Source organism: Sciurus vulgaris, assembly GCF_902686455.1.
Source record: "Sciurus vulgaris genome assembly, chromosome: 10".
Classification (NCBI taxonomy): Eukaryota; Metazoa; Chordata; class Mammalia; order Rodentia; family Sciuridae; genus Sciurus; species Sciurus vulgaris.
The window spans coordinates 139,327,918-139,472,096 of record NC_136470.1 but is presented as its reverse complement, the minus strand read 5'-3'; the positions used below and the strand labels follow the sequence as shown (position 1 = coordinate 139,472,096).

General features: G+C 45.4%; 1 protein-coding gene and 1 pseudogene across 7 annotated transcripts; both read left to right on the top strand.

The window, feature by feature from the left end:
- The first annotated feature begins 24,650 nt into the window (after nucleotides 1-24,650).
- On the top strand, nucleotides 24,651-25,447 carry LOC306671020 (small ribosomal subunit protein uS3-like; annotated as a pseudogene). Its single transcript has one exon. The product of its transcript is annotated as a small ribosomal subunit protein uS3-like (transcript).
- A 61,473-nt stretch (nucleotides 25,448-86,920) lies between these two features.
- LOC306637738 (neprilysin-like) lies at nucleotides 86,921-131,997 on the top strand. 6 transcript variants are annotated; one of them, XM_079100518.1, is made up of 2 exons: nucleotides 86,921-87,122; nucleotides 126,825-131,997. In XM_079100518.1, the coding sequence occupies exon 2, from the start codon at nucleotides 126,835-126,837 to the stop codon at nucleotides 127,051-127,053; it is 219 nt and encodes a 72-aa protein (XP_078956644.1). In that variant the 5' UTR covers nucleotides 86,921-87,122; nucleotides 126,825-126,834; the 3' UTR covers nucleotides 127,054-131,997. The 6 variants fall into 6 exon arrangements, with proteins under 6 accessions (XP_078956644.1, XP_078956646.1, XP_078956642.1 ...); XM_079100520.1 differs by lacking the exon at nucleotides 86,921-87,122 and adding an exon at nucleotides 121,808-121,893; XM_079100516.1 differs by lacking the exon at nucleotides 86,921-87,122 and adding an exon at nucleotides 122,276-122,557.
- The last annotated feature ends 12,182 nt before the right edge of the window (nucleotides 131,998-144,179 follow it).

Here is a 144,179-nt window from a genome sequence, read left to right as displayed (position 1 = left end):
GGTAGAGAACATGCCTCGTATGTGCAAGGTCCTGGGGTGAACCCCAAGCTCTGCAAAGAAATACATTTTTAAAATGAGCATGGATTATACAGAAGCAAAAAGAATCCACAGTATACTAAATATTTGAAATATTCTATTTCCTTAGCAATCTTTCACTGTAGGCATTGAGTTGTTTAATCTTCTTTAACCGATATTTCAGAGGTCGCTACTTAGTTGTGTTATGACTCTTTCATGTGTTTAGACTTTTATAACCATCGCTCTGTTTAAAGTTCAGCTTGGTGTATTAGATTTGTATTATAGATTTAAAGGACATAAGAGTCTAAAAAGAAAAAAAAATCGAGCCATTAAAAATGAGAAAAGTAATCAATTTTTTTTTGGAATGTATATCTTCCATGGATAAATGAACTCAAAAAACTCATGTCACACCTTATTTCCTAACGCTGATGAAAAGCTTGGGAATCATAATTTGGGTCTGATTTGTTAGGCTATCAAAGGATTCTGGCACTGTTTTTTTGTTTTGTTTTGTTTTGTTTTACAATAGAGAGTTGCAAGATGTTCTTTTCAATTAACAGGCTGTACTCTTAAGTTTCTAAATTTCCCTTTATTCCATATATACACCCCTTCTTGATAGTCTTCATTAAGATGTAAATCGTTGCTTTTATTTTGTCCCAGGTCTATGACTTGTTATACAGTTAACTTTGTCTTTCCCTATAATAATTAAATTAATTTTTTTTTTTTTATTTTTACAGACTGCATTTTTTTTCACTGGTCACAAATGGGGTACAACTTTTCATTTCTATGGTTGTACAGATGTAGATTCACACCATTCATGTAATCATACATGTAAATACAGGGTATTTAATTCTTTTTCATTTAGCCTTCCCCATTTTTCTCCTTTCCTTTTCAAGGAGATTAGACCCCCCCTCTTCATCTGCACAACCTTAGTGAATCATTTTTCGTTTCTGCCCTCAAAGAAAATACCTCAGGAATGTCTTTATGACTTCTTTCCTGATGAGCTAGTACTTCCCTGGCATTAGAGGCACACCTGTCCGAGCCCAGTTCCAGCACCCAGAGGCCTGGTGGCTGGTCTAGGCGAATCTCGTTCGGGGCCTGCTCTCTTCCCCCTGAGCTTCTGTGGACAGCAGCACCTGCCTCATAGCAGAATTGTAGGGATTAAAACAATAACGTAGTTAACGTGCCTAGAACTCACTGCCAGCAATTCAGAGGTTCTACTTAATAGTAAGGCCTTTGCAGATACCAGCTTTTCCTTTCCCTGGCAAAAGGCAGGCTGGCCAGCTGGACTTGCAGGGCAAGTGGCCTGAGGCGCAATGCCCCGTACCTCATACAGACTCCATAGAGAACCAGTGGCCAGCTGAGCACCAGACAGTAACCTTTACAGCCATCTGAGATGCTTTATTCTTCTGCCTTTGTTACAGGCATTTGCTAGCTCGGGCAGAAATTTAATCAAAATCTGGCTCTGCCCTCTCTTTACAGACCTTTGGTAGAAGGATATGAAATTATTCTCTTTCCATTTCTTTGGTCATTTTCCAGTTATTAAGATCAGATTTGCTGAAGTGTGAATTAACTTTTTTTCTTTTTTCTTTTTCCCTATAGGAAAGCCCAAGATGGAATCTTCATTTCTTAAACATTGAGTGTTTTGTTAAATTAATTCCTACCACAAGTTTTTATGACCCGTGATACGACATTTCAGAAAAGACCACAGAGACACTGCAGCTAAAAGGCAGTTGAATAAAACTTAAATCACTGGTTTCAAAATACCCTTGGCTTCTTTCTCAAAAAAACAAAGACTGCTGAAAAAGTTGTATTTTTTATTCCAACTTCTAGACAGATGCTTTTGCTTCATTTAACAAAAGCTAACTTCCTTTTCCTTCACTCATTCCCAGGGGAGCAAGTCCCTGATCTCCAACTACAACCTTTCAGCTCCGCGCCTGGGGCAACGTTCTGTTGGATGCTAATGGGAGCTCAAGTTTGGCCCGAGACAGGAAGCCAGACCCAGCAGGAGAATACAAACCAGACCTGAAATTCAACATTTACCCCCGTAGAATGACTTTCCATGATGCTCAGTAGAGGAGTAAAACTATATCAGCATTTCAGCAACACGCTCGTTATTCTAAGCCTTATTATTAATTCATTTAGAAAGAAGGTTGGCAGGCAAAGGGGGAAACGGCTGAAGGAACTTGAACTAGGATAAGGTCCACTCCTGTTTTTCCCTGAAGGACTCAGTCCAACGCACCCATGTGTTTCGTTTTCATGGGTTTTTCAGTCCTTCCTCATCAGGTTTCACCACTGTGTGTACTTTATTTTTATCAACCCAAGATGTTATGTGATACTCTCAAAACTGGCTTTTTGAATCACAGCAAACTGGCACAAGAATGACTGTGAGTTACATTAATTCTCATAAATAGCCTTTAATCACAAGTAACATTTTAGTTAAACCCCTGCTCTTCATACTTAAAACCCACAAATGGTAATTATTACTTTTTAAATTATAAAAATCTGTGCCACGTTGGCTATATTTTATTTAAACTTTAACTGAGAAAGCTCTGGGGGCAGTTATTATGATCCTTTCCGGCATCTGAAAATGAAAATTTCTCTGTGACTTTCTAGAGGTGATTTCTACCTACCCAAAATGTTGGCGATGCTCTCTCTGGATTAGCATGGAGGATTTTCCTCTTCTTTATTTATACATCTTTCTTCTCTGTATTTTTCCAACTTTCTTTTCTTTTTTGTAATTAAAAGTAGGTACTGTTGGAGTGATGTTAAAGCATCTTGATCAAACGTAGGAACAAGTGTAAAGGTCCTCCAAACAGAGGTCCTGGTGGTTTTGTGGAAGAAGCATGTGGTGAGCAAGATTCTGATGGAGGTAGTGTTGTCAGTTGGTGGAGGTGAGGGGAGAGAAGCAGCGATCAGAGAACAGAGGCAGGCATGGCATTTTCGCGAGCAGGCATAATCTGGTGGCCAACTCTGAAGCACATTGGAAAGTGCTTAGAATTTATGGAAATTGATATTCATTGCAATTTTTCTGAGAAGGACAGGGTAAGAGCGAATTTGTATTTTATAATGGTGATGCTTACAGCGATCTTTGCACAAGGTAGATACCTTGTGTTAAGGTTTAGATACGAGGTGTCCCCCAAAAGCCCAGGTGTGAGACCATGCAGGAAGAGTTAGAGGTGAAGTGCTGGGGTGAGGAGAACCTTAACATAATCAGTGCATTAATCCCCTGATAGGGATTCACTGAGTGGTAGCTGGAGGCTGGTAGGGTGTGGCTGGATGACGTGGGTCACTGGGGGCATGCTTTTGGTGTATGCATTTGGTGAGTTGAGCTTCCTCTCTTTTTCTGCTTCTTGGTGACCACATCCTGACCTGCTTTATTCTACCACACCCTTCCGCCATGATGTTCTGCCTCACCTCCGGCCCTGAGCAATGGAGCTGGCAATCTGGGGACTGTGACCTCTGAAACCATGAGCCCTCAAAGAAACTTTTCCTCCCCTAATTGTTCTTTTCAGATCTTTTGATCACAGCAGTGAAAACACTGGCTGCAACATATTGATAACACATTCTCTTTGATTGATGGTTGATTACCACTCTGTCCTGCTCCTTGGCTCTCAAGCTTATCTTGTCCATAACCCACAAGAAGAAATGCATTTTATATGCCAGAGATACCCTCACATTCAAACATACAATCAAGGATTATAAATATTGTAAAATTCTAGTCTGGGAAAAAAATCTTTCTCTCTCGAGATTCCCAGAGCTCATTCAGAAAAATCTTTTACTCTAGATGTGAGGCTCTTGATATTGCATGCAGAAGTCATTGTCTGCTCAAGTGGCAGACAGTGTGATAAACAGGACTTGGATGGTTGTTCTAAGAACAAAGGAGCCTTGTACCTTAAGACAGAAAGACAAAGTAGAAAATGTCTGGGAACAACCAAATCCATTTAGGAATTTTAAAAATTGCTAGTATTCAAATTTCTAAGAATAAAAATTCAGTGAATCATATGAGTGTTACATACTATGAATCTTGAATGCAAATGAATCACTTCCTGCTGAGGAGGTAGAGACTGAATGCTTCTAATTGAGAAGTAGCAGTCTACACAAATTTGAGATCATCAGGTCACTGGCTGACCTTACGAGGCCATCGCTCCCAGTTCAAAGCAACCCACCACCCCGGGCCCTGGAGAACGGGGCTGTATTCATTATGAAATTTGAACAACTTGCATAAAATGGGACTCAGGACACAATGTCTGTGCTCTGCAGACTCAACATCCACCCAAATTCTTCAGTCCCTTCTTAGCACTATTTATCTCATGGGGAGACGGGGTGGGGGGCAGGCAAAGTGAGAGAGAAGAAACAAGAAAAACCAGATGAACTGTACGAGGGGAACTCCAGACTTTCTACCTGTTTCCAATTATATTTCTGGGCCAATCTGACTGAAAATTAAGGTTTCTAAGGGAAAAACAAAGATGTTTATGTCTGCATATCACAAATATTTAGACTAGGAGAGAACATTAACAGAGACTTTATGTAGCTCTTGTTTTATAGGTGGGAAAATTGTGGCTCAGAGATGTTAAGTGACATGCCTGCCAAGTGCCTAAAAGAGTAAGGACTCCCAGCTGGGGAATCTACCTCTCTGAATGCCAAAGCAAAGAAATGCCTATTCCTGGAAAAAAAAAAAAAAATACGTAATCAGTACAGCTCCAAAGTAAGTGGACCATTAATGACCGCAGAGTCAACTGTTATATTTGCTTAGGAATCCTGTCCTTCTGCTTTGTGCAGCACACCATATCAGCAACAGGCTGTGGGCCCTGATTTCTAGGTCCCTCCTGGGTGAAGGCCAGAGTGAAGGAGAGGTGCCAGGCAGCAAGGGGAAGTTAAACCTTTTGGAGAAGCCATAAAGTTGGGACTTCCTTTTTAAATTCCAGAATTTAGTCCGACAAGGTTTCTGCAGTGTTTCTATGTACAAAGCACGTCTGATAGGTTTCTGCTGCCTGTATCTGCTCCTCTTTGTTTTTGTGACACATCCTCTTCCCCTTGGGGGAGCCCAACTCCACTGCTGTTGCCCGGTTCCTGGGGTCATCGGCTCTCAGGCCTATGGTTTAAGATCCACCTGTCGTGTCTTTCTTGAAGGTCTTTGGCTCTTAAGTCAAGATGCAAAGACCTAAAACTGGTAGTTGGCTCCCCACTCACTGACACTGGGCTCCTCTTCCTGTCTTTGCCTGACTCTGAACCTTTCCTTTGTGACCTGGACAGCTGGCCAGTGTCAGTCCAGTTCATGAACCTTGTGTTGGAATCTTAGTCTTCTGGTTGTGTGGCCTTTTTTTAAATTATTTTTTATTTCTATCGACTGCATTTTGATTCATTGTACACAAATGGGGTTCATCATTTCATGTCTATGGTTGTGCACGATGCAGATTCATGCCATTCATGTAATCGTACATGTACGTAGGGTAATGAGGTCTGTCTCAGTCCACCATTTTTCATACCTCTCCCTCTCATTTCCCTCTATGTAATCTAAAGTTCCTCCATTCTTCTTTCTAACTGCTGTAGTCTGAATCTTTGGGTCTTTCCAAACTCATAAGTTGGGAACCTGACATGCAGTGTGGTAGTATCAAGATATGAGGTCCTGGGAGTGACCAAGCCATGAGGGCTCCACCCTCATTAATGGGATCAGTGCCTTCCTGCGAGGCCTGAGTCTTGTTCACCATCAGTTGTACGAGGGTGCAGCAACCAGGTGCCATCGTAGAAGTAGAGAGCAGGTCTGCACCAACACGAGGACTGCAGTGCCTCGCTCTTGGACTTCCTGGCCTCCAGAACCATGAGCGGTAAATGTATGCTCCTTACAAATCACCCACTCTTAGGTACTTTTACAGCAGCCTAATGGACTAAGACAACCACTTGGAAAGATTAGTTTGTATTGTATTAAATGAGACAACATACATGGGGAAAAAAATCCTACCAAAAGTGGGAGCAGAAAACCTCTTTTCACTTTGCCATCGAGTTCATATTATCTTCCCTGGAGAGGCAACAGAGCTGGAGTCCTTCTCATCCAGGTCTAGGAACAAAAAACAGCTCTACTTTCTTTGAACGCCAGGGCCGGTAACAGCAAAAGCTAGCGCAGGTTCTCAGGAGGAATGCTAATTTGACCCTTTCTCCACAAACTGTTGACACTTGACAGCTCTGTGTTTTCAGAAGCGGACACTAGGGTGTTATCAGGTAAGGAAGGTCTTTGGGAGCTAAACACGGGGCTAGGAGTTCTTTGATGAGAGCCAACGTGGACTCTGTTGAACTGGAAATATTTACTGGGCTATGTAGGATTTGGAAACGCTGGGGACACTACTCTTTTTTTGGATTTTTTTTTTGCCCATGACCTTCACAGTCTTGCTTCTGGGCCTAAAATAACAGTTTTTCTCGTTTGCTCTCAAAGTTGAAGCATTGGGGACACCATATATTTATGAAAATATGTCAAGTAAGACTTAAGCGTAGGGCTTTGCCAAGCCTGCCCCTGGGGGTGTTGAGAGTGCAGTGAGACATCCTGAACCCAGGACACGGAGGTGGGGACTTTGTTTTGCGTAGACTTCAAAGCACTCACACCTACCGAGGTGCCCAGAGGAAGGCTTACGTAACTTGGGACAGGCTTTCATTGCAGAGTCAGCGCTGAGGCTCTGCCAGAGAGGACCCACGAAACCCGAGGAACAGAGAGTCGAACAGCAACCAGAATGCACTGGACTGCCCCTTTTTGGAGACCAGCTGTGAAACTCATGTAACCTGTGAGTTTGGGGTTCTTCATTTGTAAAATGAAAAGATAATGGCAATTTTCAAAGAGGGCTTCCTGAGGTCAAATGGAAGGATACATGTGGACACTGCATGCCCACTGTTGGGTTCTGCTCAATGCTGGTGGTGACCATGGTGATGGCCACGATACATCAGAACAGCGGAAATCACTGCAGAGGCAAAGCTCTGCCCATACCAGCAAGAATCCACCCACGCCCAAGCCGGGTTCCTCTAGAAAAGCTCTGGAATCCTCCTTGGGAACCTCTATTGCTGGGGGTGTTCCTGCTGGAGCTGGGGTTCTCGTCTGCCCTCGGCCTTCCCTTGTGTTTCCTCACACCTTCCAGGTGAAGTGTGAAGAGCGCGTGCAGGAAGGGAGCGTGCAGGTGAAGTGTGAAGAGCGCGTGCAGGAAGGGGCCGTGCGCTGGAGAACCGGAGCCAGCGCCCTGGTCTCCCGGGACCAGGCACTGGGAAATCCACCCTGGCAGGGGAGCGGCTGCCTCTGAAGGAGAGACGGACAGCACGGGGCTCCGCAGCTGTGAACCCGGGGCCAGCAGCGGCCGCACGGCTTCTGGGCTGTCTCTCACTCCACTCCATCAGGCACCTCGAGGGGCCACCACAGACCTCTCTCAGGCAGGAGAGAAATAACCTCCACTTATTTCCAGGTGCAGTGACAGACACCTAGTCCCCTCCGCCTCCCGGAACCTCTCCACAACCTCGAAAGCTGCCCAGCCCAAGTCCCCAACGTCATCCATCCGCCGTCCAGGTTTCGCCGCAGCTGCTAATGGCCTCCACCTCAAGTTTTCTGGCCCGTAGGCCCTAAAGCCGCCTCTCTCGTTCCCCTTACATCTCTGCAAGTTCTGTGAAAATTCGCATGCACTGCACTGATTATCATCAGGCCCAAAATCTCCAAAAAATTTTTAAAAAGCTGGCGTGCAGCTGAGTAGCAAGAGCCTTTGCTGAGCCGGCCAGAGGCCCTGGGTTCTGTTCCCTGCAGACAGAAAGGAAGAAAGAGGTTTCTAGGAGAAAGAAAGAACTCCAATAATTTTTTCACTTGTTCTGCTTACAATTACTAAAATTCAAGAGCCTGAAAATTTAGTCAACCAGTCTGTTGGTATTTCAACAATCACAGAACAAATGTTCCCAGAGCACAGAGCACAAGGAGTGAAGGAGGCCAGGATTAAAACAGGAGGCCCCTCCCCAGATGTTTAGAAACCCCGGCTCCAGGACCTAGAATAACTACAATTCCCACTGGATACGAATTTCCACAGGGCAAATTATAACACTTTGGGGCTATCTGTGTCAACTCTTTAAGATATTTATTTTTTCATCCAAATTATAATTTGATGAGCTAAACTCAGAAAAGCCATAGCTTAAATAGAGTCACTGGGGTCAGTCACAGTCTCACCACCAAGTTTACTGCTCAAAGGAACTCCCGGTTCTCTCTTTCTGTGTGTTTTATTTTTCAGAATTCAGCATGAATTACCTGTGCATGTGTGATATCTTTTTTCCATTTGTTATATGATAATAAGCATTTCTTATTCATAATTATCATAAAATATACTTTTAATAACTATCCGCTAAATAAATAACAAATTATTGTGTATTAGTAAACAAAATAACAGACCCTCATCCCAAGCATATTTGTGGACATTCTTAAATCATATGTGATTAACATATAACTTTATATAATATTGACAGGACACTAATATATTAATATATCTGGGCGAAATTTATATCCAGAGGTGGATCTTGCTTTTCTAAATAGTTCATGTGATGGATATTTCTGTGCCTAACTCTGCATCTTGTATTAGTTCCCTAGTCTCCCTTTCCCAAATGGAAATATTATACCAAATCATTAGAAGTTTCGTTATTTGTTTGTTTGTTTTGGGAAGAGCAGCAAGGGCTACATTTGAAGCATAAAGTGGACCACTGTTACATTTCCCCAATTTCTAGCTTCCGTTTCTACAGAAAAATGGGCGACAACTTCTCCATGGTGCTTCCTGCTGAAAGGGGGCAAAGTTGGGGAGTAACCCAAAGTCCTTGTTCTCCATCAGATGGGACAAGGATAGTTAGGGGTATTTAGCCTCAGAGCAGTCCAGAGGTCCACAGGGGCAGATGGCAGGTGACTGGACAAGGCATACCTAAGCAGGACTCATGCTAAGACAACAATAAACAAGACAGCAAAGCATTGCTTTTTTGTAAACAATTAGCACTAAAGCAATTAGTATTTCAACCAGAATCTGAAAACCAGGAAGACCATAACTCAATCATATCAGTGAAAAAACAGATCAAGTTTATCCATGTAGGAGGTTAGGAAGATTTGTAGATCAGGCTCAAATTAACTTCAGACAAACTTGCAACTCTAGAGTCCCTTGTGATCATTAGGCACTTCCACACAGATCCCTTCCTTTCTAGCCTCCAGCTTTACTTACTTTTGGTAGGGCTGACACAAGTGTGCATTGTAAGTTATATTAAACACAATGGAATATTATTCAGCTATAAAGAAGAAGAAGATTATGGCATTTGCAGATAAATGGACGAAATTGGAGAATATCATGCTAAGTGAAATAAGCCAATCCCGAAAAACCAAAGGCCAAATGTTTTCCCTGATAAGTGGATGATGATATATAATGGAGGTTGGGGGGGTGGGGGTGAGAGAAGAATGGAGGAACTTTAGATTACTTAGAGGGAAATGAGGGGGGATATGAAAAATGGTGGAATGAGACAGTCATCATTACCCTATGTACATGTATGATTACCTGAATGGTGTGAATCTACCTCCTGCACAACCATAGAAACCATAGAAACCATGTACCCCATTTGTGTACAATGGATCAAAATGCAGTCTGTAAAACTAAAAATAAAAAAACACATTGTTTTTACTTTTAGTTGTCCATTAGGACTGTCTGTAGGCTATAACTCTCCCACCAAGTGTTTAAGACCAAGTTGGTTAAACTGACCTTGTTCCTATCTAAATGTCAGCTGAGAGTCCTCAGAGACCCTCTTGGGGACATGTGCACAACCTCTTGGTTCCCTCAGCTTTCTCTACCAGTGGTGTCATCTGCCAGGATGAGTCAAGGTCTTGCTGACCTTTATGCCGTTTCTCTTGGAAGCATCAGGGACCTTTCCATCTCTGCTGACGCTCCTTTGCAGAATGTGCACTGATTGGCTTCCTGTTCTCTAGGGTCCTCTTGATCTCCTTGATTGGAAGATGGGGTGACTCACCAGAGGTACAGGGCCCAGAGAGAGATCCTGTTGTTCTCTGGGTCCTGGCTGACCTTAGAGGGCAAAGGCCAAAATGTTGTCTAGAAGTTATTTTTTTTGTTGTTTTATAATCAAATCTTGATTCATGGAACCATAGCAAGATTGATATCCTAGTCCAGTTTCAAATCAACTTTTTTGAGAATATCAAAAACTGAGAATTACTTCTGATGGTAGAGAATATTATTGAATCTTTTATCTGTGCACTTCAAACCTATTACATGCGGGTCCCCCTCCATTCTCCCCATAGCTGTGAGGCGTAAGGGCAATTATGAACCCCACTGAGCAGAAGAGGAGACTGAGGCCCTGAGAGCTGAGAGACGTGGTCTGCTGTCCCAGAGAGAGAGAGTGGGGTGCAACCTCCCACCTGTCTCCACCACTTCCTTCCTACCACCTGTTCTCCAATGACATAGCAATTCTTCAGCTCACAAGACAGAAAAGAGCCAGACTTCCCCCCACGGAATGTTAACCTTCATTATCTGCTTTCTTCCATTACAGAGAATAATCTCACCTGGATGCCAGTAGAGTAAAATCAAAACAATGTCCAGAGCCATTGGCCAAGAAGACTGAAGAGGATGCCACTGGAAGGAGGTGATGTTCATGGAAAAGGGATTTCAGGTGGAGACCCAGGTCATAGGGATGTGGCTGGAGAAACCACACGGGAGGTGTTCAAACACGGCTCTCAGCTGCCGTCTCTGGGCTTACCTGGGGCTCATAGAGATAAGAGCGAGGAAGGCTTTGCTTTGGAGGATGCGTGAGAGCCAAGGAACACGAGGGGCTATGGGTTAGGTTACTGACCCACAAGTGCCCCAAGGAAGGGGGACCTGCCTCCTGTAATTACACTCTAAGCCCTGAACAAGATCCCTAATGTAGAGAAAGCCTGCAACGAATGATTGTGGAATGAAAATCAACTACGCTACTTCCAGAGAGCCTCCGACACCAGCTCTCTGGTGGAGACGAGTGGAACCATTCTATGTGGACAAGAAGTGCAAGATATCGAAGGAAAGCGTTTGTAGAAAGAGACCTGAAGGAAGAGCGAGTCCAAGTTTGATGGAGTGCTCAGACAGAAAGAAACAAGGTCCTGAAGGAAGGAGATGCCTTCAGAGATGTAGAAAGAATGTGCTGGAATTTGGTATGTACATGAAAACTAAAGGCTAACCAAATCAACCACCTTGTACTTGAATCCATTATCTTCACAAAGAAAATATTTTGATTCTGTGTACGAATTCAGATATTTTTATTAGAAATGTACCAACATTTTGACAGGCGCAGTGGTGCATGCCTGTGATCCCAGTGATTTGGGAGGCTGAGGCAGGAGGATCACTAGTTCAAAGTCAGCCTCAGCAATATCAAGGGACTAAGCAACTCAGTGAGACCCCGTCTCTTAAAAAAAACACAAAATAGGGCTGGGGATGTGGCTCAGTGGTCAAGTGCCCCTGAGTCCAATCTCCAGCACCAAAAAAAAAAAAAAAAAGAAAGAAAGAAATACACCAACATTTAAAACTTTTAGGCAATACATTAAAGCCATTTCCATTCAAGTGGAAAGGAAGAGACTGAGGACCAGAAGGTAAGTAGAAAGGCCAAGGTGAGAGAGACAGAAGACTAAGGATGCTTGAGCCAGGCAGGCCCTGGGTCCTCCAGAAGTCACTCACGTGTACATTTAACCCCAGTGATTTGTGGCATTTTGACATAATACGTCAGATTGGGCATAACACCTTTAGCTTTGTTGCGTGGAAGTCTATATCCTCTGCAGTCAGTGCTGTGACTTCTGTACTGTCCCTGCTCATAGCTCTTAACATGGTACCACATATCACTACATTTTAAAGGATGCTGAAAATGACAGTAATGATAATGAACACTCTTGTTCCAAATGCATCTACGTATCTTCCCGTCAGTTCAAGGTTAACGCGAAAACATTTCACAATATAATTTTAGACACCTGCTCTTCTCAAAGTTTAAATACACATTCAGGAAGTTCAGGGGCAGTGTTAACTGATGGTTGGAATGTAGTCTTTAAGATCTGGACTCCTGCCCCAGCTCTGGCGGTTACTGACTGTCTGATCCTGGGCTAAGTTCACTGAGCTTCAAAGTGCATATTAGACAATAGGTGTAATCACATCTGCGTAACAGGGTTGTCACATGAATTTGATGGCATGACAGATGGAGAGTTGAGCACAGTGCCTGGGACTCAGTGGACAACAAACAAACTGGCTGCTGCTGACCCTGATTCAACTCTGCGGAGTTTACAAAACAGGCCACGATTATTGCAAGAACCGGATTCCTCCTGAGACTCCTTAACTTCCTGAATACGGGTAGGCCAGAAATTCCCTGGGAATTGTTGAAATGTTTTCTTCCAGATCTGATGAATTCCAGGGCTTACCAAAAATGCAGAACTGAAAATCATTAACTAGCATCTGCAGAAATCATCACATTCAAATGGGTGAAATCTGGGGGCCTATTCTCATTGCGTCCCAGTCACGACGTTTTGACATTTATTTTGTACTTTTGCTTCAGGTTTCGTTCACGTCTTCTGTTAACGTTAGATACCCCCGTGACCTCATGAACAAACTTATTCTTCTATGTTGAACGTGGAGGGTAAGATGATCTCCATTAGAAAAAACTTACTCGACCTTACATTTGGAAGAAAACGTGACTTGGCAGTGAATTTCTCTTTTTCCTATTGGTTTATGGAAGACTGAAGAGAATACCCTCTACATTTCTTCTCTTCATCCTATTATTCCTTCCACTTGAAAATAAACAAATGAAAATCATGAAATTCACATACATCAAACGTGCTCATGCAAACCTTCAGTGCCGGGTAGTTCAAGTACACACAGCCACTGAGCCAAGTTCATGAGAAAATTTCCCCATCAGTAACCTAAAAAGCAAGGTCTAAATTTATACATGTGATCATCTGAAGCCTAAGAACAAGTAGAATACCTTCTAAAGGGAAGCTCATAGTTTTAATATTGAATTGAATGACTTTTTCTTTTCTTTTCTATTATTTATTTATTTTGCAAGTTTAAATAGGCAAGAGTTGGCTGTAAAGGCCCAGGAAGAAGTAGGCAAAAGTCATCACCTCCCTTGTTGGGGCATTAATTAACTTCATAGCATAGGCCCTGATACTTACCCATGATTTCATCATCTAGGAAGATAATGAAAATATTTTTAAAAGGGTATTTAGCTGGTAATTTTTAAAAATAAAGTAAGCTGAAAAAAGATGTTAACAGAGAAAGTGAGAAAGGGGAATGCAAACACAAAGAGAAGACAAAGTTTTAGAAGAAAATTAAAGAAACTGCATAAATAGAAAAAATAGATCAAAATGATTGTGTAAATGACTAAGAAGAGACAAAATAGGTTTAGAAAGATTACACTAGAGGCTAAAATATTTAAATAAAATTGATGGCATTGTTCTAACATACTCAGAAATTGAATAGAGCAGGAATTAGGAAAATCTAAATCAAATAGGGGTGGTGTGTGGTGTGGTGTGTGTGTGTGGTGTGTGTGTGTGTGTTATGTTTGCTGTTAAGATGATGGTACAGACTGGAAAGCGTCACAGTCGCGTGAAGTCAACCACAGTTCTCAGGATGAGAGCAGGAAGCTCAGCTTCTACTCCTGTTTGCACTCTGTGCACGGCGCGGCTCCGTGGGTCCTGGGAAGTGAGAGCCGTGTGACTCACAGTGAGCTCTGGGCCTCCCGTCAGCGTCACCTGTCACTGTCCCAGCCAATGAGGGGCCGCTGTGTCAGGGAAAACACCCTCCTTGGATGCTGTGTAACCAGAATCCACTGCTTCAGCCCACCAGTGGTGTGACCAGCAGGACTCACTTCCGACAGCAACACGGACGTCCATTATTCAGATTCCACTTCGGATTTGAACAAACAACCTGTTCTGCCTTTTCATAGGCAAAGCTTTATCTTCCTCAAATAACATGAATGCAAAGGCTTTGGAAACTGGTAGGCAAACGCTTACTGATGATAAGACTTCACTTGTTGAAAGAAAGATATTATTTTAAGTACAGTGTAACATGGAAATCAGCACTGAAATAGCTCAAATTTTTTAATTAATAAAAAGATATGAAGATTGTCACTGATAATAACAGTTTTAAGATATGCTCTCATATTGTGATAATTTTAGCTTTATTGTAAAGTCAACTACATTTTCACATTTTTCATCTCCTTACATTATGACTCTAATCCTAGATTATTGTTTTGATTTCATCTTTTTTTTTCTTTTATCATTTTGAATGTTTCTCATTTCTAACAAGGTGAGCATAAGGAGATGCATTCATTTTTGAAGCTTTAATTGCATGTCACTATTTTAATGTGTTTCCTTTATCAGACGCTGCAGCGTTCCATTCCTGCCTGAAACAGCTCACCTTTAGCTGCCTGTCTAGATAGCGCTCCATCTTCTAGTCTCTGGAGGGTAATCGGGCACTAGGGAGGAGGCCTCCCTACCTTTTTATTTTCTTCTGGAAATTGCAACTAAACCTCCCTTTAAAAATACTGGCGTTTGATCTGGAAGAAGCTGTATCACTTTTGGTATTACTGGGAAAGTCTGTCTGCACCTCCGTGATGTCCCTCCTGCTTATTTCGTACCTTGGCAGTGGCAGGCTCTGCAAAACAGTGAGGTCATGGAATTGAACTCTCCCCAGCCATTCCTTGCCAGCCCATTTTTGCCCTGGAAGCTTTCTCCCTTCGATTCTGTTCTCAAAGCTTACTTTTGCTCTTACAGAGTCAGAGAATGCACAGAAAATATTTTCCCCCATGCCAATGTCTTTGAAGGTGTTCGTTGGCATGACAGAGAGCTCCGAGGGTCTCACTCAGACCCTCACAGGATAACGTGCCACAAGAGCATGAATGCGTACAAGTCGCTGGAGCACAGGGCTGTAGGCAGCTGCAGCCGGTCAGCCAGACCTGCCCTGAGCCACGTGCTGACCACATGCGGAGGAAGGGAAGGTGGGCTCCAGCAGCCCCGGAGGCACAGATGGGGAACGTGGCTTCTCCGCATGGAGCTGGATTTCTATAACTTGAATGTTCCTTCCTGAACTGGTATGAGAAAGAAACTGAGTTCAGAATATTCTGAAATATTCTAGTTTTATGGAAGCCACACTTTCTTAACAAAACAACATTTTTGAACTAAATGTCTTGGCCAATGGAATGACTGTGCAAGATATAAGCTACAAGAAAGAGGAAGAGCTCCAAGTCCACTATGAAAAAATAAATGAAATTTAAAGGAGGACAGTAATAAGCATTTGCATAAAGTTTACTATAGGTAATCATCCTTATCAGCATCTCATGTATCTTAACGTGTTTTGTTTAATTCTCCCAAGAAGTTCTCGAGCTGGGCATTCCTGTGAATTCTGCTTTTTTATATGTGGAAAGCCAAACATAGGAACCAGCTTAGTTATTAAAAGCAAAGCTCCAAACCCAGGGAGCCTGGCCCCAGAGCTCTGCTCATAAGCCCTGCATTGCACTGTCCCCTGATGTCTCTTGGGGTGTTTCTACACGTTCATGAACACAACGTTCTGGCCCTATAGTTGCAAGAATAACTAGGATGAACCATTTCTTGAATCAACACCAATTTACTAGATGTATCAATGGGAACAGGCAGATGGATAAGCAGTCCTGGATGAGAGCAAGACAGAAAGTAATTCAGTTCATAATACCATCTAAAAAATAATATTTAGGACCAATAATATTTAGGACCAAAGTAATTCAGTTCATAATACCATCTAAAAAATAATATTTAGGTCCTAAAATAATATTTAGGACCATAAAAAATAATATTTAGGAGCAAGACAGAAAGTAATTCAGTTCATAATACCATCTAAAAAATAATATTTAGGACCATACAAGTAAATAGAGTCACAAAAAATACCAAACAAATGTTAAAATGTGATTCTTGGGGGGGGGGGTAACATTAGCAGGGGGAAAGTGACTTTCTTATGAAGACCTTGGAAGTCAGGGTCACTATACTGCATGAGAAAAAAATTAATGAAGATGCCAACCAGTGTGCTTTGTTGAAAGATAAAAGTGACCTAGGTCCACAGCACATAGACTCTGAATCAGCCAGTAATTTCAAAGATACATCTGTCCTAGCGAAGGCATTGTTTTCTAGCAGGTAAAATACATTTTACCAGTAATAAGCTTTATCGTGTTAAATTAGCATAATGCCAGGGTCACATGGGTATGTTTACACAGTGCCTCCCTGGGCTTACCAAAATCGGGGCTGGGTATTTCAAACTGTCTTAATAATGCTTTGTTCATACAGCATGAAGCATTCCACCAGGCACTGCCTTAATCTAAATGTAGGAGGAAAACAGAAATCAACACATAAGAAGGTATTTCAGGGTATCTACGCATATTAACCCTCCTGTGATAATGCAAGAGGGGACTGGCTTGGACTCATGTATCCAGCTCCTAGAAGAATGTTTGGCATGCAGTAGGTGCTCAGCCAGTAGTTCTCACATGAGTGAGTAAGCCAACACACCTGGCCAGAGCATAAAGCAGGTAGCACGTGGAGGAAATGTAGAAGGAAATGTAAAAGTAGGGAAGATTTGGTTTCTGCTGTGGCATGTGAGGAACTTAGAATTCACCACTCTAAAAACAGGCTTAAAAAAATAAAAGCTAAATGAACTGAAAAAATGTACAATCTCTTAGATCTATCAGAGAGGGGAGGTCATGGGCAAACCACTGCTCTCAAATTAGACAGACAGGTAGACTCAAAGAATCACAACTCCTAAAGCAGAAGTCACAATCAAAGCCTGCTCAGGAACCAGCATTGTGCGGACAGCCGAACCACAGCTGATAAATGGCTGAGGCCTCAGGATGCACAAGCCCAGAATTAAATCTGCAGGGACACCAGTCACAGGGGCCCACGTGCTGCTGGGCACTACACCTGCAGCAGCTGCTCCCTCCCCACAGCCAACACAGTGAATGTTGGGAATCTCTTCCTCTTTGCAGCAGCAGAGGAAATATAACCATTGTGCAATACCCCGGAACATTCTGCATTCTGTTTGTTGAAAGGACACCTGCCCTCAGGAGAAGCTTTTTCACCAGATCCTAGTCCGCTGGAATGTTCCAGAGCCAAACACAGCCAGAAGAAGAGCAGGCACCACTCTTTCCAGGTGGGGGAGAAATTCTCAGCCCAGGTCCCTCTACCCATCCTGCCCCACCTCAGTGGGGAAGGACCTGAGAAGGACCTGCAAAGGTCCCTCTGGGCATGGTACCCTCAGAGATGGATGCCTGGTCACTAGACTACTAAAAAGCTTCCTCTGCTTCCACCCTCTCTACCACGTTACCAAAGAATTACCTACCACAGTTCCCTTAGCTGGTAAGTGAAGCCTGCCTCTCAAAAATTACAAGGAACACTGAAAGACCAAAAGAAAATATATATATGATCAATATAACGTATAAAATTCATTATATGACATATGAATATATATATATATGGAGAAAGAGCGAGCGAGGAGACTGAATAAGCACAGAACCAGAGTCACGGATTAGCAGGACTGTTACGATTATGAGGCCAGGAATTCTTAAAACTATGATTAATATGCTAAGGACTTTAATGGAAAAAAGTAGAATATGAGAAGAAAAGAATAATAAAAGTAGAAAGATGGAAATTCTAAGAAAGAATGAAAAGTAATGCTAGATGTCAACAACTCTGGGAGCAAAGCAATGCCGTCCATGGAGTCATTAGGAGACTAGACAAGGCTGAAGAAAGATCTCGGAGGTTGAAGACGAATCAATAGAGAAGCCAGCGTGTGGAAAGCAGAGGAAAAGACTAAAAAGGGAGCAGAAGATGCAAGCAGTGGCAGAACTTTCCAAGATGCAACTGACGCCTAAATGGAATGCCAGAAGACAGAACCAGAAGAAATATTTGAAACTAATGACTGTGAGCATCACCAAATTAATGCCAGACAGCAAATCCTAGGTCTTGGCCATCCAGAAAGCACCAAACAAGATAAATGCCAAACAGCAATCACAACAGCAAGGTGTATCGCATTCAGACTGTACAAAACCAAAGATAAAGAGAAATTCCTGAGAAGAAACAGAAAAATCACCTTCCCTCATGTGAAGGAGAACACAATTTCACAGAATCTTTCCTCAGGAACCATGCCAAAAAGGAGAGAAGTGAAATATTTAAAGTGTTGAGAGAGAAAAACAACCAATACGGAAATCTGTACCTTGTGAAATATCTTTCCAAGGAGAAGGAGATGGAAAGACTCTTGGTCTAACAAAAATTGAGAAGATCTGTCACCAGTAGAACTGCCTTTCAATGAATAAGAGAAGAAATTTGTGAGAGAAGGAAAATGATCATGATCAGAAACTTGAATCTACATAAAGAAAGAACCTCAGAGAATGAGTAGCTGAAGATTCAACAAAACTTACATTTTTCTGATTCTTAATTGACCTAACAGATAACATTTCATTCAAAATAATAGCAACAATGTATTTTGTTATGCTTATGCATATACATATTCATGAACATGTATATGTTAACTTCTGTACAAGTCACATAAATGACAGTAATGGCAGAAGGCATGAGAGGAAGGAATTAGGGTTATTTTGTCATAAAGTAATCACACTAAATGAAGCAGTATTGTATTATTTGAAAATGAACTTGGGTTTTGTAAAAAAAATATACTTACTCTATAGTAGCAACTAAAAGTGTAAACGGATATAATTGATCTGTTAAGGAACAATGAAAAATGGAAATCTAAAATGCCATTAATAGCACAGAAGGCAGAAAACATGTGACAAACATCAGTGAAAATCAAATACAAAACAAGAGCAAGGACGGCAAGTATTCAACCGATCGTGTGAATAATCACATCAGAGGCCAGGGGTCTAAGTGCACCTACCAAAGACCGAGATTGTCAGAGTGGATCAAGACCCGGTACCTGTGCCAGGTGCAGGGGCACACACCTGCCCCCCCAGTGACTCCGGAGACCTCAGGGGGTCTGCGAGTTCAAGACCAGCCTAACTCTATGCTGGCTATGAGACACCGACTTTAAATTTAAAAACACCTACAGAGTAAAAGTCAGTGGGACTCCTAGACAGGGTGGGCGACAGAAGAGCCTGCTCCCTGGCACTCCCAACCCCACGAAAGCACCTAAAGTGCTACATTCTGACTAGTGTCTAGAGGAGAGAACGACAAGCAAGTGGCAGAAACCCTGGGGAGCACAGTCTCGGGATGGCTGCAGGGAGAAGGAAATGACCCACCTCCCGGGCCGACCCGTCCCTCCAGCCAGGTGGGCTTGAACAAGGAGGGACCTCCCAATCTGGAAGGGGGAAGCAAGAGTCTCCTGGCAGCTCCCGCACTATCACGGAGCCCGTGGTCATTGCTGTGGAGAATCCTGGTCTCTTCAGATCCTGAGGCAAGTTTAGGGAGCTGCCTGAAGTTCACATACTGTGTCACTCCAGAGAAGGACCCCCTTATGCCCCACCCCACCATGACCCAGGCTGCTTCTGGATCACACCATCTCGGGACCAGAGCCACCGTGAGCGTGCATTCTCTCTGAGCTCAGTAGCCACTGTGTCTGAACTGCTGCAGCTCCTTGTCCCCAGGGACAGGCTACCTTGGAATTACTCCATGTTCCCCATCAAGTGCTGGTGTGCCCCACTTTCAGCTATTTATAGCTAAAGTCCAGCAAGCAGAGCACTGTGACCTCCAGCACGCAAGCCCATGTAGCACCCTGTTCCCCAAGGAAGAGCCAGTCTGGCCCGATGGGAAGGCTGAGCCTGATGCAGCTGAGCAACTAATTATGACCCCCCACCTATGTCCAAAGAAGCGTTGCACCCAAAATGACCTGGCGCCTCACCCTCAGGGAAGCTGTACCTGAGCAACAGAGCAGCTAAGTCCCTTGGCATTGGCCCCAGCCCAGCACCCCTACTTCAAGGAACTGGGGCTTCAGCTCAGGGCAGTAGCCACAACCCTGGTGCTCAATCCCCATATCAGACCCAATACTTGAGAAGGATGGCCTCACCGAGACTCACCACTGAAGAAACAAGATAGGAAGAATTCCTAAATCTTGGCCACTGAGAATTCTGACCATCTTCCTTGTCTCCTATGCCACCCCACACTCCTGCAGGGTAGCCCCCTGAAGCAATGTTGATTACAGCTGAGGAAGATGCATGGAGATTATTCTATTGTGCCCACCAGAACCAGAGCCACTGCACCCTATCCAACCAATACCCTAGGACCCATGTGCAGGTGAGACTCTTTCCCTACAAAAGCTACTCTATAAAACTGTAAGAGGTGACTCTTCCACCAGATGCCCAGATACCATTGTAGGAATGAACAGGAAAAGGCAAGAAAACATAATACCACCAAAGAAGTATAGTAATTCCCCCATGAGTGATACCAAGCAAATGGAAATTTACAAAGTAGTAGAAAAGGAATTCAAAATAATGATCTTAAGGAAATCCAATAAGATCCAAGAGAATACAGAAAGATAATTCAATAAAACCAGGAAAAGAATATTCAAATGACAAACTCAATAAAGAAATATAAAAAAAAAAAAAGAACCAAACAGAAATCTTGGAACTAAACAATTAAATTCATAAAATTAAAAAATACTATTGATAACTTTAACAACAGTCTAGATCAAATAGAAGAAAGATTTTCTGAACTTCAAGACCAGGTTTTTAATGTAACCCAGCTGGGGCAGGGGGCATTTAAATAAGTGAAGAAACTCTAGGGGACTTATAGGACACTATTAAACAAACAAATGTTTGCATTATGGGTATTCCAGAGGGAAAAGAGATGCAGAAAGGACAAAAAGCTCATTTAGAAAAATAAGTGCTGAAAAAGTCCTACATCTTGGGATAGATATGGACCAGATCTATGGAGTTCTAAAGTCCCCAAATAGATTCAACTCAAAGAGGTCCTCCCCAAGGCATGTTTGTAATTAAATTGTCAAAAGTCAAAGACAGAGAACTCTAAATGCAGCATGAGAAATATTAGGGAGACCCCATTAGGATATCAGTAGATTTCTTAAAGAAACCTTGTGGGTCAGTAGAAAAAAGAAAGATACATTCAAAATCCTGAAAGCTAAAATACCAGTCAAGAATACTATGTCCAGCAAAGCTATCCTTCAGAAATAAAAGAGAAGTGAAGTCTTTCCCAGACGAGCAAAAGCCAAAGGAACTTAGGCACCTCTGGACAGGTTTTATGAAAAATGTTCAAAGAAGTGCTTTACCTGGAAGTGAAGGGAAGGTCGTGATCATGAAAACATATGGAAGTATGATATTCACTGGTAGCGTGAATCCACAAATTCAGAATGATCTATCACTGTGATTTCAAATGTCTGAAAGTCAAAATGGTCAAGAAGTAGCTATATCTACAATAAGTTGTTAAGGAATATACAATAGAGAAAGATGTAAATTAGGAACACAAATATAAATTGTGATGGAGGGTCAAAGTCTAGAGTATTTGTATGTGACCTAATTTAAATTATTCTCAGCTTAAAATAGTCTCCGATAACTATCAGATTTTGTTATGTGAGCCTCAAGGTAGCCACAAAGTGAAAAATTATGACAGACAGGCTAATGAGAATGGAAAAAGAATCGAAACTCAGCAACACAGCAAACCACCAAACCACAAAGGTAAATAACAAGAAAAGAAAGGAAGAAAGAATTTACAAAACAACCTGAAAACAATTGATGGAATGGCAATTTTGTCAATAATTTACCTCGCAATAATAACCTTGATTGTGAATGGATTTAACTCTGATTACAGGATATAGAGTGGCTGAATGGACTTAAAAACCCAAGATCCAAATATATGCTGCCTAATAGAGATTGATTTTTTTAGCTCTCAGGACACCTATTAGCTGAAAATAAAAGGATGGAAGAAAATATTCCATGAAAATAGCAACCAAAAGGGAGCAGGGGTGGCTTCAAGTCAAAAACCAAAAGAGAGTCTATGTGCTCAACACTAGAGCCTCAAATTTTATGAAGCAAATACAATGAACATGAAGGGAGAAATAGAGGGCAATATAAAAATAATGGTGAAGTTCAATACCTTACTCACAACAATGGATAGGTCAATGAGATAGAAAGTCATCACAGGAACTCTGGACTTGAACTGCAGTTTTAAACAAAGGGGCCCAAAATACAGTATTAGAACTTTCTGTACAACACAGAAGCACACACATTCTTCTCTAGTGCACATGTAACCCTCTCCAGGAATAGTGTACATTAACAAATTCAAGAAGGCTGAAATCATATCTAGCTCTGTTTCTGACCATAACAGTATGAAACTAGAAATCAATAACAGGAGGAATCTTGGAGGATTCAAAAATATATGGAAATAGAGCAACAGGCTTCTGAAAAACCAATAAGTCAAAGAAATCAAGAGAGAAATGAACAGATATCTTGCGACAATAATGGAAACCCAACACATTCAAGCCTATGGATGCAGCAAAGGCAGTTCCAAGAGGGAAATGCATAGCAGTCGATGCAAATGGAGGAGTATTTCAACTAAATAGCCTAAAGACCATGCCTCAAGCAGCTAGAAAAAGAAGACCAGATTAAATCCAAAGTTAACAAAAGGAAGGAGATAATAAAGATCAGGGTAGAAATAAACCAGAAAGAGAACAGAAATGCCACAGGAAAAGATTAACAAGACCTAGAGTCAATTCATTGAAAACAGAAACAAAATCAACAACTAGACTAAGAAAAAGAAACATGCAAATAATTAAAACCAGAAACCAAAGTAGGACATTATGGCAGATATCTCAGGAAAAAAAAATCCTAAGATACTATGATGAGCAATTATATGCCAACTAACTGGATAACTCAGAGGAAATGGATACATTCTTAGAAACATATGGAATTAATTAGAATAACTAAGACAAAGACATCTGAAAAATTCCACGTATTTGTAAATTAATACACTACCAAACAAAGAGTAAACAAGGAATTAAAAAATTAGAAAATATATTGAACTGAATAAAAAGGCAAATGCATTTAATGAAAATTGTAGCAATGACTATAGTAGAGGAAGAAAAAAAGGCCTTAAAACCTCAGTGTTTACACTAAGAAATTAGGGGCAAAAGCAAATTAAATTCAAATTAAGCAAAAGTCAGTTATGAACATCTTTATGCCAATAAACTTAACTCACATGAAAGGGAGAAAAATCATTGAGTGTTTTGGTGAATCCTCACTCCAGAAGTAGATAACAGGGATAACTCAGTATCTGTTTTAAAATCGAATGCTGAATGGAGAAGCCCACCCACGAGTAACTAGACCCGAGTAACTAGACCCAAGTAACGTCGTTGGGGAATTTTGTGAACATCCAGGGAAGGAGGTACACTGATTCCGAAGAGGTCTCGGAGAACACTGAAGAAGAAGGGGTGCTTTGCAGACCTCTAAGACGCCACCTGCTCTCCTTACCCAGATTGTCCGTGCACAGAGCGCAGCAAGATGAACTTGCACGCACTCAACACACCCGCAGACCAGACCCCAAGCAAGAACCAGCAGCACCGGAAGCTCTGAGGGCTTCCAGTCCCCACCCACCCCCGTCCATACAACCGCCATTCCCACTTCTAGCAGCAAAGAGTGGTTCTAAGGTATTTGGTTTTAACCAGTCCATGTTTTAAAAAGCTCATTATGCTCGACAGTCATTTAAAATTAGTGCCCAGTTTTGAATGGTCACCCACTTCATTAAAATGTCGTTTATACCCCCTTCTCTTTTTTTACACAAACAGCAGCTAAAGCACCATCCACTATTATTTCCTAGTACGATGCATATCTATGGCATGGCTCATGGTTAACAGAAGTCCATTTTCCAAAAGATTTCCTGTTAATTAGATAATGAATTTCTTATTTGGTTGGTTATTTTTTCCTTGGAAAGTAGTTATGAAGCATCTTGATGTCTGCTTAATTTTAACATAACCTCGATTTGAGTTTTCTGTGTAGGAACGTTTTCAGACCATGTGTCCATCTTGTGAGATTGACTTTAGTTAAAACTAATGTGTATAGTCTGCACGCCTATTCGCTAAACTCACCCAAACTGCAATACACCCATTTTTGCGAGAGTCAGCGAGTAACGGGCCTGCTCTCAATTCCACCATGGCTGTGTACTAGGCAGGGATCTCCAGGAAGTGATCCAACCACATCGGGAAGGCAGAGAGAAAGGGGACAGCAGTATTTTAAGAAACAAGCTCACCAAGTGCAGAGTCTGGATAAATCTGAACTTGCAAGTTGGGTCGGCAGGCAGGAGCCAGGCAAGAGCTGCCTCTGGAGTCTAGGGCAATCTGCCGGGAGAATGGCGGGCTCTGGAGGAGGCCACTTGCTTCTTCTCTCCAGGCCTTCACCTGGTTGCATGAGGCCCACCTGCTCCATGGAAGATGCTCAACTTTACTCAAAAGTCTATCAATTTAAATGTTACTCTCATGCAAAGCCCACCTCACAGAGACACTGGGATCAAATGTCTGGCACCCGGCCCCCTGAATATGAAAGGAACTATCACAGGGTAGAGAGTCTCCTGGCAGGAGAGCACCCGCCCCAGACACATTGAGCAAATGAGGTCTCAGGGGCCAATTCCAATTTCAAAAGGTAATGAAGAGCCTTTGGGGGCATGTGGAGGCAAGATGGCTGTGCAGAGTTCTAAGAAGAGGAAGTTTGTTGCTGATGGAATCTTCAAAGCTGAATTAAAGAGTTCCTCACTCGGGAGCTGGCTGAAGATGGTTACTCTGGAGTTGAGGTCTGAGTTACACCAACCAGGACAGAAATCATCATCTTAGCCACCAGGACACAAAATGTTCCTGGTAAGAAGGAGCGATGGATCCGAGAATTGACTGCGGTAGTTCAGAAACGATTTGGCTTCCCTGAGGGCAGTGTAGCGCTTTATGCTGAAAAGGTGGCCACAAGTGGTCTGTGTGCCATTGCCCAGGCAGAGTCGCTGCAATGCAAACTCCTAGGAGGGTTTGCTGTGCGGAGGGCCTGTTACGGTGTGCTGTGGTTCCTCATGGGGAGTTGAGCCAAGGGCTGCGAGGTCGTGGTGTCTGGGAAACTCCCAGGACAGAGAGCTAAATCCACGAAGTTCGTAGATTGCCCGATTATCCACAGTGGGGACCCTGTTAACTACTATGTTGACTCTGCTGTGTGCCACGTGCTGCTTAGACAGGGTGTGCTGGGCATCCAAGTGAAGATCATGCTGTCCTGGGACCCAAGGGATAAGACTGGCCCTAAGACGCCTTTAGAAGATGGAACATCGTGGAACCCAAAGAGGAGACCCTGCCCACCACCCCCAACCCAGAACAGGAGGATAGGAAGCCAGCCGCCTGCCATGCCCCAGCCAGTCCCCACAGCATAACAGGGCGTCCTTGGCAGCTGTATGGGGAGTCTGGATATTGCTTTTTAAAGACATTTAATAAAATCTTGTACAAAGACATAAAAAAAGTAATAAAAAATATATTTTTTAGATTTAAACATGACATGTAATTAACATATGAATACCATAATGGAAATATTTTAAAATGCAAATAAAAGTTGTGATACTGTCTTCCAAACATGATAAATTGTCTTTTAATGTCCTGTGGGATTTTTTTCCCAACCAATGCTCAATCTTTTAAAAGCGGTTTTGACATAAGTGAGTACACTGTATCTTAAGCAATTTGGTAAAACAAAACCTTTGATACTGGTGTGAATTCTCATTTCAAATGCTGCCTTAATACTGAGTGATTTTATTCATCTTGACTTGGCTCTTTCCCACAGTTCACTTTCAAATTTCTTGGAACCCAACAGCTTAATCAAACAATGATCTGGAAGGACATTAAAATCCTGGGAAACTAAGACATAACCAGAGCCTTCTGTGTCACCCGAAACACTCTGGCTGAGGAGCTTGTGACTGTATTTCCTGAGTTAAGTGGTCTGGAGAAGACCTGGACTCATTCCTCTTTGGCCAGTGGGCATCTCTGGGCTCCGTCTTCCAGGTGAGCCAGGGTCTCCGGTTTAAACCCTCCAGGAGGAAGTGCGTCTGCTGAGACAGGTGAGTTTTAACACACTCGGTTTCCTTTTGAGTCAGATTTCGTCCTCAGAAGTCCCTGATATCATCCCGCCCAGGCGATCCAGTTTCATCTTTGTGCAGACAGTAGTGGAGGGACGCTGCCTGGACCACCGTCCAGTTGACATTTGGTCTAGAATTTCATTGTAACCGTTTTGCTCGGCAGCTGAGGTCTGTGTGAGTCCCAGCCTATATCCCTCGACTGAACAGTCACCAGTCACGTGTCCACGGTCCCTGCAGCGTGCTTTCCTGTGGGGCACTGGGGAGAGTTTGTCTTCTGGTCCTGCTGTCGGCCAGGGGCACCTATGACAGAGGCTTGTGGGGCTGGGCCTGGCCCCACCTTCTCCAGCCAGCTCTGTTCTCATGAAGTTCGTGGCCAGCCCCCTTGGCTTGTTTGTGTTAATTCAGAGTTGGCTGTTTCCTTCATCGTATGCTTTTGCATTCTGGAAAGTTTTAGGGCTTACTTTTTTTTCCTAATTAACTTTGAGATCTTCTAACACCAGAAGCATAGCCAAAATAACTTTACTTGCTGAGAAGAACAGCATCCATTCAAAACTCTGGCTTTGGACTCATTGGCTAGACATATGAGTTTAAGACCCAGCCTCATGACTTTCTAAACTTTCCTTGTTCCCCTGTCTCATAAAAGGGGAGACGAATAGGAGCCTGACTAAAAATCTGTTGTGCACACAGACGGTGCACAATAGCACTGAGTGTTTGCTACCGAGTGTCAGGTGTGCTTTGCCTCTGGAACACTTGGACAAGCTAAGCTGGTTGCACAATTGGTGAACTCTGTAGTGGGTTAGTTGACTTAGTCAATGGAATATTGCAAACCCACACAGGTAGATAATCCCTTCAAATTCAATGGATTTAAATTTAGGTGAATTGGGTAAGCTTAGTGCTTCTCCCAGGCATAACTGTTAATCAAGAACCTGGGTGTTTCCGAATCGCTCAGGCAGAAGGCAGTGGGACTGTCCTTGAAAGTCGCTAATTCTAAATTAATAGATGCAAAGTCACTTTTTCTTCACATTTTAACATCTCTGCTAGTAGGATACATTTTACAATCTGCAACTGCCCTCACAGTGAGTCAGCCTTCCCCGAGTGCTGGGTCATAGTTGGCCTGTTCTCATCACTTCCAGTGAATTAAATGTCCTTTTGAAAGATGACAGCATTATCTGAGTGTCAACTGAGCGTTAAGACAGTAAGCTGCCTTCTGCAGGGAAGCTCGGGACGAAGAGTTGGTACACCCTGATACTCAGAGGGGCAGGTGATCGAGGACAGTCACGGCTTCACGCTGTCTTGCAAAGCCACAGTCGGGCTCTGTGACACTCAAGAAAGGAAGGTTCTAGCAAGCATAACTTCACGATGTGGTTTGTGCCTGAAATACATGTAACTTTCTATTAAGCTCAGTAACTTGCACCAAGACCCCCAGAAGGTCATGTTGCAGATGTCTTTAAAGAAACACCATGTCCTTAACTCTTGTGATGACACAGAGGGCAATACCGTGTGGAAAACACACATCACAATTATAGGTTGAAACAGAAACATGAGATACCAATGTTACTTCAAGAGGGGCCTTTGCCAATTTATTGCATTAATAATTTCATTTTATAATTTCTTTGTGAAATTGCTCTGTTTTTCATGCTTACTCTCACTTATATAACATTTTCTTTATACAAGAACAATATAAGATTTTAAAATCATGTTCAATGTCTAAAAGAGGTTTTTCAGAAAATACTAGTTTAATTAAGTTATGTGCAGACATTGTGTATAGTTCAATTGGTACAACTGTTCTCTTCTTTTGTAATATAAAATAATGGCACATATTTAATTGCTGGAGTCATAGCTGATGAAACATAAGCATACTTGGTTGCTGGTTTGTGTCGCTGGCTCTTTTCGGTTCCAAAATCCGTGGATATTTGTCACCGCCTGCAGCAACAACTTGCATAGGTCTTATGGGTGGTGGAGTGGAAACTGACGCACTTCTATCTTTCTCTTTAGTGCACTGCTTTCTTGCTTGTTTACTTATAGAGGATAGAGGAAATGAGGTTTACTTGCTTTGAGAGGAGAGAGAGAGAGACTTTGCTCATGGGAGAGAAAGAGACTTTGCTTAAGAGAGAGAAACTTTGAGAGAAGGACAGGCTTTGCTTAGAGGAAGAGAGACTTGCTACGCCTCACTTAAGTTCTGCTGCTTCCCACTGGTGCGTCCTGCATCCTGTGAACTAAGGGTGCGTCTACCTAAGGTGGTTTAGTGATGCGTCTCAGTTCTCCGTTCTGTGATCTGCCTTCCGCTGCTGCCTGCTAGCTGCTGTGCCGCTTTTCCCTACTAGCTGCCGTCGCGCGTTTCCTAGTTGCTTTCGTGTTTGAGTCTTCTTCTACTGCTTTTCTGCTAATGGCTGCTGTTTGTTTTCCCCTCTAGCTGCTGTGTCTTCTTCTCTCTGGCTGCTGCCGCACGTGTTTTTCCCTCTGGCTGCTTTTTTTTGGTCTCACTCCACCTACCCTTATATCACCTCCAGGAGGCGGAGAGCAGGGCCATGCCTCTTACGCAAAGATTAGGCGAGATGCTCCGAGCAGGCAATTAGTGCTCGAGAACACACGCGCATACATTGTGTGCGTGGAGGAGAAAATCACCTGAGTGTGCTTATGTCAATTAACCTCCTCGCTGCCGATGTGATCAGGTGCCATCCCGGCGCCACCAACATGGCACAGCCCCCAACAGGTTTGGGGTACTAGGGATTGAACCCAGGGGGCTTTATCACTGAGCCACATCTCCAGCATTTTTTATTTTTATTTTGAGACAGGGTCTCACTAAGTTGCCAAGGCTGGCCTTGAACTTGCGATCCTCCTGCCTCAGCCTCCCAAGCTGCTGGGATTACAGGAGTGTGCCACTGTACCTTGTGCAGAAGCATATTTGAATGAGCATAGTTAACAGTACAAATCTCTGTGTTAAAGAGCCCAATTGTTTTAATTTTTAATCTATCACAGATATTTAGCAAAATACAGGAGAAATGAAACTTTAAAAACATAAAGATGTAAGCTCATTTTTAAATTACTAGATTCGGCAAATGTAAGACTGCTCTGTGAGATTGCTCTCAGTTTCTCACACTCACTGACCCTTTCTGAACTTGCGTCCCAGACCCACAACAGGTCTCGGCTGTGGCCCACACTTGGAGCATCTTTGACCTTCGCTGCTGTGGAAGTGACCTAATCACTGAACTGTCACAAATTCTCAGCTAGCTGGTGAAGTTCAGAAAACTCTTAGGTTTTCTTTTTTGTAATGTCTCAACGTGCTCTCTCCTGTTTGCATGGGACTTCACAGCTTGTAGAGGTGTGTCGTCATAGAGTTTTCTGTGGGCTGCGTGAGCTCAGGCGTCCATGCACACTCTACCCCAACACACGTAAAGACTGGTTTTGGTCATCGCTTTAGAGAGTCCGAAAAGGAATAGTCCATCTCAAAACAAGATCAGCGGTTTAATTGGATAGAAATACAAAACAAAGAGCAGAATCAAAGCTAGAAGTCAACCCCAGCAGCAGGATGTGGAGCCCCTGGTGTGAAGAGCGAGACAGTGCTGGGAGTCCCAAGCCAGAGGTAGAGTGAGGCTGGTGCCCACATGACAGGAAGTGGACAAAGTTAGCTTCGACTCCACATCACTGAGCCTGGTGGAGACAAGCAGCGCAGAGAGCCCGGCCAGGTGGACTCAGCCAGTCCTCCAGGCAGTTCCTGCTTGGCACGCCAGCATCCTCAGCTGTCAGAGTGCGGCTCGGTGATTCCCTCAACTGCCTGAAAGAGACACCCCTATTTTGCAAATGGGAAAACTCCTGTTTACAATGAGCTTACCTAGGAGCACACAGCCTTCAATCAAATGTCAGAACGAGGAGGAGCCTCCCAGCCGCTCACTAAGGAGCTCAAGGCCAAGTTCAGCTGTGTCCTGCAGCCACGATCAGTAGAACCACCAGGAGAAAGCACGTCCTTTTCTTGCAAGTTCAGATTATTTTTAAATTAAAATATACAGGATTATAATTAGTGGCTCCTATACTCGTTTTTACACTATACCAAGAGTATCAATTTTTTATGATGAAGATTCAATGGTAGGGGAAGTGAATAAATTTTTGCTCTTACAATTCATATTCTCATTCCCATCTGGTATAATCAAACCGTGATGTACCAAAAAGGGAAGAAAGAGACGGTTCTCATGTTTATTAGGTGGGGAAAAGCCACTGACAACCTAATATAAAGCTTGCACAGGAATTTTCAAAAGGTGGAGAAAATAATTGAAAAAGCATGTGCTGGCTTGCGTTCTGGAATTTTCAAAACAGTCCCAATTTCATATGACTTTTTTCTTTTTCTAATTGTATTTGCTTATCAGATTATGAATAAATGCAATTTAATTCCAAGGCTTTTGTAAGATGTGCTATGTAAACCAAGGGACAAACAGAAAAAGAACATCAGCACTATTTTGCCAGGTCATTCAACCTCATTTATAAAAAGCCAAAAAGTCCAGAGAAACTAGTGCAGAAACCACAATTGCAATGAGCATAGTAACCCTATCAACTAAAGTCACCCTTGCCCCAGTTCTTCAAAAAATTCCCTCTGAACTGACTTTGCTTTGGACCTGTGTGCTCATGACAGCTGATAAAATGTTGGTCCTCTGTTTTCCACTCTGTACCCCAACAGTTATCTTTTCCCTCTAAAGAAGACCATTCGATGAAGGATATGTTAGAAGACTCTAGATTCCTTGAGGTTATGTGTGGAATTTGATAGGACTTATAGAAAATATGGTTATGCTTTTTTTAATTTACAAAGCAAATATAAATCTTTTTCTCTATTCTTTGCTTTAGTCATTTTCTATGTTAACTGGTTTTTATTCTGACAAGACAGTAAGAGCCAGATAAAACCCTTAACTCCAGGTGTGCTTGCATGCACACATTTCTTGCGTGTATACACTGTTTTGCCTGGTTTATCCTCACAATGACATCTAAGTCCTGCTTCACACTTTGAGGATAAGGAAAGCTATTGGAACTGAGGGAGACTTAATCCATCATCTTCCAAAAGCAGTCTGGAGCTTGTCCATTAAGGCTGAAGCTCACTTGGGAAAGGATTCCACAGGTATTAATTCCCTTACAAGAGTTTCACCTTTGGGCCGGTCTGTGACTTTCAAGGTTAGAAGGCTGGATAAACAATGAGGAAACTTTTGAAAGGTTTAGTTCACATCTTAGCAATTAAGAGTATTGAAAAACAAATCACAAAATGCTAGTGAGTTCCATGTTCAGCCAACCACTTTTTAATTGAGGTTTCTATGGTATTTAATTTCTTTTTAATATCCAAAATGGGAAATTCCCCATCTAATTTCAAGGAGGAAAATGACCCCCTCCTCTTACTGTGTACTTTGCAGTGCCTTGGTGTGCCGAATTCTTTTTGACAATTGTCCTTATAGAAAGTTGATTCTTAAAAAAAAAAAAAAAGATTGAGTTATGAGACAAATTTGTAACTAAAATAACAGCTGAAACGAATGTTTCTAACTATTGAAGCGCCTGAGTGGTACTTAAAGTCCCTCACACAAGAGAAACTTGCCAGCGCTTGCTCTGCACTGATCCTTTCCTGATTGACAAGGTTGTCTCCTTGTTTGCAGAGCGACCCAGCTCCAAATAAGCTGTTAATTGACGTACTTAGAAACTGGTTTATGGTTTGCTGTTTGACTTAGGTGTCTGGATGCAGGACTCCTTCAGCTCTGAAAAACACTTAGCAGTGTCTGTCAACAGACATTTATACACAAGTCATCGTCTGTTACTTCATAAACTTAAGCCTCATGTCAGACTTTTTGCCTGATTATGTTTTTTGTTCAAAAGCACTTGGCTCCATTTGAGGGACCAGCCCCTGAATCAGGAATAGGAGTGAATGAACCGAAGCATTTCTTTGATAAGTGCTTACTGAATACTTAAAATCCCTCTCACAAGAGAAACTTGTCTTGCAAACGTTTGGGGTGCTTCGTAATTAAACTGATAAAGCCACAACTCAAAACCCCCAGAGATGACCCACTGGTGGAAAACGCGGGGGTGGCAGGAATGAGCGCGGAGTGTGACTGGTGTAGGGGCGGTGTGGCCACGCAGAGTCCGGATACTGGTCAGCGGAGAAGGGCAGGCTTGAATCTAGTCCGCAGAACGTGCTGGAATCTGTCGAGCAGCACGGCCTGGGTCCATGGCGGAGAGGCGCAGAGCTGGGGCACCTGCTGGGAAAATGCGTGGCCCCCTCAGAGTCCTATGCGGTTTCACTGCGATGTGAGTCCACAAGGCGAGGGCGGGATTGGTGAGCGGGAAGCTGAAGCCCAAGCCAGAGTGAGCCCATTCGGGCTCCGCTCAGAAGTTGAAGCAAACTCCTGTCAATAAAGGGCGACCTTTGATAAATTCCAAAGGTAGGGATGCTTCAGATTAAAACCTAGAGCCGAAGGTCTGGAGGCAGCATGGGAACAAAGGGGAAGGGTGTAAAGAAGGGGCAGGGGCCAGAGAGCAAGGGTTTAAGTGAAAGATGGCTGAAGTCCAAATCAAGGCAGTGATGGCTGGAGGGGAGGAAACAGGAGACACAAAGAAGGGTGACTCCAGACAGCCTGATCACAGATTGGGAGAATCACTGGATGGATGGATGGATGGATGGATGGATGGATGGATGGATGAGGGATGGAGGGATGGGTGGATGAGGAATGGAGGGATGGGTGAATGAGGGATGGAGGGATGGATGGATGGATGGGTGGATGGATGAGGGATGGAGGGATGGATGGATGGGTAGATGGATGGGTGGATGGATAGATGAGTGAAGGATGGATGGATGAGGGATGGAGGGATATATGAGGGATGGATGGATGGGTGGGTGGATGGATGAGGGATGGAGAAGGGATGGATGGATGAGGGATGGATGGATGGATGAGGGATGGATGAGGGATGGATGGATGGGTGGATGGGTGGAGGGATGAGGGATGGAGGAGGGATGGATGGATGAGGGATGGATGGATGGATGGATGGATGAGGGATGGAGGGGTGGATGGATGGGTAGATGGATGGGTGGATGGATCATGCATGAGTGATGAATGGATGGGCAGGTGGACAGATCAGTTTTTCTGACCCATTCCCCCAGACCTATTATTATCAATGAAATCAGTTTGCAAAATATCTGTGTTTGAAAATGAATGGATCTAGGGAAGAATAGCATTTCTAATACTTAATCACCTATTCAACAACCCAGACAGTGATTGCTTTTAGCACTGAGCCTGGGGCAGGAATGCTCTTGCTGTGCCAGGCATGAACTCTGTAGGTGTTGGCTCATTGCACTGTCCAAAGGATTGTGGGTAGGGGTGGAGGACAGGAAGGTAGGGAGTGTGGTGATGAAGCAAATGGGGACTCAGGGCAGTGGGTGCTTAGAGCCAGCAGGAGGCAGGGTGCACTTAGCAGCTGGTATGGCTGAGTATCAGCTCTGACTGTGGAGGAGAGCTGAAAAATCCCCAAGAGAAACAGACTCCATTTCTAACCAAGCCAATAACCAAGTCAGTTCATAGAAATCCTCTTCTGTGCCTCACCAAACATCACCTACCTGCTCAACTCTAGGTATGGCGAAAAAAAAGGGTTGACATGGATCGATCTACCCTGCATTCTGGCTCTGCCCTTTGATATTGTATGACCTCGGGTGAATATTTAACATTTCTGAACTTGGTTATTTTCCTTTGCAAAATAGAACTAATAGCCTTTACCCTACCGCCTCGCCTCGCAGGGATGAAGTGCGATCAAGTAACATAATATACACAAAGGAGCTTTGTAATTTGTGAAGCCGTCACAGCTGGTTAATGCTGCAGTGTTAACACTGTCACCCCAGGTTCCCTGCGCATCCTCAGGCTGAGAAAGGTCTAATGACAAAGGGATGGCATTCATTTAAGTTGCCACCTGCTTGCTGGGCATTTCAGACCACGGTGATTTCCTGAGGACGCCCCAGCTCTGAAGCAGTCCAGCAGGGGAGACCTCCTCACGGCCCTGGGGTCATTTCTAACCAGACAGGTCAGTGCTCCACTCTGTTCTCCCAGCCCAGATTTTGTCCTCCAGGCACTGTGGCTGGGCACACCCACTTCCTGCCCGGGTCTTCCACGGGAGCCCAAATGGGTCTGAACAGTGATCCTCAACGCAACTGCATGGTAGCTCCCAGGAGGATTCTCAAAGTGCCAAAGCCAAGCCCTCCTTCCACCTGACTCACTAGATCCCAGCCCAGCCCTCCTTCCACCTGACTCACTAGATCCAAGTCTCCAGGTGAGAGTCCGGGCATCAGTATTTTTAAAGAGGCAGCAGGTGATTCTGTGAGCTGAGAGCGGAGGGCCACCTTGAAGGATGGGGAGTGTCCATCGCTCCCCCATCCATTTGGCCTGATCCAGAGGTCACAAAAACTGTGCTGCTGTGGTTGAGAGACGCTCTCGAACCTTGAAAAACATACAACATAAAAGAAATGACTATATAAAATTTTTCTCCATTTTTTTCCACCAGTGGTGATTTTATACACTCCTTTATGAGAAAATGCTATTTCACTTTTATTCTTTAATGCTATCCTGTGTGTTTTTATAATGTGGCACATGAACATGTGTATATGCGAGTACTGTGTACTCTCAATGTTTACTTATAAAGGTGTCAGATCGCAGTGCATGGAACTAGCTTGTTTCCTTAAGGCATTGGTGACATCCTATGGTTTCTTACTTGAAAAGATTGGCTCAATCTTTTGATTAACAAAAAAAATTCACAACTCATTCACAAAATAGTCTCATATAGAGGCTGATAAAACCAACAAAGTGTTGAAATTTCTAACACTAAAAGTACAACTAAAACCCAAACTCATGAGCTTTAATGGGTTTCTTTTTATTAAATCAAACTGGTCTTCTGATTTTCAAGGACAAGAATATCTTAAAAATCAAACAAATATAAATATCAGTGCACATATACAAAAATAAAGAAAATTTTGCATGTGCATTAAAGATAATAACTTTCAAATTATGAAAGAGACTTTCTCATATGTTTCCAATCTGATAGTAAAATACCAATCTGTGTTTTAGCCAAGTAGAAGCCCTCAACCATAATACTCCTCTCCTTTCAGGATAATTTTGTAAACAGAATGCTCCTTAATTAAGCAACATCAAAATACACATCTACGTGACTCATCGCTCCTGCATGAGCATGAGGGATTGAAAAGGGTTGTAATTACCCACAGGAGCGCCTTGTAAACAGTTACACACAAATACACACACACACACATACATGCACACACACACACACACACACACACATACACACACACACACACACACACACGAACGCCTTTTTTATTTGCACTGTGAACAGTTTACCCTGTTCTGCAAGATACATTATTAAAGCAAAGCAACTATAAAATGCCTGAATGGTCATATTATAAAAACTTCAAATTTCATTGGAAGGTGGAAAAAACATTTCCTGTGATTCTCCACTCAAAACTCCCCAGGGCCCCATTCCAGGGCCTTTCAAAAGCAGGCCTGGGCATCCAGAAAGGAATCTGCCTACAGGAGCGCTCTGTGTAGGAAGTGAAGGCTGAACTTCAATTCACCGGATCCCAAGCCCGGAAACGCTGCTCCCGCTGGGGTCCATTTTGAGTTTCCTTAATAAACTTGGTGTGTTTTAGTTCAAAGATGTGGAGACTTGTTGGCAACTTTTTGGAAACATTTAGCATACTACATTAAGGCTAACTTCAAGACACTTCATTTATAACCTGTAAGAATTCCAGCTGTTTGCCTTTGAGTCTATTTTTCTAGAGAATACTTTTCTTCCATTAAATTCTATATTACAGGGAAAATTATTATCTACAAAAAGTACTAATTATCTTCCTTTTATCTAAATATCTATTCAAAAAAGTAGATGTCTGAACTCTTCAAGCAGTCACTTCTATTAGAATTCAAGTTCCATTCTAGATTTAGCAAATGGGTCAGAAATGCAGCCTTGATTTTGGTTGCTATAAATTATTCATTGTAAATATTTTCAATCACATTATTTTATTCTAAGCTGTTTCTCCTTCTCAGACTATTTTCCCTGGTCATCATAGGAGATGGACCAGCTCACTAAATAGATCACTAAACCTGTTTCCCAAAATTTTAAACATTTATGCAATAACATTAAGCAACATGAACCTCCTGGAAAACAGGGTACAGAAATGGAGTCAAACAAATGTTGAAAAGACTTAATAAAGTCCAATATCGAACAAGCTGCAGTAGTTAATAACTATGACCAAAGCTCCAGCAACAGGCCAAGATAAAGAAATGGGAAAGAAAGAAAAGTATCTGGAAACATTTTAGTTCAAGGTGTGGAGTCAAAACTAAATGACAAGCTTCACATCTTATTATTAGCATCTCACTATTCCCTGGGCTTTTCATGTGCACAGAAAAGTACCTTAAGCTGCAGTTCATTATTTTAACCTTCCTTTCTTTCCTATCAAGAACATGTGTACACAGGACATGATAATGTCTCATCTTGGAATCTTGTGGGAGCCAGGAACTTCTGAGCAGATCGTTCACAAAGAGTAAAGTTTCCAAAGCACAGATAAAGCAATTTTAGAAGATACACTGAGAACCAGTTATGAAGTGAATTAGCAAGCTCACTGACATCCAACAGTGTTTCTAAAACTGTGATTAAGGTATTCGAATTGGTTATTTCATTTGTGAAAATGAGATATTACCAGTGATGAGAATTGGACAAGTATAAAACAAAGAAGAAAATATGTCATGTGTTGTTCCACCATATGAATGAATGCAGAGAAGAGAAAAAGACAAAATCAGTACTAAGACCACAAAGAAAAAAAAAAAATCCAAAGCAAGCTAATGTATTTGGAGAATGATGAAAATAAATTACTTTTAATCTGTGTTATAAACATTTGGTCTGTTTTGTTGGATTTGGCTTTAAGAAAGAAAGAATGCAAAAAGAATCTTTGTTAAGCATCTACTTTGCTCTATTATCTCAATTCCATGCCACTTCCCAAGTCCGGGATGATATTTTCTGGACCAGGGTGACAAATTCAGAGCAGCCAAGTCTTTGGTGGCCAGGGCTGTCACCCCTGGGCCAAGCTGCACTGTGGACCTTTCAGTAGAGTCCCCCCCCCCCCACTCCATGTCCCCAACAACCAACCAGAGACACAGAAACTATCACTGTATTTATACACCATCCTTTTTCAGAAAAACAGAAACACAGAAATCATAAAGGAAAGAATAACATATCCCACAGATTTACTTTTCCTCAGAAGTTTAAAAAAACAACAACAACAAAAAAACAGGTTCAATGTTGAATTTTCCGAACAGAAAACACTTCAGTGCAGCCCTGGGCCCGTGCACACTCCTGCACTGCAGGCTCTGCCCTGACGTTGCTCCTCTGCTCATCTCTGTGACCCACCACCCCACCCGCTGCCCCTTTCACGTCCCCGTTGGGCCTCTGCTACATGGAAGGAGTAGAAAAGCAAGCCTCTCCTGAGGCTCCCGTCCACCTGCAGACGCGCCAGCCCTCCAGAATGGCAAACCTACTCCAAGTCCCTCGTGCAGTCAGGGGTTCACTAGGTCCAGGAGCTTTTTTTTCAAACGAGGGCATGATTGACCCTGGAAGTGAAGTGTCGGGAAACGGTGCCCTCCACCCGCCCCATTCCACTGCACCTCCTCCAGGATGAGGCCAGGTTAGACAGCGAGATGAACTAACAGCTCCTCCTCTTAAGAGCCAACTTAGATAAAGTTGGAGAGTGCGCATTCCACCTGGGCCAGCAGAGGTGACGCCTCCCCTCTCCCCTCCTGTTGCAAGAAGACATGAAACAGGCTGGGACGTTGGGAACTTGATGGGTGAAGGGAAAAGACTTCAAAAGCCGACGGAAATCTGGTGGATGGTGGGGCAGATGTTTTCCATTATACATCTTAGGACTGGAGTTTGGGTGATGGGGAATTTGAGATGTTTTCTTGCTTTCAAGGGACTTTCTGGGCCTACAGGGGTAGATGGGAAGGCGGCAGGAAGGTGTGTGTGCCCCAAGAAACCACAGATGGCAAGAAGGGTCGCGGGGCTTCTGGCAGAGTCAGGGGCCCTCGAGATTTTCCGCTTGCTTGTCCAACATGGGCACCATCAGGACAAAAGGTCGTGTCCAGGCGGATTGCTCTGCAGAAAGAGCGCGCCAGACAGGAAGGGCCACATGCGCCGCAATACCACGTCTGAAGAGCCTGGACCCCAGTCTCGTTGCTCCTTCACTCTGCTTACCCCCCACGGGGCGCATCACAGTCTTTGAAGAAACACGCAGAATCTCAAATGTTAATTTGAGAGAAAGGGGAATTCTGGAAGTTTCATATCAATGATAGAATGACACAAAACAGGCCATTTCTGCTGACAACCTACCGTCCAGAACCAACCACACGGCGCTCTCAGCCACAGTGGAGACGGGGAGAACGAACTGTGAACGGAGGAGATGGGGACTCTGGCAGCCGCAGCCAAGGACCGCGCAGGAGGGCATCCTCACGCCTCGCAGGAGCCCAGCAGGCTGGTGGAGTCTCATGGCCTGAGGAAAAGTCACAGCACTGTCTCTGCTCGTGTGTGAGACAAAACAGAAGGAGCATATAACATCCGCGATCTCTAAAGTGCCTGAGTCCCCTCTTCTGGCATATGCTGATGAAGTTTATAAGGACTAAGCTCCGAGAAAGCGTTACATGTGTACTTATGAACATATTATACATATCACATATTATATTATATTATATATTACATACTATATAATATATATTACATATTGTATCATTTTATACGTTATGATTATATTTTATTATAATACATGTTATGTTACATTAGTATGTGTTATACATAAACACATACTAATGCGATTATATTAATGTAATATATATATATATATATATATATATAGACACAGAGAGAGAGAGAGAATGTAGGAAACCAGATTAAATGTAAAGAGAAAATCATTTTTTCCTCCTCTACAGATAGATATAGCAAAAACATAACAAAATCTCATTTATATGGACAGACTTGGGGAAAAGCTACAGTGACTTAGTCAAAGACTTGTATGTATGGATATGGATATGGATATATTATAAAATATTACACATTGATTCAATTTTATTATTTTAAAATAAATGTAAGAACTAGCTAGATGAAGTACATGTCTTTAGAAACTTATTTCCAAGGAGTGTCTATCAGAAGGAAAAAGAAAGAACGAGGGCTAGATTCATGTACTCAAAAGATGAAGGAGTTGTTTGCTCTCTGCAGGGTCACAGAGAAATTGTGAAACTGAATCATAACAGTCAGGCAAAAGAAAAACTAGTACTAGATCTTTATTGTTCTGAGCATTTTAAAATTTTTCCCTAACACTTTCTACTTTGAGCATTAATCACATCCTTTATCTTTTTGAGTCCTTGAGAAAAAAATATTACCAATATTCCAAAATATGCAAAGGAAAATATTATATACAAGCCAGGTTATGATGGCATACACTGTAATCCCAGCAACTTGGGAGGCTGAGTCAGGAGGATCACAAGTTGGAGGCCAGCCTGTGCAACTTAGACCCTGTCTCAAAATAAATAAAAAAGGCTGGGGATGTAGCTCAGTGGTAAAGTGACTCTGGGTTTAATCCCAATACCAAAAAGTAAAGAGAGAGAAACTATGACATACAGAACACCAAATAGCCGGATTTACTTCACATAAACTGGCTTAGACGATAAGGAGTGCAGTACCTTCGCAGCCGCTGCTCGCCGTAGCCAGCACTTCTGCACCATCATTGTCTCTATGACCACATTACTGGTTTTGTGATCATCCAACTCTTCTTTGGACCAAAAAAGGAATCAGTTCACTTACCATAAAACTTTATAATGAATTCATGCTTGGAACGCACTTCAAAGAGACAGAAACTAATTTTAGTTTGAGAAATAATGCTGTTTTATCAATTCACCCGAGGTCATGGAGGACACACCGGTATTGTTATCCATTCTTGCTTTACTCCTATTTGAACTCCTTTCTATTGTGAGAATAATCAGTTAGGTAGGCTGAGAGGAGAATTAGGATTGTTTGATTGCAAGTAACTAAAAGATTGCAAATAACATAAACAGAAAAGGAATCTACTGAGAGAATCACAGCAATGCAGGTGGAGGAACCTGCAGTGGGCTTAAAAAAGAACAGAAAGGAGAGCAGCAGAACACAGACGAGGGCGCAGGAGCTAACCGGAAGCCCACTCGTTTTCCAGAGTTGCATGAATCTGCCCAAGAATCAGCACCCTAGATGGGCATGGTGGCGCAGACCTGTAGTCTCAGCATCTTGAGAGGCTCAGGCAGGTGGATCCAAGTTCAAGGCCAGCCTCAGCAACTTAGCAAGGCCCTCAGCAAACCATCAAAATAAAAAATAAAAATGCTGTGGATGTGGCTCAGTGGTAAAGCGTTCCAGGGTTCAATCTCCAGTACAAAAAAAAAAAGAAAAAAAATGCAGATATCAGTTACTTTAAGTCCCATTAAATTTTACCCCTTAGCTAAGGAGCTCAAGATGTCTTTACTGGTTGATAATTAATTACCTAATACACTGTGAAGAGGAAATTTTCCCAAAAAGCATGTGGGTTGTTTTTACAAAATCAAGGCAAAACAATGTAATGAATGCCCAATAAAGTAATAAATACCTACTGCACTAGAATCTGTTTCTAGGAATCTTGAAATTCAACCAAATGCTCCCTGGAGGTGCTCAGGACTCCCTGGCGAGGCTTGTGGTGGCCTGAATAACGAGCGACCCTGTGTGCCAGCAGCCTGGCTTTGGCCGAGTAGGCAGCGGGTCGCCTGGCAGCCCGCTCACGGGTGGCACGGTCAGACCCGGTCTGTGAGTGTTTAGCCACGGATGGAAACGTGGGGTGGGCTGAAGGAGCACCAGGGGAAGCAGGAAGCCTCGTTCAGCTCTTGGTGACTACTTAGTCAAAGCACAGTCACAGGGACTTGATGTAAGACCTCGGCAGAGGGGCTAGAAAGAGGGGCTGCTGATTAGCTGCCTTCTAGGAAACGAACCACCCCCGTGCTTACAGGTTTAAAGCAACTACCATTTATTTAGACCATCCGTCTTCAACCAGGGCAGCGGAGGGTCGCTTTGGGCTGTCAGTGTCTGAAGGTATTTTGGGTGGTCACGGCGTGGGGGTGAAGGTGGTGCAGATGCGTACTAGGTCGAGGCCAGAGGCTGCTCACCATCCTGCAGGGCACAGGACGGCCTCCTGAGAGCCATCCAGTCCGCAGTGGCTGGAGTACCAAGTTAAGCAACCCTGCCTTAGCTGGTGGTACTGCGGGTCATCAGTGTGGTCTGGACTTGGCTAGGATGCTGCTGATCTGGGCAAGCCTCAGTGGATCTCAAATTTCTGGACCACACATCTGTACTCAGCTCGCTGACAGGGCGATGGAGCTGGGTCGGCTCCTCTCTGATCCCTGTGGTCCCCTGGCAAGCAGAAGGGGATTATTCGCGTGGTAGAGGCAGGGCTCTGAGAGACCTGTGCATAACAATGCCTCATAGGCCCAGCCTCATGACACCCGCACCGTATCACCAGCCTGTTCTAAGGGCGGAAGCAGGTCTCAAAAGTGGAGCGGTAGGCGGTACCTCTTGACCCAAGTCTACAGAGAACTGTGGTTGACTTTGTAATCTGCCACAGACAGACTCTTGAAGTTGTGAGGATGTAAGATCATAACCGTCAGTGGCTTCTGGTGAAAGGGAAGAGGTACTAAGTAAAAATCACTTTGACCAAGGTGGCAGGTGGCAGGTGCCCCTCCACGGATGAGGGGATAAAGAAAATGTGGCACGTACACGCAGTAGAATATCATTCTGCCACGAAAAGAACAGAATTCTGTTACTGTGTCATTTGCAGTAACATGGAAGGAACTGAAGGACATGATGTTAAATAAGTCAGACAGATGTTCTTGATCTTTGAAAGCAAAAAAGCTGATTGCATTGAAATAAAGAGTAGAAGAGGGTTACCAGAGACTGGGGAAGGTGGTGGAGAGAGGAGGTAACAAGCACTGGGCAGCTGGACAGGGGGATGGCTTCTGGTGGGCTCTAGCACTGCAGGGTAACTCTGGCTCACAGGGGATGGCTTTTGGTGGGCTCTAGCTCTGCAGGGTAACTCTGGCTGATAATAGTTCATTGCATCTTTCAAAACAGCTTAGTAGGGGGGATTCTCAACCTTCCCAACAAAAAGAAATGAAAAGTGCGTGAGGTGGTGGAGGCCAGTCACCCTGCTCTGATGCTTACATGTATTGAAATATCACACTGCACCTCATAAATAACTGCAATTATTCTGTGTCAATTAAAGTGTTTAAATACATTTAAAAGATTATACGGACCAGAGATCCATGGCTAATTGAATCCCAGTTTTGGCTACCGACTGTTTCCGAGGAAAATGTGCAGAGAGAGAACGAAGGAAAGTTACAATGACCCGTTCTATTCTTCTCTGAGAATTTTGACTCAAAAACTAATCAAGAGGGCATCTGTTTTCCCGAGAAGTTCCTTTTACTAAACAAATGCAATCTTGAAAATCTATAAGAAAAACAAAATAGGAGATTTTCTCTGCCTGGTCCACCCCAAAATAGAACGCTATCTCCCACGTGCAGACATGTAGGGAGGAGCTGGAGAGGACCAGGGAGGAGGAGGGGGAGGGCGGAAGGGGTGTGGGGAGCAGGGAGGAGAGCAGAGCAGGCCAAGACCCCGCCAGGGGCGTCCCCCGCCCCCCACCCAGCAGCCTTAGGAACAGTGCTCCTGAGCCTGCTCAGTCCGGCCCTGTCCCCCCACGAGGAAGAGCACAGAGGGCCACTCCTGGAGCTGACCTCTTCCTCTGGGAGGAGAGGAGGCTGTTCACCTCCAGCTTCTAGCCCCTCCTGGGCTGCACGGCCCAGATGTGGGCGACGAGAGACAGGGCAAAGTCAGGGGGACGCCCAAGCTGCCATGGGTGGGAGAAGTGCAGGCCTTCCTCCCGGTACTGGGGTCCGCCAGCATGGCTAGTGGTTGGCATCACTGTGTATGAAGAAAAGGAACAAGAAGAGAGTGTTAAGTAAGAGAGAAGGAAACCAAGGACAGAACCTTGGGAAACAACATTTAGGCAGCAAGTGGAGAAGGGGGCTTAGAAGAGGGGGCTCAGGAGACGGGCTGGAGGTTTGCGCGTGGGGAGGCAGGAAGCCTGTGAGTGACACCCAGGAGGCTTCAGAAAGGAGGCCCTGGCCTCATGAAGTCCAGGCAACAGGGTCAAAGGAAGATTGGAGACAGAGGCGAAGTTCCTTTAGCAGTGATCCCAGGTGAGCCTGCAGTCAGGGGGTGGGGGAAGAGCGGTTAGGTTGCAAGTAAGACCCCAGAGAACAGTTCTTATTTCATCGCACAGACCAGGAAGAGCAGAAGCAGAGAACCTGGGTGGGGGTTGAAAGAGCTTTGGGCATATTCCCATGCCGAGGGGAAGGTCGCTGCAACGATGGAGGATGCAAGATGGGAGGAACTTGGTGCACCAGCCACTCGAACACACAGGAGCAGTGTGCAGGGGTTACCTTTTGTGAAGAACAGAGCGGAGTCTGATCTGTGGGAGGGCAGGACTTGGGGGATTCCCAGCAGACACTGGTTTCTTATCAAGCAGAGGACAACCTCCCTTACCTGTTCTGAGCAGGACCAGGCAGGGGGCCAGTGTCGTGTGGGTCAGGCGCCTAGGACAGTGAGGAGTAGAATATTAGTCTCTGCACATCCAAGTTTAATTTTATTGAGAACATGAAGAACAAAGAGAAAAAACAGCAATGGCTAGAAAATAAACAAAAATGACAGGCATTTACATAGAAAGTGATGCAGTAGTGGTCACCTTCCCCCTACAGGGACCAATGAGCAGGAGGCTGTACAAACGGCCCCGCCATGCATGGATTCTACACACATGGACCAAGGGCCAGATATTTTACAGAAGAGGGAAGGGCCCTCAGTCCTCACCATGGAAGGGCGTGCATTTGGGCAAGGGAGAAAGCCACATAGATCACCATGGCGGAAGGTAACCACAGTAGAGACAGATGTGTTGGGAGAAATCCTAAGTCTTGGCTAGCAGCTGTGAATGTCTCAAGTGTGTAAGGAAAACCTTCACACACTCATGCCGGTCAGGAATACCTATGGAGAGGAGCATTCTGCTCCGATCACCTAGGAAAGTAAACAACTGTCCCCAAATGTACCTAGTGTTACCGAGGGAACCTGTATAGGGGCCTGGTGGTCTGATCCTCCATGGCACATTGTGATTGGGTTAAAAGTCTATAAAATGTATGGTTTCTCCTGCAATAAACAAGTTTGCAGGTTGCTTGCCACAAGCCTACTTTTACCCAACTCTCGGGGTCTGGGTTATGACTCTGTCGGCTCTTACCTGTGCCTGAGCTAGCTTGGCACCCAACACAGATGTGTGTGGCAATCGGGGGAGGAGGGAGAGGCTCAACCGAGGAGCATTGAGCTGAGACCTGACAGTAGGAAGACATTCATTAAGAAGACAAGACATAGCCAGATGCCAGGGTGCAAGTCTGTATTCCCAGGAGCTCAGGAGGCTGAGGCAGAAGGACTGCGAGTTCGAAGCCAACCTCAGCAATAGTGAGGCACTAAGCAACTCAGTGAGACCCTGTCTCTCAATAAAATACAAAATGGGGCTGGGGGTGTGGCTCAGTGACTGAGTGCCCCTAAGTTCAATACCCAGTAAAACACCCCTCCCCCCAAAAAAGAAGCCAAGATATGAGTCAAAGGGCTTTCTGAGGAATGCAGCAAATTTACAGACAGAGAATCAGGCGGACAGAGTATCAGGAAGAATCAAGTTCAGCCAGGCAGATGGAGGACCATCTCCCTACAGTTGCTTAAATAAGAGTCCCACACTCTGGCCTTCGAGCTGGCCAGGCACCAGAATAATCCGCGTTTCCAGTTAAAGCTCCCCAGTCCTCCACACACACACTCTGTAAAAGAAAATGAAGGCCTTCCCTCCTCCACTAGTTCCATAAACACTTGGCGACCCCTCCTCCACTAGTTCCATAAACACTTGGCCAGATTCTCCCCCACCCTGGCTTCTTGCTAAGTCGTCAGACTCCGTTCAGGTGCCCAGAAGAGTCATAGGTGAGCTCCTGTTTACTTCTGATCTCCTCCACTGGTGCCTGCATTCTCTTCTCCTGCCTCCAGACACGAAGCCTTCCGGCTGCCAGATCTTAGGCCCTGAGGAGGAGAACAGGGAAGGTGGACGGGAAAGCCCGCCTCTGGGCACTGCTCCCTCTGGTCACTTCATTCACTCCACTGACCCTTTACTGCTGGTCCCATCACAGAGAAGGTCGCGTCATGTCTTGAATTGTAAAAAGTGATGTATAATATGCAGACAACCCGCTCATTCCTTCAGGTGTGGCCTTGAACAACGGCAGCCACTGAGCAGGTTAATGGGAAACTGCTCCACTCTGCACGAGGGAAACTCAGAAACATGGCACATCCGGACTTTTCCAAGTAACTCACCTGAGTACATGAAAGACAGAACAGGAAGCACGTTTTCTAAAATACTGGTTAAAAATGCTATCGGCATTCAATTTAGTGTGCTATTATTCTAACCTTCTATTAAAAGATAAAACATGAGAGGAAATACTACCTGCTTCCCTACCGTTGGCTCGTGCATAGGGATGCAATTTATTTTTTAAAGAATATAAACACTAGTGCAATTCTTGACAATGCCAAGCTCCAAATCCTCTTAGTTTAAAAGAAAGTTTCAGGAGAACTGCTGAGAGATGCAAAGAAGCGTGTACAAATGCATTTTCAAAGTAATTATAAAAGCCTATTTCATGACTCACTCACCTGTTGGTCAAAAGCTAGCAGCAGACAACACCAGATTTCTCATTATCTCACTTAGAAAAGTGAAGCTCAACCCAAGCAGGGTTTTAAAATCTGGAATCATGTTCTCCTCAGAATATGGGAGTTTGAATACTGCAGATGATTTAGGGTGATACTAAATGAGTTCCACTCTTTCTTTTGCTCCCCATAAATTCCAGACATACTTGGGATCTAAAACCAAGAACAGGAAGATCCGTGAGGTCACCCCAGATGAATGCACTTCCACGATGTTTCTGGTTTTTAAGCCCGTTGTGAATTAATGCCTTTTTTATTTTTAAATGTTCATATTATTAAATTATTTCCAGACACAACATAGATAACATTTCTGGAGCATCCCGGTTCTTATCAGGAAGGAATAGCTAAGAGGACTAAGCTCATGACCATGCCTTGCACCTGAACATAGCCATTAAAAATTTTAAAAAAGTACAGAATACATACATCAATATTTCTTGAAAGCCAGATAGAAAAGATGAGAATGTAAGGAAAAAGCTTTGGGGCATAAATCTCCTTCAATTTCATTTTCTTGATGAAAGAGCATGACTATATGGTAATCTCATTTTTTATTTTTTCTTCTTTTATTTTTTTTGCAGCATGGGGGACTGAACCCAGGACCTTAGTGCTTGTGACCACGCACTCTACCAACTGAGCTACATCCCCAGCCCCAATAATCTTGTTAATGAGACTTTACTACATTGGAGCTTGTGATCACTCTGAGAAGGGTTGCAAAGTCTATCTTATTGAGTCAAATTATTAGGAAGCTGCAGATTCTTCTCGCTATTCTGAGCATGCAAAGTCTGTTTGGACATTTTCACCCTCGGGAATGCAGTCCCGTTCATTCCCTAGTCTTCTTAGTAAGAGGCTTAGAGGCTCCCTATGTGAGAGGTGATAGCCTCCTGCTCTCCAAACCTGCGAAAGCCTCCCCAGACCCCGGAGTTTGCACCCCTCCCTCCCCACCTCCGCAGGTAGCTGAGGCTGCCCGTTTTCCCCAAGCACTTCATGCTTCATCTCCTGACTTCATCTCTTGTCATTGCCACTCACTGACCACCTGAGCTGCCTCTGGAATGTGCCACATTTCTTCTGGGACTTAGTACCTGCTTAACTCAGACTCTTTCCTCCTGGAATGTTCTTCCATCAGATCTGTTTTAAGTTGAAAGAGGTAAAGAGACTTACTCATGGTGTTTAAAAAAAATAAAATTGTATCTCTTTAAAACAAAGTCTATTTCATTCTTTACAAAATTACACGCTAACCTTCCTTCCAAGGCCACAGAAATCGTGGCTCCTGTATGGCATGGGACCTAGAAAGCTTCCCAAGAATTAGACTCTGAAGCTTGAGGTACTCAAAGAGAGTGAGGGTGTGAGCACAGAGACCAGAGCCAGGAGAGCCGGCAGACAGATGCACTGTGGTCCTGCACTGTGTCCAGGGCTGGAGACTCTCCAGGAATAGAGAGTTTCCCTCTAGGAAGATGAAATCTTTAGTTATGTTCAAATTTTCCAAATCAAAAATCAATTGTGATGTGCAGTTTGAGAGGGAGACCAGGGTAGAATAGATGGAATGCTAAGCCAACTCAGAAAATCCAGGCTAAACGTTGTAAAATTAGTTTGCAGATTCTTCCACAGTTGGATGAAATGTCCCAAAAAATTCCCATCTTCTCCAGCTCCAGCCGATTTCAGTTTTCTCATTCAGTTTCAAGGTGTCTTAACCCACATCAGGTGATTCTCATATCTTGGATATAAATGCTGTGATATTTGGTGTGTGTTACCTTAGAGCTGGGTTACAGACCCACCCACTGTGGATTTGATTAGAGCCAAGCCATGGTTCCAGAGGGAAAAGAGTCTCGGATAACTCGGGAGATTCTGTGGCCCCTTCATTCAGGGCTGGGAACCGAATGACCCTGTCTGAACAGATACAAGCTGTCGTGTGACGGTGAGACAGGGTGTTGGCTGCAGGCCCAGCCTTCCTCAGCAGGAGGGACTCTCCTCACTACCTACCCAGCACCTGAAGGAGAGGTGGGGGTGAGAGCAGCGCCCCTCCCGGCGCCTCCAGCAGGTCCGCAGCTCTTTCTAGAGCACTGCCACCGTCACCCGGTCCTCCAGACATCTCCCCACACCAGTCTCGGTGTCCTCCACCACCGTGTCCTCGCCTCAGCAATGGGGGGACTGGCAGCAGACTTGCCCTGGGCTTCACATCTGAGGTCTTCACTTGGTCTACCCTAAACCTTAGGATCAGCGTATACATGATCCCGGGGACCAAAAATGCTCTGTGACTGGGCATCAAACAAGGCTTCTGCAAAATCAGGAGGTAGCAAGCCCGGGTCAAGTTGGTTTAGTCCCCTGTCTGGGAAAACCATGAGCCAATTTATATGAAAATCCCTGGTCATCAGACTCAAAGCATTCAGCATTTGACAGCAACTGGGAGGGAGTAGAGAAGTCATGCTTATTTCTTTGGTTACCTTTATTTCTTTTTGTTTTCATTTATCTAGTTAGCAAAGCCAGAGACTGAAGCAGGACCTCCCTATCTTGATCTTGTAGTCAGGAAACCCCTACTCTGTCCACCAACTACAATGTGCCTCAACTGACACACACCTGATGCTCCAGGTGTGGTCCACAGACCAGCAGCATCAACATTACCCAAAAGCAACAGCTTAAGCCAGGTGTGGTGGTGCTTGCCTGAAATCCCAGAGGCTGGGGAGGCTGAGTCAGGAGGATTGCAAGTGCAAAGTCAGCCTTATCAACTTAGCAAGACCCTGTGTCAAAATACAAAGAATTGGTGATGTGGCTCAGTGGTAAAGGTAAAGCACCTGTGAGTTTCATCCCAGGTATCAAAAAAAAAAAAAAAAAAAACAAAGAGTAGCTATCACTTGTCAAAATGCAAAGTGAACCTGGGTGAACCCCACCTGGGATCCCTGGATCTCAGTGTTTTCAAAATTTCCCTATGCGATTGATGTATGCTTCGAATTTTGAACACAGTTCGTCAAGAGTAGCAATCCTCCAAGTGTGCTCTAAAGCGGAAGCACCCGTCAGCACCACGGGAAAGACCCTCAGGGAGGGACCACAGGCCTGCTCCAGACTGTCGGATTCTAAGATTTGGGACTGGGGTTCAGTAACAAATTGGAGAATTTTGCCTCTTGCTTTTAAAAATTTATATTGAAGATTTATATTTAATTATCTACCTGGACAATTTTAAATATCTTCAGTAGTTTCCCAAGGAATATCCTTATGATTTGATTTGTGCACTAGTCAGAATTGCCCACCAGGCGGGGGCACACTGGGTTGATTCCTCAGGCTGGAGGACTGTGGTGGAGGGAAGCGCCTCATGCGCTGATCAGGAAGCAGAGAGAGGGACTCTATTGGCCAGATGCAAATATATACCCCAAAGCCACGCCCCAGCGCCCCTGCCCCAGTCACACCCGCCCCTTTGGTTACCACTCAGTGAACCCCTCAGGGGATTAATTCACTGATTAGGCAAAAGCTGAAACCCAATCATTTCTCTTCCAAACCTTCTTGCATTGTCCCACACGTGAGCTTCCGGGGGACACCTCACATCCAAACCATAACAGGGGTATTTGCCAAATGACTCAGAAGTATTTTAATATTTTCCAAATGTGTGTAGTTATATGAATGGCTGCTTATTAATCCTTGCGTGGGTTCCTGCGTGGGCTGCGAGACCACTGATGGAGTAACTTAGCCCCTGGTGGACAGACTTTAAGAAACATTCGCATTTCTGTTTCCCATCTGTAAAATGAGCTTGATAATATCACCTACCCGAAGAGGGTTGCAAGCAATCGGGTATTGATGTAAAATGCTCATCATATTCTAGGCGTGAGGTTGATGTCCAGTAAGTAATGCATTATTATGCCTCTTGATAAGATAAACTTACATGCACCCGCACACACACAGAGTTCCTTGCATTAAGTGATTTCTAAAGTCACTCTCAGTTCTAAGACTGAGTCTCTGAGGTGACACTAAGCCATAAATGATTCACAGTAGACAGAATGGAAGTTTTAAATACATTTAAAAACAAATCACACTTTACTTCTCTATGGAAATCCAATTTTTAACAGTCACGTGGTTTGACTTAACTAGGTTAACATACTGAGGGTATTTTAAAATCACACTAATCCCATGCTCACCAGGTGAAGCATTGCACTCCTATTGGACTACTGTTCTATGATTAACTTACTATTAAACCTGATACTCATGTGTTACAAATCTAATGAAGTGATATGTTTATTCAAATAATGCTACATACATTCTTGCGCATGAACATGGAATAATCTTAAAGATACTAGTCAGTGACAAAAGTAGGTACACAGAGGTACTCACATTATGCTTCCATATGCTAAAAACATGAAATTCTTTGTATTATTTACATTTTTACAATGTGCATGCATTACCTTTTGAAAATGTAGATTTCCTTTTTCACAATAAAATGTAACAGGGCAGAACAGATGCCCAAGATTTCATTTTCAAACAGAAATCCCAATCAACAGCACCAGTAGCAGCTGCTGTTTATTATTATTTGATAAGAGCAAAGCAGCTGATAGAAATGGAAAATAAACTAAATGAAAAGCCATCTACACAGATCAAATTCCAGGTGACTCTTATGCCAGTTGATTTGCTTTAAGTACCACAACCATTTGTCAGAACTAAGAAGTACCATGATTTTGGAAAGAACGAAGGATTTGACATCAGACCAAGCTGGTCCCCAGTCCTGGTCCTTCCTAGCCCTGCAAAGAGGCAAGTGACTTCATGCGCTGAGCCTCATTTTTATCAGTACAGGTATCAAAATGCCTGTCCTTCCACTGCTAGAGTGGTCTCGAGGCTTCAATGAAATTGTGTGTATACAAGCCCAAGAGAGCCCATATAACAAGAATGGTCCCCTCACATCTCCTTCAGCTCCTCCTCTTCAGCAGACCTTGTAGGATGCAGACACACATTCCTTCAGTCAGTCATCACGTGGATGGACTCAAAACACCACAGCTGAAACAGAGGGGGAACAGAGCTTTCCCTGCCCCCCGAAAGCATGGATTCTAGCAGGGAGTGGGGGACAGAGTGAACACCCAACGTGGTGGATCCTGGTAAGTGCTAGAATAAAGGCAGTATTGGCACCACGGGATGCAGGTCAGGGGCATCTAGTCCCAGAACTTGCCCAGGAAGGAGGGAGTCACGTCCAGGCTGGGGCAGGGGTAGGAGATCACACAGTGATGCTGAGGCCTTATCCTAGGCCACCCACTGGCTTGGCTTGGCTGACCCCTGGAAGATGACATCTGTGGGTGCACGGCGCGTGTCCAGAGCGCAAAGCACAGCTCCCCGAACACCGAGCCTCCAGCGAAAACAGATGTTGTCCATCACTGTTGAGAAGGTGGAAACTGCCCAGAGCAAAGAAGTCCATCCACAGTCACACAGCCCTGGGTGGGCAAAGTCAGGGCTCTGCCTCGGCATTTTTAAAAAGATCAGTGGATTTTTTGTGGTTTTCATTTTTTACATGTATGCATGTTGTGTGTGTGTGTGTGTGTGTGTGTGTGTGTGTGTGCAATTTTCTCATGCAATTGGAATTCTAACTCAGTACTGGGTATGTCTAAGATCTCAGTCACCTTACTATACCCAGAAGAGTGCTTGGTGCATAACATGTTCTGTAACTATCTCTTGAATGAATTAATACATCCTATTTTTAAAGGATCGACCTCTTAAATCTGTCACCTTAGTGTCTAAGCGGTCCTTAGAAGGTCCCTCCGGAGAGGAAAATGGGACCTCAACTTGGCCCAGGAGGATTCCTGACTTACCACTGAAAAGAATTCCAGGGTGTGTCATAAGCAAGGCACAGCCAGTGTGCATTTAAGGACAGCTAATGTATACACAGCCAAGAGCAGAGTTTGGGTGTCCTCCTCAGAGAAGCCAGGGGACATGAACGGAGTTGAGCTCTGTGTCTCTATATGAGATTAAGCTGGGAAGAAGTCTGGAGGTTCGGTAGGTCATCGTGAAAACTCAAATCCCATGCCAGTCCCTTGACACGTGGGTTGGGAATGTTTGTTTTAGTTTAAGCAGTCTGGCCAGGAATCATTGGTGAGTGCATTGAATCCACGGTGGCAACCTTTGAATCCACCGTATTTCTGTTCAGCTGAGCTGCTACAAGCTTACCCTGGAGGTTTCCTTTGTCTCACTAAAGGGACAATCACGGCTGGTCATGCTCAAAGACCCACGTCTCCATCCACTGAGGTCTGTGAGAGCTCAGAGGCAACCCATCTTGTCAGTGATTTCAATCGACTCGTGTCCCACTCCTTGAACTGAAATCTAAGCATCTTAACAGCCTTAAAGAACTTCAGAACCATCCCAAACCAGGGTTTTGAAATTGAACCTGGTCCCCTTTCTTTCTGCAAAGGGATAAGGGAGCATGTGGCATCCAGAGCCCAATCGTGCTCTGAGTGTGTGAAAAAGACATTGCACAACAGACCGACTGGAAAACTGGAGACTAGACCAAAGACTCGGAGGCTTCTGTGAGGATTTAGAATTCAGCTCCGGATGTGGCCCCCTAGTGTGAAGCCAACAGATCTCACTGGTTTTGAACTAGCAGAAGAAATTTTAGATGCATTTTTTTAAAAAAGCATCTAGCTTTCCTCTTACAACACGGATTTGATCCTGGTACCCACCAAACCAAACACTCTGCTGCATTGCAGAATGTGCCCAGGATTGACAGGCAGGACCCTGGTGCCTTTCCCCTTTCCCTATTACCTGGCGTTGAGGCGTGAGGTTCGTGGAAAATTAAGGGTTTAGTGCATTGAATAAACTCTCCTGCTTGGTGGAAAATTGTGGTCTTGTGGAGTTAGTTTCTGGCTTTTAAACATGGCATCTACATCCTAATTGCCCTATTTTAATTCCGAGTAATCTAATCTTGGGAGGTAAACTAGTCTCTTGCAGTGGCCTATTAAATTTCTCTTACCCTAAGGGGAAATTTGTTCAATTCTCTTTATGCGTCCAAGGAAGCAAACTCTGGAACTGGCTGTAAGTTTGCAGGGCCCTAATGATGACCATGGAGTACGTTTCCACCAGCTTTTAGTGCTACTTTAATTTATTCCAAATGTTCAAATGCAGACTTGTGCCAATTAGTTGCTCTCTCTCTCTCTCTCTCTCTCTCTCTCTCTCTCTCTCTCTCTCTCTCTCTCTCTCTCTCTCTCATTCCCCTCACATGTACACACATGTACACATCTCCTTTTCTCCTCCACACACATGGAGACCCTGGATGTTGACACTGCGGTTTGCAGACCTACCTACTCTCAGCACTCCTTTCCTGACCCCAAATCTAGGTTCAGCTTTTTCTTCTGCAGTGCTCTGACTGCAATTGCTGACTTTCTATCCCACCCTAGTCCACAGACAAGAGGACAGCAGGGGCCATGTCTAAACAATAGGCCTCTATTCCTTGATCCCCGGCAAAATGCATGCAATGTGAAAGACTCTTACTATGTTTTTGTTAAATAAGTAAATGAGCCTGTGCGGTGGCGCACACCTATATTCCCAGCAGCTCAGGAGGCTGAGGCAGGAGGATCCCATGTTCGAAGCCAGCCTCAGCAAGTTAGTGAGGCCTAAGCAACTCAGCAAGACCTTGTCTCTAAAAAAAAAATACAAAAAAGGGCTGGGGATGTGGCTCAGTGGTTAAACACCCCGGGGTAAATCCCCAGTACCAAAAAAGTAAATGAATGTATACTGAGATGGTAGAATACGATCAAAGATAAAAGGACTGTATGAATGTCATCAATTCCCTGGCTATCCTTGGTCAAGAAAGAAGTCATTAATTTTTCTCTTGGAACATGAAAACTTTTTTCCTTAAAACCTGTGGAACAAAGTTTTAGATGGTAGACTAAAATTAATTTTTAGATATATACATATACACATATCTATATAAGCATATATATATGTCAAGCTAACTATTTAATAACATGTTTTCTATAAATATCAAAAAACAATTTATGAGTATTGTGATTAGCTTTGTGTTCAAGAGTTAACTAGCAGACTACATTAGCCTTATTTTCTAGCAATTATATATTTGCAACATTACACTCATGTCATAGAACAAAAGGGGAAATGGAGATTTTGACTCCTAGTTTAGTACCTCTTCAGTAGAACATTTGTTAACAAAAGGATAGCAGAAGGAACTGAAAGAAAACCCAAAGCTTAGAACCGGCCCAAAGAGACTATCTTCATTGTAAGTACACAAGTAATAGAAGTTGGCTTCTACAGGAAAGCACTCAAACCTACGGGGAAATACCACAAGAGGGTTTAGCCTCTAGTACCAGTTTTGAGAACCAAGCCTTCATTCAATACCTCCACATTTCACAAGATCACACCCCAAGGAACACATGAGGTCATCCACTGTTGGGAACCGAGTCCGCCTGTGGTTTACCTCCCAGGGGCTCTCCCAAGTCTCTGTTATCTCTGGCAGCAGAACCAGTGTTGGAAGACCACTGTGAAGCCAAGAATTCACACACTCTGAAACTGCTTATGTCAGGCCTTTCCTCAGGGTGAAAATAATATTCAACAACTTTCAGCATGTGCTTACCACATCTGCACCCATTTTGGGTCAATCAAAAGAAAAAGAACTGCTGGAAAGAAATAAGCTACCCATTCAAAAGTAAAAACAGGGAAAGCCAGCTGCGTATAAACCCTGCAGACTGTGCTGATGAGATCCATGGAGGGGCAGAAAGAGTCACTGCAGGAAAAGAACATTTAACTTCTGAGCAGAAAAGGCTCAGCATGTAGACGGGCAAAAAGAACTTGCCCTCTACCAAAAGCAATTCCTGGGAATGTGGTGAGAGTGTTTTCGTTCCATCCCCAAAGTCCTCACAAAACAGTATGTCTTTCCCATGTGTCCGTCTGTCTCTCTGTAAGCATGAACTGATTGATTGATTTGACTGCTGCCACCATGTTTTATTTTTTTATTGAAGAAAATACAGAGAAGCCAAAGATGAAAAATCACCCCTGGTCCCATCACTCTGTAATATCTCTGTTGTATTTTTACTGCTGGTTAAAATTTCACCCATAACTCCTCATGACTGTCAATAAATTATAGGGAAGGATTTTCTATTAAACTTTCTTTCAAAGAATTTATGTCAGTTCTCTCTGTAATCAAACCTCCCCCTCAGTGCGAGTTTTATTCAGCAGGACAAGACCCAAGATACCTTCCAGGGCATTCCATGGTTGCTCCAGTTGCTTTGTGGCCTACATTTGTTCTAGGTGAGTGGACAGAGGCCCATCTATGCCAGAATGGGGGGTAGATCCAAAAGTCTGGAGGGGTCCCAGCACCCCCAGCTTCTCAGAGACATGAGCAGATAGATGAGCCCACTCACCTCCAGAGTTCAAATGGCGAACCTAATCAAGTCTGCCATTGACCAGCCGTCTTTGCTGCCTGCTCATGAAGTCAGAGCTCCCAGTTTGATTTTGCCAGGGACTGGTTACTTTTGTCTTTCTCAAAGGCCAAGGAGAGCACCACCAACTGATTATTTCTCAAAGATGTCATTCATCAACGAGGAGATTGGGAAAGATGCATTGGTACAAAGTAACCCTGAGAGAAAATTGACCCTGAAGGCTATTCTATCCCAGGCTCTTCATGTATCCCACAAGCAACACCACAGAATCATTGTAAAATGAGACACGAGGAGATTAATAAATAACCCAGGATTATGTTGTTAGGAACATGAAGCAAGTCCCAATTCAAAACCCCAAATCCATGCTTTTCCTGCATTAATCTGCCTCACTGGGAAGAACAAAGCTTAAATGTGCCATTTTAATGCTAGATGAGTAAAAACTTCTTCTATAAATAGATATAAGAATAAATAGATGTAAGTATAAATACGCACACACATATGTATGTGTCCTCAAAATTCCTAGAATCCTATAATACAATAGTCAACATTCCTGGAGAACTTTTCGTAACACACATAATCCTCATATCTGCGTGGTTTTTTGTGAGATAACAACTCTATTCATATGATTTTGATTATGAATGTGATTACGAACTACGAGCAAGGAGAACATATAGAACAGAATATTATTTTCTGCATATCCCTCAAGCATATTGCTGACAGAAAGACCTCTGCAAGCAATAAATATTGAAAACGACGTCGAAACACGTTACTGTTTCTTGTAAACTATCTGGGGAACGTGCCTCTTAAATACCCATTCAAGTCACTCAGTCTGCAACTATTTATTGAAGTCTTTGGCATGGTGACCAGGAGCCTATAGAGACACATGTCCTGCTTTGCTCTTGTGACATTGCTGTAAGTCATTTGCCTCCAAATGGAAGTAGAAGCAGCCTCTCTCCAGCAGCTGCCACTTCCCATTCCAATGGCCGCATGGCCTTTGCCAATCTCACCTCTGGCAGGGGAGGAGTCTGTCTTCATGTCCTCCCCATGATGCGTAGAGGGAAAGCAGATGTTCCAGGCCTGGTCGACAGGACTGTTTACTTAGCTAGCAGAGTGGAGCAGACAAAGCTGAAAACTGTTCACGACAACTGATTTCTCTCAGTGACACCAATAAGGTTCCTGGGTCAAAACCTCGACTCCAAGAGACTGAGTTTGGGAGGGCTAACTGATGGTTTCTTAAAAGTGGCTTAACATGACATGGACCGACCCTGGCAAAGCACTGGGGAAAGCACAAGAAATTACATTTTAGGGCAATTGGCAGTGTGGCTTTGGAAAAATGATTTGTTATTTTAAAAAATAGGAAAGAAGAGGCGAAGAAGGAGGTATGAAAAGAGAAGGGAGGGAAATGGGAAAAAAGAAAGGGAGGCAGAGGGAATGGATCCCACGCCAGTGAAATCCAATCACTAGATGCGTCATCTGCCACACCCAAGCCCCTGTGAAGGCACTGAGGGGCGACGAGATGAATAAAACACCCTTTCTGCAAGTATTTGCAAAGGTCAGAGAAAACAGCCACATTAACATGCGTACCCACTGGAAATCGACTTAAAGGCCCTAAGTGAGAAATGAATCAGAAGTGCTTCACAGCCAAGCTGCTCCTTTAAACAATTGTCAGAAGATCTTGAAGAAGCAACTTGGGCTTTTGCTGGGACAGAACTGGTGGCAGCTGTTTCCTGTGGCTACTCAGGTTGGCCCAGATCTACAGGTACACGGTGCAGCCTACCACCCGGAGGCAGGAGCAGCAGCGCACAGTCCCAGGGGGGCGGCTCACTGGTCTGATCGTGGTGCATCCCCACCTAGGTCCAAGTGGAGGCTGAAGCCCCCATGTGACGGGTTTCAGTGGTGAGAATGCCCCGTGGTGTCTGCAGGGGAAATTGCTAGGTCCTGGGGGCACCACTCTCAGAGAAAGCTGCTGCCCATCTCAAGGAGTGGGTTAGGTCTCTTGCTCACATTCCTACTGTGTGATGCAGTCCACCATGTTGTGACACATCCAGGGCCTCGACCAGTCCCCACACACGATACTTCAACTTTCCAGCTACCAGCATCATGAGCCAGAAAAACCTCTCCTCTTTATACATTTCCCAGTGTCAAGCATTTTGTTATATCAACCGTTCAAAACAGACTATGATGTTGGGATAGCAATTTCCAAGAGGTTTTCTGACTTTAGCTTGATGTAGCACAGGGACAAGTGAGCTGTAGCTTGTGACATTCAAGTTCTAAACTCCATTTTGTCAGTAGTTACCCTTGAGATAGTTAGAGCAGATCCAGAGTTTATTTTTCTATCTTAACAAGATTTTGACTTAATATATATACTTCAAAAATGTACATAGTAATTAAAAATTTTTCCCAAATAGTTGTATTTGAAAGTAATGTGAACACTTAATACTTAGATCTTTCTACTTTGAGGATTACAAAGTATGAATGCATTTCAGATAAAATCCTTAACCGTTGGGCAGGTCAAGAATGAATACAGTTGACATTCCATATATTTTTTTTGAAATAGCACTTAACACTAAACATCTGAACATTTTTCTTATCAATATTCCTTAGGTGATGGAGTATAACAACTGTTTACATAATATTTAAATTGCATTTGATGTTGTAAATCATCTAGGGATGATTTAAAGTGTATAGCAGAATGTTTGTAAGTTATATGCAGATGCTATGACATTTTGTAGAAGCAACTTGAGCATCCTCAAATTTTGGTACCCAAGGTGGGTCTAGAACCAATGCCACAGGGATACCAAGGGTTGGTCATTCTGTGAATGTGAAAGAATCAGTGGCTTGTTAGACTTCATTAACTTGTTCCTTTATCTTCTGAACCATATCCGGAAATCTGCTAGTTAAGCCTAGAAACTCAAGTAGAGCCAGCATTGTAGATAATCACCACTCTAACTCCAGGTGAGTGACGTGAAGGAGAAGCTGTGCGCTCAGTCTCCAGATAAAGAGTACGGCTGTGTTTTGACTAAGAAGTTCAAGTATTTATGCCTTTGTTCCTGCCAAGATTTATTCAGAATGTGTTTCCAGGGCCACTGGGAATGAAACTGGATCTGAAGAAAGACAATAGTTGGCATTATAGATAAGAACAATTGAGGACAATTTGCCAGGAAACACCTCAAATAATTCTCTGTGAATCAAAGGATAAGTGATTGAGTCCTGGCACGTGCACTTGAACTTGCTTAATGACAAGACACACCTTCTAAAAAATGATTTTTAAGGTCTTAATGCAAGCTTTAGCTAAATGTAACATTCGGTCTAACTTCCGTGATGTGATATCTGTTTATGTACTCCTAAATACCAGAGGGACAGAAAGAGAAGTCAAGGGTTCAAAGGAGGGCAAGCCGACCCACTGGAGGGTGGCCTCTTTATGCACAGCGGGAGAGGGCAGGCAACCCTGGAGGGCACTACTTCTGTCCATTACAAAGCTGTATGAGGAAAACAGAGGACTCATAAGAAGATCAATCCTGCGAATAGTCACTTCCATACCAAGTTACATGGCAGCTCCTAAATATTCCAGAGCAAATAAATCTCAGAGGGACAGGGGGTGGAAGGACTGGCTGGCTGGCCCTCGGGTGCTCACCGCTGCTGGCCCCAGACAGGCAGGCCCGTTTCTCTCTGCTCCACCCCACCTCCACCGAACGAGCACCATATTTTTGAGGCAGCTCAAGGACTCTGTTATGGCTTCTCTTTCGGAAATTTGATCATCAATCCTGATCTCCCAGTGAGTTTTCTCCCAAAGAAAAGAGATAAAATATTAAACACCAGTGTTGTCACATGTGGCTGCAAGAACATATTTTTAACCAGTTTTTATCATTTTCAATAACAGAATAAAGGGCTGTGGATGTAGCTGAGTGGCAGAGAGCCACTGACAAGGACGGAAGCAGCCTTGGTGCTTCTTGCCATTTTACTTTTGAATGGGTCTTCTACAATTTTTTGTTCAATTCACTCAAAATGTATTTACAAAGCATCTCCTTGGCTCCAAGCCCCAGGAAAAGTCATGGATGTAGAAACGAACATTCAACTAAGCAAAGTGAGTCCCAACCCATGCTGTCGTGTAAAGACCATGCTACAAAGGACCCAGGGAGAGGGGGCAGACCCAGGTACAAAGGAGCACAAAGGAGCACCTGTGCAGGCACTAGACAGGGAGAAGAGCTAGCTGAGGTCAGAGATGCAGATGCAGGCTGGACTTTGGAACCCTTGAACGTCAGTCTAATTCAGACCTTATCCGCCCTGAGGTTAATGGAGAGACACAGACACACCCACCGTGTTCCATTTCCCAAGAGGCACGTTTTTCATTTTTGACAGTCGTGACACCACGGCGCCCCTTCCAGTGGGTGGCTCCATGGGGTGGCTCGAGTCTGGACCACCTACACCTGCAGCCCTTGGATTTCCTCCTCATGTGTGCACAGGAGTGGTGCCTAGCCAAGGATGGCAAAGTCAGGCTGAGAAGGATGCAGGTGTGGAAAACCAGCCTAGGTGGTGAGATGGACTCTTCCATGGCGTGACTGGTAGCATATGTTTTTTGGTAATTCACGAAATAACTGGGTGGTAGCCTGCTTTAACCATGTGCGGCTCACAGCATGAAATGCCTAACGGGGGAGGAGACACCATCGAATTCTCCTTCAAGAACGTTTCCTGTGAACTGCTGGCGGGAACACTGGGAAGGGAGAAGTGGACCCGGAGACGAAGCTGGAGGTGGTTCTAATGGCCGAGGCAGGGAGCTGGGTGCGAGCTGAGACTGCACCAGTCAAGGGGAGTCAGCATTCACTCTGACAGTGCAGCTGACAGGAACCCTGTCCACCTGGATGTGGTCTGAGGAAAGAGGGATTTTTTTTTTTTTTTTTTTTTTGAGGGGATACCGCTGGGGATTCAGGCCATGGCTTTGTGCAGGCAAGGCACATAGTGGACCCCTGAGCTACGCCCCAGCCCCAGAGGAGGACTTAGAGGTCACTACTTTTAGGCTTTTGTTGTGTTTATATGTGTTTGCATTTAACCATTGTGTGCATTCCTTATTACCTGAAATTAAATTCTCCAAGGACACAATCTTATAAATAGCCATGTTGTCAATGAAGAAAATGAGAAGTCCTTCTCCCTCTGGCTTTGGGAACAGGTCTTTCAGACATCTGTTTTCTAAGAGATGCTGTTTGGGGGACATCCACATAGTCTTCATGACTCTGAGGCTGACCTTTGTCTAATCTCACGTGTAAAACCACTCACCTAGACGTCGGCTGAGCCATCAGCTCAAATCTCCCGCGAGATGTCCCCTGCTCCAGTTATACCAGGGAGCGCTCTGGAGCATCCCTGTTATCTGCAGGGTCACTCGGTATTCACGTGAGGAGCTGAAGGTATGACAGATGAAAAGAGGGGTACAACATCCCTGGAGGAAGCCTTCTGCACATTTAATCCTGGGCAGCTGCCATTTTTATGACGCTCTGTGAGCATGGTGCTACGCAGGGCAGTGACCAAATGTGAGGGTCCTCTAACCTCCACTTTTCCCTTTGGTGTGGCTTTAATAAGACCAAAAGCAGTAAGTCTGAAAAAGACTATGGGTGTGGAAAGGAAGAGTCTCAGCAATGACAAGGCCAGTGTCCTCAAGACCAAGGAATCCTCGAGAGAGCAGGAGTTGACGAGAGGTCACAGACCTCTGACTGGTCCCCAGCTTCACCTTCTTCTCCATGTACTAAAAATCCTGTTTGTATGGAAACATTCCTTCACTGATTTAACAATTTTAGAACAGAACAAAAATCTTTGGAAAATTAAATTCTGACAGCTACTTCCCAATAGGTCACTTTTTGACCCAAAGCTACTCAAATTGGAAAGGAAAATATTAGGTCAACTAACTTAGTATGGTAATCTAATATTCTTAAAAGGAGTGTGAAAGGCCAGGTTTAGGTAGTATTTCCCTCGCCATAGTCCAGAGAACGTTGGGAGCTGGATTCAAAAGAGTTCTGGGTCCCAGGTAGATTCCAATGTCAGGCTTTCCTGACCTCAGACCTTTCTCGAGCCACTGCCCGTGGAGTGCCAGGAGAAGGGAGATACGCCGGGTTCCCCAACCCTGAGAGCCTGCAACCCTCTTTTCAGGAGAGAAAGGCTTCTTCTGTTCCACAGAACACTTCTTGGGAAATGTTGGTCAAGAAGAAACTAATACTTTACCTCCCCTTCAGTGGCCGAGTTGGGTGTATGTGTGTTTGCTGGCGCTTTGACATTGATTGATGTCTGAAGTAGGAGTTTAGGCTGAGTAGAGGGTAGTTACTTCCTTTATCAATGAACCACGGTCCCTCAAGATTGCCATGAGTAGATCTGAGCAAATGTATAAATGCTGCAGTGATTCTTAGATGGAGATCCCTTTGCTACTGGAGGGACTCGCAAATACACAATAGAAGGCTCCAGTTCTGCAGGTGGCCTTCTGAGGGCTGAAGAATTTATAGCAACCCACTCCAACGTCTTCCATAACCAGCTTCCTCTTTCCCTTTAACAACATATTGCAAACTGACTGTACCCCCACCTGGGTGTTTCTTTTCTGGGTAATCAGGACATAGACCAAGCTTTCTCTTAGCTTCATAAGGCTATCAGGATTTGAAAAAGAAATCTTGGCAGAGTCATGGAGATAAACTCTCAAATGAAACTCAGCTAACGGCACATACGCACTTAGTAACTATGTCATTTTGAGGGGAAAAAAAAGTTTTTTGAAAGGATCCAATGAACATCAGGGAGCAATCATTCAAGGCAATTTTAAAAGTGGAAATTTAGAAACATTGTCTTCTAGAGGATGATTCCAACACAAAAGACATAATTTAAACATGAATTTCTTTCAATAAGTGGGTAAGTTATTTCACTCAGTCTTGGAGTTTCAGAACAATGTTTCCTATGTCACCTGATAAAAGAGCTAAACCTCAAGAACCCCAGGAAAAGACAAACTTTTAACAAAAGCCATCAGCCAGGTTTATTTTATTTTCCTTTTGATTTAGTCCCCAAAATGTATCAAAAATTTTTACCATACTAATTTTTTTTACTATAATTACTTTAGAGTATAATTTCTAAAAATAATAATAATAATAATGAAGGAAGGGGAAGGGGAAGAGAAGGGAACACTGACCACCAAATACCACAATCACGCACTGGCACATCAAGGACACTCAGCTTTACGTCCTGGAGCAGAGAACCAGTGGGTGAGAGGCCGACGCCATCATGCCTTCATTTCTGGGACTATGATCTCGCAGTGGCTAAGACCGCATGCAGTCTTTTAGGCACAGAGACCTGGACGTCAGCCCCAGCTCTGTCACTGAACAGGGCAGCATTCGACGGGTTTCTACACATCTCTAAGCCTCGTCTATAAAATTAAATGGGAACAGTGACTCACTCATGAACCGCTTGTAAGAACTTAATAAACAGAAATATATAAAGTCTCTGGCTCGAGTTCTGGCATTTGGGAAACACTCCCCCAGCGTCACCGCCACACTGGGCTTCAGTGTTTGCAAAGGCTCCCGCGCAGGGCGGCACGAGCTGGACGGGACGCACCGGGACGCGCTTACACCAACGTTGAGCAGGTCTGCTCCGCACCGCGGGCCGCGCAGCTCGGGAAATCACCGTTTGCCAACGCTTGCCAGCATTCCTCACTGCTCCCTTCTCCCTCGTTGGCCAGCTTGTGCTTTTCTTTTTTTTTTTTTTTTTTTTTTTTTTTTCTTCTCTTTCTGAAATAGCAGATCTGAAAATTCAACACCTGTTGCAATGAAAAGAAAGTCTATAGAGGAAAGAAGCCTGAATAAAGTGGGTGTCAGATGATGCCTGGCAGCGATCCTGGGCAGCCCGACTACTGCCCCACCTCCACCACGCCCCGCCCTCACTCCGGAGTCAACTCCTGTTTACCTTCCCCTGCATCAGTGATGCGTAGCTCCATGGACCCTCGAGGGGTCCTAACAAGGCAGTAAGGACTCCATGGAACGCACAGCAGGAGTGCACTCTCTCTTGGTTCTGGAGGCTAGATGTCCAAGATCAAGGCACCATCAGGGCTGAATTCTGCTGGAGGCTCCCTTCCTAGTTTATAGACCTCTTCTGTGAATATTGGGGTGGGGGGGGGAGAGAATATTGGCTGCCACTGCCACTTCATCTGTCCTATCAGATTAAAGTCCCACCCTTCTGACCTTATTTAACTTAAATTGCCTCCTTAAAGGTGCCCATCTTCAAATAGAGTCACATTAAGAGCTGGCACTTTGCTGGGTACAGTGATGCACGCCTGTAATCCTAGTAACTCAGGAGGCTAAGGCAGGAGTGTTGCAAGTTCGAGGCCAACCCAGGTAACAGAGTGTTATAGTTTGGATGTGAGGTGTCCCCCAAAAGCTCACATGTGGGACAATGCAAGATTTGGAGGAGAAATGATTGGGTTATAGCCTTAACCTAATCTGTGAATTAATCCTCTGATAGGGATTAACCGAGTGGTGACTGAAGTGGTGGGTGTGGCTGGGGGAGGTGGGCATTGGGGCGTGGTTTGGGGTATATACTTGTATCTGGTCAGTGGAGTCTCTCTGCTGTCTGATTACCACCTGAACTGCTTCCCTCTGCCACCCTCACCCACCATGATGTTCAGCCTCCCCTTGAGACCCAGGAAAGGAGCTGGACTTTTATGGACTAAGACATCTGAAACTGTGAGCCCTCAAATAAACCTTTCCTCCTCTACGACTGTGCTGGTCAGATCGTTTAGTCACCGCAGCAAAAGAGCTGACTAAGACACAGACAGACCCAGGCTCAAAGTAAAATGAAAATGGCTAGGGAGTAGCTTAGTGGCAGAGCACCCCTGGTCTCAGTCCCCAGTGCCACACACACAGACACAAAAAGAACGTTCCAACATATGAATTTGGGGAACAAAACTCAGTCCACAACAGCCTTGCTTCTTCTTATCAACATGAGAACTATAAATAAGCCCCTGTCCTTCAGTATTCAAACATATTTTGGTGGGGGAACATGGAGGAGAAAGCTCAGGCAGGGGAATGAGGGACTCGTAGATCTCTGACATTCTTTAAATGTCAGGATATTTTTGGAAGTTCAAAGTTTAACCCTGATAGCTGCTTTCTTTCCACCCCTCTTAGTCATTTCTGGTTACTCTAACAAATAAACCAAAGACTGAGTCATTTATACCACAAACACTTATTTCTCACCATTCTTCAGGCTGGAAGCCCAAGACAGGGTACCAGCATGGCGGATTCTGCCTATGACAACTTTGGGGTTGCAGACGGCTGCCTTCTTGTTCTGTCTCCATATGGCAGGAAAAGAGAGAGAACTGGCTTTCTGGATTCTTCTTTTAAGGGCACCAATCCCTTTCCTGTGGGCTCCACCCTCAGGGCCTAATTAAAGACAGTCTTCCATATTCATAGGTTCCATGGACAGAAAATACAGTATTTGAAAAAAACAGCATCTGCACTGAATATGTACAGATACTTTCATGTAGTCATTCCATAAGCAATACAGGATAGCAATTATTTACATAGGGTGCATTGTATTAGGTATTGCAAGTCATCAGTGAAGATTTAAAATAGGAGAATTGCGTAGGCTATTTGCAAATATATTTCATATAAGAGGCTTAAGCATCCTCAAATTTTGGTATTGATGAGGGGTTCTGGAACCAATGCCCCAAGGATGCTGAGGGACAATAGTAACTCCCAAAGAATTAGCATCAAACATCCTCACCTGGGGATTAGTGTCACAACATATGCACCTTGAGGGGACACAGACGTTCAGCCCATACCACCCTCTAAAGATGTTGAGTACTGTCCGGTCCTGTATCAGACCTGTAACCACCAGCTTTGTGATATTTTGTCGTTCACATTTCATTTTTCTCTCTAAAAACTGGGTATCTCAAGAGGCAGATCTGTGCCCAGTTATCTTAACCCTGTGAGTAACTAACTGTGGTGTTTTCCAGAGATGATCTTCCATCCATTTCGATTCAGTGCCTCCCCAACTCAAGGCCTCTGCTGCTTATTTGGAGCTTCCGAATGCATGCATGGTTGAAACTATAAATAAATTGTGAAACGATTAAAAGCTGCTGGACACAGGAAATGCCACTACTCTGATCCTGTCAGATATTTGTAAAGTGCACTTAAACTTTACCATCTTTCCTGACACATGTCAGCAAAGGTGTGGCTCGGAAATATTTTTGTTTCTACCTTTACAGAATGTCTGCAAGTGAAACCCTCAGTACCATTTTTCATGATGAGGAATGAATTGCCTCAAATTGCCCAGCATTAGGGCTTTTTAAAATTTGGCTGCAGGAAAGTGTTGAATCTCGTGAGTGGCTGGCACCCTGCTCTTATTGTGCAGTGCTGCTGTGTCCCCGCCACAGAGGCAGGCGAGGCCATCTGCACAGAACCATCCTGTCCTAGTTCAAATGCAATTGCCATGACCTGCTGGCCCTTTAGCCTTTATTACTATAGGTGTCCTCAGCTTCTTAAAAGAAAAAGAAAAGGGAATGGTCACTTGGTTCACATGATGGGTCTACTTTTCAGGTCCTATTTAAAGCAAGTTGTGGAATTTGGAAATCCACAGTGCAACATTGAATAGTCCAAATATTGTCATGTGGCTTCTTGGCTCCTTAAACAGGACCCAGTTGAGGGTCAGAGAAAAACAGAAATTGTTGTGTTTAAGTGACCCTTCTATGTCACACATAAGTTAGAAACTAGATATTTTACAATAATCATCTGTAAGGAAGATAAATTTGGGCTCCTGTGGCAGAAGTATTATTGAGGAATTAAAAGGTAAATCTTTAAATAAGTAACTTTCATCTAAGGAGCTTTTCCATCTTGTTTTCATAGCCATAACAATGGAATTTCAAGGATAGGGTAAGTAGTCAGATAAGGATAAAATTAGAATCTTATGTATTTGTTCATGGGAGTGACCTTGAAAACTCTTCTGTTTACCAAATTTATTCTGTGCATATGGCGACTCTCTTTCTGATTCCTGATCACAACGCTCGGATACCAGCTAACCTCTATCATTAGATAGGTCCTCCACGTGACGCAGCTCACAGTGGCTCCCAGGCTGAATTTGGAGGCCGTTCTCCATCCCCCATCAGTGCGCATAGACCCCTTCCGGTTAAATGCAATGATCGATGCATTTCCAAGTGATGGAGAGTCTTGGCTGAGGAAAAACCTGCGGGATCTTTCCTCTTGTGCCATCTGAAAAGGCTCAGATGCAATGAGAAGGCATTCTGTGATGGTTAAAATGCAAGCCAAACCTGCGGTCTGCAAGAGTGGCGACCCCAGGCAGGCAGGAGGGCGCGTGCGGGAGGGCTTCGGGTGGAGCTACGCGCAAGCGCACAGGAAAGGGAGGCGCGCCGCCCCTTTTGAAACGTGACGTGCCGGTGGCAGTTTCAGAGATTCGATCTTTAACCTCAGACAGCTGTGAGCCATTTGTCAACTGCTCTGAAGTGTGGCAGAGTCAACCCCGGGGTCTCAGCCGCATGGGTGGGGCTAGTTTCCAAGAGGCCGGAAGCACAGGGAGGAGACTCTGCCTCAAGGACGTCCTCCCTGCCATCAAAATAGCAGGAAGGCAGTTCTTCCAAATTAAGAGCTAAGCTCACAGGCACCCTGGGTGCATCGAAAACAAAGACCAAACAAAAACAATCCCAGTAACCCACCCAGCAAAAGGATCCATGTGACTGCGGGAGAGCTCCTGGTCCTTGTCACAGCTCTGAGTCCTGCCCCACGACTTACGGCAACACTTTAGGCGGTTCATTTAACCTCTGTGCACCTCCATTTCCTCTATAAAACAAAAGTAACATCCCTAGGTTTGGAGAACCCACACCTGTTGAAGCTTCTGTACCATTAGAGCCCTTAATATGTATTGCTACCTCTTCACAGAAGGAAACCATCCCAATAAATACGTTCACAAAACTTAGAAAGGGGACTGTTTAGTGTTTGCTCTTACAAACTCCGTGATTTCATGCAGGGAAACCCAATAACCCAGAAGCTTTCTGGGCTCCTCTTTGTGCCTCATGTCCCTTCAGTGCCCACCAGACAAGCCCCGAGGGCTGACAGAGCTGATCCTGGCACCCACCTGGACTGGGTACAGTCTTGCTCGGCCCCCTGGACTGGTGGCCGAGTTCCTAGTGAGCTTTTCCCACCTAGAGTCCTTGTTTTGGCACCTGCAGTGACAAATGAGACACTGCCCCTTTTCCTTGTCCCCCCTTCTCCTGCCTCCTTCTTTTCCAAGCTTCGGATCACTCTGTGCACCGTGGCCGGATGGCTGAGACCACCTGACAGCCCGCAGTGTGGAATCGCCCTGGACTCGGCCTCTGGGTGGAAGCTCCACCACTAACGTGGACTCCTTCACGCCTGACTGGCCTGTCCTCAGCGCGCCGAGCGTTCTCAGCTCCAAGGTGGCTGGATCTCGCGGAGTGGCGAGAACAGAGCGGCTTAGGGGCTTTGCAAAGGAAGGGTGGGAAAGCAAGGATTCCAGCCTACTCGGGGGGGCGTTAGGGAAGGCCACTGCACAAGCCCGTTTTGAGTGAGGGCATGAAGTGTCCGCCTCTGGCACATCTTGTTCTTGCCCCTCAGTTCTGACCTGGGCTCAGACCTCCCTTTGGGTAGCCTAGGGTACTCGCTTTCATCCATTCTATATGACGTGAGGCCAAAAGGGGGAGGGGGATTTCCATCCCCTTAGATGGAAATGAAAAGTCGAGTGCTCCACTCCAATGTCTGGGTTACAGGTCTGACGCCAACAGTGAGGAAGTATGTAGGATGCGCAGCCACAGACCCCAGCGACAGTGCAGAAGCAGTCTTTGCTAACTCACGAGGGGCAAGTCCTCCCCTGTCCAGCTGGGAGAAGGGGTCTCCCCAGAGCTGAGCATCTCCTCCCCAACCTGCGTCTCCTGATGTCCTCTGGAAAGAACCCCAAAATGCTCTGAACTCTGCCGCTCGAAATTGTGAGGAAACTGGATCTGCGGACCCTCCTGGGAATTAACAGGTATTTCTTATTTGCACATGTGACAAAATGAGGACAGAACCACCCTGAGGCTTGCACTTTTTCTGATCTCTGCCAGCCCTGCGCCACCCCTCAGCCCCCCAATTGGTGCGGAAGGCCTCTTGTATCATCAGGCTGGTGGAGATGGAGCGCTCGCGTGCTGGAGCGCCAGGAGTCTCAGAGCTTCTCCCCCGCCAGCCCTCCGATCCTCCCTCCCGCCAGCTGCTGGAACGTGTCCTCCATCAACCCCAGAACCTCCTGGTCACACTCCCCCTGTGGCCCCCAGCTCCCCTCCCGTCCCGCAGCCCCTGGGCTGGCCTGATCCATGCCCTCACCTGGAGGGGGCTGTCTTCCTCCCGCCTCCCCTCAAGCCTCGCTGCTGCCGGGTCTCAGCTGAGGAGCCTCCCACAGAAGGAACCGAGACCCGGACACTGCCCGTCCCTGTCTTCAAACCCCCTCCTCTCAGCTACTGACGAGCAGCGGAAGGTGCAACAGGGCAAGCCCACCCACCGCCACTCTCTCCCTTCATTGGATACCTCCTGCCTCTCACCTCCGTCCTTCTGCTCCCACAGGCTGCTCCCTGGACCTGGTCAGTTCGTACAGGTGTCCTCACCTCCCGTGAGACACTGGCCAGAGCAAAACGCATGACTGCTCCAGTTTCCCACCCCCAACCCAGGTCCCTCCGGGGCAGAGGTCTCCCTGTGAGGGAGGAGTTCAGGGACACCATGATGTCAGAGGCGGAGTACAAGGGAAAGGCTGCTGGAGGACAGACAGGGAGAGGAGCGCTGTCCCTGTTTACACCGCCATGACAGCTCCTGCCACTGAGGACTTAGGGCCCATGGCAACACCCACCATAGGTTGGGTATTCCAAAATGACCAGTCTGGGTAAAGTGGACATACTCTAATCAGTTTTCTAAGGTGACCAATGAGGCTAAGGGCTGGTGGGGCATGTCTGTCCCTGGCCCTCCCATCTTGCTCCCCACCCCTCCAGGGGCCCATGGCGTGACTTCTCTGCAGCCAGTTTCCCCTTCCACACAGTCCTGACAGTGCCAGGGTGAACATCTCACACAGCAGTTGACTCTCCCCAATACACTCCCCAAGTTGCCCAATGGAAGCGCAAGCTTTTGAGGAATAAACTAGTCTCCAAGCCTCAGGATGTCCTGAGTTCTGTCCTGTTGGCCAAAATGACCCTGAGGTCAAGGGAAGGAGCCAGCGCTCACCTCCATATGGCAAGAGTCCTCTGGCAGGCTGGGTCTGCTGCTTCTCCTCCTCTCTGCAAGCTGTTCCGCCCCAGGGTCTGCAGACCGTCTCCCTGGACTGCACCAGCCAGAAGGACTCCCAGCCCATGAGCTCCGCAGCCCACCTCGCCCTGTCCTCCTCCAGGCTGAGATCAGCCCCTCCCCTCGCTGCCCACCTCCCTTTCCATCCACGGTCAGGGGATTTGGGCGTGTCCATGCCCAGCACCTAACAGTGCACCTGCCTCGAGGGAGGCCTGCCGCAGACATTTGCTAAACAGGAGGTCTCAGGCACACTCCCATAGGCTTTTGTCTGTCATAAGTCATAAGATCTTTGCAGAGGCCCACTGAGGCAAAGGCCACTGTCCACATTTTAAATGGGGACTCGGAGGCAGACAGAGGCCAATTTGCTGTGTTTCTAAGGTCAAAGCCGGGCTTCCAACCCAGGCAGATGGACTCCAGAATGGGGGATCTTCCACTCTGCAGTGCTTCTCGGTACAGGATCCCTCTGCCTTCATCTCCCTCATCTCTGGGACACCGGACGCCACCCCGTGTCCTCCTCAAAGGACATCCTCCAGCCTGCTATTTGCCTCTTGGGCTTCTTCATCCTCTTCCTTGTTGCATCCACCAGTCTCCAGGAACATGTGGATGGATCCTACTTGATGCCTCCCACCGTGACACTTCCCAGGAACTCTGTGATCGTGAGTGGCTGCTCATCACCTGTTACAGAGCTTTCAACGCTGGCATGTGCAAGGAAACCCAAAGGCACCTGTACTCCAGCCAGACGCCCCAGGACCATCCCCAGGTCTTCCCGTCAGTCTCCCACCTGCCACCCGCTCATCCTGCCATCCAGCTCTGATGAATCTGTGTCCCCCAGAATCCACGTACTTCTTTCCAGACCCTCAGCACTGAAGGAGTCCCAGTCACCTGCACCGTGTGCTCAAATCACCACACAGATCTCCGGCTAAGTCTTAACTGTACTCCTTTGCTTCTAAACTTCCCACATCACTGTAGAGAGCCAGCAAGAAAGTGTCTTAGTATCTAAATTGCATCTTGTTACTCTCCAGCAGAAAAAACCTTTCCTGAACATGAAATTCAAAATTTCTACCATTTGTCTTTGCTTTCACAGAGCTCATTGAAAATTGCAATCGTTTTATTTTGAATTTCTTCTTGTTTGTTTTCTTAGTGCCTCACTAAAATACAAATGCATAAGGAAAAGAAAAGTGCTCTGTTTTCCATTGAGTACCCTGAGCCCTCCCAATCCTGTTCAGAGCGAGGTCTCACTGATTGTTTCCTGAAGGGGTAATTTGAGGCTGGCATCCTGGGATGAGGAAGCACTGCCTAGCATTGGCATCTAGGGGTCCAGCTGCACTTGAGGGTCTGCTCTAGTTTCTGTCTGTAGAGTTCATGTGGTCTAGTTAGGATGTGTGCATGCCGGGCAGCCTGCGTGGCTGGGCTGAGGGCACTTTGTTCTGCCCAAACTGGAAACATTTGCTTTTATGATATAACGACATGTGCATTTCAGTTTTGAGAATTTCTGTCTTATCACTTCCTCTTCAAGACAAGCCATAGAAACTGGGATCTCTTCTCCAAGGCGGGGCATAGAAACTGTAATCTGCCCTGCCTTCCCATCTCAGAGCTGGCTGCTGGACATTCTTTCGCCTAGGTTGTCCGACAGTAGGTCATAAGACTGTTCTCATTCCAGAGGTCCTGCCCCAGGCCCTGGAGGGAGGAATGCTACACAGAGAGGCCAGAAAGAATCTGAAGAGACCGGTCTCACTGGCTTTTGCAATGAGGTCTCCATAACTATCCAAAAGGACAGAGATCAGAGCTTCCCGGTAGATGAGCACAAGGAGATTCCATGTGGGTGGCGCAGCCAGAGAAGGCAGGGAAGCTTCTTGCCTTTCTCCCATAGCTCACTCTATGCATTTCTTCATCTGCGTCCTGCATGACATCCCTTATAATTAACCGTAAGTGTATGGGAGTGTTTTCTGAGCTCGGTGGGCACGGGAGCTAATTAACCGAATGCCAAGGCAGGTGGCTCGATGCACGGCCTGTCTGTTGGAAGCACAGGTAGAATAAGGTGGGCCTTGTGACTGACTCTAAAGTAAGGAAAGGGGCATCTTGGGGACTGAGCCTCCCCCTGCGGGACCTGAGGCTACCTCTGGGTAGTGAGCATCAGAACTTCACACCTTGCTGCTGTCCCCTCCAGAATGGACGACCTACTTGCTGAGGGAGGAGTCCCCATACAGCTTTCCAGGTCACAGAAGTGGTCCGTGTTATTCATACGTAGTAGGAACACACTAGTCTTAATTTGCCTACATACCAGAATTTTTAAACAGGAAAACATTGATTAGCAGAGTTTTGTGAAAACAGCAATTATCAGAACACTGTTTCCCTGCCATAGTTGATATATTTCATATCAATAAAGAGTCCAAAAGGACCTGAAAGAACCAGATTAAATATCAGTGTCTATCTAGACAGCAAAATACTAAGAAGGGCAAGTCTGCATAGACGTTCACATAAAATTGAGGACATTTTTTGATTTCAATTAAATTTAAATTGTCGAGGGACAGATAAGACCCTAGGATCCCTAACAAGAAAGCAGAAGCTGAGTTGCGGAATCAACTTCCTTCCCAAAACGGGGATCCACCTGCGCCCCGCACACCGAGTGTGGAAGATGGTCTGCTTCTCATGGACACCACCCCCGCAGACAGGTAGCGATAGATACTGCCCTTGACAGAAAGACAGTGTTGATTGCTTTTTATCTGTAGGTCAGTGTGGTTGGGTCCTCACAAAATGCTAATCTCCCTCGTGAGATTGTACTCCAAAGTCATTGAAGCTGAGTGTTTGTGCTGTTTGACGCTGTTTTGAAATCAAGGTTTCAAATGACACTTCCTTTTGGCCTCCACAGTGGTGTGTGTCCCTGGGCCAGTCCCGAGGGTGCGCAGCAGCCAGGACATCTCTGAGAACAGTGGACGGTTCCCATGCACGCACAGCGGCGCACTGCGGTTCCTCTAGTTGGTGGGGTTTATTTGCTTACCAGTGTCTCTCACAAAGGCTATATTTAGCTGAACTCTGATTTGCCTTGCAAATCCTTCGCCTGCACACTCACATACTTAAGTAATTGTTGCAAACAAAGGCTCACACTCATCCTCCCGAGGAGGGCAGGGCGTCTGGAGCGGGTGCCTGCCCTGCGCTTGCCTCTGCAGCAAGTACCAAGGCCCCAAATCAGAGGAGTTCCGCAAATTCCTGTAGGTGAAAGTCCTGCCAATCATCGGGCCTACATGCCAGATTCCCGGGCCAGGAAAATAGACAAAGCCCTTCAGAAAACCACCCACAAGGACCCAGACTGCTTTGATAGGGTTTGCTGCTTCTTTTGTTGTCATTTCAGGGAAAATAATTCCACACGATGGGCATAAACTAAACACAACTCCGCAGTAAATGGGAGTTGCCACAGGGCCAGGTGCTCCTTGCAATTAGACTGCCACTCAGCTCAGAGGAGCACCGGGCTGTTCATGGGCGTCCTGCTGAACCTGCATGGGGAAGGAGGGGTCTGGACCTGGCTCTGCCCTCGCTTGCCGAGTGATGCTATGCAACTTGCTTAACTTCTCTGAGTCGCCTTTGTGAAACTTGAGGACTATGTCTAATGATCTTGTTCCATGTAGCTCTTTTTAAAATTCAGGAATCCAGATAGTTTAATTACATTCTCTCTTTACATATTGGTGTGTTCCTGAACCCTAGGTTTCAAGATGTGTATGCTTTTTAGTGAGCAAAACAAGCTTACATAACTAGGCTTCTTCCCTTTAATCTATTCTATTTGTTACCCTCAATGTCCCTAAGGTATCCTGGTTGCTTTGCTTTAATATATTTTAATTGGTTTCACAGGGTTGCCATAACAGAATACCACAAGCTGGGTGCCTTAAACAGCAGAGATTCATTTTCTCAGTCTGGAGGCTGAAGTCCAAGATCAAGTTGCCCACAGAGCTGGCTTCTCCTGGGGGTCTCTCCTTGACTTGCAGACATCTGCCTTCTGCTGTGCCCTCAAACCATCTTTCCTCTTCCATATGCATCCCTGGGCCTCTTCTTCTGAGAAGGACACCAGCCAAGTTGGAATGTGGACCACCTACATGACCTCAGTTTACCCTAATCACCTCTTCCACGGCCTTTCCCATTCTGAGGTGATGGATGTTGGCGCTCTAATATCTGAATTTTGAGGAGACACAATCAGCACATAATGTATAGATTCTAAGCTTTCCTTATATGAAATAGTCTTCACCCAATAAAATGTTGGTATTATTTTAAAACATACTTTCAATCTAATCAACAAACACTTTCTCTAGGCTGGCTTTTTGAATATGCACATAACGTTAATTACATGTATTGATCCTTATAGAACTTTATGAGGCTTCCATAGTAGATATTTTCATTTTTCCATAAAACACGCTGCTGAGATATTTTTATAGCTGCTTCTTCCTTCCTCATTATACCTGTCGAAGACATGCCTTCACAGCTAATTCCTCACGAGACAGCGTCAGAGTTCGTGGTATCACCTCAGCTGCAGCTCCTAGTGAATGCCTAATAAATTCATTAGAGTAATTAATCAGGCTCTGTTGACTCAGAGCAAGCTCAAGGCCAATGAAAACAGAGATCGGAATCTAGGAATCAAATTGCCAACAGTTGTTAGAGGCTGGTGGCCGTGTGGGTGAGCCCTGTGCTTTCTGAGACAGGTGCTCCTCTGCCAGCCACGCAGAGCTAGCGACCTCACCTCTCCTGCCCGCGTAGACTTGTTCCCACTGGGGCCAATGAGGGTTCTGAATGTAGAACCGTGAAGGCGGTTTTTAGGATCTCTACAGGATCTGTTAACAGACTTAGTGTCTCTCTCTGGGGTTCTTCTGGCCTCCCAGAGACGCCAGGGACTAGGTCAGAATGCTCTGGCCAATCTCTGCAGGACCCCTTCAGGCTCATCAGTAGGAAGGAGCAAAATACCTGAGAAAGTCCTCTTACTGGTGTCAGAGTCAAACCTGGCAGACACCGTGGATTCCCACACATAGGAAAATGACAGCTGGACAGAGAAAGCTTAGAAGTTAGGAGATTCCAGAAACCACTGCACTCTTGGTGGTGTCTGTGTTGGACAAAGAACGACAGTGACCTTGCACTGGGCCCCCTTACCAAGCACAAGATAGCACTGCTACCCTCATTCCCTCCCGTATGCTGACACTGCTTCCTGTGGAAGGGGGCAGGAGAAACACCAAGACACAGAGACGCCAGGCAGAGAAGCTGGAACTTGCATCTGGTCGTGGGCAAGGCTTGCTGCCCGCTGATGTCCAAGGGCACTGAAAGGCTTTCCCAGCAGAATCTCCATTTCTAGTGTCCAGATAAAAGCTTGGTAGGGCTTGCTACATAACCAGCCACCACCCTAAAACTATCTGTCAAGCAACTGGAAGTCTTTGCCCCCCCACGATGATATCACCCAGACTGTTAGGGTAGATAACATTGTGCAATATCATTCAGCCATGGTGGGCAGATTTCAGGAAACTAGATTGCCCAAGCCATGTGGGCAGATTTTTTTTTTTTTCTAGAGCAGTTGAGTATATTTAAAGAGTTCTTAATTTAAAAAAGAATAGGAAAATGTAAATGTTCATTCTTCCCTAGAAGTGGAACAACAGGATAAAAGTATTATGGAGGTGCTGACGGAATAAGGCAGTCCACATGATTGGATATAATCTGGAAAACTAACAGATGGTATTAGTGTGGACAGAAACTAATAAAAAAATTTACTGTCTTGTTAACCATCTTCTCCCCAGCACCCAACCCAGTGCCTGGGAAATAAGAGTTCAAGTACACTGGTTGCAATAGCAATCACGGACACCTCTAAAGTAATAGACTCTCAATTGGCTTCCCTACTTCTGCCTGGGCTCTTCTGCAGTCTCTGCACATCCAGCAGCCACATAATTACTGAGCAGTATCAACCAGAGCTGGGGCATCATCAGATCTCCTCAGTGACTCCCAACACTCAGCAAAAGCCCAGGTACTTGCAAATGTTGATAAGGTCCAGCAAGGTGGGCCTATTTGTCTCCTCAAATCTGTCTTCTTCTCTCAGCTTTATTGGATTCCCCTCCATCTGCTCTGCCTTCTTGCTGTCCCTCCAAATGCATAGCCAAATGCATAGCCACCTGGGCTCATTTGCCCCTGAGCTGGTGCCCTCCTGGAAGGTCCTTCCCCAGATATTGCCCCCTGCTCACTTTCTTTAAGATGCACAATTTACAGCTGAAATACCTCTCCCCCAAATCTGGACTCATCTCTGTAATCTACCTTTCTGTGTAATACTTGCAACTTTCTGATAAATCATTTATTTTGCTTACTGTCTATCTTGTCTCACTTAAAATGGGCTCCATGCAAACAAGAATGTTTGGTTGGTTGGTTGTTTTTCCATGCATGGAACACCACATTCAGTAAGCACTCAAAGCAGCACAAGGTAACATTCTGGATTCAGCAGCTTAGGTGGAAAATCCCAGGAAAAGGCAAAGGATGAATAATGAAGAGGAGACAGATGAGAAAGCCTGTTTTCAGAAGAAGCTGGAGAAGTTCAGGACTTTAAAGTAGAAGTGGAACTCTTTGAAGAAAGAGTGGGAGGGAGCTGGAGAGAGGGGGAAGCTGAACAGGGCGCTTGCTAGGGTGCCCTCTTCAGAGAGCACCTTTCCAGGTGTCTTAGCACTTGGACTTCTGCAACGTTCCAGACTGTGTGGCTTAAACAGGACGCATTTGCTTCTCACAGTTATGGAAGCTGGAAAGTTCAAGATCAAGGTGGCCGTGCCCGCAGGGTCTATGGCAGGCCTGCATCCTGGTCTGCGGGTGCCCTCCTGTCCTGGGCTCATTCAGTAGGTAGCAGAAAGGGGAGGGGCTCCCTCTGCGTCTCTTCTTATGAGGTTAGTCTGTTTTGGTGGCTGTAACTGAGCACCGTCCTCCCTCTGTATCCACGGGAGTTAGCTCCAGGTCCCCTGTGGCCCTTCCTGTGTTTACCAAAATGTGCACATGCTCAAGTCCCTCATCTGAAACGACAGGTACTTAGGCAAGACCCAGGCACATCACCTCCATAACCATCACATGACCTCCAGATGACTTACCCTGCCTGAGGCAACGTAAGAGCTACGTGCACAACAGTTGTGCTGTACGGATTAGGGAACAACCATCAGGAGACCAGTCGGTACATGTTCAGATAGAATTTTTTTTCCAAACATTTTCAGGCCACCATTGGTTGAATCCAGGGACACAGAACTCAAGGATGTCAAGGGCCAACTGTACCATAAGCTGAGTAGCTTATAAACAACAGGAAGAAATGCCCTACACTTCTGCAGGTTGGAAAATCTAACATCCAGGTGCTGGAGAATTGATGGCGGTGAAGGCCATTTCCTCGTTCATGACTGCTGCCCTCTTCTGCGTCCTCACATGGCGGAAGAAGCCATCCCTGTGGTCTCTTTTGTGAAGTCCCTTTTGTACTATTGCAATAGCAAACTCATGTGACCCGGCCCTTAGGCCCCTTCCAACACTGTCCCCATGGAGGTCAGGACTTCAACCGGTGACTCTGGGAGGTGGACACAAACCTTCAGACCACAGCAGACACGAATCCCATGCAAAAGGGCTCCACTGTCACGACCCAATGACTGCCCAAAGGCCCCAGTCCTGGGATCATCACCACGGGAGCAGGATCTCAGGGTTCAGGGGCAAGCTTCCGGCCAGAGCACAGGCCTCTCCAAGGCGTGCTATTGATCAGGGGAGAAGCCGATTGCAGACTTTGGCCTCCAATGTCCGTATCTTTCTTTTTCAACTTTATATCTTTAATATGTGCATTTTCTGGGTATAATTTTGTTTTAGAAACTCCTGAGATTAAAAATGATTTTTCCAACCAAAGGCTGAATGATCTCTCTGATAAGCAAATGATAATACATAATGGGGGGTGGGAGGGAGGCAAGAATGGAGGAAGGAGGGACTGTATAGAGGAAAAAGAAGGATGGGGAAGGGTGGGGGGGAGGAATAATAACAGATGGAGACAAACATCATTACTCTATGTACACGTATGATTACACAAATGGTGCGACTCTACTTTGAGTTCAACCAGAGAAACAACAGTTGTACCCCATTTGTGTACAATGAATCAAAATAAATAAACAAATAAAAAGAAAGAAAGAAATGATTTTTTAAAAAAATAAAGTAAGAAACTGCTGCCAGAAAGTGCATTATATCAGGCAAGTTTTGAGGATGATTTGCTGGAAAGGCAGGACTCCAAAGCAGAGTTACCTGCCCACTCAGCGGCCAGAGAGAGGAGCAAGGCAAAGACAAGAGCCCTGGGCCTCCACAGGCCTCCAGGGAGCTAACCTTGACCTTGAGGTGGTCCAGATGTTGGGCAGGGACAGAAGTGCCACAAAGTAGCTCTCCTCCAAAGACATCCCGATCTTTGATTTGTGGGTGTGAATGTGCTAGACAGTGAATTTGCAGCTCCAGAGGACACTGAGATAAGAACACAAAGATGCTCCTGGAAACCACTCAGCAAACCAGAGCTGAGGACACGTGGAATGTGGTTGGACTACCAAAGCCCAGTGGGTGTCAGAGCTGGAACAACCATGATCCCTGGAAGAGCAGGAGGGCTTCTGGTGGCTGGTGGGCATCGCAGCCGCAAACTGGGAAGTGGGGTTCCCTGCTCAGCAGAAGTCTGCCTGCCATGCTCGGAGGGACTCTGCCTGATCTATGACCTGCTCCTCTGCAAGCCAACGCACAATAATTAATGCACAATAATTTATGTTTGCACAAGAATAATAAATAAGGCTAGCAGGTTAGGACAGGGCAGCAAACTTGTAAATAAAGCCCTCCTTTAGTCTAACATATTACTATTATTTAACTTTTTTTCTGACATATATGACTGATATTTACATGTAGCTATCCTGTTGATACTTTTTGCACTGATTTTTCTCTGATAGGGAGTTTGGTTAAGGAATTTAGGAATTCGAACATGACATTGAAAAAGGAAACATCTTCTATCAAGTTGCACAACTGACATGTATGTCTACTACAAATGCAGAAAATGGTATATGATAAATAAAAATGGTGTTACATACGGTAAATTACTGTTGGAGGAAGTAGAGGTGAATTGCAACAGATACCTTTGGAAGCACAGGAAGGACCATTAAGCAATTTAAAACCGTGTCACATGAGAAAAAAAAAATGCACTAATGAAGTGAATCTTTCAGCTTCAAGCAAATGGACCCCCTGAACATAGAGTTATCTCCAAATATTTGAAAGCTGTCTTGCAGAAAGAAGATCAAGGATTGATATGTAGGGCTTCGGGGCAGCTGAGAGAGAAGCAGGTTCCTATAAAGCCTAGCATGATATTACTGACACTCACACCTCTGCCCCAACTCTGAGAAGAAAAGTGTCACCAGCTTGCCACTCACCCACGGCCACCACATGCTTGCCGCAGAGAAGACAGTAACACGTTGGCTCAGTTGACAGTGCCTGCGTGGGGTCAGAGAGAAACTCTGATGACTTTGTGACTTGTTTTTCTGAAGCTGGATTCCAGGTGCCGGAAATGAATTTGGAGAACTGGGGGAACATTGCAAGCAGAGTAGACACAACAGAACAAAGTGGCATCAAAGTTTTGTCGAGATTAATAGCCACTGGGCATCGGGGTTTTGCAAACTGTGACAAACCCATAGAAAAGGCTATCAGTAGGTGGGAAGAACAGATCAAGTCCTCCTCGACCTGTGTGACCAGGGATGTTTTAGCGACAGCTACAGATCTGGTCTGTTACTTGCAGGATGTGTTCCTCTCTGGGGAGCTGCAGCTACGAGGAGGATTTGAACACCAGGGTTTGCTTATTTGCTTGACCATTTTGGTGGGGAGGCTGTTCCTTAAAAGGACCATTCTTGCAGTTTTGTCACTCAAATGGTGAAAGCAATGAGCTCTGGAGCTGGGGTGCTAGGGTTTAAATCCCACCCCGCCAGGAGCGGAGTGGGGGACCTGGCTATAAAACAGACCACTGTAGAACCTGCCTCATACCATGAGGGTTAAAGGAGTTAGCCGATGGAGAGAGCTGGTCCCAGCCCCAGGCCATCGTGAGTACTTTAAAGATGATTATTGTGTGGATATAAAATTACTGTTCTTATCACTGGCTTTCAAGGCCAAGGGCTGAGTGTGACCTCTGCTTCCCTGTAAGAAAAATAAACCTCTTAAATAACAACCTGACCTGGGAGCTGGTTGTGATTCTCGGCAAATGAAGTTTCAGAAAGACGTATTTCCAGAAGCATGTTGTTGATGTGAAATATTCTCTTTGTCTAAATCTACAAACAAAATAAGAATTCACAACGTATTTGCCACTGTGCTCTGTCCATCTGACCTCTCAGATGGGCAGGCACCGTGACTTTAAGAAGCATTGATTCAAATAGCAAACAGCCCAATAGATCTGTCCACCTGGAGACATCATAGACTCGATTTCAATATCCCCAAACTGACGTTTCCGGCACCTCCGGTCACCTCAGTAAGTCCCTGCCACCCGGCCGAATCTCCGCAAGCCAACTCTTCTTCCACATGCCCTGAGAAGCCGCCCTGGTTCAGAGCTCCTTGATTTATTGCCCAGGTTCCTGTACAAGCCTCTGGAAGGTTCCAGTCGCTCTCTCTCCTCTCCACAGCCCTCCCCTCTTCTGCACAGCCATAAAGAGAACCTTCCTAAAATGCAGCTCAGACCAACTCACACACCCTGCTGCCTGCTGTTTACCTCCAAGGCCCCAGCCAGGCAGGGGTGACTCTTCATGGCTTCAGTTGACCTTCCCGTCCTGCACTCCCTCCCCAGCCCCACCAGCCTCCATCCTCGAGGGCGCTTGACTTCCGGCACACAGCCCGGCCTGCCCCAGCACACGCCCAGGGCCAGGACCCTTCTGGGTCTTTTCCCAGCTGGTTGCCTTCCTGAAATGCCTCTTGGCCTTTCTCTGCTCTGAAACCTCCGCTCAATCTTTAAATCCCAGCTCAAGTACCACTGCTGTCAATTTCTTGGCCTTAAGCTTCTTTCCAAGATCCCTGGATAACATTATACATCATTAAACATTTTAGCACTTTAATGGCATTCAAGGTATAGTTGTCTGAAAGGTCATAGATTGAATGCATGGAGTTTACTCTGCTGATTAGATTAGATGCTTCTGACATAGATGTACTCATTCATTTTATGCATCTTAACCCTGGCTATTAGCCCAATCCTTAGCACTCAAAAAGTTTGTGGAGTGAATGAATGAAATAAATATTTTGTCTCTGGTATATATATTTTTTAAGTTTTTCAACAGCACAATTAAATATAGGCAGATGCACTTCCAGGCCTTCTTTTAAGTTACCCACTAACTTCTATCAATAAATCCATGCGAGGGCAGATGCCAACCTGGAGCTGATTCTGCCTCACTCTTGGGAAGCCAATGGGCTGAGCTAAAGTGGGTGAGGTCCACCATCTGCTCATTTGACACCTGTTACGTGTCAGGCGCCATTCTAGGCTCTGGGGAGTCAGTGGGACGGACAGTGTTCCTAAGGTCCAGGATCTCCACTTCCACAAAGATGCGACAAAGAAACCAAGAAACAGACAAACCGGGTTCTCCTGCCCAGTGCTAAAGCCTGGGAGGAGCACACAGTGGGTCGGCATGGTACACTGTGGCTGATGGGGGGTGAGGGTCACTTTAGATTGGTGTCCCCTCTGCGATGAGGTGAGACCTGAGTATAGAACCGGAGCCAGCCATGTGGGGATCTGGGGAGGGAGGACAGTGGGGGCAAACTCTGGAGACGGGAATGAGGAAAAGAAGCCTCGGAAGAGGACCGGGGCACGCAAGGCTGCGTCACCTGCACTCACGTAGGCCTCAGAAGGCTCCTCGCATTTTGGAGATGAGGAAGCCAGCAACGGAAGAGTGAGATAACTGTTTCAAAGGCTTCTGTGTTGGAAGTGGAAGAAGTAATTATTCTAAATGAATTCTGACTGTCTGGAGAATTTGGATCAAATGCGCCAGGCTAAAGAAAAATGGCTTGAAATGACATTGCTTCTTCACTGTGTGTTATTACACCACTGTAAATGTGAAAAGAAGAAAATACAGTGTATCCCTCAATATATTTCTGATGTTAGATAATATAGCCCATTTTTATCCATTCAGAACTATGAGATAGAAATTATGTTCCAACAAGCTTCATTATAATGCAATTTTACCAGACAAAATTAAAATGACCATGTATACAAATGCAAGTAAAAATTAAAACTCCTAGTTAGATGAAAACATAAACTATCTAAACACCTTTTAAAGTTTAAAGATAAAATAAGAGACACTTCAATGTTAAAGCCAATCTTTGTGTGCTAAGCACTGTTTCCTATTTGATGCTAAAACATTCTATCAATTATTCAAGGCTGAAATAGCAGATCAAACAAATAAGAAAATGTGCCACCAAGCAACCGAGGACATGTCAGAAAGAACATTCAGTCAGCTTGCAGTGGATACAATGAACAGATTCACCTTTGTTCTCTAAAAACTTAATCCATCAGGAGTCAGCAACCACCAAAAGACTAATTAAAATGTTAATGAAAATCCCATGTAACTTTCTTCCCTTGGGCCAGAATAAACTTGAGGTGACATGGAATTTAATTACAGCTACACTAGGAGACATTCCTTAACACTGAGATACCTACAGATTCAGAATTAGACTATTATCTCAATTAACACACACTGCAAACTAGACCAACTGCCTTAAAAACTGGGCTGCATATTTTTAAAATATACACAAGGACAAAGACTACCTCCACGGTCCTTCCTAAGAAGGCTTCCCTCCTCCTCGACTAACTGTAAGACTCAGGTTCTGAAGAAGCGATCTTGGGAAAGGTGTCGAAGTGGAAACTCGCTCCCTGTGCAGCATTGCCGCCAGACACCCTTGGGAGATTTGCAGTGGGCGTGTTCCCTGACCATCAAAGAGGCACCTCGGGCAAACGCCTGAGCCCCAGGCACGTGGCAGAATGCGCACTGGCTGTTCCATGAGATTTATTTTCCCTCCATGTTTGCTTTTCCTGCCTCAGTGGGGAACCCCTGGCAATCACAGATTTCTACTCTATGTCCAGAAACCTTGCTAGGAATGTGGACTGTGGCTCTCCACGTGAGCAGGAGCCTCCATATGCAACGTTTTATGAGCTTGTCCGCTTCCCGCCTGTGGAGGGGCTCCAGAGCTGTGTTCACAGAAGGCCCTGGCTGGGGACAAGGAGCAAACCACGGGTAGGGCTGTCCTCCCTGCTGTCTGTGATCCATGGGGCCCCAGCTCAGGAGGACTCTGACTCCGCAGTTGAGATTTAATAACGCACGGATGAAGGGGAACTGGGACTCTCTGGTTTCAGCCGGTCCCCAGGGATTTTAACAAAACACGCAGCAGCCATTACCTAACACACTCTGGCCTCCTCTGCCCCTTCTGACAAAACTGGAAGAACTTTAAAGAGTGCGTCATATCTATTTTACCCCGAGGGCCCAAGTCTGTTGGTCAGTTTGGAAATGAAGCCTAAAACAATAATGAAAGAAAGTTTAAATTTATGTTCGGGATGACAAATGGGTTTCGTGTTTCCTGCTGAGTCCAACCTCCTAGTGGTGGCTCGCTGGAACTTGGTGTGGGCGATGGCAAAGCTCCCTGGCTCCCTGGGAAGGGAGCCGCTTGACTGCTTATTGACAAGCAGCAATTCTCCGTGTTCGTGGGGTTGCTGGCGATGCTTGGATTGACGTATGCACCGGGGAACGCCTGGATCCAGCTCTTGGGCATCTCCGTCAGCTCACAGATTTCTCATTTCTGTGATGATGCAATCTAAAACCTACTCCCGTAGAGTTTTCAAGTAGGTAACCTATTCTTAACTATAGTCACTGGGAGGGACCAGCAGACCTCCTGAACTTACTTCTTTCTAGTGAAACGCCGTGGTCTTTGACGAACATTTCCCGATCCCCCAGGCCCAGCCTCAGATAATCATTTCACTCTCTTTATTTTATATCTCTTTCTATCCATCGCACAGAGCTGGAGACTCAAACTCGGCCCTCGTGCATTCTAGGCAACCACCCTCCCAGTTGGACTGTATTGTCAGCACTACTCTCTATTTTATACAAGTTCACTTTTTTAGATTCCTCACATGCAATCAGGCAGTTTTTCTCTTTCTGTGCCTGGTTTATTTCGTTTAATGAAATGTCTTCCAGATTCATCTACTTTGTTACAAATAATAGGATTTCCTTCTTTTTAAAGACTGAATAGTATTCCATTATGTTCGTGAAACACATTTTCTTTCTTTCTTTGTCTATGGACACTTAGGTTAATTGCATATTTTTACATAAAATTATAATAAAATTTACATATTATATGGATAGATACATTTTGTGTGTGTACATACACATATAAAGTATATGTAAATTAAAAATATTATCAATTACATGTTCTGTTCAAAGAATGAAGGGATAGATAAAAATTTATTAAGTGAACTTCTCTAGGAGCTAAAGATACAATGAAAAACAAAGAAAATTTCTGGCACTCTTCTATTCCATGTGAGGACAAACCAAAACAGCATTCAAACAAGTCATCTGTGCGTGAGTTACAAGGGCTGAGAACACAAATAAAGCAAGGGAAAAGAGGGCCACCCATCTGAAATGTTCAGGGAAGTCCCCTCTGAGGCGGTGGCCGGGGGGCGGATCTGGAAGGAGTGGCAGGTCAGGAGCACCTCGGGAGGCACAGTGAAAGGCCCTGCTGCAGGAGGACAGCCAGGGCCCTGGGGAGCCCTGAGGAGAGGGGCAGGGGAAGCGGGGCAGGTGCTGAGGGACCTCTGCCTGGTTAGGACACGGAGACACAGGTGTGTCCCTCCTCCAACCTTTCAGAAAAGTGCCAGTTGAGGGTTTGCAGCATCTTCGTGACCCAGTGGCTCCTGAGGAAAACTGACGGAGAAGGGGAAGGGGTACAGAGGGAAGCCACAACTCAGAGGCCACATCGCTGATCCAGGCTGGAGCTGGCAGCTTGGAGCACGGTCACTGCGGAGAAAGTGAGCGTGATGGCATATGTTTGAAGGTAGAACTCATGGAATTTGCTAATGGACTGGAGGTGGGGCATAGGAGAAAGAGAAGGGTCCAGAAGACTCCAAAATGTATGGCCTGCATAGCAAGTGCAAGAGACCTTCCGTGCGTTGAGACAGGCAGATTGTGGGGGCAGCGGGTTTTCAGGGAAAAGCCACAGTCCACCTTCGCATAGGCGAGGTCCTTCTTAACGCTCACGTTGACATGGCTGAGGTACTCCTCACAAGTTCAGGGCTCAACTGTGTGGGTTTTGACAGTTGCGCTGGTGTAACCACCTTTGCTATCCAGACACGACATTTGTGCATCACCCCCAGATCTCCCTCATACCCTGTTCAGGTGGACTTCCCAGCTGCCTCAGGCTCAGACACCACTGCCCTGCCTTTGTCCCGAAGATTTCCCTTCTGAAATTTCATATAAACATGATCATGGGGCATGCAATCTTTTCCACTGACCTCTTTCACTAAGAGTAATATTCCCACCATTCCGCCAATCAGATGTAGCTGTGGCTGTTTCTTTTATAGCTGTGTCTGGTTGCGTGTTTATTATTGAGTTGTAAGAGTTCTGTTACAACCTGGATGTTACTCCCTGGTCAGATATGTGGGTTACAAATTTTTCTATGAGTCTGTGGCTTGCCTTTTCTTTTGAAGAGCAGTGTATCTTGAGGAGCAGAATTTTTAATTTTGTTGAAACTTAACTTTCCAAATTTCTTTGGCAGTTTGCATTTTTATTCCCAAAAAACAAAAAATTTCTACCCCAAGACTGGGGAAAAAAGTCTCCTGTTTTCTTCTAGAAGTTTCATAGCTTTAAGCTTGCAAGTTCAACTCTATGATTTATTTCTAGCTAGGTTTTTTTTTTTTTTTTTTAATATATGGGATATTTATTTTTTTCCCAAATGTTTATCAGGCTTCTCCAGTGCCATTTGTTGAAAATACTTTTCCCACGCCCCCACTGAATTACTCTGGCACCTTTTTTACAGCACAGGGTTTGATGTGGACTCTGACCTGCTGAGCTGACCTAGGTGTAGGTTCTCGTCCAATCCGGTGCCACCCTGAACACTGTAGCTTTATAGAAGTCTTGCTTTGTGCCCGCAGATGCAGAAGCAGCTTTCATTATGAATATCTGCGTTTCCTCGCTTCCTTTAGATGGACTTCTCAGTTCTTCTAGTAGTTAAATACGGTAAGTTGCCCTTGCTGTAAATACTTGATGTGTTTTATGTTTTTCAGGTTGAGTCTGGCGAAGATAAATTCTGACAAAATTGGTAGGTAGGTAGTATGACTCTATTCACTTCACAGAGGAGGAAATTGGGGCACAGAGACGCCACGTCATCTGCCAGTGAGTGATGGAGGCAGGCCGGCTCCAGGGCCAGCTCCTTCCCTCCTGCCCTGCTCTGACCGGCATCATGCACCCACCATCCTCAAACCTGGAGACTGAGAGAAGCAAGGTGGAATAGCGGGCAGGGCCAGAGGACTGAGCCCAGGAGAACTTGGGTGTTTAGAGCCCCCAAGCATGAGGAAGCCATCAGCAAAGGAGGCTGTGAAGAATCAGCAAGGGATGGAGGAGAACCCCGAGCCAGGAGACTAGAAACCAAGGACAGAGGGCTGGCTGCCCTGGTCCTGCTGCACGCCCTCATTCCGGTGCCCTGAGACTTGGAAGGTGATCCTCGGATCTGGCAACACAGTCGTTGAAGCTCTTGATGAGGACAGTTGGGTAGAGTGTGGGGCAGACTCTGCCCAATTAGAGTGGGATAAAGAGTGAATAGGAGCCGGGTGTCATGGTGCACACCTGAAACCCAGTGACTAGGGAGGCTGAGGCAAGAGGATGGCCAGCTCCAGGCCAGCCTCGGCAACTTAGTGAGCCCTGCCTCTAAACAAAAATATGAAGGGCTGGGGGCTTGTAGTTCGATTGTTGAGCACCCCTGGGTTTGATTCCCAGTACCCATCGCCCCAAAAAAATGAGAGAGAAGAAAAAGGAGGAGAGAGACAGTGAGAACACCCCACCTGGTTGGGTGCGTGTCCCGGCAATGGGTGGCAGCTGAGGGTGGGGCGTGGGGACAGGAAGTCAGATTGTACAGTACAGTAGGTGATCTGCAGAAGAGGAAAATATCAATGATGCAGAAGTGGGGAAGAGAAAACCACATGTTACGTAGCTTTGAATTGTTCCCAAACACTTTCCTAATTTGCTGTGTGAGTGACATGTGTTTTTCTGCGATAAGAACATGGAGTGCAATGCTCCTGCCCGCAAGACTTACATCACGCCTGGCCAGACCACATACGTGAGTTACTCATCTCACACACTGGACTCCAGAACCCGAGTAAACCCAGGGTCCTGTACAGACACCTTGAGGGCATGGGGTGCACAGGGCTGCTCTCTGCCAGCCTGCCCACTCTTCTCTGAAGACCGGCTGCACCACTCCCTGGCTTCCAGGGACCTGCCTGTCCTCTGGGATCTCCATAGCTTCAACCCATCATCCTCTTCTGAGACCTCCCTCCGCAAGGTAGGCCTCCCCTCTGCATCAAAGCCTCTTCTGAGACCTCCCTCCACAAGGTAGGCCTCCCCTCTGCATCAAAGCCTCTTCTGAGACCTCCCTCCGCAAGGTAGGCCTCCCCTCTGCATCAGAGCCTCTTCTGAGACCTCCCTCCGCAAGGTAGGCCTCCCCTCTGCATTAGCCCTGCATCCTCAGAGGACACCTCCATTCTGACTAAGCAACCAGAATTTAATAAGTGGGTTCTAAATGAAAGGGACTCACCCCCTACATAGATGAGGCACCTCCCTGAAAGGTTTGTTCTTGTGATTCTCCTGTTGGAGCACGTGGGAAGTAAAGGAGCTCTTTGTACGGCAGGGGATTCATCATCTCCGGTCACCTCCTTCTCCTAACGATATGAACCACAGCAGGACCCAATCCTTGAGGAGGCAGAGGAGAAGGGGGTTGGACCCTGGGCCAGAGGAAGAGCCAAGTGAGGGGCAAGAAACAAGGGCGAGCCAGGCAGAGGAGGCGGGTGGCAGGTGATTGGACAGACCATGGACCAGCACCTTCTGTCTCCTCAAAGTTCAACTACCTGCTGAGAGTCAGGAGGGGAAAGAAGGAGGTAGAGGTTTTGCTGAAATGGAAAAGGTGTGAATGAGGCAGAGCGAGATAAACAGACCAGGGAGCGGGACTGCTGGGTGGCGCCTGGGGCCGCTCCAGGTCACTGGCCATCCATCTAAACTGAGGTCCAGGCATTGACACCAAAAGAGCTTCTCTCGTGGTTTAAATGGCCACTTTCACCGTGATGAAAAGACTGTAAGACAGATCTTCGAATTTTCAAACCCTGACCAAAGGAATCTCCATAAAACCTGCCATTTGTTGTATTACATCAACGATGATTTTCTGGTTTTGATTATTTTGCTGAGGTTACATGAGAGAAGTCCTTGTTCTAGAAACTGCACAAGAAAGCAGGTGGAGGGAGATGGAGATCACGTGAGGACTTACTCCTAGCAGGTTCTGACAAGGAATGTGTGAATATAAAAGGAAATAGGCATACTTTTGCTTTCCATCTTTATAAAGGTATATTAACAAATATAAGTTTTCTATTTTATGGGGCATAACTTGATATTTTGATATATATATATATATACACATCGTGACATGGTTAAATTAAAGTTATTAATATAATTTTAAAAACAGATAAAATAAGGTAAAGCAGCACATTTTTAAAGTCCTCTGATTTGTTCTTTATGACAACTTTAAACCCTGGTGCCCTGAGGGTGAAAGTAGCAGCAATCAGTCTTAAAAACAGAGAAAATGATCACAAGAAGAGGGTTTCTACCAAGGCCACCTGGGCTGCGTCCAGGCAGAGAGGTAGGTGACCTAACTGTGACATCCTCCTGTTGACATTTAGGGGCTGATAATCCCCTGCTACAAGCGTCGTCCTGTGCATGACCATGGTCAGCATCAACTCTGACCTTTCACTGTGAGATGCCCATGGCAACCGGCTCAAGCTGGGACAGCGAAACGCCAGTGGGGACATCTTCAGACACTCCCTGAATCAATAGCACCCCTGGAGAGAACCACTGCCTAATGAACGCCTGCCTGTGACTTGCATACGGGAGTTTTAGAAATCAGGATTACACTCACACATATAAAAACATGTATCTTTGCAAAGTGTATTATGAATCTGTGGTCTGTGCGCCTATTTACATACATAGGGAGACAATCAGATCAAGCAGCACAGGGACTGTGAGAAAGGATACAGCAAATGCTAAGTGTTACGATTGGGAAGAATATGGGTCAAAAGTATCCAAAATGTATTGATGCTATTCTTGTAAATTTTCTGTAAATTTGAAATTATGTCAAAAAAAAAAAAAAAACGGGTCAGAGACTTTCAGTCCTTTATTTGAAATGCATCTGAAACATTTCTAGAGTTGTATATCTTACTTGGCCCTTCAATAGAATCTTAAAATGTCAGGACCTGAAAATTTTAAGGAACTATATATTCAGAACTTTTTTTAAGAAAAATGTCAAGGCAAGGCTGGTGCTAGTTTGCTTTTAGTTTGCCGCGTGAAGCTTTGGGGTAACTCCGCCTCAGGAGTAAACCTCTGCTGTGAGGGAGAGCGGGTCGCCCCGTTGTCCTGCAGGTCTCTCTGCATCCTCTCCGGAACGCTGTCATTCGACAAAGAGCATCTTACACTCCACACAGAAATCTAGGCACCCTGGCTGCCTCTCCCTGCTCTCCACACCTAGTCCATCCCAAGCTGCTGCTGGTTCACCCCACGTTCTTCCCTCCCTCCTCTCAGCCTCTGGCCCACGCCACCGCTGCCACCTTCCTGGAGACCTGCTTTCAGTCTTGCCCCTCCCCAGCCTGTCTTCCACACCACCCCCACGCCCGTCTCTTCAGCGGCACTTCTGCCTAAATGAGCCCAATGTTCAGAGGCTGTAGAATCTTCTGGAATCTGCCTGCATGTCCCAGCACTTCCTTTTCTCCTTTCTCCATCATTCCACAAGTTCCAACCACACCACACTCCCTGGAGCTCTGGGACCAGCTCCCTGGCCCTGAATCAGCAGTCTTGGTGGGAATGCTCTTACCTCTGATTGTCCATATTTCAACATTTATTCAGCAAAGATTGATGATGTGTGTTCTGTGTGTGAGGCCCTGTCCAGGCTCCGAGACCACAGTAGGGAGAGCAGCAGAGGCAGCCTTTCCCCAGGGCTGGCAGTCTAAGCAGTGACACACCCAGGATGGCGGAACCTGAAAGCAACATCATCTGCAGGACTTTCTGTAAGAAAAACACCTACATAATTGTGACTGCAGAGTTATATTTGGAAAGTAGATGCTCATTTAGACTAAGAGAAGGAATTTCAGTCAGTTTCCGAGCCCATACTTCACTGGCTTCATGGGAAATCTGCCTCTAATTCTGTAGATAAGTCTGGGGACATGCAATACAGCTAATAATGTTTTCCAAAAAGCTGGTGTTCCACACATGGTGGCATATACCTACGACCCAGCAACTTGGGAGAATAAGGCAGAAGGATGGAAAGTTCAAGACCAGCCTCAGCAACTTAGCGAGACCCCATCTCAAAATGAAAAATAAAAAGGGCAGGGGAGGTGACTCAGAGGTAGAGCACCCCAGCTTCAACCACCAGTACCAAAAAAAAATATTAGATGATGTTAAAAATACAAAAGAAGACGCTGTGATGTACAACCATGAAATCTGGGAGGTGGAGATCTTAAGTGGATAAGGATAGAGCCCAGGCAATAGTCCCGAGCCTTTAAAGTCAGAAGTAGTTTTGCTTTCTTAATTATTGTTATGGTTCGGATGTGAGGTGTCCCCCTAAAAACTCACATGTGAGACAGTGCAAGAAGTTTCCAAAGAGAAATGACTGGGTAGTGACAGTCTTAATTAATTAATTAAGTGATTAATTCCCTGGTAGGGATTAACTGAGTGGTAACTAAGTGGTAGGCGTGGCTGGAGGAGGTGGGCTTTGGGGTGTGGCTTTGGGGTATACATTTGTATCTGGACAGTGGAGTCCTCTGCTCTCTGATCACCATGTGAGCTGCTTCCCTCTGCCACACTCTCCCGCCGTGATGTTCAGCCTCACATCAGCCCCGAGGAATGGAGTCTGCTGTCTATGGACTAAGATCTCTGAAACCGTGAGGCCCAAATAACCTTTTCCTCCTCTACAATTGTGCTGGTCCGGTCCTTTAGTCACAGCAATGGAAAAGCTAACTAAAACAATTATCTATTGCAGCAAATTTTTGCAGGGAAGGGTAGCAGAAGACTGTGTAGCTGGTGGTGATTTCTTGGCCATTTCACCAGCACATAGGCAGCAACAAAAGCAAACGCAGCTGGACCACACCAGACTGAAAGCTGAGCATTGCAAAAGCAGCGAGCCACAGAGCAAAGAGTCGGCTGGAGGTTGGGAGGAAACGGTTACCCACCATGTGCTTGATAAAGGCTTAACTTCCAAAATACACAAGGATCCCCTCCAGCTCAACAGCAGCAGACACTAATGACCCAATTGAAAACAGCGTCAGGACTTGAACTCACATTTCCCCAAAGAAGACATTGAAGTGATGGACAGGTTTATCAAAAGAAACGCTCCACTCCGTGCATCCTGAGAGTCACGAAAATCACAGGGGGCACCACCCCACCTGCCAGGATGGCTGTTATCAAAGCACCCACATGGACAAGGGCGTGGGGACTCTGAAACCAAGCACTCTGTTAATGGGAACGCACAACGGTGGGTACTGTGCAAACTGGTGTGGAGGGTCCCCAAGGAGGAAAAGTGGAATAATCATATGATCCAGCGATTCCACGTGCAGGCATTTATCCAAAAGAATTGAGATCAGAATCTCAAAGCAATCTTCACATGCTCAGAGCTGCACGGTTCCCCATCACCAAGATCTGGAACCAAACAAAACATCAGCTGACAGATGAGTGGACAAAGGAGAAGCAATATATATGTATTAATATATATTAATAATATAATTTTAAACATATATATTGCAAACTATACATATATATAAAGCAATTTTATTCAGCTTTAAGAAAAGAAGGAAATTGTTCAGTGTCAGACAACCTGCACAAACCTCGAAGACATTATACTACCAATGAATTACTCACCAATCACAGAAAAAAGTCCTACATGACAGCACGTGATAATCCTACATGACTACACAATCTGAAATTGTCAAGTGCATACAATTAAAAAGTGGAAGAGGGTCATCATCAGGGGTTCTGGGGAGGGAGAAATGGGCATAAAGTTTCAATCAAGCAAGGTGAATAAGCTCTGGAGTTCTGGTGTACAACATCATGCTTGTAGTCCTGATAATGTACTGTTCACTTAAAATTATTTTAAGGTGGTATACTTTATGTTAAATATTCTTACTTCAATAAACTCAGATCAACTTTTGAAAAAGACTACATTTTGTTTGTTATAATACAAATTTGCTTTATATCTGAAACACCTGTAAAAATAATTTTTTAGAGACATGAAGGATTTTGCCAGAATATGAGGCATCTATCAGGACAGACAGTTGTCACTGTAATCTTGAGATTGTGATCTGGATTATCTTGCAGGGTATTTAGAGTATACCAACCCACCAAAACCCTTTTGAAAATGGTCTTAAAACGCCAAGGCTGCTACTTAAATAGAAATGCATCATGCAATATCTCCAAGAAATGAATAAAAAACTGAAAAGGGAGCTCAATTTCAACAGAAGGCAAAGAGCTGAAGACGAAGAGAAAGGCAAAGAAGCCGAAAACTTTGGGTCCTGAACTCCAGCCCTTAGTCCCCCATATCAGCCCGGCTAGGCTACTGAAGGCGTGGGCGTTCAGAGACTGAGAAGAAAGGAGGTTGTCAGTAGTATTACCATGGCTCCAGTCTGGAGGAAAACTCCAAATGTTTCTAAACTTCTATGGGATCACTCTTTTCACTTTTCTTGAAGTTAGACTTTGTCACTTTACAACAGCTCCACTTAGCTCTAAAAGATCATTTTAACGAAGAGTGCTTTAATTCCAGGCATTAGAGAATGAGCCCTTGGGCTTGCTTGTCTTCAGGACCAGGCTGACTCCCCTCTTCTCTGAAAAAATGTGTCAAAGCACTCAGGAATTGGAACTTTGTACAACTCCCTTCAATTAGTAGAACAGAAACACACATAATGAAAAGAAAATGTCTCTCTGCCTGGTTCATGCCCAGTCTTTTGCTCCCAGATAAATAATTGAGAGTTTCTTATGGGTCCATCAGGATCTCCGGGAAACACACACACACACACACACACACACACACACACACACAACATTTTGCACACATTCCATTAAGTATTTAAGAGTATTTGGATCTTTACATTTTTTTTAAACAACTATTGCCAAATTACCTTTCAAGGAGTCGTGCGTGTTTTTTCCCACACACACAACTGTAGAAGATGTGTGTGTTTATTTTTTCACACCCTCCCCACCAATGGATTTTGAACTGAGTTAATTTGAAAGGTGTTATATGCATGTATGGAAATGTCACAGTGAAACTTTGCACAATTAATATGCATTAATAACTATAAAAAGAAAAGATCACCATTCTTGCTTTTGTCACCTTTATTTAATTACAGATGAAAGTGAATACCTTTTCCTGTTGGGGTCATTTGTATTTCTTTCTCTGTTAAGCATCCATCACATTTACCTATTTTCTACTACATTTTCTTTTACATGGCTAGGGTGTAAATCCTTTGTAAATTTAAAAAAAAAAAATTGTAGTTTATGCTATTTCAAATGAAATGCTCGCTTTTTCCCGATGTTTATTGCTTGGAAAGACTCTTTACTGTCAGAAAAGGTTGCATATTAGTTTTGTAACTAGCCACCTAGCTAACATTTTTTATATTGATTTCAAAAGGACTTTTTGAGATTCTTTTAAGTCCAACTAGATAGCACGCTCTCCAACAAGTGACGGTCTTGTCCTTTCCCGTTTCTTCTGCCCCTCGGTGTTAGTTTTCCTACCTGCGTCAAAACATTGAGAGAAGTGACCTGGAAGGAGGAAAGGCGAACTGGCTGGGCGATTCAGAGGTTTCCGTCTTGGTCGGCTGTCTCTTAACTCTGGGCTGTGATGAGAAAGATCATCATGTCAGGGAGCACAAGGTGGAGCCGAGCTGTTCTCCTCGGGGCAGGAAGGACAGGGAGAAGCAGGGGTAAGGGTCCTGGTGTCCCCTTCAAGTCACACCCCCAGTGATTCACTTCTGTCCACTCGGCTCAATCTCCCGAGCCTTTCACCAGTGGTCACTAGTGCCGCAGGCTTGACCAAGCCGGGAGGGCACGAGCCTTTGGGGCCATTGAAGGCCCAAGTTCACACTCTTCTTCTTCTCCTTTGTTTAATTCAAATGGCCTTTATCTCCTGGACGAATGGAACCATAGTGTCACCACCAGAACCCTCGCCTGCAGCCTGCGTTGGGACGTTGACACTATTTGCCCACCAGGTAGTTCCTCAAGCTGAACGTCCGTCAGACACCTTCAGTGTCCACAGGAATGGGATCGTCCCCCTTTTAACTCAATGTTATGAGGAACTATATTCATTTGCTTTCTTCTGTGTGAAATTTGGGGGATGGAACTCACTTGGCCAGGAGGTGTAGTCTTCCTTCATTGACAACTATTTACAAATCGTAAAAGGTATTTGGATCAGTATCATAAGTGAGCTTGCTCTATAACTCTTTGGGTTGGGAAAGGAAGGACAAGTTTTATTATCATTTTTCTTCTTAGTCAGCAAACAGCATGTGGCAGCTTGTTTTCTTTCCCAAACCACCAAAACATCTTAAATCAGGTTGGAGACGTCTGTGAAACCTGTAGACCAGTTTTATAAGAGAAGCACTTCTGCATTTTCTGCAAATTTGGTTTGATTTCTTCTTTATCAAAAGTCTTTTAAGTAAAAATATAAATTCTCAAAATAGTGATGGTTTAGCTTTTTGAAATCAATTATCATTTTAACATCTGTAGACTCAAGGTAATAGTTTCCTTTCCATGACTGATCTTGATGGTTTCTTTTCTTTCTTTTTTGTTGAGCATTCTACCTATAATTTGCCAATTTTGTTGGTCTTTTCAACAAATCAACCTTCGGCCTTGCCAATTTTCTCTGTTGTCTGTTATCTCTTTTGTTCAACTCTATTCTTTCTTTTGTTATTTCTTTCCTCTACTGACCATGGGTATAATTTGCTCTTTTTCTATTCATTTAAGGTGGAATGTTAGGAACTAATTTTAGATATTTCTTCTTTTCTAAAATAAGCATTTAAAAAGTATGAGTTTTCCTCTCTCCGAAGTTTCAGACCTATCTCACAAAAATTCCTATTATTCATTCCAGAGTACTTTCTGATTTTCCCTTGTTTGCCATGATACTTTGTGTTTTTCCTGTCTGGGGTTTGACAAGCTTCTTAAATCTATAAATCTATGTCTTTGAATAAAAAGAGAATCTCAACTGTTTTTCTTCAGTGTGTGTGTGTGTACACATATGTACCAATGTGTACACACGTGTTGTGTACACGTGTGCTGCATGCGTGTGTGTGTGTGTGTGTGTGTGTGTGTGCCTCCACCTCTTGCTCTGACTCCCTGAGACTCCCATCTGTGTACATTAGACCTTCTGCTATTACCCAGGTGTCCCTGGAAACTGAGTTTTTCCTCTCTGTTGGTCAGTCTCTCCTGACTTATCTTCAAGTTCACTGACTCGTTCCTCTGCCAACTCATTCAGCGTGTGAGTCCATCTATCCGCAAACTTTTTTCTTTTCAGTTGAAGATGTCGTGCTTATCATTTCTAAAATTCCATTTGGTCCTTCTTAAGAAGATAACTCGCTCCTCGCTGCATGAGACTTTCTCTCTTTTCCTTCCGGGAGTGTTTCCTCTACCTCACGTGGCCTGGTTACGTTTCGGTGTTCCCAGTCTCTGTGTTCACACCAGGGACGAGAGCTGCTGGCTGTATCATGGGTCCCGTGGTGATCCTCTGCAGCAAACAGTCTCATTCAGACAGTCAGGTCTGTTTCCCGTGGGTGGAAATTCAAACCGACCTATGTCCCAGCCTTGGCAATCGCGTGTTAGGTGTGGGTCCTGCACTGGGCGTTTGCGGGTTACTGTGAGAGTGTTTTGAGGAATCTAGTTTTCAGTGCAGTTCTTGGAGCCTGGTTTGGGTCCCTCCTGGCAGGTGCTACCCCAGGGGCAGGACGCTCCGGCACGCATGCGCTGAGTCTGTGAGGAGGCCTTTGCCCTGTGCAGACGTGGGTCTGACTTGAGTGTGCCTCATCAGGCGCTGGCTGAGACCCTTGCAGGTCATATCTAGCTCTGGCCTTTTCAGGAGGTGCCCTGGCAGGCACTCTTCAGCCTGAAGTCCGACTTCTTGGTTTCTGTGGGGCCTGCTCTTACCACAGTCACAAAGGAAAACTCCATTGACAGACACGCAGGAAGCTTCCCCAGGTGGGACCTGCACTCTGTTCCCGCTCTTTTCTGCGACCTGCTTTTGTTTCATCCAGAGTGCTGGAACATTCCAGAAATGCTTGTTTTTCCTTCAGTTTTGCGTTGTAACTGGTGGGAGAGAAGGGCTGCCGGGGGATTATTTCCTGAGATGTTTGCGTGTTTAAAGACACCCTTTGCTATTGTGCTTAAATAAAGCCAAGACCTGTGTGATATTTAACTCTTTCCCTCACAGCTCTGCAGACGTGGCTGTGCTGTACTCAGAGGAAGTCCGCGGTGACCTGCCGAGAGCCGCTCACACCTGAGGACACCTAGCCCCTCACGGAGCTCTCGTCCTTGAAGTTCAGTAAATTCCTCAGAACCATTTCTTGACGCTAAACATCCTGTATCCATTTTTCCTAGAACAGGGTGAGCCTTTAATCTGCGGTCTCAATTTTTTCCCTTCTTATAAAAATATTCATTTTATCTGTGAATACTTTTTTGACTCCAGTGCTTAGTTTATTCTTATTCATGGACACCGAGGATCCTCCCGTGAAACGGTTTGCTCTCTGTATCTAGTACGTGTCCTCCGATTCCTTTAATCTCTTTGTCCCTTTCATATCAAATCACTGCGATTATCCCAAACCTTTCTCCATTTCAGAAACTCTGTTTTTACCATGTTTATTCTAATCTTTCCTAATTCTAATTTATTCATTAGTTCTGTGTTAAGCATCATCTGTTTTCTTAGCTCTGGAATTTCCCATTTCATTTTTCTGGTGCTTCGTCATTTATTTTTTTATTTCTTAGTGAATTTATGTTCTTCTTAATTATTACTCTATGGTGGTTCTCTTACGGTATACATAGTGGGCTGAATAATGTCCCTCCAAAATTCAGGTCCACTTGGACCCTCTGAATATGACCTTATTGAAAACAAACATTCTTTGTGAATGTAATCAAGCTGAGCATTGAGATAAGATCGTGCTGGATTAGGATGGAGTCTATGTCCCATGTCAGCACCCATAGGAGAGGCAGAAAAGGACAGAGACACAGAGGAGCAGCCACACATGCACGACTGCAGGGAGTGGAGGGGCATCTGCGGCCTCAGGAGCCGAGGGTGGCCAGCGGCCTCCAGAGGCCAGGGGTGAGGCACCCCAGATCTCCTGCCTCATAGGCTCCAGAATTAACAATCCTGGGGACACTCGATCTGGGACTTCTGGCCTTCTGAAGAGTGAGAGCACAGATTCCCAGTCCTGAAGGCACCCGGTTTGTGGCACCCTAGGAAGCTAAGGGGAAGTGGCTGCTACAGCAAGGACTCAGAGCACAGGAGTGGCTCTGCAACTGGAAGGCTGAGGCCGGACAATCCGGAGGCCCTTCAGAGAAACCGGGACTTCCCTGAAGAGCCGGCTGCTGGACACGAGGGTCTCCAAGGCAGCTCCGGGAGAGCACAGCCGGAGCGAAGAACGTGGTCAGAGCGTCTGTCATCTCAGAGCGGACACGTCATCATAAAGAGAATGTGGTAGAAATGGGACACCCAAGGATGGTTCTGGTGAGGTCTCAGGAGGAAAACGAGGGCCATGCTGGGAACTGCAGAGGCAGCCCTTGTCGTAGAGTGACAGACGCCTTGGCCGAATGGGGTCCTGTCACTGCGACGAAAACGACCCACAGGTGGTAGACTTGGAGGGGTAGCTGAGTAAGAGGTGCCACTTGGTGTCTCCCTTCTGCTTATAGTGCAGTGTCACAGGAGAGAGAAAAAGCAGCAGGACCTGGAGGAGTTGGAAAAGTCTCCGCCTATCAGACAGCAGACTCCAGAAGCAGGACTGGCGCTCCTGAGCAACCTTGTGCCAAAGTCAGTGTGTGACTCAGTCATGGAATCAACCTCCTGAGCAGAAGCTAGCACTCGAGACGGGGTGGCTCGGGACAAACAGCGAGCATCCACGTGTGCCCTGGCACCGACAGCTGTGAGCGGCACCAACGGCCACAGGGCCTGCGGGGAGTGTCATGTCGGCAGGATCCCGGGGACCCAGAGGCAGAGGAGACCAAGGACAGGGATGCTCTCGGACTCCGGGACTCCTCTGGAAGTGCTCAGCTAATGCCTGCCAGCCTTCCGGAAAAGGACGGAGCCGGAGCGGGCTGGGTGGCTGCCCTGTGCCCCGGACACAGCAGCGAGCCTTGGGACTCTGTCCAGGCCTGGAGCCTGACGCACTTAGTCCTGCTGGGGTCTGAGCTTGTTGGGACCAGTGACCCTTTTATGTCTTCCAATTTCCTCCCAAGGGAGTGGGAATGCCAAGCCTGTGCCACCTCACCATGGCATTTGGGAAGCAGACGGCTGGTTCCGAGTCTCACAGGTCCACGAGTGGAGCTGGCCACTCTGAGGGCAGCAGTCACAGAGCTGCTCTGCATGAGTGTGAGAGACCCCGTGGGGCCAGGGGGAGCAAGTGCCCCCGCTCCGGGGATCGCCGTGCAGCCCTGGGCACCATCTGCGGGGAGTCACTTCTGCCTCCTTGGTGTTGTCTCATAGATGATGAATTTCATCTGTCAAGGTTCTTTTCAAGCTATGCTCCTTAAAAAAAAAAGTTCATTGGGTTTTTATAATGTAGCTTCAAGCCCTTTATTTTATTTTATTTTATTTTTTCTATCAAGACCTTTCATCGACACCTAAACAAGCTTTGGAACATTCTTCTCGTCTTTCTTTCATGTTGCCAAGACCTAGTTTTGATTCCTCAGAGCTTTAGTGAAAACTTCATTTCTTTAATTGGGCATCAAGGAAAAAAGGTCATTTCAGCTATGGACAATCACAGACAGAGGACTTCACCTGTGTGTATATTTCATAATTTTGTGTAAAATTCACTCTACGAGGACCTGGGCTGAAGACGTGGTGAGAACCTCATGAAAGGAGGTATCCAAATGATCAAGGCAACTGAACTGCTGATGTTTTCCACAGCCAGAGATCTGGTTGACTGTCGGCAGAACTTAGCTCCACCATCCTGTGAAACTGATTGACCATGTCAGCTACTAAACATGTCCTGGACACTCAATGGCCCAGCAAGTCAGCTTCTGGATACAACCCAACAGAAGCGTATTCATGTGTTCACCGAAAGACTTGTCAGATATGCACCTAGCATTTCCAAACTGGGAACTGCTCAAATATCTCAACTGCAAAGCAAAACAAAAATGCAGAAGGCTCACACCATGGAATACCACTCAGAATACGAACAGACAGACTGGCACTGCACGGAGGAGTCAGGTGGGTCCCACAGACGTAATGCTGAGGAGAGGGAGACTGACTGTGTGACTCCTCTGTCCATGTGAAGTTCAAAGCCAGGCGAAACTAACCTGTGGAAGTAGAACTTAGGGTAGCAGCTGCTCTTGGGAGAGATGGATATGACTGAAAGGATCCCAGGGAGATCCCTGAGCCACTAGCAATGTCCTGTTTCTTGATGTCTTCACTTGGTGAAATTAATCAGAATAAACCTATGATCTACTCATTTTTCTAGATGGACATTATATCCTAATCAAAGGTTGCAGGGTTTTGTTTTGTTTTGTTTTGTTTTATGTAAGTTCAATGTCTTAGCTCAACAGAAACAGGCCTGGCTTGTGTGTGTGTGTGTGTGTGTGCATGGTTGGGGTGTATGTGGTTTTGTGTGTGTGTGTGTGTGTGTGTGTGCATAGTTGGGGTGTATGTGGTTGTGTGTGTGTGTGTGCATGGTTGGGGTGTGTGTGTATGTGTGTGTTCACACAGTTCCTCTTGGGCTGTCACTCATCAGTTCCCTCGCCATCCTTCGGCTGCCCCTCATCCCTGCCCAGCCAGGCTTCCTTTGCTGCTTTTAACTACAAACCTCGTTCATACAAAGGAACTTGGATTTCACCTGGGGATCTCTAAGTCTCTCTCGGAGGACAATATTTCTCTTCTCACATCCTCTATGCTAGATCTTTAACCAGCTTTGAAAATCAGTGAATCGGGCTGATCTCTGTGCTGGTGAGTGAGCACGGGTGACCTCTTCCCCTGCTGCATGGGTAGGAAGTGGTTCCTAGTCTCTGCTCCCAAAGGGCTGGTTGTGATCATCCCAAGCTGACCGCATGCTTCTGCATTCATCCTCTCCAAACTGTGGTGGCTGTGGGGAGGAGATCAGTGATATATTTTATTACTGAATTAATCTTCTTCCCCTGATTTTGATGACTGGAGGTGGGGATCTTCAGAGCCTGTCCTACATTGCCTCTTGTCCAAGCTCAGAGATAATGCAGTATTTATTTAATACCTTCTGCCATAGTTATTTCTCCTGTGTGGCTCTTTTTTGGCTATCTGGTCAGAAAACCCAGGTTCAGTTTCCCAAAGAGCTACCATATATTCTAAGATGCACGGGTAGTCAATTTAAAAAAAAAAAAAACCTGTATAAACCCTGTAAACAACAATAATAGCACAGGTATGTGGCAAGTTTAAATGGTCAATGTTTCCCCCACATTTTATCGGTGCACTATACTTATACACTATGATGGGGTTTATCGTTCTACATTCTTAACCATCAATGTTCTGGACGAAGGCCCCAAGACTGGCTGCAGGTGCCTTGCGGTAGAACCCCATGGGTCAGACCCCAAGGAGGTAAGACGTCTCCCTTCCTCGGAGAACACTTGAGCTCAGTTTTCTCCGGAAGGCAATGGCAGGGCCTGTACCTGCTCACTGCCCACCCCTACCCCAATTCTAAATAAGTAGTTTTGGAGAATAAATAAATTAACAAATGGGGATCTCATCATAACATAGAAAATATAAACAGCATGCCAACGTCAGAAAGAGAGGCGGACAGGAGCAGTCTCCTTCACACCCACGAGGCCGCTGCCAGCCTGGCACCCAAAGCAAAGGAGTATTTACCTCGATGAGTTTGAAAAGAGAACCCTAAGAAGTGAAATGAGTAAAAAAGCAACACCAGGACTGAATGAAAAGTGAATAATAACAAGCTGGTAAACAAAATTATCATCCAAACTCTGAAAATGCCACAAAAGAAAAAAACAAAATACCTTTCAAAGCCTCATTAAGAAAAGGATCAGAAACAAAAGTTCCATTTTCACACATTTAAAAAACCTCAGTGTTTTGCCAACAGCTAATGTAATTTCCTGAGGAAACACTCATTTTCAAAACTTCTTCAAGGACAAGAACGCGTGAGCCTGTCAAAGCACCATCTCTCACAGAAGGTTCCAGATGATTTTGTTACGGGGTTATTTCAAACCCTTGAGGAATCAATAATTCTGCCTCTTAAAGGCTTCCGGACATAGAACAAGAAGGCCCACTTCCAGGGGCAGCATGTGAGGTTGGTGCAGGGCCGGGGCGGCCTGGGGGGCCTGGGAGCCGCCTGCGCAGGCGCGCTGGGCAGCGGATTCCTGCAGGTGTTCGCTACTCCACCTGGTTCTCAAGGACGTGCAAGAGGAAGCATCATCGCCGTTCCGCAGGAGAAAGCTTAGACACCGAGAGGCCCGGTCATCTCCATGGTCCCACGATCAGTGGACGATGGGCGAGGACAGAACCGGACAGCACCCTGGAACACAAGCCGTTAACCACAGGAAACAGACAACAGCATGAGTGAAAAGAAGGAAACAAGCAGACCGTGGACAAAGTGCGGTTTATCCAAGAAAATCAGAGATCAGTGGGATAAACACTCCTTCTGTAACTCTTAAGTTCCAGGAAAATTAAAATTCTCGTGCAGTCTTTTCAATCAGAAAAGAAAAATGACATATATATGAAATACACAGGAGCAAAAATGATCATTGTTTATAAATAGTAAAATAAACCCATGTAAATAAAGTTAAAAATAACAGTATGAGACTCCAGGGCTGAGGCGGAGGTTTTGGATGGACAATTAGACCCAGAGTCTCAAGGCAGGAGTTGTTCATGACTTGGGATACTTTATTTGCCACTTTAAATGACTTCTCCCACCAGGCCATAAGTTACTGGCAGGAGGAATAGTTCTTTACCCTTGCCCTTTGGGAGGCTGGGGACAAGAATGACATTTGGAAAGTTGCAGCAAAATCACATGATTCCATAGCTGTAAGACAGCTTCTCTGACCTGCAAGTGTCCTCCCTTTGGGCTGCTGAAAGCTGAAATGTAATTCTTAAAGATCGTCTCATTAGCTGGAAGCTTTTTCTTTTTTCTTTCTTTCTTTTTTTTTGGTATTGGGTATTGAACCCAGGGACTCTTTACCACTGAACCACATCCCTAGTCCTTTTTATTTTTTACTTTGAGACAGGTTCTTGCTAGGTTGCTGAGACTGGCCTTGAATTTGCAATTCTCCTGCCTCAGCCTCCCAAGTCAGTGGGATTACAGGTGTGTGCCAACTGCACCTGACTAGCTAGAACATTTCTTTTTTTGGCGGGGCAGGGGTGGTGGCTGGGTAGCAATGATTGAACTCAGGTGTACTCAGCACTGAGCCACATGCCCAGTCCTATTTTGTATTTTATTTAGAGACAGGATATCAATGAGTTGCTTAGCATCTCACTTTTGCTGAGGCTGGATTTGAACTCATGATCCTCCTGCCTCAGCCACTGGGATTACAGGCTTCACCATTGCTCCCGGCTAGAAGTTTTCCTAATGGATTAAATTAAATACCTATGGTAAAGAGAAGTTCCTAACTTTCAACAAGCATACCCACCTTAGCACAGGTAATTTAGGGCAAGAACATCACCTTCTCTGGTCCTAGTCTAATCATTCACAGAACGAGGAGATTCGAACATGACTGAGATTTCCTGCATGTGCAGCACCCCAGGATTCCTGTCCCCTCAGATCCCTCCCAGAGAGTAGGTGCTTGTGGTTGTGATGAGGCCAAAGTTCCCCAGGTGGTGATGAGATGGAGACAGAACAGGCGGCAGTGTGATGGGGAGGGCCGAGGCTGGGGGAGGTGTCCCTGCTCAGACTGCTGTCACAGCACGCTGTGGGCTGGAGGTGCCTGCTCCAGGATCCTGGAGTCTATACTTTTGAGACCGGGAAGGCACGTTTCGCTGGTTGCTCTCACGGGGTGTTCCTTGGTGTGTGCGCACTAGAGAAGGAGGGCCAGGAGCAGGGGCTCTTGCCCTCTCCTCAGGACACCAGACCCTCCGGGGGCACACCCTCCTGCCCCCACTCCACCTAATTCCTCCAAAGGCTCCACCTCTAAGGCTGTGCTCCTGGGAGTTAGCGCTTCAGGAGGTGACGTCTGGGGACGGAGCACCATCATTCCATGATACAGGACTAGGAATGAGTTTCAAATCTCTCAGTGCCTTGTCCAAGGAGTGTGCGGTATCAAAGGACCGTTTTGTGTGTAACACATAAAAAAGGCATGCTACTTTAAAAGTGGCAATGTAAAAAAACAGCCCAGAACACTCTTTACTCATGTTTGTCCTGGCTATGAAATCACAGAGGGGGATTCTATTATTTTAATACAAACTCGCATGCGTCGCTGGTCACGGAAAGACACTTTCTTTGTTTATGTTGACCTTATAGAGCTCAACCTTACTACACTCATTTGCTCAAGTTAACTATTCACCTGTAGATTAATTAAATTTTTCTAGGCACAAATCAGGTCATTTGCAAACTCCCCCTTCTGAATTTTCAAGCATTTTTTTTCTTTACGCTGCCCCATTGCCTGAGCCAGGACTTCCCTCAGTGCTGAATGGAATGGTGCAGAGGGCCACGTGGGAAGTTCTTGGGCTCGATATCATTGGCACCCATCTAGATGGACCCCTGCATCCACCTCTGCTTGTACATTATCCCTTCCTGTCCTCCTGAGCTTTCACCAACGTCCATCTCCATGCACATGGAGAATACCCTTGAGTACTTCTCTTGGTGTGGCTCTGTTGGCGGCATGTCTTCTCTTTAGTTTACCTTCATTCTTGAAAACACTTCTTTTCCCCTTGGTGCTTGGAATCATACATACTAGGTGTGTGTACTACCGCTGATCTATACCCCAGTCCCTGAGAAACACACTTTCTTCAAAACTTCAAAGACAGCCTTTCCATTGTCTTTGGGCACCCATTCTTCCTGTTGAAAATTCAGCAGTCAGTCTTACTGCTAGCTCTTAATCAAGATTATTATTCTCTCACTGCCTGCAAGAAGTAAAAGTAATCCTCTGTGTAGCAACGCAATATCATACAGGGCTTGGAATTGTTTACGATGTTTTATATACAATCTCTAGCACTTACAAATAATCAGGAACATGAGGAGAAAAGAGAGCAGAAGCAAAACTTTAGGGAAACAAGACAATGCAAAAGGGTGCGAGCCATCTCCCCCAGGCCCTGCCCACAGAACTGCTCCCCGGCCAGCTCTCAGGCTTGGTCCTAGAGCTTGGCTCCCAGTGTGGTCACTCTGTTATATGTGCCTCTGACTTTCTTCTTTCTTTCTTTTTAACTCATCCTTGGCTTTTGAAACTGTTCATCTGATAGCTTGTACCAGTTTTACAAAGTTCTCAGACATTATTCCAAATATCGCTTCTTCCAGTGCTCTCCCTCTCCTCTTTCTGGGCTCTAATTACAAGTGTCTAGACCTTCTCAGTAGATCCTATCATCTCTCTGCCTCTTATTTTCTCCATGGTCCTTCCCTTTGCTTCTCAGTGTTTCATTCTCTGTCTTATTTTTTATTTTTCCTGAGCTTCGAGGTCATTTGTTCTATATTCAACTTTGACTTAGTTCTTTCTTCTTTAAGTTTCCAGTTGTATGTCAAGAATCTCAACCTTTTCATTTACAGTTAAGAACATAATGTGCAGAATTATCCTAAAATCTATTTCTGATAATTCCACTATTTGTTGCTACATGGTCTGCCTTGATTTTCTATTCTTTCTCTAACGTCTTATTTCAGTTCTTTCCTCTGCTTGTGCACCTGGCTGTTTATTGAGAGAGTATTATATGTAAAACAGTTACAAGTCTAGTATGATATCATATTCCTGCACAGAGGATTCATGCTCACTTCTTGCTAGTGGTGAGGAACTAAGGATCTTAGAGTATTTTAATCTAGTTCTAGGGATGTGCATTTGAGCTGGTACCCAGTTCCTAGAGAAGGTAAATTACTCTCAGGAAACTCCAATCCTAAAGCTGTAACCCTTTGGGGTTTCTTCTCAGATCACACAGGGACTCCCTGGCCTCCCTCCCGTTCTGTTTTCTGGCTCCCTTAGCTTCTTTTCTTCCAGTAGCCATGCAAAGCTGTGCACGTCTGCTCGATTTCAGGCCCCCAGACACCTCCACACAGGAATCGATAGAGGACTCTGGAGGGAACAACATCCCAGGTGGAGTTCCCATCTCCTGGATTCCCTCTACGTTCCGGGTCTGAGCACACAGCTTTCCACTGTTCTGTCACAGTTGCTCTTGTTTTCCTGGGTTGGCAATGGGGATGTGCTGCTATGCAGTGGGCTGTCACTGGCCCACACTCCACTCCTTTTTTAAAATCAGTCTCCTAATTCTCTTGGTCATTGTTATTGTTCAAAGGTGTCCCCAGAAAGGCACATGGTAGAAACTTCCTCCCTAATGCAACAGAGTGGGGAAGCGGACCCACTGGCAGGTGTTTGGTCCTAGGGTTGCTCACTGATGAATGGGTTAAAGTGGACCATAAAAGGGCTTGGGGTGCAAGTTTATCTCCACCCTCTCACCCTGGCTCAAGCATGCCCTCTTGCCCTTCTCCCTTCTGCCATGGGAGGACCCAGCAAGAAGGCCCTCACCAGAGGCAGACTTCCCAGACCCAGAACCATGAGCCAACTCAACTCCTGTTGTTCATAAATTACCCAGTCTGTGGTCTTCTATTATAGCAACACAAAAAAAGCCTAAGATAGTCTCATATATATTTTTAATGTTTTCAATCATTATATGGCTGGATAAAAGTTACTGAAAAAATGACTACAGATGTACTTTGTAAGTTTTAGCTTAAAGTAGGTTGAAGGATTTTTAAATTATATTTCAAGTTCTCCAAGGTATAAATCAGGCAAAACTGTGTATTTTCCAGCAGGGTAAAGTGATCCTCGGTTCATTGTATGCCTGACTTGGTTATGTGAACATGCATTAGTAAATTTTGCACGATATCATTCTTACAAGGTTCACAATGGCTGTTATCAGGCAAAGGCAGCCAACGCATAAAGTTAAGAAGTTATTTGGAATCACATTTCATCCTATGATGATGGACTTCCTGTGAGAGAGACAGAATGTGAAGGTTAAAAGCAAAGGTTGTAGGTGGCACAGTGGCCACACCTGTGATTGCAGTCACTCAGGAGGCTGAGGTGGGCGGGTCACAAGTTCAAGGCCAGCATCAGCAACTCAGCAAGACCCTGTCTCAAAATTAAGAACTATAAGGTCTTATGACATGCTTCAGTGGCAGGGCATGTGCCAGGCATGCATGAAACCCCAGGTTACATCCCCAGAGGTGAAAAAGAAGGAGGAGAAAGCCTTTAGCAACAAACATATCTGGATTTAAATTCTAGCCCTGTCACCTGCTAGGTCAAATTAACCTCTCCAATCTACATATCTTAATCCCTGCAAGCCAATAAAACAAAATGCTTAGATGGGGCAACATATGAACAACAATGGATTGGTCACGGCTCTGGGGCTGAGAAGCCAGCAGATCTGGTGTCTGGCGAGAGCCGTCCCTCACAGGTGGTACTTTCAGGTGTGCTTACAGGTGGGGAAGATCATATGGTGGTGCTTGTCCTCCTCACGAGGGCCTCAGCTCTAAGCCCCTAAGGCCTCTCCTCTGCACTCCATGGCAACAGGATGAGGTTCCCACACGCGGATCTCACTTCCTGGTGAGTAGCAGGGAATGGGAACAGCCCCTGCCTCATCAGGGATACTTACTTACTTTTAGCACAGCACTTGGTAGGTAGCAAATAGTTGATAAATAGCATTCAGTAGGGCCTGGGTGGTAGCTCAGTGGCAGAGAGCTTGCCTAGCATGAGTGAGGCACTGGATTCGGTCCTCAGCAAGCATAAAAATAAATAAATAAAGGGAAAAAATCTTGTTAAAAAATAAAAATTAAGATAGAAGTCAGCAAAAACATGTCTTAATAATCTTTTAATATTGGCCACATGCTTGTAAATAACACACAGAAAGTTACAAGGGAAATTAGGGAAATTAGAGAAGGTTTTGGTGATGAGAACTTCACGTGCTAGGTGCTAGTTATATGAATGCGTACTGTTTTGTTGTTGTCGCTTGGAACCCAGGGGTACTCTATCACTGAGCTACATCCCTAGCTCTTTTTATTTTTAACTTTTAGGCAGGGTCTTGCTAACTTGCCCAGGCTAGCCCCAAACTTGTGATCCTTCTCCCTCAGCCTCGCCAGTTGCTGGGATTGCAGGCGTGGCCACTGAGCCTGGCTGGGTGTGCATGTATGTGTGCAGATGCTGAATTGTACAAATTGCTGAGCCTAAATTACACCTTTATAAAGTTGATTTTTTAAAAATGCCGATGGAGGGAGACAGACAAAATTTGTATAGCTGTTACTCATGTAAAAGTTTTTCCATCTGGTACCTAAGATGAAATTTTGGTATAGTTAAAATAGAAGTACATTATAATTATAATATGTACTTTGGGGCACAGGGGGAGATGGCCGTAGTGGGGCTCCATGATATAACCTGTGAACCCAGTGACTCAGGAGGCTGAGGCAGGAGCCTGAGCACAAGTTCAAGACCAGCCTGAAAAACTTAGTGAGGCCCTGTCTCAAAATACAAAGGTAGGAGGTGACTTGGGGGTAGAGTGCTGCTGGGTCCATCCCCAGAACTGGGAAAGAAGAAAGAGGGAGTGGGGTGGGGGGAGGAGAGAGAGAGAAGGAAGGAAGGAAGGAAGGAAGGAAGGAAGGAAGGAAGGAAGGAGGGAGGGAGAAAGATGGAGAGAGGAAGGAAGGAAGGAAGGAGAAAGAGGGAGAGAGGAAGGAAGGAAGGAAGGAAGGAGGGAGGGAGGGAGGGAGGAAGAGGGAGAGAGGAAGGAAGGAAGGAAGGAAGGAAGGGAGGGAAGGAAGGAAGGAAGGAGGGAGGGAGGAAGAGGGAGAGAGGAAGGAAGGAAGGAAGGAGAATGAGGGAGAGAGGAAGGAAGGAAGGAAGGAAGGAAGGAAGGAAGGAAGGAAGGAAGGAAGGAAGGAAGGAAGGAAGGAAGGAGGGAGGGAAGGAAGGAAGGAAGGAAGGAAGGAAGGAAGGAAGGAGGAAGAGGGAGAGAGGAAGGAAGGAAGGAAGGAGAAAGAGGGAGAGAGGAAGGAAGGAAGGAAGGAAGGAAGGAAGGAAGGAAGGAAGGAAGGAAGGAAGGAAGGAGGGAGGGAGGGAGGGAGGGAGGGAGGGAGGGAGGGAGGGAGGGAGGGAGGGAAGGAAGGAAGGAAGGAGGGAGGGAGGAAGAGGGAGAGAGGAAGGAAGGAAGGAAGGAAGGAGGGAAGGAAGGAAGGAGGGAAGGAAGGAAGGAAGGAAGGAAGGAAGGAAGGAAGGAAGGAAGGAAGGAAGGAAGGAAGGAAGGAAGGAAGGAAGGAAGGAAGGAAGGAAGGAAGAGGGAAGAGAGGGAGGGAAAAGAAAGAAGGTGCAGGAGAGAAAGGAGCGGGCTTGTGGCTCAGGGACAGAGCTCTGTGCTGCTGAGTGAGGCCAAGGACAGAGGCCCTGGCCCTCTGCTCTTGCTGTGCTGAGGCACATACTCATCGTCTGGGGCCGTGGGGACACTTCACAGAACCCCGGGCGCCATGCTGACCGGGTCCTCTGGGTTCTCTTCCACTCCTGTCCCCTCCACTCGGGAGCTGTCCCTCCCTCCCGGGGAGGCCCTGCGCACCCATCCCGCCCTGCTGCAGCCAAGAGCGCGACCCTGCGGCCTACGCTGCCCAGCCTGCTGCCCACAGAGGAGGCCGGGGTGTGGACGCTCCCTCTAACCCCTGGAGAGCCCCGCTCTTCAGCCCCGTGTGCAAGGCCAGCGATCCGGCGCTCCGCGTGCAGGAGGCCACCGCACGTCTCCCGGGTCTGCCTGCTTCTGTCCCTCCTGCTCCTCCCCGGATGAGGTCGGCCAGGCTGGCTCACTTCGGGCACCTTCTGAGCTTCTGGGAGCGCGATGCCTTCCCGTCCGACTCTGCCACAGTGGCCGCACATGTTCACCTAAATGTTCTGATGTGTGGAATGGATGAATGGAGGTTCTAGGACCCCAAAAGACAAGGACAGATGGGACCTTCCTCGGACCCCAGCTGAGGAAAAGAGGGTATTGCCCCACACAGCTTTCAAGGAAGAGTGGGCAATCCTTAGCCTTAAATCTCCTTGGAAACTATGGAAGGAAAACGAAATGTTTTCTTGTCTGTCTCTACCTTCAAAAGTGGCACGAGAGCCTTGCCCACGTCAAACATTAAGATTGGGCTCATCCAACTTAAAACCTGAGCATGCTGGCTAAGGGGAACACCCTGGGGAAAATGATTTTAGAAGAAGATTGGAAGAATATCTAGTAAAAAGAAACGAGCACTTATGAGCATGCATGACCCTCTTCCTACATTTGCTGAAGTTTCCTTTTCTTATAAATAAGTAACATGAGCTGCTCTGGTAGCGCCCCTGCCCAGCTGCTGGGGCCGGCTCCTCTTCCACTCCTTGCTTGCCTGCCCAGCAAATACTGGTCCACCTCCTTGGGGAGCCTCCGTTGCGATGGAGTTAATTTAGTTTTCAAGTATATTTTTGGGCTAAATATTACATGATTTTCTCCCAATTCAGTCATTTCTATATTATCTTAATGATTTTTAACAAATCTGCTTTGCAATTGGCTCTACTTACATAATATTTTGTCTATGGATCACCAACTCACTTTCTTTAGCTTCAAAAATATATTTTAATGCAAGTACGGTGCAGTGGTGTATGCCTATAATTCCAGCTACTCAGGAGGCTGAGGCATAAGTTCTAGACCAGTCTGGACAACTTAGTGAGACCCTGTCTCAAAATAAAAAATAAAAAGGGCTAAGGATATAACTAGTAGTAAAGGCCCTGGGGTTTGACCCCCAGTACTATCAAAATATATACTTTATATATATAAACTTTTACATTACTACTGTTAATTGGTTGAAAAACCTATGTCAGTTGCTATAGAAGTAAGTACACAAAAAAAAAGTACAAAAAAAAAAACACAAAAAAAAAAAACACACACACACACACAAAAAAGAAGGAAAAAAAAAAAAAAAGTAGTAAGTACAATTTTAAAAATGTGAACAAAATGTCCTCGCTGGACGTGATCATCTGCCAAAGGCCCTGGGCCCAAGGACCACTTTCCCTTGGCTGAGGAATGTGGTTATAGGCTGGTACAGAGGTGTTACACCAACCCGGCCTGGCTTTTTCCTTGACATAACTAGAAGGATCTAAAGAGGAGTCAAAGGAGAAATACCAGTCTTCACAATGGGATTTATTCCTATTGAATGCTCCTGTGTACCACCCTCCACTGGCAGAGGTCAGGGCAGGTTTTAGAATCCACTGACAGAGTCACTGGTTGCATTAGTAAGCTGACTGTTCTTGAGGGTCTCTGTACTTACAACAGCATCTCCATTCTAACAGGCTCACCACGCCTTTAGCTAGCACAAGGTTTGCTCAATTTGGCTTCACATGAGTGAAATAAGAGAAGACAGCATTTTGTAGCACTAGGAGGTTATTGAAAGTTTTTGAACAGTTTTGGAAAAAATCTGAGCTTCTGTTTAAGAAAATCAACGAAGAAGTAATGTCAACAATGTCTGAAGCACTGTCTTTGTAAGGATACTGGTTAAAATGTTACGATAACATTTGCCTGAACGGCAAAATAAGAGACTGGAGTTCACCCTGGCTAGTGTTGGCCTGGGAGTGGAACGTAGGGGGACTGAGGAGACCCTGTGGAGACGAGACCCTTAGACCTGGAAAGTGCTTGTGTGGAGGAGTGGAGGAGGGAGAGCCCACGTGGGTGTGAGAGGCCAGACCCCCTGGACTGGGCGCCTTGCCCTGGGAACACCTGTGCAGGAGGTAAGGCGCTAACCCTCGAGGGTGGGAGTTGTCAGCCATGAGACAAATGCCGGCCCAGCAGCATGGGGAGATGCCACCCAGGACAGAAAGGCAGGAAGAGAGACCCCGGCAGGGACCACCCTCATTCAGCAGGTGAGCAGGAGGAGAGGCGCTGGCAACACTGTGGAAGCCGGGGGAGCTCAAAGCTCCAGAAGCCTGGACTAGACTCGAGGAGGGGCCCAGGGCCAGCAGCCCAGGAGGAAGTGAGAGCCTGCGGTCTGAAAGAGGGCAAGAGGACAGGTCAGAGGGGCCAGAGTGGACAGGTTGACCACAGCCCAGGAGGCTCGGCCCAAATGGCTGTTGCGTTCATCCCTGGGTCAAGTGTCCTAGCACACCTGGCCCTTTTCCTCTCAGGCACCTGAGAAGCATATTAACTGCCCCCTGGTATGGAACTGTCCGGAACTTCTACTGATGATATTACAGGAGAGAAAATCACTTCACGGAGAACACGATTTCTAAAGAAAACTTTTATTAACACTACTTTGAAGAGTTACTGGAGAAATCAGCGTGACTGAACTCCTCCAAGGAATGAGCCTGTGTTGAGTTTCAGGTGCGTCAAGGCAATGCTGTCAGGTAAGCGGACGAGGTGTGGGTGCCTTGGCCTTTCTATTTTAACCCCCGGGTCGACCAGGCTGGAGCCCGATCCTTATTCTTGTGGTAACGTGAGTCCCAGCAGAAAGACCTCCTGGAGAACTGCCCCACCCAGCTCCAGAGCTGCGGGACCCGGGCACAACCCAAGGAAGCAAGACTGTTCGTCCTTAGGGACCAAACTGTTGCCTGGACCGCCAAGCATTAGATGTCACTGGCAGATGAACAGACGACTCTTCCGGAATAATGCAGCCAGTTCCATAGGGGCGAAACCAAGACAAACCACACTATTTAGTTTTGGAGTTGATTTATGACCATGTGCGATCAGGAAGTCCTACTAATTCTTCCCAGTTCTTTTCTGGCCCACCTAGTTTCAGAAGTTACAGTGTACTAATATGCATTGGATGTACTCATGAAATAGCATCCTAGAGCTGAAGGCTTTATACATTAAAAAGCAGCTTGGAAACTGGGCTTGGCGGCACACATCCTGATGATTTGGAAGGCTGAGGCAAGAAGATCACAAGTCCAAGGCCAGTCTGGGCAACTTATGGAGATCCTGTCTCAAAGAAAGAATGGCTGGAAACATAGCTCAGTGGAAGAGCACCTGCCTAGTATGCGTGAAGTCCTGGGCTGGATCCCCAGTATTGCAAAAAGAAGTATCTTCTAATGACGAGAACTGCTTCCCTTTCTATTTGGCATTCAGGTATTTTAAACATTGTCATGAAAGTACAGCCAGTCCTCCATATCCCCATGTTCCACACCCATGGATTCAACCAACAGGGATGGAAAATGTTTGAAAAATGCAATATAATAAAACAGGACAACAACACACAATATGATAAATAAGAAATGCAGCCTAGCCACTTGTTTGCCCAACATTTACATTATGTTAGGTATTGTAAGGAACCTAAAGATGATTTCAGGCACACAGAGAGATGTATATACCTCACATGCAAATATTATGCCTCTTCACAGAGGGGACTTGGGCAGCCTCAGACTGGGCATCTGCAGGGGTTCAGGACCTAGTCTCCTGGGGATTCCAAGGGATGACTGAACACACCAAACAGCACAGCACACATACATTTGCCTGTAAATAGGTCTCATTTTAAAGTGTTCTGTTCACTTAGAACTAAAGAATATAGTGCACTCTAGTAATCTAAACTGGGAGGGATGCTTGGTGCTAGAGTGACTGCCTAAGGAAAAGAATTAACAGTGACAGGTGAAGACAAGCTTCACTCTTGCCAAAGAACCGGTCCGATCCCACATGCTAATGAAGCATAAACACAAGAGTCTAAAATCCAGATATTTCTGTTTCACTTGGCACTTCTCCTGGAAATGCCACAGATCCGAGAGAAGTCGGGAACTGATTACACATAGAATATGATTACTTCAAGGAGAGATGAGAACTTCCAACTCAAGGGTTTATTAGAAGTTACATGTCTTTATATTACTATATTCTCCTAGTTTTGACTACTTGGAATTAGCATATTTTTCCATGATCAGAGTCAGAAAAATACAGACTTAAAGGTTAACTGTGTGAAGCTGAACCACCACACCCCGAGGAAACTGGGTATTGGGGTTCACCCCAGGGCTGCTGGGTGCAGTGTCCAACTCCTCTTCTCGCCTCCTGGGACAGGGCCATGGAACCCGCAGGAGTGGAGCAGAGAGCCCCAGTCTGAGTGAATCAGGTGCAGGGGTGCCCAGGCACAGCACAGGCGTGAAATCAGCCTCCTTCCGAGCTGGAGTCCATTCCAGGTCTGGGCTGCCAAGTGTCCATGTGAGCTGCACGTGGCCAGCAGAGGGTCTGTGTGTGGCTGGGAAAAGACACAAAGGTATCCCGGGGCAGGAGGGGATGACGAGCCCCTCATGTGGGGATGGTGAAGCCTGCCCTGGTGGGGACTCTCCTGCCCCCTAATATCAGAGCACCCCACACAGCTTAGCCAGCGAACTGGCTCAATTCCGAATTATGAGGTTTCATTTCCAGTCACTCCGTTCAAGTCAATTGAAAAACTCCTTGGTCAGGGACTATTTTCAAAATAATCGCTTGTGTGATTTTTGTTTTTGTTTTTCTTGAGCGATGCTTGAAGTTATGGTGCTGTATCAGAGTGGTCCAGCTTCACAGTTACTGCATGTGGCATTCAAACACTGTTCAGATATGTTACCAAGTTGTCAGAAGCAACAGACCTCCATGTCAAGGTCCCTCGTGACATAGGTGCTGCTCAGGATGTCCAACAGCTCACCCGCCTCACCACCAGCTTTCTCTCACAGTGAAGGGACAGAATTACCCCATTGCTCAAAACCCAGAGTCATTCTAGATTCTTCTCTATCTTCAAAATTTAAAAACCCTAAGTCCTGTGGATCCTACCTCAGAAACCTCTCACTGTCAAATCCAGAAGATCTAGAAGGCTCGCTGCCTCCATCCTGGCCCCTCTGCCTGTCCTTACAGTTCCCATCACTGCAGCATAAGCTTTGGAGGGAACAACTCTGACCTTTTTGCACAACATGTCTTTCTATCACAGGCAACAAAATGTAAACCCTCGTGCAGGGAATACACATTTTCTTGTTGTCTGAGTGGTTCTGCAGCCTGCTCTCAAGAAACCGCTTCCTTTCCCTCCTCCTGCCCCTTGTCTCAATACCTTCCCTTCAGCAGATCTCTGAAGTCATCAGAATATTCCATTGTGTCCCACACAATATTCAGGACACAGAATGTTCCATTGTTCCCTCTGTTCTCTTTCCCTCTCAAGAAGGAGATGCCCTTATCACCTCCTTTATCTAGAAAATTCCCACCCATTCCTCAAATCAAATAAGAAATGTTATCTGATGAAGCTATCTGATAGGAACAATGACAAAAAGTTGCCCTGGCGTATGTTTCCAGTGAACTTTGCATACAACTCGATTATGAAAATCACCATATTCTCTTGTAAACGCATGTTTGCATTTCGTCTACCCACTAAATTGTGGATTCCTTGATTACATAATCATTGCGTCTTTTGTTTTCTTTGCATCTATAATACCATGCACAGGATTTGCTTGCTATTCCACCCAACATTATTTCGCTGAGAGTCACCCCTATTGATTCGTTTAGCTGCAGTTGGTTATTTTGCATTCTGGACTGTATTCCATTTGATGCATGTATTAACAGTATTTTGTCCTTTCTCCCATGAATGCACCCCTGTGTTTCTAGTTGTTAAAAAGTCTTACAGACAGTGCAGCTGTGAAATTTTCACATCTCTCCAGGTTTTTCCTGGCATGGACACCTGAAGGTGGAATTGCTGGGTTCCGAGTCCTGCACTGCTTCAACATTTGCAGACGACATGTTTCCAAAATGGTTCCCTAATGCACGGTTTCTGTGTTCGTTTTTACTGGGGGTTGGACCGGGGCCTCTCTCTCTGGTGCTGGGCTTGTGCTCTACCTGGGGCTCCATCCCTAGCTGGTCCTACCTATTCTCCTGGCACTCCTACCACGTTTTAATAAAGCTTCACTTGTCACATTTAAGTCCCTAGTTCATGGAGAACTAATTTTTTGTATAATATAGGAATGAAGTATTTTTTTTTCCATTTGCAGGTCTCAGCAGACTTTTAAAGAATTGAAAGAATTTAAAATCCTTTTAAAACAGGTATTTAGATATTTTGCCAGATCGTCAGAAGCAACCTCAGAAGCAAATTTTCTCTCTGATCTTCGACTGTTCTCCTGTCTCTTACCCCTCTTTCTTTCCTAAGGCAAGTTGTAGAAATGAGACTCCCTCTCTCCCACAGCCAGCCACAGGGAAATTAAGAACCTCATTATACCTCCTTTCCGAAAGGTTCTTCCCTGTAGCAAGGCAGTGTGGGTGGGGGAAATGGGGGAAGGCTACCACCGAGGGGCCAGGAAGAATCTGGACAGACAGGGCTTGCTGGGTTCCCCACCCAGTCTATTAGCATTCGATCAGACCCTTTGTCCAGTCCTGTTTCTTCAAGGCCGTATGTACGTGCTTCATCAATAAAAATATGGAAGAATAAAAGATCTGCAATAGTAATTTAAGCAAAAAAGAACAATCCTGAAGGCATCACAGTACTGCTATCAAATTATGCTATGGAGCTGTAGTGATGAAAACAGCAGGGCACTGGCGTAGAAACAGACATGCAGATGAACGAGGTAGGTTAGAAGGCACCAGACAAACCCACACAGAGGCAGCCAGCTGATCTTGACAAAGGGGCAAAACATGTGCACTGGAGAAAAGGCAGTCTTTCTAATAAACGGTGCTGGGACCACTGGATACGTATATGAAGAAGAAAACCAGATCCCAGCTCTCACCCTGCACCAAAGTCAACTCAAAATGGGTCAAAGGCCTCAGAATTGCACCAGTGAAACCTAAATTCAAAAAACAGCTACATGTAAAAGATGAGAGTTGGACTGGGGATATAGCTCAGTTGGGAGAGTGCTTGCCTCACAAACACAAGGCCCTGGGTTCAATCCCCAGCACCACAAAAAGGAAGAAAAAAGAGAAAAAGCCAAGAGTTGAGCTGGGTCTTTGGATGTGCATTCTGAGGCACCCCAGGATGGGGAAACCTATGATCAAGTCATTTATTAGGCTTTGGCTTGGGTGCGAGGTGTCTGCCATGACCCTTTCATAATGGGCCAGAGAGATCGCCCCTGCTTTCTGCTCCTGCATGTTTTCTTGTAGGCATGGGATTGATCTATTTTCCCTGAGCCAATTGGATATTACCAATTATTAAATTAATAAATTACTATTAATATTAAAAACTACCTAGTAGGTTAGTTCACGTCTACCTTGTTCTTTTTTTCAGAATTATTCTGGTATAATATTTTTAGTTCTTCTACAAACATTTTATAATCTGCTTGTCATATTTCTAAAAAAATTCTGTTGGGTTTTTGGCTGATAACAATCTATAAATCAATTTGAGAATTTATATTTTTAATACATTCAGTATTTAACTTCAGGTACCTAGTTAACTACCTGGTGTTCAACACTCTGTTCAATTGCCTGCTCTTCAGTCCTGCTGTTCAGGACTTCTCAGAGATTTATAAAAGTTTCTGTTGAAATTTATTTCTGGAAAATACCTACATTTATTTTGCAGTATTACTTTTTCTGTTGTATAAAATGTGATTAACTTATTAATATTGATATTAAATCAAAAAATCACCTTACTCTCCTATAAAGATGGACAATTTTGTATACACTGCTTTCATTCTTCAATATTGAAGATCACCCCATTTTCATTGATGAGTTTTCTTATTCCTATTTATTTCCTTCTATCATACCCCTCTCTCTCTTTTCTAACTGCACTGTCTACACCCTCTAATATATACTTAGTGTAACCAATCTCATATTTTTAGGGTTTCTTTTTTTTTCCATTTTTATACACTTCTGCATTCAGTTTGCTTTCTTAGGATTTATTCTTTTTCCAACTTCTGAAGTTATAGACTCATTTTAATATATATTAGCTGTTTTGCCTCTTAAGTTAAAAAAGCATTTAAGACTATAGATTTTTCTAGATATTTCAATTGATATACATTGGTACGTAGCATTTTCACTGACATTGTTATAAACTTTTGAAATTTCTATTGTGATTTGTCTTGAATTCATGTGTTATTTTAAATTATTTGTGCATCTTTTGACAACTTCTAACATATATGCTATTTTAATTTATTTCTCTTGAGTTATATTGAGACTCAAGATGTATTACTTATAATAAAAGTCTTGGAAATTCACTGAAGCTTTGCATTTTAGCACATAATCAGTGTTTTTACATATTCCTTGGTTACCTGAATAAAAAGCATGTATTCTCCAGTTCCTGCATAGAAAGTTCTACAGATTTCCACTAGATGATCTTTTAACACTTTATTCAGATCTTCCATATAGCTATTGATTTGTGCATCTAATTTATCAAATACTAAAAAGTATTTAAAAACACCCATCACTATGGCGCTTTATCAATTTCCCCTTTCGTTCTTGTCACTTTTTGAAGTACAGACTAAAATTTGTGCGATGACATGTAGTCAGGTTTAGAATCATGCCATCCGTTGAACTGATTACTCTTTCGGGGGTAAAATTTTAGTCTATTTTATCTTATTATAATATTGCTACACTGACAATCCTTTGGTTATATTTGCTTATGTTTTTCTATCATTTTGATTACAACCATTCTAAATCTTAATTATTAAGGTGTGTCTCAAACAGAGATAGCTAAATTTTGTTTTATTTCGATCTTTCTCTTCTAACTGGAGAATGTGGTTCAATTATATTCACTGTGATTAACATTTTTGGATTTATTTCTACCATCTTATTTTGTATTCCTATATGCCCTTTTTAATATTTCATTTTTTCCTCTTTCATTATCTTTTTAAACATTGATTTCTGTTTAATTTGTTTCTCTCTTGCTTCAAGATTGATTCTTATGTATTCTATTTTTATCCTTTTGGTGACAACATTAGTAACATTTAAAGTACAATTAATTTAGTAAAGCATAAGTCCTAAACATTAATCAGTATCATTACATTCCTTTCCAACAATATAAGGACTTTGGAGTACTTTAATTAATACTCTCCTAATTTGCACGCCATTTATATCACTATCCAGTATTTTAGTTGATTTAAACTTTTTTTTTATTGTTTTCGCACTGGAGATTGAACCCAGGGGTCCTCTACAACTGAGCTCCATCCCCAGCCCTTTTTATTATTTATTTTGAAGACAAGGTCTCGCTAAGTTGCTGAGTCTGGCCTTGAACTTGCAATCCTCCTGCCTCAGTCTCCCTAGTCTCTGGGATGATAGGGCACACCACTGCACTCAGCTTCGTTGACCTTTTCTTACTATCAGGGTTTTCTGGTCAATGTTTCCTTAGATTTACCCATGCTAATACCATCTCTGCTTTCATTCCTTCTCCTATTTCAGATCTTCCATCAATTATCATTTTGTTTCATAAATTGATTCTCAAGAAGCACCTGCAGTAAAAATCAGATCGTGGCAATTCTCTCAATTTTTTATTTGACCCAGTCCAGCTGGGGCCACTTAACTGTATATTTTCACTTTGGGAATTTTCAGGCCAATATTCAGACATCTAAGGTCTGACCTGATCTTGAATTCTCACAGGAAATTTCCACTGTAGATTTACTAGCCTGAGTTCAAGCTGAAGAGAGAGGGGACAGGAGGTGGGGGAGCGGGGATGAGAATCCAGTTTTGAAAAAAAAAGTTCACTCTGTCAACCATTTGGAAGAAGGTTTACCTGCTCTAGAAGCACGTGACTGACACCCCAGCTCTGCCCCAGGTGGTTGTGGGACCAGAAGTTAGTGTGGTGGGGTTGGTCTGTGTTGCTTCACCTTGTCATGACAGATGTTTCTTCTCAGTGTCCCAGTTTTCTGAAGGAATCTCTGCCCTGAGTTTTCACCTTGCTCAGGACTAGGCTTTGTAGAAGTCCTGGGACTTAGGAGTCCTGTTAAAGGGAACCCTAGGTCACTTAGGTTTGGAGAGGCTTTCTGAGACAGGTAGATGCTCCCTGGCAGCATCTTCCACCTTCACCTGGCCTCCTAGGTTTCTGGCTCATTCTCATTTCTCAAGACTGATGTCCTGCACTACTAATAACAGCCATGGCCACCTGCAGGGGACTTTCTCTCTCGTTCCTGCAACTGACCAGCCTGAGAGAACTCGGGCAGCCTCAGTTTTGTGATTTTACTTAGAAGAACCTGGAAGCCCCTTCTCAGGTCCTTTGAAAGAGAAATTACCTCCAACTTGCACAACCTCCTTAGGGAAGAGATTTCAGATTCTTGATAAAACCCTTAAGTCTCTAATGACTTTAATGAGATTCAGTCTTGTGGTTAAATGAGCGAGGGATCCACCCATACTGTTGATCAGCTGAAAGTCAAAGCCTGCAGTAACTTCAGGCAGTTTTTCTTTTGATGTACATTCCAGCTAAATTCATTCTTCTTCCGCAAATGATATTTGAGTTTGCTCCTTACAATTTTTTATTCTTGTAAGGAGACCGAAATAAAACTCTGAAGTATGCTCATAACTAAATAACCTAAATTTTTTTCATTAATGCCTCTTTAATTAAAAAGAAGAAATCAATTACATTTTCAGTTATCCGTTCCAAGTTTGTAACTGAAACAAACCAGGCCATCCTATTTCCTTCTGCTATCAAGATATTCCTGGAAGCTGGAGTTATAACTCAGTCACAGAGCAAGTGCCTAGGAAGCTCAAGGCCTAGAGTCCAGCAGGGGACTGGTATTCTTGAACAGAAAGGGCATACCACTACCATCAAAGGAACTTTTACAGTTTAAAATTTTTGTGCAAGTTAGAGAATTTGGAATGCTCAAATGAGAACATTCAGACCAGGCATATGAGCTTGATTTGCATTTCCAGTTAATATCAAGTTTTTGGATTATTCTGGCCAAGCTACTCCCTCTACCAAAATGCCTTATTATGTTAATCAGAAATATATTAAACTTTTCAGCACGTGACTACATATGCAGCAACTGATAACTGGCTATATTTTTTAAAGGATTTTTTCTAACTCATTTTAATTCCTTGTTGATTAAAGCTGAAATAACATTTTGGCAATTTAACTGAGGAATATTAAAAATTAAGTGCTGGAGTGTTACAAGACCTAGATTTCCCACCAAATAAATTTGCCTAAATCACTCTTCATGCGTCCATCCTCTGTAAAACTCTTTCCCAGTGTATGCCCATGTGTCCTAGCTGACATTCTACCCTGCCCTAATCTTATTCTCCCTGACAGGATGCCTAAGGCGGGAGAGTCCTCTTCAGGCGGGCCAGGCAAAACCCACAGAGCTAAGAAGGCTCCAACTTCATTATAATCTAATTTCCATACTGAGGGGCGCACCCTACAGAGCATACCTGAAGCCCCAGACCTTAAAAGCATGCAGGGGCTATTGCCTGAGTTCTGGGAAGGCTCCGCCTCCTCCCGCTCCCCCTAATTATCTGTTCTCAGAAGGTTGAATGAACTTGTCCAGGTGGCCTTGGAGCTCAGGGTATTTGGCTTCTAAATAGGCAGCAGGAAAAATCTGCTTTGGAAATAACAGTAACAGACCATTTGAGTCAAAATGAATTGTATTTAGATTCCAGCTGAAACCTAATAAGGTGAGTGCCTTTCAGGAAATCACACCTGTATTTCAGGTTGCTCTGAGTACTATGCCTGCAACTCACACAGACAGTGGAGCACAGAGAGGTGGACAGTACTTGTGAAGACCATCAGATTGACCAGCATCTAGATTTTTTTATATTAATATTCTCTGTATTAATAGAAAATTAATATTCTCTATATTAATTTTCCCAAATGTCTTTTTTCACTTTTTCAATTGATGCTTTGTAATTATACATAATAGTAGAACTTGTTACTTATTTGCACACACAGTAGAAGGATGTAATTTGGTCAAAAATGTCTTTTCATCATATTCCACTTAACTGTTCCATTAGCCTGTATTACTTTTTCTCCTTGCTTTTCAGCTTTCTCTATCACGGAAAAAAAAAAAAATAAATAAATAAAATTTGTTAGTGTGAAGGGACTGCCATATAGCAGTAAATCATTTTGATGTTAAGAGGTAATTTCAAATTCAGGAAAACCCAGTTGTATTTTAGAACGAATTCCCCAGGGTGGTGTGTGTGTGTGTAAAGTGTGATCCAGAGAAGGAAAGGGATCATTGTTAAACTATTTATATACTTGGTATTAAAAATCCTAGAAGCAGCTGGGGGGGGGGGGGTGTAGCTTCCCTGTACTCCCACATACTCAGGAGGCTGAGGCAGGAGGACCACAAGTTTCAGCAGAGCCTCAGCAACTTAGAGATACCTTGTTTCAAAATTTAAAATATGAAGTTGTGGATGGAGCTCAGTGGTAGGCTTCCCTGGGTTCAATTCCCAGTAGCGCATCAAAATATATGTGTATATATAATATAGATATGTGCATAGATATGCGTATGTATAATACAGATATGTGTAAAGATGTGCGTGTGTATAATATAGATATGTATAAAGATGTGCGTGTGTATAATATAGATATGTGTATAGATATGCCTATGTATAATATAGATATATGTAGACATGCATATATATAATATAGATATGTGTATACACATGTGCACATACATATATATACATATATACACACACATATATACATACGTATATTCTGATCTCCTTGGCTCCTGGGCAATTATAACTGCGAAAAGGCGAAAAGCAGTTTTAATAAAGGTACTGCCTTTGTGCAAAAAGTACTTCCTTGTTTTTCTACCCCTTGAGAAGGAATCTCGGCGTCTTAAGGGAAACGGTGTGCGGCTTGGCCACATGACAGTGACGGGGTCCTGCCAGTCACAGCTCATTTTAGTAGGTAGGCGCGCTTTACTTCTTTTTCGCTCTCTCTCGCGCCCCACCTTGAAACCCCCACCCCCAACACACACAGGTTAGACGATTCCTTGGAGTCTGGGGTGGGAGTGGAGAGTTTCAGTGCAAATCCTGATGAAGAAAAGGGAAGGGGGAAAAGAAGAGAGGGAGGGGGAAGGGGAGAGAGGAAGAGAAAAGAAAGAAAAAGAAAGGGGGAGAGTGGAAATTCAGCAAAGGAGAGAGGGAAGCTTGGGTGCGGGAGGAAGAGCGAAGAGTGCGAGAAGGAGCATTACTGTCCAGGTCCGCTAGGGAGGCAGAGGAACCTCGAAGAGACGGTGCATTGTTTTCCCGAAAGCCCCAAGCTAAGCAATTCCAAGAATGTTTGGCAAGGTCCTTTGGGGAATGGCGAGGTGGGGGACCCGGAGCCGGGACTTTCTCGCCGCCCCCGCCCCGCGCCGGCCCCCTCGCGTGATGTGGCAGGATTTGGGAGACCTAGCGGAAACCTTCAGGTCACCCGGGGAACTGCTCCTCTCGCTGGTCCTGCGGCGGCGAGGCGGGGTTGAGCGCGCCGAGACGCGCGGGGCGCGGAGATGTGCAAGTGGCGACGCTCGGCCGGGCGCAGGCGGGAGCAGCCGCCCAACTCCCCGCGCGGGATCTGCTGAGAGGCCACGGTGAGTCCCTCGCGCGCGGGCCCGAGGGATGCCGGGCTTCGCCGTCGCCCCGCCGCTCCGGCCGCCCCGGGCCGACCCCTCCCCGGAGTCTGGCCTTGGCGCGGCGCTGCCCGGCCGGCCGGAGCGCGCGGCTCGGGGCGCCCGGGGGACGCACGGAGCGACCGGCGCTCGGCGAGGCTCCGGGCCGCCCGCCCCGTGCGCTCATTGGTCAGGATGTGTCTGCTCAGCCTCCAACTTCTCCCGAATCGCACTGGTGAGGTCCCGGGAGGGCCAGCTGCACCCGGGGCTGGGGCGCAGGGGTCGCCCCGGGCGCTAGGCGGGCGCGGGCAGCGGCGGGCGCCCCGGGCGTGGGCGCAGGAGGCGTGCCCTGGGCAGGAGCCGCCGCCGGGACCTGGGCGCAGGGGAGGGGAGGGAGGGAGGGAAGGGGCCGAGGGTGTCAGGGAGGAGGGCTCTGCGATCCAGGTTCATTCCCACAGCTCCCTGCAGCCTCTGCCTGGGAGTTATGTTCGGTTACCGAGATCTGCGCTACCAAATTGCACCGGGGTTGATTTGGGGGCTGGGAATTTGCCATTCCGCTGTACAGACACTGGTTTTTTAAAAAAGCAAGGTTTGTTTTCATTTTGGTTTCTGTTGGATTTTTCTCCTCATTAACTCACTTTTCTATTTTTTTTCTTTTCTTAACCTGAAGATCTTTCCATGATTCCACCTCTTCGTCTTTGCTTTGAACCTTGATTTCCTATTATATAATTTATGCTTAAATCTCACAAGGGTTGGTTGGTGCGGCGTGGGGGTGTTCTTTTGTAGATGGAAGTTTTTTTTTTTTTAAGACCTTTCCTTACTTAACCAATTTCAGTCTATTTGTACTGTTTTAAAATAAGGGGAATTGCAACCGATCATCCCTCATTAGCCTCTCAGTCAAGTCTATTTCTCCTCCATATGTGATTCAAATGGCAGTTTTATTAAACTGGAAACTAGTATTTGGCTTGCAGCGTCAGCGTTTGGAAGCTGCTAATCGGCAAATCGGGTCTGAGAGCGTGTAGCTTCACTCCCTTGCATTTTTGCTGGATTCCAGCTCTTTATAAAACAATATTGTAGTTTCTCAGACTCGATGCCGTATGTCTCTGGAAGTAACGTGGTTGGGACTTTGTGTCTACGACTCCATGCTTCAGACACGGGAGGTGCCGACTAACCGATGACCGGGAAACGCGGGGATTTCAACTGAGTACCCTCCTCCTCAGCTCCTGCAGTCTCAATATGCCTTTCTGTGCCTCAGTTTCCACTAATGCAAACTGTCATCGCTTAGCAAACCTCAGGGACTTGTAGAAATAAGTTAATGTAATAATATGCTGTGAAGCTGAAATTGCTTAGGCTCTGATCTCCCTTGGACAAATGGGTTGTCCTCCAGTTTTCGTGATTTGACAGTCTGATAAATTAATACTTAACGCTGTGCGGGTATGAGCATTGCTACTTCATATTACTTTGGAATTCAGCTTATATTCAAACAAAATGATAATTAATTCTGATAATGCCAATTTGAAGTTTTTCAGGGTCCTTTTTAGGCTAAATCTCAATCCCAATCATCTACTCCCTTCTGGGGTGGTATCTAGTTTTTAACTGAGGCTTTTTAACACATCTCCAGTTAAGGTGAAGTGTTTTAAGAATGTAGGGATGTTTTTGCATATCCTGCTTTATATGGCAATACGAGTAACAACTTTATATAATTTTCATATTCTTTCCATTCTTTGTGCCCCTTAGCCCCCTCCCTTAAATGTGGTTGCATGTGGTTACATTGGATGTTCAGGTAACTAGGAGTTAGTGCTGTGTCCCTTCCCGAGGTTCAGTATCCTGACCCCTGTTTTCTTCAAAGAAAGTGGCAAATGATCTAGAATTAACTGGAAATGAATGACAAAGTTAAATTAGGAGGTTAAACTTGCAGCTTTTCTGCTTTTGCTCAATATTGTTCCGAAAAAAGTGCTATTTAGGGGCAAAAGGACATTCAAGGCTCCACAAAGCTTTTTACAAGTGACAGATGGAGGAAAAGCCTACCAGTGACTCCAGATGATGTTCTTGTGGTGAAGGTCCAAGGACCAGCGGCCTGGGTCACTACCTGAATTTCCCCATAGCTATTTCTGCAGCTGCCTCAGCTCTCCATGCTGAAGGATGAGAAGGAGAAGCCAGGGAAGGTAGCCCAGAGGGAGCTAGAAATACCTGCCCACCAGCTGTGCCACACTGGGAAGCTTGGCGGTGCCAAAGAGCACTTTCAACTTAATACCATGGCTGCCCTGATTCCCAAGTCCCAAGTCCCTTTACAGAGACTTGGAGTCATGTTTCTAGGAAAGAAATAAAACTAAATAAATAAGGTGCTTTTTATTTTATTTTATTTTTTACAAGTAAGACATGTCTCTTGATTAGTCTTCTGAAATATTACTAGAGCAGGAGGAGAAAAATTTCAGGGAAATCCTAAAGCAGATGGGATTAATATTTAGATGTGCTTTAAGGTCAGACTGGAAACTGAGGGGCCTGGGAGAATTATTCTTTTTATTTTTTACCTCTCTGTAAGTGTCCAGGTATTAAATTTGTTCCTGCCTTTTCTTTGCCCGACTATCACCTCTATTAAATTAGGACTATAGTCAATGCAATTTCATAGCATAACCCCAGGGTCTGTGCTACTAAACTAGCATGAGTTACGTAACCATTAAGTGAGACATTTTAACATTCAGGTGCATTACATTCCACTTTCATTGAGCAGACGTGGTTTTCATTGTCCAGTACAATATTTTTATTTGATAGTCTGTCCTTGCTTATAGCCTCTTGTAATCAAAAGGAGAGCGTGCTTAAGACTTTGCATTCAGGACTGGAAAGTCCAGTTATGGTTCACTCTTTAATGATTCCCTGGAGGGTACGAGTGCCTGGTTGCCTGCTGGATCTCCCAGACCATACTTCAAATCTAGAGTCCATTTCTCCTTTCCCTTGGGCCTCAGTTTCCACGAAACATACCCTCAGGGACTTGTGCGTGTTCAACAAAGATCTTTAAGAACATTTCTGAGCAGTTATTTCATCTGGGGATTAAATTCTACAACTCCTCAATTCTACAGTTAATTTGTTTCAGAGGTTCTTTCATATAGTTAAGCACAAAAACTTTCTTTATGCTACACTTTGGTAAGTGGCTTGTAAAGAATCACTAGGCCTCTAAAGGAAGCACCAAGATTTAATATTTAGGTTTGTATCCCCATATTTCTGCCATAAGAGGTCAGATGATCTGTACTGTATGATGGTGCAGTTGTAGTTCAAACGTGACCACATGTGTCTCTTACAAAGCATGTCGACTCCCATGGTGGACTTGGACAAGTTACCTGACCTCTCTGTGACCTACTTTCCTAGAGCTGGAATATTAACATCTACCTTCTGGAGGTAAAGTGAATCAGATTGTGGAAGAGACCAAGAACTGTGTCTGGCACATTGAAAGAACTCACTGAATGTCAGTTATAGTTGGTAGAAGGAGTAACGCTTATTTAAACACAAGTTAAATATTTAGCTTAAGGACTGATACCCTGATCTGCAAGGTAGCCTTTCTTAATCATGTTTTTTCTCCTTCAGCTGCACAAAGAAATGTTGATATGGTCAATATCTTTCATTCCACTGACTTTAGATCCCATGAGTAGTCGTCTTCAGAATGTTGTCTGACCAGTTAGCTGATGCCCCTATCAGCAGGAGTAGTGATTCTGAGCTGTAAAAATAATAGTTGTTTTTATGACTACACTACTTCAAGTGTCTGTTCCTTTTGTTTTCTCTCTGTACTCATGTTTCAAATTATTGCTTAGTCAAAACCTCAAGGTATTAATTATTGATTTTGAGCTTAGAAAGAAACCACTGGAGCACGATGTGAAATCCACCTTTGACATTAGTCCAAAGTTCAGAAGAGTGAGTTGAAAGCTTTCTTAATGATGGTGCAGCCCTTATTTGTCTATGAACTTCTGCATCAAAACTGTGTGTCTAACAGACTGTCTTTGGGCAGCGTTGCTGGACTCTTCAGTGATATTAAAACCAAACCAAACCAAACCAAAAGGTTGGGACTGGGACGTGTGGAATTCATCCGGCTATATTTTCTTTGCTTTCAGCATCTATGTTTTGACTTTTCAACAGAAACTTTTCTTTCTAATCTAAAATAAATTAACCTTTTACTTTTACTTACAAGCCACGTTAAGAGTTTATAAAATTATATGCAGTTTGTTTTTATCTATTGATTAAGATTTTTATTTATCTGCAGGTTTTAGGTGATGGGAAGATCGGAAAGTCAGATGGATATAACTGATATCAACCCTCCAAAGCCAAAGAAGCCGAGATGGACGCCCCTGGAGGTCAGCCTGTCAGTCCTGGTCCTGTTGCTCACCATCATCGCGGTGACCATGATCGCACTCTATGCGACATATGACGGTGAGTGGCCCCCGCTGGGCATCAGCAGGGCAAAGAGAAGGGTCTCCATCTCCTGCTCCTGACGTCACCCAGCAGATGCCCGGAGGGTGGAGACAGATGAGCAGCAGGGTCACTTGTACACTGTAACGTCCGCGTGTCGGAACAATGAACTTGGACTCAAGTACAGAGACTTTTACTTAGGAGCAAAGCTGTTAATTTCCAAATATATTTGGGGCACACATGTTTACTTTAGAAGACTCTAATGTATAATTTTATTTGATTAAAATATACACGGTTTTGTGGCTAGCTTCAGCAACAGTCATTAGTCAATTTTTGTTGCGTCATTGAAATTCTGAAGGGCTTCACGGGAATTTAAGAAGTCTAATTTGAGTCTTGGACATTTTTCACAATAGGGATTAGTAAAGATTGTTCTTTAATGGGGAAAAGTGATTACTGAAAGATGACTGGAACAGCTGATTATTTCAATTTGTCAGGCCTAAGGCTTAGTTTTTAGAGATGATAATAATAACACATTTTTCTTTATAATCAAACTGAAATTTAGGATTTTTCTATTTTCCCCCTCTACCATCTTCTAGCCATTGGCAATTACATATAATGCAAGGTTTTTAAGTTTTTTAAGGAATTTCTTATTTAATGGTCAGTTTTTAAAAGAGCAAAAAAGAAAGAGAAATCAGAAAATATGCAAATATTTATGTGTATATTCTTCTTTTTCTAGATGGCATTTGCAAGTCATCAGACTGCATCAAATCAGGTAAGCAATTGTCTTTGCATTTAGCAGTCTTACGTTTAATGTATGACATTTGAAAACCAAGTGCTAATAGATGTATATTTGCTTTGGTTATACTCTTACTCATTAGAGAGCACTTATTTTTGTGTCTAGACTTATAATCAAGAAATATGAAAGCACATTGAAGTAGTAGATTAACTAACTTGCTTATTCTAAAAGATAACTCCCTGTTTTGCCTCCGTCGTGTGTATGGTGAGGTGATAAAGAACAACATGGCTGTTTTGATGAAACTTGCTGTGTGGTTGGACAAAGACAGTGGACACAGGAACCGACTCCCCAGGGGTGAGCTCTAAGGAGGGGGTCATCTTGGGTGCAGCAGGGGGTCAGGTGCGGGAAGCGCCCGGAAGAGGGATGGGACTGGGAGGCAGGCTTGATGGACAGGGGCCTGTGACGGAAAGCCCTCCGTGTGCTGGTGAAGGGGAAGCAGATCTCCTCTTGAACGGGACTGTCTGGGAGGGCTGCGGGGTGGGCCGGGTGGAGTGAGCAGCGGGTGCTGCCTGCAGGGAGCCAGTGGGCAGCGGGTGGCTCCGGAGAACCGAGGTGCTGACTGAAACAAGGGACATGAAAGAGCTGGAACGAGCCACCTTTTCCTATCCAAGACACCGAGGAGGGTGGTGGCAGCCACGTGGAAGCAGGAGATGACCGAGGAGGTGCTGGCTGAGCTGGGAGCAGCCTCGGAGGGAGGGTGAGCGGCGGGAGGGGGCGGTGGGCACAGGAGCCCGGGTTTGGATCTGACAGCTCAGGGTCCGTGGGGGCTTCGGGAGTATTTGGTTCCCAAAAGGAGAAGAGAAGAGGCACCAGTAACCAGGGTAGGAGGAAAAGGAGTCAGAGAAGTAGGTCATGAGAAGAGCAGGCGTCCTTCCTCAAGGGGGACAGCGGTGGCTGCCCGTGCAGCCTCCTGGGATGTGAGCGCGGTATGTATGCACTTTAACCGCTTTCTGTTGGATGATTACCTGGGTTTCTGTTGTTCACTGAACTGGAGGATAATTAGGGGAACGGCCTTGGAGATGAGTCGTATGGTCTGGTGCCCTGGCCTGGGGCCCTGTGCTTTTCTGTGTTGCGCTGTCATGGATATTTTGCTCTGGGCCTCAAGTGTGATGACCCCACACCCTGAGACACAACATGGGGACCTGGAGGGAGACCTGATTTGATTTCAGCCACTTGCTGCTCAACATAGCAGCATATGCGTTCCCATCTGAAGGCTTTCTCAGGAACAAAGGTGTTTCTTTATTCTCTGGGGAAATGCTACACAGCTACTTTGCCTGGGAGATATCCAGGGTCATTGTACCCAACTGCCAGTCCTCCCACGCCTCCTCCTCTCTCCACCAGCTGCCCTGTCATGTGCTGGTGCCTGTCCTGTCTTGAGAAACCTCCCTGTAGGTGCTGACCTTGCTAGGGTCAGTTCCTCCGTCCTTAGTGCTCTTGACCTGTCTCTTAGTGTGCGAGTCCCTGCTTCTCTCTCTCTCTCGCTCTCTCTCTTTTTCTCTCTCTTTCTCTCTCTTTTTTCTCTTCATTTTTCTTAATTTTAAAGGCACTGAATTCTTTTGACTCGGTAGGCAAATTTTTGTAAATCCCTGCAAATTTTTGTAAACCCCAGAGATCTTGGCAGATTCCTGCAGTAGTGGCCACCTCACAGAGCAGTGTGACATTTAGAATCTGGAACCTTGTGAATTCACGTTTGGGGACATGGTTCTTAAATAGAGTCTGGAAATTCTCAACTCGCCTAAATGTATTTAACCTGCATCTTTTAATTGTAACTTAGAAATCATGCCAAGTGTAAAACACCTCAAGAACCATATTTTGGCTGAGAAATGGCCATGTAGAAATAGCTTCCAAGATACCAAGTATGTTTCTCTGCATTTTTCATTGGTTCCCAAGCTGTTAGAACATCCTGATGGTTGTAGTTACTCTCTCTTCTGCTCTCTTGGGTACCCTCTTCCGTGCACAAACACTCAGTCTTTGGCTATTTAGAAATCTTCTCTGCCACAGAAATGCAACTCTTTCTTTTAGAAGTTGCTGCAGATTAGGAAAACTCTAGAGGAACCCTTGGGCAGAAGCAAGTTGTAGAGAAGAGTGAGGAGAGTGGAGTGTATGAAAAGGAAAGGAAAGATGGAAAGGAGGAGGAAGTATCTTACTACAGTCCTTACTACAGTCACTTCAGAAGTCTGGGGGTGTCCAAACCTGAGCTCAGAAATTCATCTTGAGAGTTGGAAAGTAGGAATCGGTACCCAAGGTGCTTTCTTTGAAGTTGGCTCCAACTTGGATCTTCCTCCCAGTGGAAGAGATGTTCCAGCAAAGTTACCTCTCCCTGTGATCCTCCGAGGTCAAGAAGCCAGGCTGAACTAGGCAGGAGAAAACCCTGAAGAAGGCTCAGGACCACCTTGAAATCTATTGGGTATTAAGTATTTAAATCTGAGCATCCATTATTTCACTGTTTTTAATAGACATAAAATGTGTATAATAACATGTTAAATTAACTTGCTAATATATGAAATGCATCAGATGAACCAGACCTAAAATAAAACTTCTCTGTGAGTCTGCATCCTGAAACTGGCTTCCATTGCATTGAGACTTCCCAGCTCAGATGGTCCCATGGATAACTGAGGATTTCATGGATCATTCTCTGTTCGGTGTTCTTAGTGGCTTTTCTGACCTCCCCACTGGGTAGCAGCACTCTCTCAGATGTGAAAACCAAAAAATGTCTCCAGACATTGCCAAATGCCCCCTAAGGGCAGCGGAGTGACCTGTGGTCTGGTTCCACGGGTTTAGATGGGCCAGATACGTCTGCAGTACTTTTCCTTTTGAGGTAGGCAGATAGTGGCCTACCAAAGATGTCCCCATCAGTTCCTGGGACCTGTAGGTACGTTATCTTTGATGGCAGAAGATCGTTAAGGAAGTGATTGAGTTAAGACTTTTGAAATGGGAGGCTTATCTTGAACAATTGGGCGGCCTTCTGAAATCACAAGCATCCCTGTAAGAGGAAGGGAGCACAGTGTCCCCATCAGAGAAGGAAGTATGACCACGGGCAGAGCAATGGAGATCCGAGGTGCAGGTGCAGCCTGGGGCCCCCGAGGCCCGAGCGCAGAGGCCAGGCTGTCTCCAGGGCATCCAGAGGTGGACGGCTTTGCTGGCCCTTCCTAGACTGCTGACCTCCAGAATTGGAGGATTGATGTGCCCTGTTGTAGGCCACTGAGTATGTTAATTTGTTACAGCAGCAAGAGGGAACCATTTCCCCTCCACCATTCCTTCAAGGCTGTCATCGAGGAGTTACAACGAGCACATTCACGCGTACCCCAGTGTTGGTTACTGAACAGGTTTGCAGTAGGCGGGGATGGGGACAGAACTTTACCTAGACCAACAGAGGAGGCTATGGTTTGCTCCAAACTTTGGTGTTTCCACCTCTTTCAAGAGGTGCATCCTCCAAGGGGCGATAAGGCCACAGGATTTGGAACTTGCTGTTCCCGACTTGCTGGAGGAAGGTGGTTCTGTTTGGTCTTCTGCCTTGTGCCACCTGAGCATGCAGCAGGGGGCCCCGCCAGATGCTGGCAGCTTGATCTTAGACCTTCGGCCTCCAGAACTAGGAGGAAGTAGATTTCTATTCTTTATAATAGATAATAGATAGCATTAATAGAATATGACAAGTTCAAGGTAGAGTAGAATGATAATAGGTAGCACTTACCGAATGTTTGCGTGCCCAGCACTGCCCTGAGCAGTGGTAACACGTTGATCCGCATAATGACCCTAGGAGGTCAGCACTACGTACCTTTGCTTTTCTTTCCTTTTTTTAAGAGTTGGGGTCACACTGTGTTGCCCAGATTGTTGAACTGCTAAGCTTGGGTGATCCTCCCAACTTGGCCCTCTGAGTAGCCCGGCCTCAGGCGTGGGCCACCGGCTTGCGTCTTCTTTTCCACTGAATAAGTGACCAGGCTTCCCACCAGGAATCCAAGGGAGCCAGGCTTTCCATGTTCCATGCCGTGTGTGCAGTCTACGAGAGAGGGCTGCCTCCCCTCCCGTGGGACCGTGGAGCCGAAACACCCACGGTGACTCTGAGGGTGAAGTAACCAAGTCCCCAGAAAACAGCTGCTCTGTTAAGAACAGCGAGCAGCTGCATTCGTGCGTCCAGGAATGGAGGGGACTGCGTCACCGTAACGAAACACCCGAGGCTGAGTGACTTTGTAAAGGATAGAAGTCTGTTTGGCTCCCAGTTCTGGAGAGGGGGTGGGGGCCTTCCTGCGGCATGCCGACGTGACTCGGAGCATCCCAGGGCGAGGACAGGAGCACACGTGAAGCACATGTGTGTGTCCCCGGCCCCTCCCAGGATAAGTCATCCCAGATGACCTCCAATCCCAATCTTTTCCCAAAGGCCCCACCTCTGGACACCATGATTGGATTAATTCTGCCATTTAATGCTCCCAGTGGGGATTGAATTTCATCCTGACCCTTCGGAGGACACATGCAAACCATATCCAAACCATGGCAAATTCTACAGAAGTGCACGTTGGGAGTGTGGTCCTGCTCTATCCAGGGTCCAGAGAAGCCAGGTTAAGCCACAGGAGCGGAATAGTTCACAAGAGAGAGCAGGCACAACTGTACAGTCGTACAGATTGTGCACTTTACAACTGTCTGTGGCAGCCCACACACAATTACTTTAATCCTTTTACTTTAATTCTGTACTCACCAAGCAAACTTTGGATGAGTATTTAATTATTAATACAAGGAAAGGGAGCATTCTGTTCGCTTGCAAGATTATTCAGCATGGTGAGATAATATATTCACATTTCGATTTAATTACCATTTTGTGTGGCTTGAGCAATGACTATAGAAATAAAGTGAATCTTCCCAATGTCTGGTCATTTCTGCAAGGGCCAGACCTTGGTAGTGGCACTAGCTGGCCTTTTCCTGGCAGCACCTGGGCATCTCTGTGCACTGTGGGCCACGGTCTCTCCCTTCTTGCCTATTTCTACCCTACACCCTTGAAGAAAAGTGGTATTCAGACTAGTCAGCACAGAACAGGCTGCCGGCAGACTCTCGGCAGTCGCTGGCCCTGTGGCCCCTTTCAGGGTAGGTGATGAGGCTCTTTCATTATGTGGTTCAAGTCTGAAAAGATCTTTAGGCATTAAGAGCCCAGCAGGCTTCTCATGACAAGATAACCAAAGCACACCTTTGCACTTCCAGGAGGCATGGGGGGGTCTGCCCCGGTGGCTTCCCTGCGCACGTCCGGAAGACAGTTTACAGCACGCTTGCCTCAGAATTTCTCCAGCCAAAATTTGCATCCGTCAATCAGATCCTTTCCTAGAAGGGAGTCATCTGCGTGATAAACACACACACATACAACACGTTGGCTTCCCTGCTGGGGAATTCTAAGCAGCAGCGCAGTGTCGTTTTTCTCTGCATGGTCAAGGAATGGAAAACATAGATAAGTTGAATGAAGCACAGATGGGGGAGAAAGCACCAGCTCCTGGCAGGCTGATTGTAGTCCAAAGATTTGTTTTACAGCTGTAGAGTGATCTGATTGTACAGAGGGCTGGTATGAAGACTGGTTTACACTCCACGTTTTAGAGAGAGATATGGAAAGATCCCTCTGTAGTTGAAGCAGCAGGGTAGCGAGATACTCTTTCCCAAGCTTTTCCTTTAATGTGAGGATCAAGTTGATAAAATTAATAGATTATTTGAGGGAAGTTGAAAAAAAGAAAATTAAAAAGACCATGAGAGAAAAGTAAGATAAGCTCTTAGATCCTGAATATTTCCATTCTTTAAGACATTTCAGGTGAAGGATGGGGCTGGTGGTTTCTTATTTTGATCTTCTTTCGAGACTGAGTGCAAGCTAGAATACATTCTCTCTGTTCAGAACATACTCACCCCTGGGTGTGGTGGCCCACACCTGCGGTCCCAGTGACTTGGGAGGCTGAGACAGGAGGATCTCAAGTTCCAGGCCAGCCTAGCAGCTTAGCAAGGCCCTGTCTGAAAATAAAAACTAAAAAGGACTGGGGATATAGCTCAGTGGTTGAGTGCCCCTGAGTTCAATCCTGGTACCCAAAACAAACACACAAACAAAATCCTTGCCCTACACCCACTGGAAAGGCCATGTATTAGTCAGGGGTCACCAGAGAAATAGAACCGGCAGGCCATATCTATTTCCATATGGAGAGAGAGATACAGAGGGACTTGGCTCACAAGATTACAGAGGCCAAGATGTTCCAAGGTGCACTGACTTTAAGCCCACATGACTCTTAGTCTATGTCCAAAGTCCTGAAAAGCACGGGGTAAATCCCAGAGTCTGAAAGCCCCAGAACCTGGAGTTCTGAAGTGCGGAAGGCGGGCGTCCCGGCTCCAAGGAGGACAGAGGGTGTGCCCTTGTGGACTTTTTGTCCTGTTGGGCCTCAGTGGATTGGATGGGGCCATACCCATTGGTGAAGGTGGATCTTCTGTGTCCACTGATTCCAATGACAGCCCTTCCTGAAACACCCTCTCCGTCGCACACGGAGGTAGGCCCTGTCCGCTCTCAGGTATCCATTAGCCCAGTGAAGCTGGGGCCTAAAATGAGTCATCACAGGCTATAATGCAGAAAGAGAGTGCCCAGTTTTAGTGAGGCTGCGGAGAAGCAGGACCACCGTACTTTGCTGGCAGGAATGTAATCTCAGTGCATCCAAGCTTAGAAGGTTTGGACCATCTTGGAAAACAGCAAGTTTTACAAAAAGTAAGCATATACTTTCTACACCACCTAGCTATTCCACCCCCAGGTGTTACCTGAGAGAAATGAAAACAGGTGTCCTCCTAAAGACATTGGTACCATTGCTCATTACAGCAGCCTTCCCAGTACCCAGTCCACAGAGCAACCCAACAGACAAGTAAACAAAATCAGGTATAGCCACAGAGTTGAGTGCTACACAGCAATAAAAACCACTTCTACATGCAACAGCACGTGGACTTCAAAAGCACTGTGCTAAGTGAAATAAGCCAGGCCCAGAAGAGTACATGTGTAATTCCATTTATATGAGTCTAGAAAGGGCAGAACCATAGACGCAGAAAGCAGAACCTCGGCTGCCCGGGTCTGGGTGGAGCAGGGACTGGCTGCTGAGGGCCACAGTCATGGGAGTGTCCTGAGGTTGGACGTGCCAATGGTCATGACTATGAACGTTTCAGAGAAAATCACTGGGTGAGTTTTATAGTCTTCAAGTTAACAACTCAATACGGTTAAAAAACCAACAAAAGGTCACCTGCATCCTTTCCCCCAACCTCTCCAATGTCCATTTCTAAATCATGATCTAATTTGATCTTATGCAGCTGTTCAACGACGTGAAGTTCACTGAGCTCCATTTCCAAAATTCACATGACTGTACGTGGTTTGCAGCGTCTCCCAAACCTTCCCTAAAAAGTCAACTTGCTGGGCTTGAGCCAACTCCTAGTGCTTGGTCACATGGTCACCTGTGGATAGTGACATTCGGCCAGTGACAGCCACATGTACATGAATGTGGCCCATGAGGTCTCTGCAGTGACACAGCAGCATCCTGCCTGGGCAGGCAACCTCTCTGATGTGTGCAGACATCTCTGAACCATGCGTTTCCCAGCACAAGTCCCTGTTACCTGACCCATGACTGCCTGGATGGCATTGAGGAAGAGCCTGTGGAAACTCAACCAGGAAGTTACAACCTTGTCAGGATTTGGTGTCAGAAGCATTTACCTTCTCTGAGGTTTCACTTAGAGTTGAAGGAGAGATGATGTGGCCAGGTGCGCTAGCCATCTGAACAAACACCAGAGCAGCCTCCAGCCTCAGGCTTACTGTCAGAAAATAGGTGTTGGTGTTTCGGATCAGTGCTATGGAATGTTTTTCTTTCAGCCTGACTGATAGAAGAGCAAAATTTGTTTGCTCACTTGTTTGTTTGTTTACAGTATTGGAAATTGAACCTAGAGCCTCACACATCCTTAGCAAGCACTCTACCAGCCCTTTTTATTTATTTTGAGGCTGGCCTCAAACTTGGGATCCTCCTGCCTTAGCCTCCCTGATAGCTGGGATTACAGGTGTGCACCACCTTATCCAGCTTCCCAAATTTATTATTATTATTACTATTATTATTATTATTATTATTATTATTGCCTTTTAGTTATAGGTAGCAGTTGGTTCATCCCAACAAGCTCATACATGCGTGGAAATCAATTTCAGTTCGTGATTTCCCCTTTTCCCTCCTGGCCTCCCCCAGTTCCCTTTTCCTGTCTCTAGTCTACTAGATCCTTTCACTGTCTATTCATTTGTATTTGGCTGGGTCCTTATGCAATCCTATCCTTCCCTCCCTGTTTTATTTATTTTACTCTAGTTTCTGCATATGAGGAAACATTCACCCTTTGAGTCTCTGAGTTTGGCTAATTTCACTCAGCAAGATAATCTCCATTTCCATTCATCTACTGGAAAATCCATAATTTCATTCTTTCTAATGCCTGAGTAGAACTCCATCTTATTTGTATGCCACAGTTTCTTAATCCACTTATCTATTGATGGACATATGTATTGATTCCATAATTTAGCTATTGTGAGGTGAGCTTCAATTAACAATGAGGTGGCTCTGTCACTGTAATATGCTGATTTTAGATCTTCAGGGAAAATAACCAGGAGTAGGGTAGCTGGATGGACCTGTTTATGTAAACTTGATTTGTTACCATTTCTTCCTCTTCTAACCTATATGAGTTTATTTTATGTACCCCTTAATGCCACTTTGACTTCTTATTGATGCATTGTCTTTTAACGATATGGGTTATGATTAGATGGACAGAACAGGGTAAATGTGCAGGAGCACTAAGTTGTAACTTTGTTTCAGAGAGGGTTGTGAATAATTAAATTACCATCTTTTGAAAGTTTCCTGCTTCTTTTTCCACTGAACATTTTCAACATCCAAGTGCTAGGACAGAAGTTTTGGCCACATCTTGGCCAAAACTTGATCTAAATTGAATCATTTTAGCTTTCTGCATTTCATTTTTCCTTATCTACAACACTGGAATTATGTGTGTGTCATTTTATAGAGAAGCAGCAAAGACTCAGCCATGTTACCTGACTGTTAGGGAGACCCGCCGTAGGTACTATGCAGATATAGTCCATTTAACATCTATGTCATGAACATTACAAAGGCACTAGTTAAAGCTTTTTTAAAAAAATCAAAATGCAGACTATATCTTCTTGAAGAAAGCGTTAGAGAGAATATTGTACCTTTCAGATGGTCTCAGATAAAAATGTGTCATTTTTTTATTAACGTTTCTTTGACTCAGCTGAAGTGAGCAGAATCAGGAGTGATCACCCGAGTCCATTTCCTGGACAGCAGCGCCTCCCAGCAGGTGCACCTCGATGTGAAAGTCCAGCTAGTCCACGCCCATCCCCGCACGCCCTTGACGTTAGCCCTTGCTTCACCACTGGTTAAATGCCAAAGGTAAAGCCACGGGCTTTCAGCAAGACAGTGACTGGGTCTTTGCTATGCCCACTTTGGTCCAGGGACCAATTTCGTGGACATTAAATGGAAACTTGCAAAATGCAGGTTCTTAGGCCCTCCTCAGACCTACCCAGTAGCTGCTGCATTTTTAACAAAGTCCCCAGGAAATTCTTCCTCACAGTAAATTTTTGGAAGCACCAAAGAATCATGATTTTTCAGCTGCAACTGAAATTTGGGACGCTTTTAAAATACACCCATGTTGCCAGACCTGCTATCCTTCCTGGACACGCAAAATTTTTGTCTTTTCAAGGCGTGTTCTTTCTTACATTGGGAAGAAAAGCAATAGAGGAAAAGCAAAATAAACGGGCACTCGGGTGCACAGGAATTGCCTGGGCATTTGCATTTTTCCAAGAAGGTACGCGTCAGCCAGCTGATGGGTAGAACCGTGCAATTTCAGACTGTGTCCAGGAAGACTCGGAGTAAGAGTGCAGACGACATCGTACCCGTTTTCCTCCCCGTGATGGGGACGCCGGTTCTGGAGTGCCCTCCTGAATCCCCACACGGTGCGGACGTGAGCGTTCCCATAGTCGCTGCAGATCAGCTTCTTCCTCTTTTGCGTCTTCCCTTCTTCATTCATCTGCTCATTCTTTTACTTATTTTTCCAAAACACTTTATTAAACACCTTCTAGATATTGCCTACTTTCCAAACACTGCGAATATGAACTAAGAAAATGAGAGTCTGGTCAGTGTGACAGGCCAATGAACAAAGTCAGCCTCTGGTTTTGTGGGTGCTGTGACAGATAAGCCGAAGGCACCCAGAGACAGGACTGTTCACTAGAGCAGGCACAGCCTCCAAGTTCTGCCAGGTCGTCAAGGGCTGCCAGCCCTGCCCAGCAGAGGCCAGCTGTGCAGGGCTGCTACAGGACATCGTGAGAGCTCGGTGGGTCCCCAGGGCTGCCATGTAGTGTTTGCCACACCCGCTTGGCAAGATGGGGCGCTGGAGTAGTCAGTGGGCAGAGGGTCCTGGGCCAGGCTCCGTGGGTCGCAGTTTCTCCTGTAGGCTATCAAAAGTGAGTAAAGCGGTGTTTCAGGGAGCGTGGGAAGGATTCCTCTCAGCGTGTGCCGTTCTCCAGCCTGCCTGCTGCCTGGCCCAGGCCTGCGAGGTGGAGGAAGGGAGTGGCATCCAGGGTCCTGCTGTGAGGGAGAGCGTGGCCAGGCTGAGCACCAGAGGACCGCTGCAGGCTGTCATTCGGGTGTGCATGAGGGGCCAGTGGGGTGTTGGAGGCACACTGAAGGGTTTCAAGCTGCCTCAGAGGCAGAGGAAATCACAGAAGGGAAGGTCTTAAATGGGGCATGACGGGACCAGAGCTGTCAAAGGGTCAGGGCTCTGACTAAAGAATGGCCAAGGGCAGGAATCCAGGCTGCTGCGCTTGTGGAGGTGAAGGTCATGGTTGCCTGGATCTGAATGGTGACAGTCGGGTGGAGAGAAACAGGTTGATTTGGAAAATAGTTCACAGGAGGTAGCTAAGTCACACCGTGTAACCAGGTGAGGTGGCGAAAAAGAACTGAGAAATAATAGCAGGCTCTGGTTTCTGGTCTGGGAAACTGGTAGCCCTGCTCCCATGTCAGGGAACTCAGGGGAAGCCAAGGGCTGGGGTGGGGGCCACGACCCCGGAGAGCGCACTTTGAGACAGTTTGCAGTTGGGGACCAGGAAGGCCCCGTGTGTGTGCGGGAGCTGGGGAAGCTGGGGTTGGAGATGGGGATGCAGGAGGTGTCAGCACGTGGACGATGCAGTGCCAATTTCCAGGAAGGAAGTGGAAATGGCTGGCAGGAAGCAGCAGTTAACAAGAGAAGAGGAAAAGCCTTCTCCGCAGGAGGCTGAGGAGGAGCCCTCAGGAAGGCGGAGGAGAGTCAGCAAAGCCCAGTGGAAGGGGTGGCAGTGTGAGTGGCCCAGGGCTCCCTGCAGCCAGAGGTGGAGGATCCGCGTCCTGGCAGCAGAGGGAGCGGGAAGAGTGGGGTGGAAGATGGGAGAATGGGTGGACCTGGCCTATGGGCAACCTAGAGAGGATAAATCCAGAGGAAAGAAGCCAGGATCACCGCGACTCTTAGCAGAGAGGCCTGTGCTTCCTGGGGCCGCAGAGGACGGACAACGGAGGTCTGGATGCAAGCCTGTTTGGAGCTGTAATGGCCACAGGGAAGCCCTGTGGGCCATTAACCCAGAGCTTCGGTTCATTTCTAATTGTTCTTTTTAGATATTCAGGACAGTAGAGTGTATTTTGAGATATTATACATACATGGAGTAGAGCTTCCTCCTCTTGTGATTGCACATGGTGGGGAGTTTCACTGGTCGAGTATTCATAGGTGAACACAGGAAAGTGAGGTCCGGTTCGTTCACTGTCTTTCCTACTCCCATCCCCTGCTTCCCTTCATTCCCTTTTGTGTAAACCAGTGAGCTTCTGTTCCCCACCCACCCCCCTTTTTGTGTGTTAGCATCCACATATCAGAAAGAACATTCGCCTGTGGTTTGGGGGGACTGGCTTATTTCACTTAGCATGATAGTCTTCAGATCCATTCACCAACAAAAGTCATAAAGTCATTCTTCTTTATGGCTAATATTCCATTGTGTAGGAACACCACAGTTTCTTTTCTATTCATCTATTGAAGGGCATCCAGGTTGGTTCCATAGCTTAGCTGTCGTGAATTGAGCTGCTACAAGCATTGGCGTCACTGTGGCATGCTGAACTGAAGTTCTTTGGGTGTGGGCTAAGGAGCGGGAGAGCTGGGTCAGATGAAGGTTCCACCTTCAGTTTTCTATATGAAGGTAAGAGGCAAAATCTGCCCCAGGAAGAAGCTTGTGGAGAAGGAAATGAGAGTATGAAGGCCAGAAAGGACTAGCCTAAGGAGTGAGCCACACACAGAATGTTGGTGGCCCTGGGGAAGTCAGAGGCCATCATGCCAGGCAGCATAAATTAGGCTGGCAGCATAAATTAGGCTGACAGGTAGGCTCACTGAGAAGGTCCTGACACATTTATTAGGCACTGTTGTAGGCATCGAGAATACTGATGTGAACGCAACAAAGTCCCCACTCACGGGAACTTTTACTAGACAAGGAGACAGACTGCAAACCGTCCAACAAGAAGCGCATCATTCAGTGCCTTAGCCTGGTGCTGGAGGGAGGATAAGGCAGCTGGCTGGATTCAGGGCCACACTTTGCTGGGCAAGGGAATTAAGCACTTCCGTGAAATGACGGTTTCTGTGACGGTGCCACAGGGTGGCTGGGTCGGAGGTAGGAAAAAGGAGAAAGAAATTTAAAAAGCCAAAGAGCTGGCGTGGAGAAGTCAAGAAATGAAAGAAACTTCTGAGGATTGGAAGATCAGTGCGGGGGCTGCCTGAGCTGCAGATGTCAGGGATGGAACGGTTCTGGGCCATGACAACCTTGAGCTGTCACCATGAAAATGTCTACACCCATGTGGGGTGGAGCCCAGGTCCCCAGGGCCAAGAGATCCCTGTGCTAGACTGCAGCAGCCGCCCACACGTTCTCGACGATTCCTGGAAGACCATTGGACTTGCAAGGAAGGTCAGAGTCCTCAGCAAGCGGGGGCAGTGCCTCAGGGTAGGGGACGTGGGTACAGTGGGTGAGGCTGGACGGTCAACTGCTTGCAGCATGAGGGAAGTGAGTTTTGCTTTCTGTGCGCTGGCCCGGCGGAGGAGCGTGCTCCAGGGAAGGGGCTTCAGTTAAGTCAGCTGGGAGCCTCCGTGCGCAGGCCCAGGGCTCCACGCCCCCCTGCCCTGTTTCTGAAGCTAACTCACAAATGCTCTTCTGCCTGTCCGTCTCACGGCCCAGGCTCCTTGTTCTCCTCTCTAGAACTGGTTTGCAGGAGCTGCTTTTCTAAGTGGAGGTAGATATTTTCTGGCAAGAGAAGGTTCTAAAATCAGAGATTGTGCCACCTGATCTGGAGGTGCGTCCCCATGGGTGAGGGTTATCTGTTCATGTGCACCATATTCAATTATGTCATTCAAAAGGGTGAACGGCCCTGGCAGGAGGGATGCTGGGGGCCAGCTCTCGGCCGTATCATTGTAGGACTCCATGTGGCAGAACTAGAATCAATCATGAATTTATTATTTCTATTTGTCTTCCCTAATTAAAAACCTAAAATGAATCAACGAGTTCTGTTCTTCAAATGTTTTATTTAAACATTTCTCAGAGATATGATCTTACTAAAATTTAAACAAAACAAAACAGAATTGTCACATTTCAGAAATCAGATTGTCAAAACAATCAGATTGTTTTTAAGTGTGCCATCCAGAGGGTCTGACCACAACAACTTCACTGTGAAGCTGGTGGTCAGGGGTTGGGCCCACTGTAGGCTAGATTGGGAAGCCAGACTGAAGTCAGTCAGCAGGTGACCAGGAGCTAGCGTGTCTCTCTGTGCTTGGTGATTAGGCAGGAACAAGCATACCACATATAAAATGGTGAATAAGGCCATATCTTTCAAGTTTTTTTTTTTCTTTTTGGTTAATCAAAGCTTTCCTGAACTTCAAAGAAATTCTTAAAGAACCCTCAAACTGCTTAAGACTTATAATAAGATGTACTTACTTGACGATCAAGCAGGTACTTACAAATACTTTTCAAAGAACAAAACACACAAGAAAGCTTTTGTTAAGTTCTCTGACTTAATTTTCTGGTATAATGAAATTAACTGGGTGAAATTAGGGTGTTTCTGATACCTCTGCCAGTTGGAAGCTAAAATTAATTCATTATCCTCAAAACACACGTACACAGCTGTTAATGATTTCACTAACTTAGAGGCCAAGAAGCAAAATAGTTGTAATGACATTTGTGACAGAGAAATTGTTTGAACCCTATTCGAGTGAATCACGTGAATTGAAGATGGCAGAATACACAGAGCCATTGACGGTGCATTTCTTGAAATGCTACACACAACGTTCCTCAGCAAGGATCTGATAGCATGCTGAAAAGAAACCCTGAAAGTCACCTTGAATGAACTCGTACCCTCGCACATGTGAATTGTGGAAAAGGCAACAGCAACGGCTGTTGTGGGACCTGGCCTGGTGCACCTCAGCTGTGGTAATAACAGGGCATCAGAGAAAAGAAGCGGCAGGGTCTGAAGAGCCAAGCAGGGTGGTCAAGTTTCATGTGGGGCCAAGGGCAGGCCTGGCCCCTGCAGGCCCAGCACCTCCGGGCAGCCCTGGGCCTGGCCATTGGCCTCTACCCTGGTCAGCTTTCTGCCTGGTTCCTCTGGCCCATTCCCCATTCTGGAGCCTGAGTTTCTGCTTTTCTTTCCTGACTCCTGCTCAGCTGGTCACCCATAACCTTTGCCAGAGGCCAAGAGCTAAAGTCCACTGGGTCTGCACTCACCTCTGCTGGCGACGGCTCCCTCCTTCAGCTGCCTGCTCTCCCACCTCCAGCTGCTTAACATTGCTTCCTCCATGCTGACCTCTCACCTCTGTCCACAGTAGGACTCCATCTCCTCGCTGTTCTGGTCACCTGTCTCCTCCCCATGAGCCCAGCTGTGTGAAGGAACATTTCTCCTCCTCCTTCTGAGGAGGTCAGCTTGTCTAATGGCACATGCACTTGTCCAAAGCCAGGGTCCTGCTGGTCCTCAACTGCCTGCCACCACATCTATTCATTTTAAAACCTTAGAGGAGGGAGGAACCAATTCTTTTTTGTTTTATTTAATAAAAGAAAATCTAATTTTGTGTTAAAAAGTTCAAAGATTTTCAGATACTGCGTATCTGGATTTAAATGAACAGTTAGTCATTTTTCATTTCAGGATAGTAGCAGGGAAAGAAAACCAGAGCAACACTTTTCAAAATTCTGATACAATGTGAGTAGCTGGGGGTGATGATTTGCTATAAGAAGGCTTCACTGAGAATGAGGGACCCTTTGGAGTGTCCGCTATGAGCCAGTCACTGTGCTTGGTGTTGGGACACGAATCCTTGCCTGGGGCAGAGATGTTTTACAATGATCATTGCTCTTACATTCTGTGGGTCACCTCAAAATACATTATGAGTTATTTCTCAGAAATCATGTGTCCCGTTCTGACCTGATACCGCATTCTGTTGGTGGTGGTCTAAGGGTCCACCCCTTCACCTAGCCACATGCTAGAACCTGTCCACCTTGAGGTGGGGCCCTGGCGGAGGGTCAGTGGCAGCCTACCGTCTGCAGTCCACAAGAACTCCATCCGAGTGCATGGAGAGAGCTTGCCCCAGCTCAGGCTTGTGAGAGCATAAGTTGACCTGGCTGGATGTGCGGAGCAGATGACCTGGAACCTGTGACTAGCCATAGAGACAGGGGACAGAAAGGAGTGCCGTTCCCACACCAAGCCACTGACAGGACTGCTGGCTGCGCCTTCAGTCTGAGCAAGAGCAGGGCTCCTTCCCGTGGTCAGATCCTCCTCTGCTCTGGACAGGGCCATCAAGGCCAGCCTCTGCACCCCCGTCCTGGGCGGGCAAGGCTCCTGGGGTCCTGGGCCTGTTGCCTTGTGGTCGAGGCTGGCTCACTGCTTCCCTTCCACAGAGCCACTTCACCCCAGGCGTGGTCTAGTCCCCGCTTTTCTCAAGGTTGTCGCCCGCGTTTCCTGCCTGGAAGGCGGCTCAGTACCTGCGTCAGATCTGCAGTGGGTGCTGAGGATGAGGAGTCCAGGGATGAGCTGCTCCTCTGTCTCAGCTGCCTCTGGCTGGAAGCACCCCTGTCCCCAGAGCGCCTCACCCCTCACCCGCAGTCTGCCCTCGCTGGTGGTCATGGTGCGCAGTCCCGTGTGTCCTGGACACGGTGAGGCTTACCGTTTCCTCTCACTCACCTCTCCTTTCCATCTGTCAGCAAGGTACACGGCGCATGGTCGGCTATTAATAAACCTGGATGAATAAACAAATACCCTCTCAGGTTCCTGATCTTGAAGTCACCTTGCCTGTGCAAAGTGGCGTGTCGGTAACACACAAATCGAACGGTGAAGAACGTTTTCA

Coding starts and splice junctions, on each gene's coding strand:
- LOC306637738 (XM_079100518.1), top strand. CDS start 126,835: ATGGGAAGATCGGAAAGTCAGATGGATATAACTGATATCAACCCTCCA.